A 144,179-nucleotide genomic window follows, 5' to 3' on the forward strand; every position below is an offset into this window, starting at 1 on the left:
TACAGAGATATTTTGATGTAACTAAATGTTCACTTGCACTTTATCACATATACACAGTCAAACTTTCCAGATTAGCTGGTCATAGAAGAAGACACAGAAATGTTCACAATGTTACATATTTTGATGCAATTTCTAAAATCTTCTTCTTCTTAATATGTCCTTAATATTGAGTTGGTAACATCACCCGGATGCGTACTCGTTCCATCATATTCGCCTGAAATGAAAGAAGAAACAGAAGGGAGTTTAAAAACATAAATCGATGAATAATAATAATTATTAAAACAATTACATATTCATAAAATAGTAGTAGTAGTAGTACTTACCTTGCATAACATATCTGCAGTGGTGGAGATATAAAACTGCAAGATCCATTTTTCATTGGTGTTGAAATTCTATTTTTCACATATTTATCATTCCATGTGGGATTGATTTGAAATTGAGATAGAAATGTGTTCAAAAGATTACCTCTAGTTCTATGTGCAATATAGAATAAACAATAATGTCCACAGACATCACTGTTTAACCCCTGAAGTTGAATGGGGTTGTATGAAAATGTAATGGTGTTATTTAGAAGAAAGTTTCTCACAGAAGATGTTTGTGGTGGTAACCCAAAACTATCGAAATACTCCCCTGTTCTTGACACATCTATGTAAATAGCTACCCAGTGAGTTCCTGGTTTATAACTCGGGTCTGTATTCATTATTATTGCTGCTGGTACTGCAACTGTGGATGGGAGTCTATCAGACGGGTACACACCAACATGTTTATGATTATGTAGATGTTGAAGTGGTGCCAGCAATTGAAGGGTATTCATATTTCCACCGTGCAAGTTGATATGCGTTTGATAGAGAGCAAAATAAGGTGGATTTTAAATGCGCCGGATGGAAACAACGAGGTGCATCTCCCTTAGGTAAAAGTTTTAATGAGGGGCAATCAGATAGTGTAAGGTCCTGAACTGACCTACGAAGTAAAAAACTTAAGAAGTTGGTTTTCTCCAAACCTTTGCAAAATACAGAACTGTAAGGAGCAAGCGTACTGTAATATACTCTGTAAATAATGAAACGGAACCACACCATCAAACCAAGATAGACCGTGATAGTTTTTCTGCAACCAAACCATAGATTTTATATCTTTACAGGAAAGACGATCTATTGAAAATGGTGATTCAAATAACCAGTGATAAGATTGACTACCATTACCACTGTATATTGCTACCTCTTTTGGTATGAATATTTTGTTTACATTAAAACCTTGAACATCAACTACTGCGAACTCCATGTTCTGAGGTAATAAAATAGAACTGAAAGATACGTACCTTTTATGCATTCAGTTTGAATAGTCCACAATGATGTTGCGATCCTTATCTACCTCGAGAAGGTTCTGGAACTCCCCGTAAACGATGGTGTTGATTGTCTCTGATAAAGCTGCGTTGAAGTGTACCTCCATTCGAATTGTTCCATGACGTACAAGATTTCAGTGGGTTGACGTGTGAGCCGATAAGTCGGGAGTTAAATCAAATGCGAATAGTGTATATCCCTGGCCGTAGTCTTCTCTAGATATTTCATTCCCGTCATCCAGATATTGGATCCCAGTACCATCAAACAATGTCTGATAGGAGCGTACAAATAGATTGTTTCGAAAATCAGGCTGCAGAGGATTTGATGGAATCTGTTTTCCATCTACATACAAGCAAAGAAAATTTATGTTGAAGTGTTGAAAATTGAAAGGATTTTTGCTGTAATCTCCGTTGTATGAGACAAATCCTACAATGATACGTTTTGGGATTTGACCTAGGAATAAGTTGTCAACGGTTTTATTTAAAATTCCTCTGGGAAAGGTAATTGTCTTTATATGCACACGATTAATTGGATACTTTGCTGTTGTTCTCTGGAGCACACGAGAATAAGCATTTTTTATGCTCGGATTTATGGAGACTTTTCTGACGAATAATGTAGCATCTTCGATGTGAACCTTGAATGTATTATTGTCAGCCATGAGGCAGAAAGAGTCTTTGCTACGAATTAGTTTCAAACGCATTTCAATATTGTTGAGAATTAATTGTTCAAGATTGAATATATCACAGTGCAGATGGCCGATCATATCAATAGATTTGTTGCTCGAAATATAAATTTTTCTTTTTTGGAGCCCTTTATTTTCATCACCGTTTATGGAATCCATATAACCTGGGGTATCTCTGTACCATAAACATGATGTTAGATGAGACATTTTCGCAGCAGGTCCATAATTTAAGAGTTTTTCAATACGCTCTGTATGGGTATGTATGAGAAGGTGATGTCACAAGTTTTTGATTAAGAAATACATCAACTTGATTGAACATAGAATGCATAAAATTATTAATGGGTGCAACTTTGTCTGAGACAAGTACAGGCGTATGTTCAGCTGCAATAATTTTTACCTTCAGATGAAGAGCTGTATGTGCGAGATCAAGATAATCTTCTCCATGTCCGGGAACTGTAAATTCTACAGGAGCATCATCTGTTAATGAAGCCAGTGGTTTGTATGATATCCATTGTCCTGACTGAATGCTTGTTTGCGTGGGAGGGACAGAGAAAATTTCCAGTTCTGAATTCGCACATTGACAAGAAAGGTTACTGATAAAAGACATGTTGAGAAGAACCTCACCCTTCAACAATCAAGTTGTTACTGAACAGTAATATGTTTAATGAGTAACATTATGAAGACTGGTTTTGTACAACTCATTCATCCGAATATATCTTGATCAACATAATTGTTATGCACTACCCGTTTTGTTTTCTTCTTCTTCTCCTCCTTCTTCTTGTCCTTCTTCTTTGTAGTTTTACGTTTGTTTGTTTGAGGTTTAGGTTTTGATATTTTTGTTCTTTTTCTACCAGAGCCAACCATACTATTTATCTTGTTTTCAGCCTTTCGTTTTAACCTCTGACCTGCTTCTGAAACTCTGGCTTGTAGAGATTGTTTAATTGGTTGGTTCTGTGAAATATCACTCAAAACGTTGACCCCAGTAGTCAACATTTCTTTCCCAACTGCTTTAGCACCTCTGGTTATTAAGGGGAATACAGATCTGAAGAGGCCACCGAGGAAACTTCCAATACCATGACCACTCTGGTACGGCATACCTTGGTATATGTTCGAAACACCTCTACCGCTGAGAATATGATAATGGTGATCATAAGATGTCATTGTTGTACAGAGCGTCGGAAGTGAAGCTTTAACGACACCTCTCCAAATATAAATGGTATTTTTTCTCCAGTGTTATCTCTAATATCTATTTCTACAGTGTCGAATTGTTTCTTCATCAGTGGGATGTAGTGTGGGGAATGAAATTCTGTGTGAGCATCACTTCCGAAAACAAAATTACGAACATGTGTTCCGACTATCTTTAAGAGGGGTGCGTATGAGTCTCCCACAATTTGATGTTCTAATATGTCGCAATATATAAACATCTGCTGAGGTACACCGAGAGCTAAATTAATTGGAGAAGATGAATGTACACGTTGATTACCATCGAGTTTGATTGTTTTAAAAGGATCAAAGCCTAATTGTGTTGCAAATTTAGGGGAGAATCTTATCTCCGTGAATATCAATGGTTCGTTATTTTCTTTTAACTCTTGTCCATCTATTCTTATCAGAACATGGTGATCGTCTAAAAGTGAGATATTGAATGGTACACCGGTATTACGAATTGCAGTTACTACATGATCCATGCCTTGGTAATACCCTGCTTGTATTTTTACCTTTTTCCAATAATGTGTATTCGGGTCGAGATTATAATAGATCACATTTTGTCTCTCTGTTATATTATACATGAAATTTGGGTAATGTATTTCAACTGCAGCAACTTCCCAGTCACCTTGAAGTTCCATCTGTTTGGGTAGTTTTGTTGTGAAATTTGATAATGTATTATTAGGGAAAATGTTCATCGAACTATTGCTAGGTAGTGTTACATAGAAAGATTTCATGTTAGTTTCTTCAAATTAGAGTATGGGATCCAGGAATTAAAAGAAGACGGATAACCTCTCCATTTAACGAACAACTTCCTTCTGCTGCCTTTACCACTTGTCTTCAGTATTTGATCAATCTTGCATTCTGATGGAAGTTGTACTTTTTGAAGCTCTTGTCTGTAGAATGTTCCATCAATAATTTCACCTTTTAAATCTTCAACTCTGTATACTATCGGTGTATAGATAATATTACTCACTTTGAAAATCTCTTCCGACCATTTTCCAATGTATCCTTTCTCGAATGGTTTGGTTTCTCTGCTGATTCTCACATAATCCCCATTTTGAAGGGGATTTTTTGTGGTATTTGATGCTTTTGTTAGTAATCTATTACTACTACGGAGATTTCGCCACACCTCCAGAACATTCCCCGCCTTTACTTCTATAGGAGCCATTTTAATACTCCGATGTCTGGTTGTGTTATAGGACGTCAACATTTTTGGTAAGTCGTCGATGTAGCGGTATTTGTGCTTTGAAGTAAAATACTTCCACTTTTTTTCTTTTAGAGTCCTGTTGAATCTTTCTACAATACTACCCTTTACATCAGGATTTTTGGTGGTAAAATGATGAATACCTTAATCTTTGAACAATTTTTGAACGGCTCTATTCAGAAATTCTGCTCCTTTGTCTGTTTGTATAGTGATGGGTTTCCTTTTTTCAGCCTGTAGCAAAATATCCTCGAATGCTTTAACCATATTAATACTACTTTTGCTCAAAAGTGGAACTGCCCATGCATATTTCGAGAAAATGTCTATTACAGTTAAAATAAATTTGAAATTATTGTTGAATGTACTAATACTTCTCAAATCTACAAGATCTGCTTGCCACAAATCATTGATATTATTTACAATGTATCTGTTTCTTGAGAATTTTTTCCGTCGTGATTTGTGTAATGTGTAGGTTTCTTGTTCTTGCAACCATTTTTCGACTTGTTTTTTGGGGTATTTCTTAGAGGTACCTTCCAACAAGCGATCTACGGTAGAAAATGCAGCAGGATTAGAGATATCATAGTAAATGTTCTTTAGGGCAGAGATCATGGTGCGTTAATAATGAAAGTTGTAGCTTTTCAAGTATTTAATACTTTAACCAATCCCGAGAACCACTGGTTTCTTCTTCTTTGTTTGTCTCAGTTGTTCTATTATGCTTTCCTGATTTGTGGTTCTCTATTAATTTCCAACGTCGAGGGTTACCGATAACTTCATGAGGGATATTTAGTCCCGCCAAGAATTCAGAGAAATATTCATATCCTGTTGGACTACTACTCTGACGATTTCTCACTACATCATTAACGAGATCAATTATATTACTTCCAGGAATAATTCGATTTTGTATAGTTGTCTCGCCGTTAGAATCCCAGTTAATATCAGTATTTGTTTTTAGTTTACGATATAATAGTTCTACTTTTCCATGAAACCTTTTCGGCATGCTGGCTATGATGTCGTTGAAAATAGGATCCGATATTGTGTCTTGTTGTTGAGATAGTACACTCTCACCTGTATTTTCTACTCGGAATTCTTTCTTAATTATCGGAAGTTCAATTGGATTACTTAAAGCTCGAGTGAAATGGAGGTACCTACTGAGAACTTGCTGATACATATCCCATTTTTCCGTGTCAGATATATTTTTCTTTTGTAGTATTTTGCTCATTTCCTGGTCAAGATTGGATATAGGTGTTGTATAATTCTGCTGATGGTGAATTTTTTGAAAAGCATCTTGGGGCACCAATACCATTTTTCTTGTGTGTTCCATCATTTAAATAGGCTTGAAAAAATTCCCCCTAGTAACGGGGCGATAAGGTAAGGCAAAAATCCTCCAGATTGGATAATAATTTTCTTCTTTTTCTTCCAGGGTATTCTTCGTGTTACAAGGTTCCTTAGCACCTGTTTATAACGGGCAAGTTTCTTTTTCTGAGCTTTTTTCAATGGTACATTGCCTTTTAAGATGTTGTGTGCACACTCGCAAACATCACGTATCAGTGAAGAATCTGCACTCTTGAGTATTCTATTTCTTATTATGGGTTTGCATTTCGAAAGAATGCGAAGTAGTCCGGCGTTCTTAATCATTGGAGACATGGTACTAGAATGACATTATTTTTGGAGATTATATGTTTTTATTTAGGAATATAAACATAGTTATGTAGATCATCAGGGAACACACAAGTACGATATCTTAGATTATCTGATGTAGACTGCTTAAGATCGAAGAAGAGGTACCCGTAGGGAAGAGAGGTAGCATCTTTAAATGCTTCAAGAATAAAATGTTTATTCTCGGGGTTAATTTGGTAGGAAAGGTGTCGAATTTGTGCTTTATCTCTCGGATTTTTAAAGCAAACTAGATAGTGGCAGTTCAGGGATATATCGCGACAACCTCTACCCTGGTGAAATATATTTTGTGTAAGAAATATGGTGCTGATGTTCTTGTGATGACAGCCTTTTGTAAACAAGTCAACAATTCTGTTATCAGCCTCTCTCATTAAATCATCAATAATAATCAGGTGTGGTCCTTCGTCTGCTTGGTATGTATCCATGTTAGGTAACCCTCTATGAAATTTAACAACGGGAGAAATTTTTTCATATAGAGGTTGCCATTCCCCATAACACCAGCAAATATTCTTGTATTCTGTATTTATTAGAGCATCGATATGTGAGAGGATTCTTGAAACAAAATTGGATTTTCCACACCCAGAGGGTCCAGCGAGAATCATGGAAAATGGGTGTTCCCAGGTTTGTGCCATCCTTCAGAATAAATTTGTTCGGGAAAAACTTGGTAATTTACAGAAGAATATAATTAGGCACGCCTCTAAATTGTGTAATCCTCTTTAGAGTTTTCTAAAAATTTCTTTGAAAAATGTAGTGTTCCTGCATTTCAGCCAATGCGTTGTTTCTTTGCAGGCTGAATATACCCAAAGGGAACTGTTTCAAAATCTCCGACAATCCTTCTTTTGGTGTAGACTACTCTTACTATTTTCCTGTCATGTCTATTAAACACTCTAAAATTTTTGTTCTGCAAATCTTTCTCCTATTTTGAACAGAAATAGCTGGAGTTTCGTGAACTACTAAATCCTTTAGTGATATCATATTTACAATTTTCCTGTTGCCATAATTTAACGTTATCCCTTTAACTTTGCATACAGTATTTTCACAATTTGTTACCGGATTTTTTACAGCATATGCATACGACTTCGGTCCAGTAGATACAAATTCAGTGATGTAAGTACCTCTTCCGTATACTTCTAATTCGTCAGTCATTTGCCCCAAACAATCTCCAGTTTCGAGACTTATTTGACCAGTACTTGTGGTGTAAATAACACTATCTGTGTCATAATATAACACCCGGTCATCTAATTGTTCCAGATAACTATATAGATGCAATCTTGCTGTAGCAGTGGTGTAAGCAGCAATAACGATATTTGTAGTTGGTAACTCTGCAATGCCTTCATTTATGTGCTCCCAATTCACAACTAATGCAGTCTCGTCCACCGGCAGAAGTGAATTCACACATATAGATGGGTTTGTTAATTTGTCATATAAATCCGATGGTTGAGAGATTATATTTGTTTTCGGGAGATTGGGTCTCTGTCCAAATTTTCCCCAAAAACTATTCAACATAAGCTTCGCCAGACTACGTTTCCCAGGGTTTCTTTCAATTTTGTCATAATCTAAGAGTATCCCTTCCCTCTCATAGTACTCTGAGATAAACTGTTCCTTAGTTATGCATCTGGACGGCCAACCACTTGCTTCTTGTTTTATTTTAAGGAATTTATCTATGTATTCTACAAAGAGACCTCCATGTTTTGTCACCGGGTTGTATACAGTCACCTCGAACTGCCACACTTCGATCATTTTAACAATCTGGTATCCTTTCTCTACCGCCTTCCGCAACTCATCGGAAACCCATGTGCCTGTAAAGGTTCTCTCTTCAGGTGTGTGCATACAATCTCCTTGATTCTTTTCAACGGCACAGGATCGACAGAGTGTAAAAAATAATTTACCTTCCATCTTTATAGGTAGAACTGGGTGATACAAGTCAGATGGCGGTAATACAGAACACATCACAATACCCTCCACCTGCTCAATAGGAGGACACGAATCACCAACATAGATTTTCGGGTGTCCTATAGGAAATTTTCCATATTTACAAACAAAAGGGTATAACGAGCAAATATCTATGTAGCTGATTTTCTCATTTTCACTAGCCTTATGATACAACTTTGTAGCATTAGTGCGCCCACCAGTTAAACTTACTCGTGGATCTAGAGGGTCTTTTATAGTCAAAGGATGATTGCTTACATATTCTTCAATATCAGGATTGTCTTTTTTGATCCTCTTCCAATCACACTCCCACATTACTTCGACCTGATTGCCAGTTCTTTGTAGTCGTTCTGTAACTCTAGCTGTTCTTTCTCGCCTAGCTTCTACAGTATCACCAGATTCAGCACTAGCTTGACCACTCTTCTTTACCAAACATTTCTCACAAGAATGGTAGTAACAGCCATGATATTGGAGAATTCGTCCATTACCTTTATCATCTCTGTAAAATCCGTCGACTTTAAGACCGGCTATTTTTCTTTCTAATCCTCTTCCTGCATGGTCTATAACAACCCCTCTCTTCATCTCTTCATACACAATCCACTCGATAGCTCCAATAGATTGTGTATCAGCCCAGCGGTATCCTGAGGCTGGAATTATTCCTATACTGTTTTCTTTCAAGAACTTTCTTCTAAATAACAGGTTGCACACTCCAGATATAGTAACACCCTCCCTCCACACATCAATTCCATTTTCCTCCAGAAAACTTCTCCTAAATTCCAAACATGCTAATCGTAGGATCTCCACGTCACTAGTGCAATAATCAATTAGATCTTTTTGTGTGTCAAAAATATATCCGTTTTTCTTTTGTTCTTCATACCATTTCAAGAAATTTTCTCTATCTTCTGTTGTCATCTGATCTGGAGAATAGTACTTCTTGTCAGGTAACTCCCCTCTATATGATTTGTTGCTGGTTGTATTAAAAAGATGTGGGTAAAAACCTTTTTTCCTTTCAGGAGGTAAATCGAACGCCTTTGGAAGGCTTGACAAGGGCATGGGCAAAAAGTTCAAAGAATCTAGAAATTTGATATGTCCTGTTTGCATCAGCATAATTTTGGAGCCATTCATTATAACATCTGGATACACTTTAAATTATCCAATCATAGCTCTCAGAAGGAAATGACCGTCATAACCCCTCATATTATGACCTATACAATAAATATCGAATTTATGAGGTATATTCTTGATGTATGATAAGAACTCCTCAACCGGTGAATTCTTAAATGTATGTTGTCTCTTTCCGCAACTGGCACATGGAACTGAAATATCTTGATTGCTTACACATTCACTACAAACCTGCTGAATAACACAGAGATTTGGCTGATGCTCGGTTCGGTCTGGTAAGTTATCAAATGGTGTATTCTGTGTACACTCCAAATCATAAACGATCATCATGAATGGTTCTTTATGTTGTGGTGGTCGAGATTTCTGCATATAACATAAATGAGCGTCAGGAAAATATTTCCTACATAATTTGCAGTAAATTTCACCACAAACATTTTTTGAACTTCTCTCTTTCATAGCTATAACTTTAAAGCACTGACCGCACTGATGAAGTTTTTCACACAAGCTTTTCCCGCCCTTCGGTTTCTTCTTATGTTCACCGAAACATGTGCTGCCATAAAACTGTCTATTACAATCATTACACTCTTTAAAGTCTGTGGAAATTTCATGAAATTGGAAGCATCTGTTACAGCGGTTTGGACAATCAGTATGCTTTGTAAGAGACCAATATCTTTTTCTGCAAAACTCACAATAATAATTGCAAGCAAAGGCTGATGTCAGTGAAGTGATGACATTAAAATGATTATCATAATATAATAAGAAAATAGGTTTTCTAGATCTGTCTTTGCTTCCTTCGAACACGATGTTACTTCCACTTAGATCACCATATACAATAATTCTATATTCTGGCATAGCATCTTGAAACTTTCTGAGTTCGTTAATACCGCATCCTTTTGTACTGACTTGAACCCCAGCTTTCTCGCACAATTCCGAAGCCTCGGATTTCACAATCGGACGCCCCATCCGATACTTATTCCTTTCATTATGCCCTGTCAACACTGTATATGCTCTTGCTACCACTAGTGCACGAGGCAGACACATAGAATCTCTATTAATAATAGATATTATTCCATATCGTTTCCTACATATTTCCTGCATATTTTCTAAACCTCCCTTAAATCGTCCAGAAGGGCCTGCCCCTTGCGGTAAGCGGACTCGGTGTAAATTAAATACCAGTTCATCACAAACTAAGAAGCTAGCGTTGCTCTGCATCAACTTCTCCAGACTTTCCCAAACCACATCGGCGTGAAGCTCACTTCCAAGACGAAAGCTAATCCAAAATGGATCCTTGGGGGAGTTGATATTCCTTATCGTCAGACCGACATAGTCATTATCATCAACGTTGTCTGTCAGAGTGTCTATGATTTGATTCAAACCTTCATGAATCCAGTTAACCGGATTAGAATTTTCAGGGACTGGGAGAAGGCGCACATTCATTTGTCGGCCTTCGAGGTTAAATCTTCTATAACGTCTGTTAAAGTCCCCTAGCACAGTAAACCTATTGTTGTCCTCTGGATTGTCCTCTTGAGATTTTTTCCCCTTCGATCCACATCCATGTTGGACAGTTCGCTGGCAGTCGAATTCTGTGTAACTTCTAGCAATTACGTCACTTTGACGTGTATTTGTCTGGACTTCTGTGTTACTTTCAGCTATACACGTGTGTTCACTTCCAGTTTCTGGCCCCAAAATTTGAGATCCGACATATTCTTGGATATCATCGACAACTTTCTGGGTGGATATTCCTGTGATTACCTCACCTCTCATAGCACACTCTATTCTCACATTAGAGATAGACATATTTTGAGATTTGTAATCATCACCACATAGTGATCCATTCCCACTTAGATCTTCTGCACAATCAACCACTTGGTCTATTTCTTGCACAAGTTGCTGTGTTGAAATTTCCTCCCCGGTTGTATTCCCTGCAATATCCTTGATCTCCCGAAGAATATCCTGTGTTGACAGTATAACAGGAATTGGATCTGTAAACAAAATCATGCCCTCTATAACTATACACACACGTCCAAGTATTTATTTTAAAATATCTATACAACACTTTAATTAACATATCGGGTGAAATAATAGTGTGACGCACATTCGATATATATGTTCAACAGAAACCGAATTAGAATATACAGGCCCCCGTGGCGGAGTGGTTAACACAGTTCACTACGATAGCTGGGCCACTTGAATTCGAATTACAATATCATTGTTATCTGTAAGCCTCCCCTCATCAATTTCACCATATTATCCTCATCTCCGCGATTAGCCAAAAAACGGTAGAAAAGCAAAAGTAGACCAAATCAATTAATCGATCAGGTAACTATAAAATAAATTAATCTCCTCAAATTTCACCCTTCACTGTTTGTATTAGGTTGAATAAATGTTATATTTAAAAGCTTCGTGGTAGTTGTAGCGGAATGGAATACAATAGCTTAGGATTAAACTCTCTGAGCAAGAAGGATATACACATTTTTTATACTTATCTTTAGGATTAACCAATCTGCAAGAATTTATAATTATATATATTTTATGGCTCTGTGATGGACATTTTTTTTGTTATGAAGCCTTGGACCATTTGTTCAATCTCTGTACAGAAATTCGGATTCTTATATATATAAAACCGCAATATTTATACAAAATAATAGTGTTGACCATTCTTACCGCGATTGACCGTAGAGGTATAAAAGTGATGATGACTGAGTCTCAAAGTCTGGGGCTTAGTATCTATCGTCGCTCCTGGATATATGTTTTTTTTTATTATCAACACACCCCTCTCATCTTATTAACTTATGAATAAAAAATAGTACAAATCACATCAGACTCATTATATATCTAAATGACCAAGCTGTTAGCGAACTACACCCATGGATAATTTTATTATTATTTTAAACTTTCGATTAATGTTGTTACAGAAACCATTTTTCAAATATGTAATAAGATCTTGTTTCTAAATCTCACCAACTAGCTACGTTCTATATTCATCGACAATTGGTCTGCATCACTTTTATACCTCTTAGACTAACCACCGCAAATGAGATATAGGATAAGTATACCCGATGCAAGGATATACAAGTACAAAAAAAAAGTTGAACACCAAACCAGCCTCTGTGGCTCAATGGTTAGCACACCACGCTATGACGCCAGGAGCCAGGGTTCGAATACAGGCTTGGACACAAGTGCTTGTGAATATCTATTCATCAATTTCGTCATCCCCACCTTCGCAATTAGCCAGAAGTGACGGATAACGAAAGTAAAATAAACCAAATCGATCAATCAATCAATCCAGACGCTCAAATTGTAAGACTGTGACTAGTACACTCAACATATTCATTCACCGAGACACATCAGATATTTATAAAATATTTCTACTTACCCATCTTCCTCTCCATCTTCCGCTTCTCCCCTTAAAATGGAAAGTCTGGAAGAACAGACAACAATCTTCTTCTTCACAACTCGTCAATTAAATAAAATACTCGCTTGTAATATGCAAAGCACAAAATAGAGCAAACTCACTCACTACTTCCGTAAACAGAAAGAGCAGCACTACTGAAGACCACACGGTGGCTGGTACATTGGTGTTCGACAGTGAGTCAGTTTTGTTTTGACAGATTTCAGAGCCATTATCAAGATAACATCTCTACGATCAGGCTCCCCCCCAAAGTTGAACTCAAAAACAACACACGTCACCGTAAAAGAAAATACTAGTCTTACTTCGACAACAACGGAAAATAGCAACTATATATATATATTACACAAGCTTCAAACTATGTTAATAGATAAAACTTTTGTTTTAACATCAGGTTGCTAACGCAAATACGGAGTGGGGGCCCGCGCGTTGCAATTTCTAGCGAAGCTGTCGCACAATACATCATTCTCTCGAAAGTTATTCTGCGAAACCTGCTCTAGAAAATACCGTCTCCACTACTTATTTATGTTACCAATAAAGTAATAAAAGGTACTAAAATAGTAAAATTATAGCAAACAAAAAACATCAATAATTTCAAGATGACAATTTATTATATTTTTTTCCGCCATTATTTTATTGTAATACAGACAAGTACATTCTTTTTTTTTCTTTTCAAGCATCACTTCAAGTCTCTCTACGGAAAAGTAAAAAGCGACAAATCTATCGTTTTAGCACTCTCCAACAACATAGGAGCCAGCGTAGTAACTGTCATGTCCTTATAAAATTGTTCCATCTCGAGAAGCAATCTATCCCCATCGATTCCAACCCAGTCCTCACCAACAGTCTCCAAACATCCTCCCCTATGCTCCTGAATAAAATCAGTCTCAATACAACGATGAATAGCGGAATCGTCTCTGCATGCATCACACCTCTCACTCACATTTTCCGCGCATTTTGACAAGTACCTCTCGTACCATTCCGACACAGACTTCACGTTTCTCTGCCTCTGAAGTACGGCATGATCCACACAGGAACGAAGATTAAGCAGCGCTTCCCAGCCACTCTTGGCCACACACACACACAAGTAATAATCATTCTTCAAAACTGGCTCAAGACTGATCACTTTCTTTCCATGATAAGACCAAAAACGAACGTTCGTGCTCACTTCAAGTTTCACAGTAGGTTGACGTTTCACACTATCATTCTCGAAGTATTCAGTGATAATCCCTTGTACACCCAGCAAAGTATACCATTCATCCACATTCATCACTGCACCCTGTTGTCCTGCTTTGAAAACACGTATAAACACATTAAAGGCATTGTGTGGATCCATGCCTACAACAATCTGCTTCGATGCACTGTCATTTAAATTGTAACTTACTTCTAGTACACCCTGTCGAATCGGCTCACGTGGAATCCGCTCCTGTTTATCCTCTTCATCCTTCTCAATTCTCGCCTCTCCTTTAACTTCCTGGTCAACTTGTTTCTGCTTCTCAAAAAGCTTCTTCTTCTGCTGCCTCGGAGTATTATTATTATTCCCCATCATCTCTTCCAGACAACGTTTCACACCTGCTTTCTTTACACACTTTTCCAACGTGAAATTCATAATTCGACTTTCAAATAAGCGATTCACGTTAAACACCACCAAACTCGTCCGCAACTTGTAAAAAACTGGTACTCTTCATCAGTTAATAGCAACGACATCTATCGGAAATCTTCTCCTGACGTCACACACCACAATCAACATGCTGGAACTTGCCATTTGAGGTTAACGTACACCGTACAACGCTACCAGCTACCTTATCGCTCTGACGTCACAGAGTTCCCCTCCTGACGTCACTCAACATGATAGAACTTGCCATTTGAGGTTAACATACACCGCACAACGCTACCAGCTATCGCTCTGGCGTCACAGAGTGTGTACCTCCCCCTCCTGACGTCACACACCACATTCAACATGATTGAACTTGCCATTTGAGGTTAACATACACCGCACAACGCTACCAGCTATCGCTCTGACGTCACAGAGTGTGTACCTCCCCCTCCTGACGTCACACACCACATTCAACATGATTGAACTTGCCATTTGAGGTTAACATACACCGTACAACGCTACGAGCTATCGCTCTGACGTCACAGAGTGTACACCTCCCCCTTCTGACGTCACAAAGTCCTACATCAGAAATATTACGCAATGGTGAGGTTTACTCACCTCGTACAAGGCTACGAAGCACGCTCGTGACGTCACAAAATTTCGACCAATCACAGCATGCTCCCCCTGTGACGTCACATAATCTCGACCAATCAAATCTTGTTCCCAACTGGCTCCTATCTACTGTTAGGAGTAATTTTTGGTAAAATTAATTAAAATTCAACTGAAGATCCAACCGTGGCACTTACCATTGCTACCTATGCTACAGGTTAGGCGAAAGAAGACGGGTTTGTCGGTTTGATGTATTGTTGGAAGTTAAGGAAAGGTCAGGAAGGTAAATAGGGAGGAATGTGGGACAAACCTATCGCAGGAAATTCGTCATAACTTTGACCGCATTTAGACACAATAGAGCCGGGTTGTTGCACTCCGCTCGAACCGAAGCCAAGCAAAATTTAACGTCTTTCCAACTGACATTTTTGAATCTCATATAAATCTGCGGGACTTCGAGTTCTCCACACAGTTTGTCAGGATTTTTTGTAGCGAGAGCATCCCCGCGCTAGACTCCAGTGCACTCATTGTTTTCGTGGACTTTGCTTGTTTGCGGACAGTCAGCGAGTAACCGCCTCTGAAGTAATTCGCGTGTGCTTGTTTCGGTGATAGCATTCGCGGTGAATTGTTTTTGTGAAACGAGGACAATCCAGAACCATGACCGGCTAAGACGATAGAGAGAAGGGGGCGTCGGTTTTCACCGAATCCCGCAGCAACGACGCTCCACTACCATCTGGTGAGATCGTACAGTCGACGCCAACGCCAAGACCAACGACACACCATGCCGCGAAGCCAACCAACGCCGATGCCAAACTCCATCCACCACGACGCTACAGCCGAACTTCCAGCGCCCATGTTGTAACGACGGAGAGACATCGGACGCCAAGAAGGAGGATTCCAGACCGGCGGTTGATAGATACCCGACGCCCGAGAGAGAGAGCGAGAGAGGACTCCAGACCGACGCTTGATAGATGCCCGACGCCCAAGATAGGAAGGATTCCAGACCGACGCTTGAGAAGCTACAGCCGGCGTTCGAGATGAGAACGTACAGCCGACGAGTGAGAGAAGGAGGTTTACGCGTGGTCCAGTGAAAGTGAAAGCGCCAGAAATCGTCGCCACCACCCTTCGTCGCGGTCGACCCCCGAAGGAACATTTTTGCTACAAAGGAACCTAGTGCAAATTCCCGTACCCAGGAAAGATGGACGATCCGACGTAGAGTCTAGGTAGAGTATTCTTCAGCACGTTCATGTTCATGTGCGAATGTACCTAGGTATTGTTTCGTGTCAACGCCGTACCATAAAAGCCGAAATCACATTGATTCGCAACGTGACTCAGGAATTCCGAACCTAACTTTCGTGTCTTGTATTTTGAGTAAATGTTAGATAAATGGTCCTTTCATGTTTATGTTTTTAATATTTTGATTGTCTGCATTTAAAGATAAAAGCTCCTTTTTATTACGTTAACTTGTCATGTAACTTGTCATAGTGTGCTCCATTTTAGTGTAACTAACAGTCCAGTCGTTTCAATTAGCATATCGAAGATCTGCTAATTAGTCGTTTATTTGTTGAAAGCGTATGTTAAATTGCAAGGTCGTGCGAGTGTGGTATTGTATTGTGATTTTGTAGTTTTTGCTCGCGCCGATGATTAATTGGTGTATTCCGGCAGCTGGAGCCAATTAAGTTTTGCATCACTATGTAAAGGTGTAATTGTTCTCAAGGAACGAGAGATGCTTGTGTGTATTACCCCCGTCCGAGAAACTTTGTAAATGTCGTACTTGCGTCTTTGATGCGTATGTTCATTCGAACGAAAGGTTCAACTACGCCGACCTAATTGTTTCAGATAATTGTTTTTCCGAGGGCTGGCGCACATTGATTGAACTGAGCACGGGAGCAGGCAGTCTAACGACCTAGATTCAAGTTAATGTTTAAACAAAAAGGAAATGGTACGTTGATTAAATCCGTGACTTGTATGTGTATTTCAATGTTGACATATCCCAGGAGTGAGAATGAGTGAGAGAATGAATGAGGGGTACCTGTAAGATGTTTGTTATCCCAATATTTCTTTGATTACAATATATCCATAGTTTACTGTTCGTCCGAGTTATCATTTGATGCTTTCAGGTATCCTGTCCAGAGGCGGCGGAAAGGGGGGGCGAAACGTGCCACCGCCCAGAGCGGCAAATTTGAAGGGAAGAAAAATAATAAGCCTATTGAAAACTTGAAAGTTATAATATTTATACCTAACTTGGAAGTTAATATATGCGAACCCACCGTTTTGAAGGAACACAACAGTAGTATCACTTTAAAACCACTGAGTGCCACAAATTGGGAAAACAGATTAAACGTAATGTAATGAGCAAATGTCTTCAAAACATTAATCTACGATGTTGTTAGATGCTGTTATATTTCTTGCAAACATATCAGCGCTTTGAAAAAGGCAGGAGTGATGAAAAATTTCAAAGTTTTTTAGACGTCACTTGGCAGCCTGGTAGGGCCTACCTCCCTCCACTCGTGGAGGCGTCGGCGGGCAACGGCAACCTGTGAGTCCCGGTTGAAGATAAAGAATTGGCATCGAATTTAGATATAGATGGTCCAAAGATACGTAACACTGTACAGGGCCGAAATCGAAAGAAGTTTCCGTATGAAGTAACTGTTGAAGATCCACAAAATCGGTACAAAGTTGATTTTTATTTCCACGTCCTAGATGATAATTTTAACTCTAAGAGAAAGATTTGAGCAGCTTAAACATCATAGTGATTTTTAAAATTTCTTTATGATATTAGTAAGCATAAAGATATTCCATCTCATCTTTTGTCTGAAAAGTGTAGAAAACTTGCCGGAATGTTAACACATGAAGGCTACTGAATTAAAAGATGAACTAAAAGTGCTTTCGTCTAAAATAAAACAATTACACCAAAGGAGACCTTAAACTGATAAAGGTTCATGTTTTTGCACCTAATGTGAGTGTAGAACTTCGAATATATTAACTTTGTCGCGTCGGTAACCGTGGCAAGTGGCGAAAAAGTTTATTTGGAAATTAAAGTGAATAAAAATACTATCTTCGTCTGAAACACGCTTGTTTCCATTTTATACAAGAAAGAGAAATTACATGCATAGGTAAAGGTAAAATTCCCTGTGCATATAACACCATGTCATGAAGTCACATTTAGGGAATGTGGGGTGTAGGGCCACACACATTCTTGATCTCGGCTATTTTGGAGGTGATGTGATCAGCACCACTCTCCGGCCGCCTATACCTTCCAGGGTTGCCCACAGGTACCTATTAATTTGAGGCTGGGTGAACCCCAGAGCCGCTTTATGCTGGGACAACGCAGGAAAGAATTCAGACGCGGGGATCCGGGAATATTACATTTTAATGATACAATCATATATCACAGACCAACAACGGTAAAGATATGAAGTCAAGCCTTCATTTCTTTCCTAATACTTGTTAATACATTTAAGAGAGATATAGTTTTCATAAAATATAATAATAATATAAACTTTGTGTCGCATTTTTTAAAGTTTAACTGTGGGCGAGCGAGATATCCTTTTGTGCATAATAGTATGGAAATAGCGTAACAAGTCTCATTATTTATTTTATTTTCTAGTTTGATGTTTTACTTAGGAATATATTGATTTTTCAATTTCCCGTTGCTGCGTAATGACGGTGGAAGGGGGGGGGGTTCGAAAGGGAGCGGCAACTGCCGCCACCGCCCAGGGCAGCAAAATGACTAGCGCCGGCCCTGATCCTGTCCCCAAAACTTTGGAGGTACAATGTGCTCCTGTACCCTCTGTTCCTGCACTACTCTCTCTCTCTCTCTCTCTCTCTCTCTCTCTCTCTCTCTCTCTCTCTCTCTCTCTCTCTCTCTCTCTGTGTGAATGGTAAATTGACGAAATTAACAAACATATAATCTGAGGTGCTACGATAACCACTGCGTCATACAGACTGGTGAGCGTTAATTTCTCTTAACGGAATATCTATGAAGTTGATTAATAGAGACAAACGATTATCAATTCCAGAAATGAAGAAAACAAGGGCGAAAAGGCTTAACGAATCAGAAATCAATATAGCGAGGGAACTTTTTCGAAATATCCCTCTTGGAAACCATGAGGAGGTAGACAATGGATGGAAATTTCGGGCTCCTTTAATAAACCGGCAGCTCGTCGTGGCCCGTGGAATGCGTAAATGACAGTGTAGGAGCATTCCTGGTGCATCCGACGGGGGACTGGGTTATTGGATGAGAATGCCTGCGCGATCGTATAAAGACTGAAGGAATCCGCAGCGCCCTCGCATAACCATGGCGAAAGTTCTCGCGTTGGCCGTGCTGTGCTTCGTCCCCCTGGCGGACAGTTCCGAACAACCGGACCCTGTGTTCGAGGTACCCCTGGACGCCAAGGGAGAGACCAAAATGTACTGGACGCTGGATTATTCGAGGGAGAGGGTGCAGTTTGAGATCCACGTTACTCTGGCGTCCAGCCAATGGTTTGCCGTGGGGTTTTCTGACTATGGTGAAATGACCGACGCTGATCTGTGCGTCCTCTGGGTGGACTGGAGAGGCACGCATTACATGCAGGTAAGCAGGGGCAGGTGCGGATCCAGGGGGAGTGTTTTGGATATATTATCGTGTGTAATTTTTGAAAACTCAAACGTTCCGTTTTATCACCAAGTTTAACATGCTCCAAAATATTTTAAGTTTAATCAGAACTGGACCTACAGTTTAAATTTGGATCGGAACCAGGGTGCGAAATCCTGGGAGGCAACGGAGGGATTTCCCCCTTTACCAACAATCTTGGCCTCAAAAATCCCCCCCAAAAAATTTTTCGGGGAGGGTAGTTTTTGTTACAACAAACGAAAGATAAACAATTACATTTAATTTCAAATATACTGTTATAAGAATAATATCGAATAAAAAAGGTAAAGTGCTCCCCTGTGCATAGCACAACGCCCTGAAGGCGTATAGGGGGTGTGGGGGTAACGCCCCACACTTTCTTGATCCGGTCGTGAGTGGGGGTGATGTGATCAGCATCACGCCCCTGACCGCCTTTACCCCCCAGGGTTTCCCCCAGGTACCCATTTTATTCGACGCTGGGTGGGCGCCGAGGCCGCTTCCATCGTTAGAAAAGTCCCCGGAGTTGAACCGGCCGGGGATCGAACCCGGGACCTTTAGCATGGTAGTCAGACGCGTTACCAGTCTTAAATGATTTCGCACCCTGATCGGAACCACTGTGCACAAGGGATTGCACCCTAGACCCACTGACGTCCCCAAGAGGGGGTTCATAACCGCCCCCTTTGGCCCAAAATCCCTAAAAAGGAACGTCAAATGCACGAAAAAAGGACGAAACAAGGACTGACTACTAAGAAAGTGTATGTAACTCCCCTCCTTTTGAAAATCTTAGGCACGCCACTGCCGAGACCCCTTGAGAGATAGGTTTCTGTTTTCTTCGTTTCTTCACTTTATTCCTCGTACCTGATCGTTCAGTTTATCTTGGCAATGGGAGGAATTACGATAACGAAAAAAAAACAACATTAATCTGTTCCAACCCTAAACTTCCATTGTTGCAAAACAATACTCTAATCTCTAGAAAATGGAAGTCAGCTTGGTTCCTATTTACAGTACAATATCTTGTTTACGTAAAACAGTGCAAATGTAGGTTAGAATTTATACTCGATGGGGTGAGGTATCCGACTGAAATTTACCCCTCCCAACTGTAACTTCTGGTTAAGCAGGGGTAGTGTTTCTCTACTGCCGGACACTGGCATTAATTATACAAGGTCGCGAGTGGTTCTGAAATTCGTCGTTTTAGTTTGCACAGTAATTTTCGTTAGTGGAAATATTCTTATATTAACTGGAATTTTTCGGTTTTCAAAATGCGACATACCAACGAAGATCAGTATTTACCAAATTCATGATGTAGGCCTAAGGAAACTAAAAGGTCCCATGATTAGCAACTAATTTAAACCTAATTTTATATGTAACAACAAACCTAGACATAATCGAACTTTTACTATGTATGATTATGCAATAATTTATCTATTAATATTTAATTTCAAGGCCATGGGCGTCGGTAGGGGGGGGGGTCGAACGGTTCGGTGGACCCCCGAGGAAATTGACATCGTTCATTTAAAGATGCAAGAAAGCCGAAAGTTTGTTACTCTTATTTATAAGAATAAAAATAAAGTTCATTTAGTTAGTATTCGAACAGAATAATCAAAGTAAAAGTGCATTGGATGGAAAACATTGAGGGAAAAATACAGGAACAAAGTTATTTATATTCTAAAATTTCATCCAAAGAACAAATGGTTCCACAGTTTTCAAAATTCTAATAATTACAGTTGTAGGTGAGACGTCACACAACAAACTTAATGAAAAATAATCCATAAAGCCTTAAAAGTTAATGTCAAAATGCACTTCAGATACTAACTGCATAAAATGCAAAAGAAATAATGGAAAATGGTTGAGCTGCTAGGTATTCACTCGTTTTGTGGATCGAGTCTCTACAATTATATAATAATTATATTTTGAATAAAATATTTGTTTTTATTAGTTTATAATATTTATTATTATATAATTACATTAATAATCGTGGTAATAATACGCATTGTTATTTTTCTGCTATTCAACTTTTATCATTTGCCCGACCCCCCACCTCTGAAAAAATTTCTGGCGACGCCCATGTTCAAGGGTACACATTAATTAATGTGTAAAGTTTTGAAAATTAGAAAGGTGCCTACGAGTAAAATTGTTGGGTTCGGGGCGTCTCACGAAGTTTGAGAAGCATTGATTTCGAGGCAGGTAGAGTGGGTTCAGACTCCCCTTCCGAAAAAGTATCACATTTTTAAAAATAACTTTTATTACTCTCCTAGGGTTCTATATAATTCATGCAATGTTGTAAGAGCATTCCCTGACATTCGCTACGAGACTCGGCGGCAAGCGGCCCGGCATCAGGGCTTGTCTCTCCCGGTGAACGGGTCCGCGACAGTCGCTTATATTAAAACTCGTAAAAAAGTTTAGAGTAACAGGGTCAGTTCTGAATAAAAGTGGAACGAAAAATGGGGAAATAAAGTATACAAAGACAATCCGCACACCATTCGTGAGTTAAAAGCGAGTATTGTACGAAAAATCGGGAGAATTACAGTAGACGAACTTGCACGTGTAAATTATCCAATTTCCTTCGGAGATGCCAGGAATGTGTTGCAGCAGAGGGACATCATTTTCAACACCTTCTGTAGTCAAGGTGAGTACACAATATGAAAACTGTAATTTTAATAGTCGACTCTAGCGACTGTCGCTGACCCGTTTACCGGGAAAGACAAGCGCTGATGCCGGGAAGCTTGCTGCCTACTCTCGTAGCGAATGTCAGGGAATGCTCTGTAGTTATTATGTATTGAACACAATAATATATTTTTACTAAAAATTATTTTTGTGATTACAAACACTTTGAAATAGTAATTTCCCTGCAATTTTTTGTGTATTATACGACACCATCTTTTTAAAGAATTCTGAAGACACTTTTCAAGGAGGTTTTATTTCAAGTGTAAGCCAATCAAGGATTGCATTTTTTTTAACACTTAGGCTACCCGTGGTGAAACAATAATGTAACTCTTAATGGTACAGAGCAACCTTACCCAGGTGCACTAGGGGTTAACCAATAAGTGTGGAGCTCAACTCTTCAGCTACTCTTGATAGGATGTGCAATAGGGGTTGAAATCTGACCAACACCATGCAGTCTGGTAGAAGAATGCATACATGTTCTATGTTTTTTAACATGAAGTACATTTATATTTGACGTAGTAACTTGAAGATGATATAGATTGGGATCAATCAATTGGAAACTGATTTATTTGGCAATATTTTACACTATGCCCTTTAGGTTTCAGGATGTCAGGTCCGATCCGAAAACAGGATTCATACAAGTTTTTCTTCAAATCCGTCAAGAACATTGTTTAATGTTTTCCGACAAGGCTTGCTTGCATTTTTAAAATTTATTTTTACATTTGTTGCCTTCATAAAATTTTAAATTAATAAATTATCTTTTTTTTCTGTCATATATACGTAGGCAGGAACGTATCTAGCAATATATTCCTGGGGGCTCCGAACCAAGTGTCTGGGAAATAATATATAATAATAATAATAATGTTGAAATTAAAATAATTATAGTATAATTACATTAAATTACATTAATACTAATTAAAATAAATAATATAATTAATATTATATTATTATTACATGAATAAGTAAAAGGACCGAATAAGAACAGAGATATAACAGCATGTATTCCTTATCTAGCTTACATGTAGTTAAGATCGACACAATTTGTATAAAAAACAAGTGCCCTTGGAAATAAATTAATGTAAAATAGATGAAGAATTAAATATCTATTGAATAATAAGAAAGATTGTTAGATCCAGTTGGCGAAAAGTAAAGTTCCTGAATAATATTTCATGTACATTATCATAAGTAGCAGTGTGCAAGCATAAATCTTTGGTATTGTCTTTCAAAGCCGTATGACCCCAATATAATCCTTGCCTTCCAATAAGTTCAGAGGAAATTATAGCCATCGATTATACAGTAAACCATCGTTAACGCAAACTCGCCTAAGACGAACACTCGGTTAACATGAACAAAATGTTGGTCCCGGCAGGGATGTATTATATCTTAGTATATAAAGTTTCATCGGTTAACGCGAATTTCGGTTACCACGAATTACAAACTGGTTTTTAGTCCGTTGCGTCATTAGATCTCATTTAACACGAACTTTCAAAGTTTTTCATAATTTTTTTTCCGTTGTTCCTCTGTCGTTCCTCTGCTAGGTACAGTGACTCAAAAAAGTATTTAACTCGCCACACGCCTCCCATGGAAATATGTACAACAAGCAGAAAAGGAACGAAGATGGAAGTACATGTGCATAGAACTTTAGTGCATACTATTGAGGTACAAACTACACAGAAAAGAAACACATTTATAGTGGAGCCCAAGTTAAGAGTTCAGTATGAGCCCTTATGGGCTTTTACTTTTGAGATCACCACCCCTAAACAAGTGTGTTTCTGTCAGAAACAAAAGTCGTTATCATTCGAAGAGAAAATAATAAATAAGCAAAAACCAGAGGAAATGTAAGGCTTTGATGGTCTGCACCTTCTTTTGTAATTCAGACCATCAAAACAAGACGTTTTCCTTTCTTGTGTTTACCGCGATTTGGGGAGTTAAAACTAACAGCCGTCCGACGGTTGCCACTTGCTGCAAACACGTGTTGGGAAGAGGGAAGGGGGCGGGGAATGGCCAGGCAAAAGTTCGTGAATAGGCTCCTGTCGGGGGTCAAGTGGTTTGTTGTTTGCGTACGCGCTTTCTCATTTTGGGTATTTCTCGAAGGAATTTATTATTATAATTATTCTACAACAGCAAAATGGCAAGGGGTGCTATTATCAAGCAAAGTGTCCAGAGCCTTACAAGTAAAGAGAGACAAATTGTAATAAATATAAATATACTTCAAGCAGAAAAATCCCGGTAAAAGTGTTAGTTGGACTGCAAGCGAAAATGCTGAAACGACTGGAATTTCGTTCAAAACTGTTTACAGAATTAATAGCGAAGCGAGGTCCTCTTGCAACACCAAACGAGCAGAAAAAACGTCAAGAGGTAACGACTTCGAATATAACTTTAATACGAGGCGATGTGAGGCGAAACTTCGCAGGCACATTGTGTATAATACATTGCCGGATTTTTCGGGAGGAGGTTCACTTGCCCCTCCCAAAATGATGACTAAGTATTATAAAAAGTATTGAGAGGGTTATATTAAAAGATAAAAAAAATGATCGAGCCATTTTTCCTAGATAGTTAAAAGAATGTCAGTCTCCTTTCTGTAATTATCCTTCATATGAGTAAAAATACAATAGAACTCTTTTTATTTCACACCTCTACTAATAATTAATTGATTGAGTTTTAAGTCCAATTTTATGCGCAGATAGGTTAGTTGGGACTGGACCTACAGTTTTATGTGAGATACGAAGTACTACGTGCCTCCAGCAGGTATCGAACCCTGGATCACTTGATTTTAATGCGACGACGGAAATTCTGCTAATGCTATCCCCTTATAATCGAAGAGCCCTGGGTTCGTTTCCTGGCGGAGGTACATTCTAGGATGAATTATACATTGAAGGCTCAGTTCCGATTAGTTCATCTGACCACAAATTACACCTAGAACGAACCCTTGCAATTATATTGATGTGAATGACGTGACGTGTCCAATGGGCGTATGTGCTGGTCATAACCCCCCCCCCCCTTCCTTGGATAAGTATTCCTAAAAGAAGAGGGTCAACAGCAGGAGAAGATGGCATATGAGGACCAGCTACTAAAAAGTATACGTACTACCCCCCTCCCCCTTCGAAAACACTGGGCACAACACTGATATAAGGGCATTCTTTGATGTGTCGAATAAGTTGCAAATCTGCACATTATATTTCCAATATTACGTAATGCTTACAGCATATTCTGTGCACGTCCCAGAAAAAAATAATCTAGACCCGCCTATGACTGTCGAGCTGCTGCTGTGCAAAACGAATAGAGGGACAAAACAATAAAGACACAACAAGACTTTCTGTGCGGTCTTACGAGTTGTTTGCGAGCACTTACAGGTCGGGGGGAGAGATTTGCTTTGGTGCATGCCGGTAATGAACACGGTTTTGTCTCAAACAAGACAGTGTGGCGATAAATGTGAAACAGGTCTCCCCGATGGCACAGTGGTAACGTCCTGGTTTGATACCCTTTGGAGGCATATAGTGGTTCGGATCCCAGTTTAAACTGTAGGTCCAGTCCCGATTAGCCTTTCTGTGCAAAAAGTAGACTTAAAGGGAAAAAACACGGCCAACGTACACGATGAAATGGGCAGCAAGACGTATGACAAGTATATTCGGGAACAGTTATTTGCAAATCTCCCTCCATGGACCGTCATTACTCTGTACCACAGCCGCATGAAAGAACAGCTTCCCATCAAATCATGGCGAAAGGATTTGTATTCTTGTATTGAACAGTACCCGTTCCGTTAATCACTAACTTTTGTTGCGGCGTGTACTACAGCAGAAGTTCGATGCGCGCCGGAGCCTTCTTCCACTGCGCACCATGAGGCAACACTGTCCCCATAAGCCCCATACTGAACTCTTAAGTTGGGCTCACCAATAGTCAATGACGGAATCAGTACAGAAAAACAAAAGACAAGATGTGTAATTGGAGCTCAGAAAAGTATTCAACTGTAATACTTGCGGCATACAATATTAGGCCCCCTTTCCTCTTGATGATTTCCTGCAACCGTTGTGGGACTAATTTCACCAAGGTATTTGTTGTTTGTCGGGTAATCTGCCCCCATTCGTCCAACAAAACGCGCTTGAGGTCGTTTTTGTTGAAAATGTGGTGTTCTTGGTTTCTTCGAAAATATGCCATACATTCTCGATAGGATTAATGTCTTGCGATTGGGGAGCTGTTTGCATCCAGCGTGGGGTGTTGTACAATAACCAGAGCTTGGTGTTGAGGGCAGAATGTTTCGGGTCATTGTCCTGGGTGAACTGTAGCCACCAGTAAGCCCGATAATGATCACCGAGTTAGATAGGTGCGCCTTCAAAATGTTGATGTAACGTGTGGGGTCCATTGTACCATGAATGAAATACAAATCCCCAACACCATTGGTACTCTTACAGCCCCACACCATTACCCATCCTTCACCGTATTTTGTTGTAGCTGTGAAATTTTTCTCATCTAGTGACCAGATCTTATATAGCCAAGCAATCATGCTCCCATCAGACGCCCCATGGCTCAAATTTCATTACAAGTACATAACATTACAAGAAGGAATTACAAATGGGCCAATGGGCGTCTGATGTTTCCATGGGTAGTGAGTTGAATACTTTTTTGAGTCACTGTATGTAAGAAATCGCTCAACAATCTCCATCATCTTGTCAACAATCAACTTATACAGTATTGTAACCAACAGATTCCGATCAACAATATGTTCAAATGTGTTTTTCTATTCTTTAAAACGTAGCCAGTACGAGAAACATCAAGTTGCAAGCAGTGAGTCATGGCCAAGAGGAAGCAGACAGGCATAGACCTGCAAACAAAACTGAAAATCCTAGAGGAAGTAGAAATAAAATTTGGATCCCCGGTTAGCACGAATTTTTTTAACACGTACTCTTCATATTTCGGTTCCTTGGGATTCGTGTTAACGAGGGTTTACTGTACAATGAATGCTAAACAAGTATATTTTCATTTGTATTTCATTTTAGTACTTGGTAAGTCCGGATCCCCTGGACCTGCCCCCCTTCCCCCAAATACGTCCTTGTATATAGGTTATTTACATTTTGTACATATTTACTAAGCCATCTTGTTTCATTGATTCACGTAGGCCCGTAGCGAATGGTAAGCTGGGACTGACGCCTAGGGTGCCATTCACAGAAGGCGCATTCAAAGGAAATATCACAAGGTCCTACTCGACCCTTGTTACCATTGATGATTTTCAAGTTTTTCACACTGTTTTTCACGGTTAAGTCGCCCTTGAAGCGGCGGCTACCGCGCCGGGCAATGGGAGCGCATCTGTTGGCATTTAGACTCTCAGCTGTACGCTGATCTTGGCACGGGACTCGTCAGTGCTTCAATATCCAGATAGCTGGTGTACAGTTTGCACGCGTTGGTGAAGTGTTAAGGTGTTAACAAGTGTTTTAGATTGTTTTGTTTTAGTTTATGTATTGCTAGTTCTTTTCTGCAGTCTAATAATGTCACGCTATACGTACAATTTAAACCCAGGATTTTTATGTACGACTCTTACGGCATTACTAGGGCTCGGAAGATGAGGAAAAATCCTTTTTTTTCCTAGTGTCCGAAGACGAGGCCCAACATAATATATGTTCATTTTGGGTCATTGTAGGCCAGAAAAAGGTGGGTTTTATTTGTCCTTTTTTGCCTTTTTTGCCTTTTTCGGCGTTTTTTGTCTTATTGGTCCTTTTTTAGCCTTTTTTTAGGTCTTAACGGCTTTTTTTGCAACTTCATCTTCTTTCGACTACGTTTTTACTCCCCATTCTCAATTCGAATCATCATCAGTTCATCCCCTCTTAAACATCCTTTCTGTAGTAAAGAAATATATATACAGGGTGTCATTTTAATGGCGCCCACGGACCACGGAAACATATGGAGGGCATCAAAACAAACAAATTTTCTCAGTAACATTTTTCTCGTTGGAGCGTCGTTTCGGCGCTACATTCGTTCAAAAAAGCCCGTTTTGCCGCCTGAATGCTGGCAACCCAACACAACATTTGATAGCATTTGTGACGTCATATCCCGTCGTGAAGCGATGCGTTACAGGGTTGCCAGGAACACACATATTCTGTGAAAAATGACAGCTAAAATCAACCACATTATGTACCGTAAAACAAAACGAGAAAACACGTTCTGTAACTTAACAGGAAGTAAACAAACGATATGAAAAATGGTAGAAAGGAAATAGAATTCAAGTGGAAGTGGTCATATCAAATTTTGTCTCAGCTTGCATGTCAAATATTTGCAAATCTAGTTACCAAGTTAGCATCTACAATTTAGTCTATCCACTTCGTTCTTCTGATACTAAATGTCTGTTACACACTGAACGGATGACAGAATACAAATGAAAGAACTCAAAATTCTAAAGGTAAGCAACACATAATATATTGTATATTCAGGGCATTATGAGACAAGTGGCAAATATGGTTGAAAATACAGGGATATAAGTAGTAGAAATACAAGCTCTCTGACGACTGTGTTTATCTATGCGCCAGATACACATGTAATAGTTTGCAACTGTGAACAGGGCAGTATATTCGTTACCGATTCATCATTACGTTGTTACTGTGGTTGTACGTGTTTTAGCCGTAATATAACAACATGAACCTCGGATACTTCCGTTATCAGCACAAAAGTACCACAAGTCATCTGGACACAAACCTGTAGATATCAACCTTGCAACGAAATTTGCAAATATTTGACATGTAGCTGGGCGTAAACAGCCACATGTAAGCTGCAACTCCAATAAAAATTATTGTTGTTAATGTTTGACATGTAGGCTGAGACAAAATCCGATATTGACACCTTATTTTGAATACGTTTTTTACCATTCCTCATATCGTTGGTTCACTTCTCCCTTCCCTGAGATGACTGCTGTACTTCTGGCTGGTAGGCTATGATGTTCGGTCTTCTGGACGCGCTTCTCGCTTGGTTTTATAGCAAATAATGTGGTTGGTAGTTTCTCATTTTTAATAAAATTTGTGTGTTCCTTGCAATCCTGCCGTGAGCTGTTTCGCCGCAGGAAATCACGTCACAGATACGATCAAATGTTGTGTTGGGTTGCCAGCATCCAGGCGTCAAAACTGTCTTTTTTGAACGGCTGTAGCGTCGAATCGACGCACCAATGAGGAAAATGTTACCGAGAAAAGTTGTTTGTTTTGATGTGCTCTATACGAATCTGTGGTCCGTGGGCGCCATTAAAATGACACCCTGTATATATATTTACCCAACTGAGGTAAGGTTTCCGAAGTCCTATTTCTGTAACCCTAGTGTGGTTAGGCCAAATATGATTCTTCAAATATGATTTTTCAAATTATGTTAATATAAAAAAATTATAATGTCTGAAAGAAGATGCATTTCATATTGTTTTTTTCGCATTGTGTGTTCCATACCACCAGAATTTTGTATTTTTTTATGCATTAAATATGTAATTAAAATTGAAGTTATTAATTAATTTGGATCACATTTATACGTTTTATAGGTCTTTTTTTTTGGCAATTTATAGGTCTTCAACTTCCGAGCCCCAGTCATTAGGAATTCATGTAGAGAATTAAGAAGGCGTTTTCAGACAGTGTTCGAAACCTTGTAAACAAATTTAGAGCAATATGGTCTGTTCTTGAAAAGAAGCGATGAGTGAAGCGTGGTGTGCTTAGTGAGGAGAAACTAGACGATATTGGAGTACGATTGGAACATATTCCTCAATAATCCCTCCGGGGCGGCTTGCACAAGAAACATACATTTTCATGACGTCTGCGTGGCGAGCTACCAAGCTTTTAAACCTGAAGCCATACCCCAACACCTTTTGTAACAAGGCGTGCTCATTTAAAATGTAACTGTCAATGTGATTGTACGAACTTATTTCATTACACAGCTTGCGGTTCCAGTTACGCGGATGTTGCATCCAGTTTGCCGGCAGAGGCACTCTCACTGGCCGGCGTGCTAGCTGCCGCTCAACGGACGATTTGACCGTGAAAAGCACTGGAGATGACACCATTCAACTCGGAACATGACGTTCCCTGTTCGATCACGTGTTTTTCTTCCTTTACGTGTAGGCTTATACTTAGGTACGTGTTCTGATAGCACACTGATGGAATCTTCTGCTTTCTTAAATGGGAGTAATAGTACATTTTTAAAGATGTTCTTCAGACACGAATACATAACTGAAATATCCTTAAATGTGCTAGACTTTTTAAAATAAAAAAAATGCAAATTACGAATCTTTAAATATAACATATATTATTTTCTAATAGGTTTTTCTTTGTTTCTTCATTTTAAAATTTGTAGGATGTAAATATCACAAACCATGACATGACATCACAAACCAGAAAATATCGAAGGACGAAATGGTGTTGGTTTTTCTTCCACTTTTGGCTAATCGCGACGGTGATGATGATTTGATGAAAGATGAATGGACACTCCAAACACCACCTAGGCCGGAATTCGAACCCGGGACCCCTGGAGTCGTAGCGTGATGTGCTAACTACTCCGACACGGTGGTCGGCGAAATGCTGACCACCAACGCTACGGTAATTTTGCAGCTAGAGTTAAACGTACTATTGTAGAGTTGCAATATTATTGTCTAAAATAGCTAACGGAAAAAATCAACTCGCCGATCAACCTTCCTTTAATTTTCTTAAAGCAGGACTAGATAATTCTGTTTGGAAAATAATATATTTATAAATTAAATGATACGTATTAGCAATGATTATTAAAATGAGGAACATGTCTAAATGTGAGTTAACAAAATAAAAATAAAAACTAGACTTTTTGGCATCACGATAACAGTTCGAAAAAATTCTGGACAGGAGTAAATCGGGACGTCTGGTAGCCTTGAATCAGTGGTTATAAAACTAAAAGTGCTCAGTATTGCAGACTTCTGAAGTCTGCTTCTCTCCACAACAAATCATTCGTTCTTTTAGTACGAAATCAAGATTCTTGAAAAATCTAAAAAAAGTCAATGTTATATTCGTATTTTTTTATGGGTTCATATTATAATATTTCATAGTTAAAGGAAGGAGCCATGGCCCCTCCCCTGGGTACGGGCCTGAAGTCAAAACTAATTGCTTATCTTAGTTGTTACAGCAAAACCTCTCCCCCCCAGAGATTTTTAGTTGGAGCATTTTTTTAAGACAAGATTTTTGTGAGGGGAAAATTCCCCCCTTTCCCCCCAGGATTTCGCTCCCTGTTGGTATGTATAAAGAAGTCGCGTATTTGGTTTATGTTTAAAAAGCATACCAAAGTCTCAATCTCGGCTCGATTTTGAAAGCGGTCTCGATACCATCCTTACTGAAAACTCGCCAGAATTCTTCTAAAACATCTTTAAGATTCTAGAGTTCATTATGCCACGCTCATGTTTTGACGAATGAACGATGCATGCCAAAGTTTTAACTGGGAACCTTCAGGAGAATGTCTTGCTCGTATTGAGTTGAAATGAAGAGGTGGGCTGCGCCCTCTCTTGCGAGAGGGAGAGAGTGAACAACGCCATAGCTCTTGTTTTCGGGCTCCCTGCTTCAGCCGGAATTATGCATATCTCACAGCAGTTTCCCATTACCGTCAGAACTGCATTCCGTGTCTCCTGCTTCCGAGGGTTTATGCTGCATAATGAGGTTTGGGGTAAGGGAAAGTGACGTCTTCAGACTGGATTCTGTTTTTTTTAGATGTCGACTGAGTTTTCTAATCGCAATATGCTGGTTCCGGAAGTTTCGTACCCGGTGGTTCGGATCCCACTTTAAACTGTAGGTCCAGTCTCCATTAGCTTTACTGTGCATAAAGTGGACTTAAAACACCAACCCTAACGTTCGTTGATTCGTCAGGATGTGCATAATATCCAGCCAGTGTCACAGGAACGAATGGGTGCTGGGATGAGATAAAGTACTACCCTAAATTTCTCCACTTAAAAAGTCGAAGTCCGACTTCCGTGGCGGAATGGTTAGCGCAGCGCGCCAAGGGTTCCTGGTTCGAATTCTGACCTGGGCGTTCTTTGTGAATGTCCCTTCATCATCACTCTTCCTAATCTTTGCGATCAGCCAAAAGTGGCAGAAAAGCGAAGTTAAATAAACCAAATCAATCAATGTTAATCCCCTGTAAATTTGTTTCACAAGTGCCGTTCTGTTTTAGCGATTTTATTTTAGCAGTGAAGTTTTTGTCCATGTTGTCTCTAAAAATACACAAGTTGTTAAATCTGTACACTTCCTTTAGAGAAAACAGTCACATTTTATTTAAAATTTCATGGCATATTTGCAACAGACCTATAGTGACTTTTTTGTAGGAATTTTCAAGAACAGATAAAATTTCCGAAACAAAGAGTGGTTAGAGAACTCGTTCTTAGGTTCTTTTTTAAAAAATAAGAAAATTAAAAATAAGGCATAAAAATCAAATTATCCTAGAATATACTCTGTAGCTCCTCTTGTTTTAAGGTTACATCACAGAAAAACGTATTATACTATACGTACAGTGGGATCCATGAGTATGAACTTGCAAATTGTCCATCACCATGTTCTTTCACTTTATTTGACCCAATGAGAGCTTCAAGAATTAAAAGAAAACTCAAAACAAGCTGTTGACAAGTTCTGCACCAGGACACATAAAAATCCATCGCTTAAAAACACATAGGATGTAAGAGAAAAATTAATGAAAATGGTCATGGACAATTTGCACGGTAATACTCATGGATTCCACTGTACAATACGTTTATCTGTGGTTACATCAACAGTTTCAATATTGTAATTTTCATAATGTGTCATGCGGTTTTGCTAGAGGAAGTATACAGCCTTCGCAAATTTTATTCAAGTCAGAAGGGATGGCTGATTGAGGATCAGTCGTGTGTTGTGCTGGTGTGTGTCTGTCCCTCTCTCGGACTTTAGGAGAGACCTCGGATTTTAGATTTTTAACCTATTGTCTCCTTTGCAGGTAAATGAGAAAGAACAAGTTATGTAAGCGTTTCATTAAAAAGTGCAACAACTGGCGAAGTTTTATAGTGCCTAAAATAACCTATTTTGTTTGTAGGAACCTATTTCAGGTTTATGTGCCTAAATTAAACCTTTTTTTAGGTTTCTATATTTTTTTTAGGTTTTGCAGGATTATTATAGCTCAGCAATTCAATGACTGGCGTGTTTGAAACATGTTCTCTGTCGATTTTCCTCCCTGCAAGTTCTATGATGTTTTTCATTGCTCTGAACAAAACAGAATGTCTGACGCCGCTGTTACCTGTACACAATGGCGGTGATTAGAGGGGCAGTTTCCCCCCACTTTTTGCTCCCGCACTAAGGACTCTTAATGCAAAGATCTACTAAGAGAAAGTAAACTGTCCTTACCCCCCCTCCTTCCCCCCCTTTCCAGTTTTGGCACCCAATCGCCTCTACTGCCTGCACAGTCCAAAGTGCAAACTTATGATCCCTGTGGTCTTGCTCACTTACTCGTCACTTAGGTCCTTTTGTGGCATTCACGGCTTGCGAAGTAACATTTCAGCTTTTCAAATTTGCACTGACTATGTTTCTGTTCAAAGATCAGCACATAAAATTATCCTCACAGACAAAAGGCAGAGTTTGACTGTGGATAACGTGAAAAAAGTTTCAGGGTGCTCACAAGGACCATGATAAAATTCAAGTACAATTCCCGATTTTTAAGACGAACATTCCAAACTCTCACCACCGACCCCCCCCCCCCCCCCACACACACACACTTTCCGCACACACACAAATATATTAACAATACAAAGGGTTTGTGTGATTCCAATGTACCCAAAAAGTACCTAATCAACTTTAAGATATCTTACCTTGCCATAATCGTCTGTCAGATAGATGTTTCTGCAGAACACATTAACATAGTAAACCGATTGAGAAAAATTTTGTTTTATTTTCTGTGTAGCTTCCTTTTTCCTCCTCGACATGTATAAATTTAATGGGATTTGGATTAATAAAAGTTGCAAATTTTCACGTCTACGAAGAAAAAAATTTAAATAGAGAAAACATCCGCTTGTAAATTTTTTCATGTTTCACCAAAATTCACGCATAATTCCCGGAGCCAATCATTCACGAATCATTCCCAGGAATTCGAAGTGACTAGCCACCCTGATATTGTGCAGCAAATAAAACATACGTAATTGATTTTTCATATCAACAAGTAACTTTTGCTAATAGCACAAACATAGTATTACAATAATTTGTGGTTTGTTTTGAAAATAATGTAAAGAAATGACAATTGGTTAGAAAATTAATATTTGGTTGTTATATATATATATATATATATATACACACAGGGTGTCATTTTAATGGCGCCCACGGACCACGGAAACGTATAGAGGACATCAAAACAAACAACTTTTTTCAGTAACATTTTTCTCGTTGCAGCGTCGTTTCGGCGCTACAGTCGTTCAAAAAAGCCCGTTTTGCCGCCTGAATGCTGGCAACCACACACATCATTTGATTGCATTTGTGACGTCATATCCCGTTGTCAAGCGATGCGTTACAGGGTTGCCAGGAACACACATATTCTGTGAAAAATGACATAGCTACAATCAGCCACATTATGTACCTTAAAACAAAACGAGAAAACACGTTCTGTAACCTAACAGGAAGTAAACAAACGATACGAAAAATGGTAGAAAGAAAATAGAATTCAAGTGGAAGTGGTCATATCGAATTTTGTATCAGCTTGCATGTCAAATATTTGCAAATCTAGTTACCAAGTTGGCATCTACAATTTAGTCTATCCACTTCGTCCTTCTGATACTAGTTGTCTGTGACACACTGAACAGATGACAAAAATAGAAATGAAACAACTCAAAATTCCAAAGGTAAGCAACACATAATATAATGTATATTCAGGGCATTATGAGACAAGTGGCAAAAATGGTTGAAAATACAGGGATATAAGTAGTAGTAAAAAAAACTCTCCGACGACTGTGTTTATCTACGCACCAGATACACATGTAATAGTTTGCAACACTGAAGAGGGCAGTATATTCGCTACTGATTCATCATTAGATTTTTACTGTGGTTGTACGTGTTTTAGCCGTAATGTAACAACGTGAACCTCAGATACTTCCGTTATCAGCACAAAGTACCACAAGGCATCTGGACATAAACCTGTAGATATCAACCTTGCAACGAGATTTGCAAATATAATTGACATGTAGCTGGGCGTAAACAGCCACATGTAAGTTGTAAGTACAATAAAAGTTATTGTTGTTGATATTTGACATGTAGGCTGAGACAAAATCCGATATTGACTCTTCATTTTCAATTCGTTTTTACCATTTCTCATATCGTTGGTTCACTTCCCCCTTCCCCTGAGATGACTGCTGATCTTCTGTCTGGTAGGCTATGATGTTCGGTTTACTGGACGCGTTTCTCGCTTCATTTTACAGCTTATAATGTGGTTGGTAGTTTGTCATTTTTCACAAAATTTGTGTGTTCCTTGCAACCCTACCGTGCGATGTTTCGCCGCAGGAAATGACGTCACAGATACGATCAAATGTTGTGTTGGGTTGCCAGCATCCAGGCGGCAAAACGGTCTTTTTTGAACGGCTGTAGCGTCAAATTGACGCACCAATGTGAAAAATGTTACTGAGAAAAGTTGTTTGTTTTGATGTCCTCTACACGAATCTGTGGTCTGTGGGCGCCATTAAAATGACACCCTGTATATATATATATATATATATATATATATATATATATATATATATATATATATATATATATATATATATATTACAATTTCTTACGGTTCTTGTGAAATTTTGTTATTAACGAATGTATCTAATCAGTAGTTTTCAGGAATTTTGTACCAATTTTGTACCATTTTGGAACCTAGTTTAGGATATTTGGGGTCTATTCTAGGAACCTAAAAGCACATTTTTAGAACCTAGAAATCAGAGGTCTAATCATAAACTACGCTGCGCTACCAACTATGTCTAGTCATAAACTGGCAGTGGATTTACCCAGCGGCGCATATGTGGACCATTCGTAGAGCCACTCACGCTCCACAAACAATCGACAAGCTATTCACAAAATTATTCCTGTTGTAACTGTGCCACGAGAAAAAGCATGCACTCCCGCATGTTACCACTCTCTATATACAACAGAGCTAATAATGTTATTTTTTCTTCAGGATGCCTGGACCGATGGAACTGGTCGAATTGACGTCGATCGGAAGCAGGACTGCGAAGATTTTGACTACACGAGGAAGCGGAACGTCACAAAATTCACATTTTCTCGTCAGTTTGACACTTGTGACGACGACGACTACATTCTGGAGGTAATTCTGATCTCTAAAACTGTGTGTTATGTGTGCCTGTCTTGTGACAGTGGTGTATTTATGAAGAAAAACCTACACTTGTCCTCAGTTTCCCCCTCATGAATGTATCGATCACAACAGATAACATTTATTTTAAGCTTGAAAAGTAGTTATTCTTCAGTTTTAACTAAACGATACTCAAAATATTCCTAAATTCTCTTCAAGCTTTATACAAGCTTATCTTTGTACTCTTGTCGTTTAATTTGCGAGAAATCTCTCCTAGGTTTTATTGTTTAAAAGGGATTGATTGTTCGCCAATTGTAATTTGTTCAAATAATCAAAAGTGATAAGCACCGTCCACAATTTAATTTCAGTCAGTTAATTCAATACCTACAAATATCTTGAAAATGTGCACTAAATATTTGGTTGTCGAATTCACACATAAAAAAGTATGCAACAGGGTTTCTAACTTTTTTTTAGTAATTTCTCATCTTTCTAAGTATTCATTGTCTTTTTTAAAAAAAACTTTTCCAGACCATGATGGTGCTGAAGATGTAGAGGTTTGTTATTCTTCTTTTGTCCTCCAGTTTATCATAATGTATAAATTTGACGTAACAGTGATCAATTAAGGAAACAACTGTGAACACAGAATCGCTCAGTTGAACTCGCGCATCCGGAACTTAGGCACAAAATCCCCGTAAGAGTAGACAAAGTTGCACGAAAACTTCACGAAGCACTGAAATCCTGTTTCAGACGAAATGAAAAGTTAACCTGCCAACACTGTATGTGGATTTCCATAAGCGAAAACATGGGAAGAGCGGAGAATGTAGTTCTCTCCTATTTTAAAGAAGAAGAAGAAAATCGTTAGAGATGAGTCTGTGGTTCTGTCGTATTGAAAAGTGCCAGAAGGCAATTCTTAACTTCGATTGTAGCTGTTTTTGACATGCAAGGGGAAAGGAAACATGCCTTTCATAATAAGGAAAAGAAGTAAAGACCTGATATTGCACACTTTATTATGAACCATAAGAGAAGGAAGTTTAATACTTTTCTACAACGGAAATCAATAGCCACATTCATGGAACGAAATATTAAAGTCAAACGTCCACCACACGTGCGAACATGAGTTGAGTTTATAGAACGTTGATAGGTTTGATTTTAATTTTGTTAATTAGCGTCTTTTTTCCTCCACTTTTGGCTAAACGCGACGATGAGGGTGTGATGATATGATGAAATTGATGAAGAGACACTCGCAAATTACACCCATGTCAAGGATTCGTGCTAACCACTCCACCATGGGAGGTCGGTGAAAGTATTTCAGCGTCTGTTGTTGGAATATGCGAACTGAGTGAAGTCTTCGATTAGGAAAATGGTTAACTTTGAGTGTATTTGCAGTGTCCCACAATAAGGGTGCGATTTAACGTGGTAGGGGCCAAAGACACAGCAAATCGTAAATTAATTTAATTATAATTCTATAACAATCAGTTAAATCTTTCTGAAACAAGATAAACGGTTAATACAGAAACAAATTATTCGTGTGTAGAAAAATGTCTGTGTATGCTCGTAAAGATGTTTGTGTGAGCTGTGATGAAATTGATGAATTATTGTTTTCTTGGCGTTATGTTATAATTATTGTTAATAATAATATTATAGGAATTAGCCTCAGAAATAGAGTGCATTATTGCTAACCCCAGTTTGAGAGACCTGGACTAGTCTTGACTTTATGCTTTCAAATAACTTCATATCGCATCATCTCAATGTCTATTATTTTTCTACTTCTCAGGATGGGACAACGCACATAATATGGGCCAAAGGACGAGGTCCACTCTTCCGATTGGCCGGCCTGGATGTGACGAAGGAAGAAAACGGCATGCAGAGGACCCAGTTGCTGAAGAACATCGCCCCTCCCGCCCCCCACCCCCCGGAGACGTGGCCCATCGAAATAAGGGCGGACAGGGTGCACGTTCCAGGGGACGAAACCACATACTGGTGCCACGTTCAGAAGCTCCCCCCGGAACTGAAGGACAAGCACCATGTTGTTCAGGTTGGTAAAAGTTCAAATGAGTTCTTTTCTGGGGACGAAAATGGACTGGGCAGGGAAAAATGGAAGTCACATTGAGCAGATGTGCTTGCCCGTCGGGTGTGTGTTTAACTTGCCTGGTTTCTTTGTGAGTGTCCCTTTATTAGTTTCATGTAATCATCTTCATCGTCGCGATTAACTAAAACTGGAAGAAATGCGACGCAAAATAAAAAAAATATATTTCCCTATTTTTGAAGAGGATCATATGCTGCCTCAGCGGTTGAAAGTCGAATTACGATCTCGCCACTGTAGATCCAGGGTTCGAATCCCGACCTGAACACAAATGTTCTTTTGCGCGTGTCTCTTCAACCTCTTCATTCTCATTATTTGTCAATTATCCATAAAAGCTAAGAAAATACACTATAACACGACATTGTAAAAATTAAAGTGATCAATTTTCACGGTCTTGCACTTTTTAAAACAAATAATTTATCTTCCTATTTGAATTTGTTTCTAATGAAAACAATGTTATTCATGTTATAATGAGGTTAAGCAAACATTAAACAGTAACAGGCAAATCAAACAAGTGAACATCCTCGGGTCAGTCAGAATGCAGGTAAACATGTTTTCGACTATGTAAATATCGTAAATTTTTCATTGTAGAAGTATCCGTATCGTAGGTACATATAGCAGGTATCTTAAGATATCTGCATTCGACAAGTATTTAGACTAAGTTAAGCGACTCTGATTTCCTGTAAGTTTATTTTTTAAAATTTGGTTAATTTTAATTTGCTTTTATGCACTTTTGGTTAATTTGCGAAGATGGGGATGAGCGATGATGTGATGAAATTGATGAATGGACAGTCAGTTGAACAATTGAACTTCTTTATATTAAATTCTACCTAGTTACAGGTAGGCTACTTACACGTTTTTTCCAATTTTTGTAACACTATCCCGAATTTTAAATGTTTTCGTGTAAAGTAAAAACTGTTTAAAGATTTCTGGAAGCATTTGTGAAACATTGCTGTTATAAAAAATGTTAAATTCGTATTTGTCTCATTTTACAGTCTTTTCTGACACTTTTCAGTAATCTCTATGATGAAGCTGAATGATGAGATGAAATTGATTAAGGTTAGCCGAACTCCGTGGCTGAGTGGTTAGAGCCCAGTGTGCTACGATGCCAGGGGTCTTGGGTTCGAATCCCGGCCTGGGTGTTCTTTGTGAGTGTTCCTTCGTCAATTTCATCACATCATCACTCATCCTGATTAGCCAAAAGTGGCAGAAAAGTGAAGTGAAAACAGCCAAATGAATGAAATCGATCAATCAAACCAATGACACTGACATCCTTCATCACTCTTTGCAGTTCGAAGCAGTGATCCAGAAGGGCAACGAGGGGCTGGTGCACCACATGGAGGTGTTCCACTGCGAGGCGGACCCCGCCCAGGAGATGCCGGCCTACAGGGGGCCCTGCTTTGCTCCGGAGAGGCCCGAGGCTACCTCAGTTTGCAAGCGGGTCCTCTCGGCGTGGGCCATGGGAGCCACACCCTTCGTGTACCCGGAAGTAAGTAAATGGAGCAATGGCTATTTCGTCATAATTATAATTGCATTTAGAAGGTTTGTTTTGAAGTCAGCTTAATATACAGTTTAAAGTGGGATCCGAACGACAATACTGTATCCCCACAGGGAATCGAACGTGAGAATGTCATTCCTATTCAGTTGATCCTCTCCTCTTAATAGTTACCAGTTTTTGTGCTCATTTTGTAGATGTAAGTCTTTGAATTTTCAGAAACGTTATGTACCGGTATACAGGGTTAGTCAAAAGTATCGGGACAGACCAGTAATAACGAGACGCGTCGACGGAGGAAAATCACATGTTGCAAGTGGGTATTGGTGCGGAAACTGCAATGAATGGGGGTGTGGCCATCATGGCAGCCATCTTAGATTCCGCCATATTGGATATCACGGAATATTTTCAAATGGAAAGGGGTATGTATGACACATCAATTTAGGCTAGAATCGTCCCACAAACGACAATCCGAACTCATTTTGGACCTATCGCCATTCGTGGAAGAGATAGGGTGTGCTATGTTTGACTGAAAGAATTGTTTACTGTATTCCTGTGGGTAACTGTACACTGCAAATTACAGAGAGCATGAACAAGAAAACATGACATTGACTTACAGATTGCCTCAAAGCAAGTGCTCACACTGCTTCCCGTCGACTGTCTGACAATATGCAAACCTATCGTAAAAACTGCAAAGTGCACGTTGTAGCATGATAACCGTCGCTGCGCTTAAACTTACAGAACGATTATCAATACAAATAAAATTGCGTAATTAACGATAACCGTTATAATTAAAATAAATACAATACAGGCGCAGAAAATCTCACTACTTCCATCACCATTTTAGTACTTATTATTTCTCGTTGCTATGGTTACATCAATTCCATTTCTTGTATTTTATACAGCGTGATAAGATGATTATAACAATATATATAAAATAAACATGCATAAGTTAAAAACAACACCAATAACATAAATAATATTAACTTTGAACATGACAGTTTGAGAATAGGACAGTCTCAATCTCTCCCCTTCTCCTGGAAAAAAAAATGAACATAACATTTTTTTTTTATATATATAATATATAAGATTTGAGTCCTGCTTTTAATATACACTCGTCAGGATAATGAGAAAGTTCACTTGACATAATGAACCAATTCACAAATTTACAATACTCTTTTTACTAAAGTTCTGAAAATGTCATCTTAGTGTTCGAATTTACAGCTACTTATGAATTACTTCATAACAATTACATTAGTTTAAGCAATTCTTCTTTTTTCTCATCAGAACAATTAAATTTCTTGATATTTGACAAGTTCTGCCTTGTTGTTATCTTCTTTCCGTCCATAGACATCAAAAATTGTATAATTGTTTTTCACAGCATCCACTATATAGGGTCCAAGCCATAATTCCATAAACTTATGAATTTTCTTGTTAATTGCACTACTATGTTCATGATTTTTCACTAAAACAATATCACCTGGGACAATCTTCAATTTATTAGCATCACACTCAATAGTTTTGGGCTTATATCTTTCCTTAATACGTGCTTTGGCGATAAAATACTTATGTTTCCAGGGCACAAACTTTAAATCATCTGGTCAGTTAATTTGACTGATAATTGAATCCTTTAATTTGTGATGAAGAAAAAGTTCACTAGGTGTGAAACTTGTTATTTCCGAAACGGAATTATTAAGAAGTCCTGTTACATGATTCAAATATTTTACCCAGTCCTGATGATTTTGCGAAGTATATAATCGTAACAATCGTATTAACTCTTTGTTGTACCTTTCCACAGGATTTGCGAAAGGCGAATAAACTGACGTGGTGATATGTTTTATGTTACAGTCATCCATATATAACTTCCACTCTTGTGATTTAAATTGGGAACCGTTATCTGATAATATTACCTTACATGCTGGATAGTGGTAAAAATACTGGAGCTTGAATTTGTTAATTATTTCACGTGACGTTGCCTTCCTTAACGGATATGCCATTAAAAATTTGGACATCGTGTCAACTATTGTTAATATGTAACTATATCCTTGTGATTTGGGTAACGGTCCAACAAGATCTATTGATAACATATCATGTGGAGTAGTAGAATATACATGCAATTCATCCTTACTAATTTTTGTGTGAGCTTGTTTAGTTTTTGCGCATGTTAAACAGTCGTTCAAATACTGCTTGATACTAACTTTCATATTAGGCCAATAATATAAACTTCTGCACTTATTAAATAGTTTATAGTATCCAAAATGACCTTGTAAGTCATGTAATTTATGAAGAATTTTGGGTACAACAATAATTGGTACTACAAGTTTCCACTTGTCTTCTTTCAAATGTTTCAGGAATAATATATTATCTTGAATCGAATATTGCCTTTTTATATTCTTTGACAAATTCCCATTTTGTAACTTTTGTACAATGGCACTGAAATAAGAATCCGAATTTTGACTTTCTTGCCAAAATGTTACACAATCTTCGTCAAGAAAATCAAGACTTATGTTATTTACATATAGTTCCGATAGAGTTGGAAAACCTGTACTTAAATCAGGATATCTGCTTAAAGCATCTGCAGCTTCATTAGATTTTCCCGGCACGTGATATACATTATAATCAAACATTTGTAATTTCAAACTCCAACGATTTAATCGTGGATTCAAAGTTTTATTAGATTCTAGCCAAGATAAAGATTGGTGATCGGTAAACAATTTCACCTTAGTTCCAGCTATGTAAATGTAGAATTTTTCGAAAGCAAATAATATCGCTAAGCATTCAATCTCGTGAGTATTGTATGATAACTCATTGCCTTTAAGAGATCTGCTAACGTATTGAATTATACGTGGTCCTTCTTCAGAATTTTCAGTTGAGTCTTGCCATAGAACAGCTCCTATTCCTTTCTTCGAACCGTCTGTGTTGACATTGAAAGGCTTCGTGAAATCTGGTTGATACAAAGCCTTTGGAGATATCAGTGACTTGCGGAGGTTTTCAAAAACTGAAGCATGAACATCATTCCATTGCCATTTTGATTCCTTTTTCAACAGATCATACAAAGGCTGTGCCATTTCAGCAAATCCTTCAATAAACTTTCGCCTCCAATTAGCTAATCCTAAGTACCTTCTCAAGGAGCGTTTGTTTGTTGGAATTGGAAAATTAATAATTGCTGAATTCTTTGCAGGATCAACCATAATTTTATCACCGGACACTATGTGTCCAAGGAAGCAGATTTCTTTGTAAGCAAACTTACATTTGGAAAATTTAATAGACATATTGACACCCGTTATCTTTTGTAAAACTAGTTCTACATGTTGCATATGTTGAGACCAATCTTTGCTGAAAATTAGAATATCATCCAAATAACAAACAACAACATTTCTGCAATCGGTGGAGAATATTTTATTCATCCTGTCCTGGAAAACTGAGACTGCTGAACGAATCCCAAACGGAAGATAGCGGAAAAGATATTGTCTGCCTCTATAAGAAAAAGCTGTGTAAGGATATGAATCTTCAGTCAACGGTATTTGAAAATAACCACATGATAAATCAATTGAAGAAAAATAAACACATCCTAGGAACCTCTGTAACAGTTCGTTGATTGCTTCTACTCTCACTTGTGGAGAGATAACATGTTGAGTAAGTTTCCTAAAATCGATCACAGGTCTCCAAAGACCTCCTTGCTTTGGCACTATATGTAGCGGGTTAAGATATGGTGAAGAATCTTGGTAAATAATTCCCCATTTCTCCCACTTGGAAAGCTCTTCTTCTAAAGGTAGTCTCCTTGATATTGGTATGGGATAAGGTGTGCTTGTAATAGGTGTTACAGTATCTAATTGAATCTTGTACGGTTCAACAATTGCTTTTCTAGGTTTATCTGAAAATTGTACGTGATAATACGACAGAAGTTTGAACAAATTAGCTTTCTGCAAATTGTCTAAATTATCATTTCTAAAAACAGACTCATAAATGGACTTCTTAGATGGCATATATTCTACATCATCATTCAAAGTTGACGCATCACGTAACAATCTACATGAATAACTTTCATTATCATTTAATGTATCTTCGGAACAAAAGTTAGACTTTGTACAATACTTCAAATCTTCTGTAGAAGAACATTGCCGAGTTAAAACAGAGGAAATTTCCTTTCCTTTATCATTTAGCAAACTTACATTCCCTTCTTTAAAATCAATTACAGCTTTATATTTCCTCAAAAATGGAACTCCTAAAATGACATCGGCATTCAACTCTTTAAGAACAAAAAATTCCATAGAAAAGTATTCGTTCTTTATCTGCAGATTAATAATTTTACTGCCAACAACTTTACACTTCTTGGATCCAGCGAAACCGGTGAGTTTTACATCTTCCACGTTATCCAGTTTAATGTTGCTAATCAAAGACGATAGTTTACACCAAACGTCAAAATTTAGAACATTTGCCTGACTTCCAGAATCTATAATACAAACTACAGGTATTTGACAAATAATTCCATGAATAACTGGAACTTCAGTTAATGGAACCGGAATATCATAATCACTAACAGTCCATTTAGGTTCTTCTTCAAACCATTCCAATAAAAAATTCACTTGTAGTGGTTCCGATATTAAGTCTTTATCATCACGTACATTCATAATTTCCTGTGTTTGAAATGAATTTCGTTTGTTCAAATTTGGCCTCTCTGAAAGAAAGCAGAGTGAACGAGGCACTTCCATCCGCTCCTTTAATTTAAATTTGTTGTTGATTGGTAAGATGTTCCAATACCAGATTGTCGTGTAAATGTCCTTGATACATTTCCAGAAGGAGAATTTGATATTCCAGAAGTTGTAGATGCATCTTGTGGTTGTAATGAAGTCACATTAACAGGTTGACTGTAAGTAGGAGCGAGAGCAGGCTCACTTGTATCCTGTGCTTGCCTATTGTAGAAAATCCTTCCAATCTGACTACTGTTAGGTAACTGAGAACTTATAGGATCCTGATTATAATTCCTATTTGTAATGTCACCGGAAATACCAGAGTATGCATTATTTCTTTGGAATCTGAAATTATTTCTGTTATTATATGTAAATCCTGAATAGCCACGATTATTTCTACGTCCTCTAAAACTACCATTGCTACCTCTAAACTGTCCATATCTTGAATTAGCATTGCCAAATTCATTAGTAAAGGGTACTTGAGCATCCATCGACGAAGTCTGAGTAGAAGATGAGCAAGTGTTTTTGGTGTGTTTAACATTAATTTGCTTGACACTAAATTTTGATTTCATACTGTCAGGATTCTTGTTGGGTTTAACCTTACTACTATTATCGGTTTCTTCCGGTAGGAAAATAAGTCCTCTTCTACTAGTTCGGACAACATCTAATTTCCTTAACATAGTTGTTAACTGGTCCATAGAACGTATCTCATGACAAGTTTTGTTATTAGCTATATTATTTGGTAACTGGCTAATAACTAATTGAATAACATCCAATTCGTTTGGATTCTCAACTAAATTGCAATAATTTGAATATGTTTTCAACGCAAAGCTTTCTAAATCACCATGTACTGTAGGATCATACTTCCTGTTCCTTAATACTGATAACTCAGACTGTAGTATTTCCGGACTTGCAAATTGTTTCATGAATTCCCTTTGAAAATGATCATATGAAGAAAACATACGTTTGTGAGTTCTGTACCAGTACGCAGCTCTGTTGGTGAAACACTGCTGAATACTCTGTAGCCTTTTGTTAATTGGAATGCCCATAAGATCAAGCATAGAATTAAGATGTTCTAGATATTCTCGAGCCGATTGGTCTTCTATTTTCCCAGAAAATTTGGGTAAATGAGACAGTTTATTTATCTTCACATATCTGTTTCCTCTATCCCCAACAGTAATTACAGGTAAAGACGTTGGAGAAATACAACGATCAAACTGACTTTGTGGATTATCACAGTAATTGTTATTTGTATTTGACTCATTAACACCAGTTTCAGCATTTTGACAACTTGTGCCAGTCATTACATTTGCATTACGCCTTTCACCTTGAAACCATGGTCTGCAAGCTTCATTCTGCAAGGAAGAAATATGACGAAACCCACGTTTCACCAGGGACATTACTATGATGAACGACAGGGAGCTTAGGTTCTTGCGAATATGTAAACATTTGATTTATGTAACTATTTTCACCATCAGCAGAACAACATTGTTGAACATTGGAATGTTTATCAATATTTGTAACGGTAGAATTCAATCTAGAAGTTGTCTGCATATTGTTAATCGCATAATTACTTGTATCCTTAAACTGTACAGTATTAGGTGACATATTATTTCGATAATGTTCCTCATTGCAGGTTGGAATAAATCTTTTGTTTCGCTTCCAGCGAACACGATTTCGAACATGCGGTTCATCGAACGTTGTTTTCACATGGGTTGTTAAAGATTCATCAGATGAATAAGTAGATGAATTAGTCACCCCAGAGTCAACTGCATTTCTAGCCCTTTCACGTGATGTCTTAGTTTGAGAACTATTTTGTGCAAGGGGAGGTTTCAAATTTCCTTTTGTGTTGCGTTGAGAATTTGCATAATTATTTTGCAAAACATCAATACGAGATTCTATATGTTGAAACCTGTTATTACAATCAATAAGATACGTTCCAAAATGTACATTTTCCTTACCAGCAACTTCCAACGATGATAATCTATTATTAATATCAGTTATTTTGGATGAACATACTGTAATAGATTTATCGTATTCACTAATCAAATCTTTATTTATTAAAATTTGTTGTCCTTGAATGTCTTGTTCTGTTCGGATTTGAGAAATATTGCTATTTAAAATACTTCCCAAATGTTCATTTTTCTTGACACATTCAGAAGCTATTGAATCAAGTTGTGTTTTAACATCGGAAGTCAAATTGTCTAATCTTTGATTAACAGTATTAATTTCTTCATGAACCAATTCAAATTTTGAAGTTAGGTTACTATAAATATCCAATTCCAATTGTTCAAACTGAGACTTAATATTCTCATTAAACTCTGCAAATTCTTGATTAGATTGCTGTAACTGTAATTTCATTTCTTGGTTAGCAAGATCCATTCGTGTTTTTAGTTCTTCATTAGACTGTTCTACCTGCAATTTCATTTCAGTATTAGACTGTTCTAACTGCGATTTCATTTCAGCATTAGACTGTTCAAACTGCGATTTCATTTCAGCATTAGACTGTTCTAACTGCGACTTCATAGACTGTTCTAACTGCGATTTCATTTCAGCATTAGACTGTTCTAACTGCGATTTCATAGACTGTTCTAACTGCAATTTCATTTCAGCATTAGACTATTCTAACTGCGATTTCATAGACTGTTCTAACTGCGATTTTATTTCAGCATTAGACTGTTCTAATTTCGTCTTGAGGTCTTCATTAGAAGCGACCATTAGCAACTGAATACTCTTAACAGTACTTAACAAATCACCAAAATTCGGGTTAAGAGTTTCTAGATAAGCTGGCAAACTAAAAGGATCATAATCTGGTTTGCAACCTTTACAATAATAATTTTCTAGTGTAGTCGAATAAATTGTCCAGTGAGTGACTGTAAGTTTGAGACAAGATATGTGATGCCACGACGAGCACTGTGTACACTGAACATACCTCAAATCATTGTCAGGATCATTACAACAAGATAATTTGTCGGGTTTTGTAGAACAAACATCATGTTCTGTAGTATTCGCATTACTGGAAGCGACTACGGGATTACCAGCATCAAAATAAGTAGTCATTATATTAGCCTGAATGTTTGTTTCTTTACGCGACGATTTAGATTTACTTTGCTTTAACTTATCAGCCATTGTGATCTTCACACATATGACGATTCACTTAAGAAGTTACGTTATACACACTGAAGATTGTGACGTAAGTCTTACTTCAACATATGACAAAAATTCTGTTCCATTACAACAGACATTCTTACCACTGTCAGAAGATTGCACACTTTTTGAACAATCCTGGCTTCTGGGTCGCCACTCTTGATAACCGTCGCTGCGCTTAAACTTACAGAACGATTATCAATACAAATAAAATTGCGTAATTAACGATAACCGTTATAATTAAAATAAATACAATACAGGCGCAGAAAATCTCACTACTTCCATCACCATTTTAGTACTTATTATTTCTCGTTGCTATGGTTACATCAATTCCATTTCTTGTATATTATACAGCGTGATAAGATGATTATAACAATATATATAAAATAAACATGCATATGTTAAAAACAACATCAATAACATAAATAATATTAACTTTGAACATGACAGTTTGAGAATAGGACAGTCTCAAGCATATCCCGAGAAAGTCCTCTTCTTTCGTCCACAATGCGATTCCGTAGATCATTCAGGGTGTGTGGTTTGGTGCGATACACTTTGTTCTTCATGTGCCCCCATAGAAAGTAATCCAGGGGTGATAGGTAAGAATATCGGTTACCCTCAGTTCCCCCAGGTAAATGCTGGGATGGTACCTTACTTCGAGGCCGTGACTTCTACTTCTCTTCGTTTCTTCCTTCCTGCCTCTAGTTCTTTCCCCGGCTTGTTTTGATAGTTTGTTGAAAACAACATAATATCGCAAATTACAGAATTAAAGAATGCCAGTCTATACAATCATACTCTTTTGTAACTAAAGCCCCTATCACACGGAACTGGATTTCTAGTAGGAATGCCCTAGTTGGCGCTGAACTAACTTTCTAGGTAGCAATCATGGCCGCCTGGCTGACTGCTTGACTGGTTTGGAGGAATAGGACATGTTCTAATTGCTACTTGCTTTCCTCGACTGGATTGTGTAGAACAGCCAATCGGAGCAAAGTTTCGCCATGTGAAGATAATCTATGAGTGTGCAAAGGAGCGCTTTTGTATGTGGTTTCAGAGTGTTACTCCAGCAATGTATGACGTATACAGCATGAAATGCGCGTTGAGTTACACCATCTATGCTGAGTGCACGGTGTTTACATTTGAAACAACTAAAATATTCTTCCATACGTGTACAGTAAACGTTGTAAAGTATGTATTTAAGCAGCACCATTGTTTTGTACCTAATAACGTTTTATACGAAACGTTATTCCTCTCTGTTGAATAGTTATCGGCTTTTAAAAATGTGAAGTGATACATTGTTTACATCTCACGCGGCCGCCATTTCAACTTCTCTCGTATGGGAACAAAAGTCTGTCGACAAGTACGCTGATAAGTATCGTGTGAGACGAAAGCTAGCAAATTGGTAGTCAGTCTAGCGCCAACTAGGGCATACCTACTGACTTCCAGTTCCGTGTGATGCAGGCTTAACAATCCGATTCGACGAATTAAGAGCATCAGGTAGGTATTTGTTTTTCTTTCCCTTCCACGGACTGCAATAACAGTGTTCGTCTGGATATGGACTCTACCTGTATACATCCCTTGTAGATTGTAGTCAACTTCCTCGAAGGTCAGTAGCATTTGTTATCGTTCTTGCGAACGTTCTGCATGTTGCTCATTTTGGTGAGTGTTGTGCAAAAGGAAGGAGGTTTGTGTCCGCGTCAGTGGTCAAAATGAAGCTCAGTGAACGAGAACGTATTACGTTATTAATGATGCGTGGCTATGGAGATCGCAAGCGATCGTATACAGAGGTGCGACAGTTATTTAATGCTACATTCCCTGAACGTAACTCAATTTTGAAGCCAACCGTCGAAATAACCCTTCGACGTTTTGCAGCAAGTGGAAGTGTTAAAGACCGTGTGCGATAAGGAAGGCCGAAATCGTGTAGTAACAAAGCAGTTTCTTTGGATGTGTTACAATCTTTTGTGGAAAATCTGCATACATCGACAACCAGCGTTGCCAACACGCTGGACATTTCCCAGAGTTCAGTGCAACGAACTTTAGTGCGCAGTAAGTTTAAACCCTACAAAGTGAGTTTAGTGCACGAACTGACGAAAGATGACTCTGATCGCCGTATTCAATTTTGAGAAGTAATGATGAGAATATCGATAATATTGACATTGTATTCTCTGATAAAGCAACATTTATGTTAAACGGGCAGGTGAACCGACATAACTGACAATATTGGAGCGATGAAAACCCACATTGGATGATGGAACATCATACCCAGTATCCACAGAAATTGAATGTTTGCGTAGGAATGATGGGAGGCATCATTCTTGGCCCTTTCTTCATTGACGGCAATCTGACAGGTGAAAAGTATTTGACAGTGCGTCATGAACAGATTGTCCCTGCCATCCAAGTCTCCACACAGAATTTAAATCGTGTTTGGTTCGAACAGGACGGTGCGTCGCCACACTATGGACGGGATGTTCGACAATACTTACATGGAACCTTTCCACAACAATGGATTGGAAGACGAGGTATGATCGAATGGCCTGCAAGATCTCCCGATCTAACACCCCTGGATTACTTTCTATGGGGGCACATGAAGAACAAAGTGTATCGCACCAAACCACACACCCTGAATGATCTACGGAATCGCATTGTGGACGAAACAAGAGGACTTTCTCGGGATATGCTACAACGTGCACTTTGCAGTTTTTACGATCCGTTTGCATATTGTCAGACAGTCGACGGGAAGCAGTGTGAGCACTTGCTTTGAGGCAATCTGTAAGTCAATGTCATGTTTTCTTGTTCATGCTCTCTGTAATTTGCAGTGTACAGTTACCCACAGGAATACAGTAAACAATTCTTTCAGACAAATCTCATTTCTTGCAGTCAAACATAATACACCCTATCTCTTCCACGAATGGCGATAGGTCCAAAATGAGTTCAGATTGTCGTTTGTGGGACGATTCTAGCCTAAATTGATGTGTCATACATACCCCTTTCCATTTGAAAATATTCCGTGATATCCAATATGGCGGAATCCAAGATGGCTGCCATGATGGCCACACCCCCATTCATTGCAGTTTCCGCACCAATACCCACTTGCAACATGTGATTTTCCTCCGTCGACGCGTCTCGTTATTACTGGTCTGTCCCGATACTTTTGACTAACCCTGTATATTTACACGTTTCATTTACAGATTAAGTAGTTTCTACGTTTGTCAGTTGTTCAGAGATTAGTGTTAATGTAGTATTCAATTTATGTGGAAAATTCAACTGCAGTGCGAGCAGTATCTTCTTTCTTATTTCTAGCGACCTCAATGTTTACAAAATCTGTGCTTTTCCCCAAAATTCGCGGAACATTTTAAGACACTTTTCTGCCAAATATGCCTAAAATTATACATTAATTGTGCTTTTAAACTAGTATTTTAATTTGTAAGTTACATGACGCTTGTACTTTGAATTCTTACTCTCTGCTTTTCATTTCCCTTTTACCACATCCATGCTCCAGGATGTTAATACTTGTTTCTCGTGGTAAGAACACTTCTTGCCTGATCTACCCTTCTGATCCCTTGTCTGCATTTTCCATTTTTAGTTATTGTATGCCTAGATCATGGAAATATCGAAAGATATGGTCCCATGCTTTCACTTTATAGACAAAGAAGTCCAAATACACTTGTTTCCTTACAGGAAGCCGGTCTTCCTATTGGAGGAAAGAATTTCAACCCGTACGTCATGTTGGAAGTGCACTACAACAATCCACAGAAGAAATCAGGTACGCTACTTGCATGGGCAGGACGATGGTAAGAGGTGCGCTTGAAGAAATGTTACGAGTTATTCGCGGCAAATACACGCAGAGTTATTAAATAAACCAATTAACGATTGAATATCTTCTGTGCATTGTTAGAGGTAAACATGGACAAAATTAATATAGTTTTAAGTAATAGTTTGCGTATATTTAAGTAAAACCGACATTTTCAGATTGACCAAAAAGCGTAGCTCCCATCCGAATTTTTGGATCCATACATTTCGGAACAATCGTGGAGGTCTCTAAATGTGCCATTACATTATAAAACTACATACTTGTGAGAAAAATAGTTTTCCGCTTTCTTTGTCTTAAAAATAAGTATAAAGATAATTGACGTAACTCAGAATATAAGTTAAAAACTATTTTGCTCGATATAACAGGATTTACAGTACCAACCTTAATTTTCTTAACAATCCTTTACTGTGCTCCATTATTATTATTATTATTATTATTATTATTATTATTATTATTAAGATAAGGTATGAGTATTGTAGTAAATTTTGTAGTTGTAATAAAAGATCGTTGATGAATAACTAACTAACTAACTAACTCTCTAGCCTTCTTAAACCCGAAGGTTCATGGCTGCAGCAACACAGGCCTTCCATCTGTCCCTATCTTGAGCAAGATCTATATACTCTTTTCCATCTCTACCGATTTCCTTTAGGTCCATCTGAACGTTGTCCTTCCATCTTCGTCTTGGCCTTCCTATAGGTCTCTTACCATCAGGTTTCCCATCATCGTTGATGAATAGGGCTCGAAAATCCTTTTCTTTCCTAGTGTCCGAAGACGAGGCCCAACATAATATATGTTCATTTTGGGTAATTGTAGGCCACAAAAAGGTGGGTTTTATTTGTCCTTTTTTGCCTTTTTCGGCGTTTTTTGGCTTCTTGGTCCTTTTTTAGCCTTTTTTTAGGTCTTAATGGCTTTTTTTTTGCAACTTCACCTTCTTTCGACTACGTTTTTACTGCCCATTCTCAATTCGAATCATCATCAGTTCATCACCTCTTCAACGTCCTTTCTGTAGTCAAGAAATAAAAAAGAAAGAATCATCCCTGAAACGAGAAAAAAAAACATTTTTGGACGACTGAAATAGGATCCGAAGTCCTTTGTCTGTAACCCTAGTGTGGTTAGGCCAAATATGATTCTTCAAATATGATTTTTCAAATTATGTTAATCTAAAAAAATATGTAATGTCTGGAAGAAGATGCATTTCATTCATATAGCTTTTTTTCGCACTGTATGTTCCATACCACCAGAATTTTGAATTATTTTATTCATTATAAAACTGAAGTTATTAATTTGGATCAAATTTATACGTCCTTTTTTCCGTTTTTGGTCTTTTGTTTTTGGTATTTTTAGGTCTTTTCATAGGTCCTTTTTTTTGGCAATTTATAGGTCTTCAACATCCGAGCCATATTGATGGACAACTTTAAGTACATATTTTATGCACTTCAGAACTTAAAATAGTGAGTTCAGTCCTGAGGAGTGTGTGAGGTCTGCAAGATCAAAATATAAAAGGGGGTCATTGGTAAATGAGAGCTTGAGCACAGCTGTTCTAAACCATTTTAATTACCATTTATATTATAAACAGCACAGTCTTTCTTTATCAGTGATGATGATTCATCAATCCAATGGAATTGAGTGAAGACATTAGTGCAATGATATTGCGACAGGAACATATTGTGCTGAAAAAGATCGCAGAACTGGGGTGTAAGGGCTGACTTTCCCTTAGGCACCCAAATATCAACCTCTCTTCCACATAGTACACTCGGGACTACATTCTTCAAGACTGATGATAATCCTTTGCGGGGTTTGTGTTATGGCCTGCCCATGTGTGTTCGTGATTGTCCTTTCATCAACTTCATCTTATCACCACTCATATTCATTTTCACAATTAGCCAAAACTGGCAGAAAGAAACAAATCAATCAAGATCCAAAAAATTGTAAAATTCAAAATGACAGCAATACACTAGCTATATTAATAATTTGATGAGCGTCAGCAACCTGCTGCGCTTCTTGCACATGGCAGAGATGATACAAACCCCTCACATCGGTTTAGTAAATTATATAGTTACACTTAGATTATTATAATTATATAATAAATAAACGAAAGCTAAGGGTTGAGACCCTGTTTGAAAGGCTTTGATAATTTATTCGCATAATTTATAACGTGGAAATACCTTCTCCAAATTTAATAATATTTATTATATTACTAGAGTGTGTGTTGCGTGCCAGCATTTGTTGTCTTGTAAATAAATACCTGATACAAGTGCATTGAATTTAAGCTTCAAATATAAGGATACCTGTTAGAAATAGAAAAACAGTAATCTGTGTATTTGCTAGATGTGAGTAATCTGTGTATTTGCTGGATGTGAATATTCTGTGTATTATTTTTGGCGGGACATTATTCTGTGACCGGCAAGATAAATTTCATGTACTGGATGTCTGTGTGTGTGTGATTAAACCTTAATTTACTTATATTGGCATTTTGTTTCTAACATTTGGCGACCGTCGACAGGACTGGGAGACTTTGTGTAACGCAAAGATTGGGACGCCATGGAAAATATAAGTAAATTAAGAACAGTAGCGATATCGTCGTTTACGCGCGTAGCGAAGAACATTGAAGCGGCGTGCAATGGTGATTGCCCGGATTTAGTGGAAGTACAGAGTAATTTCCGTTTGTTGGAAGAGAAATTCGGCAAATTACAAGATCTCGACACACAGTACAGTGATTTATTGATGGACGACGATATCAAATAAGAGGATTTGATCGTCGAAGCAGAAAATTCAGATTAGTATGCATGTAGCTTTTATGGAATCAAGACTACGGTGGGACAGTTAAGTAAGCAGGTGTTGAACAATGGTATTGACGCAGTTAGTGTCGCATCGGTAGCTAAACTCCAAACGAAAGATCAAATTACCGGTATTAGAACTTAAAAAATTTGATGGTAACGTGAAGAACTGGTTACTCTTCTGGAGCCAATTCAAGCGAATTGACAAAGACGAGGACATTGATAATTGTGATAAATTTCAATGCCTTGTACAGGCTACCGTACCGGGTTCAAAAGCGCGTCAGTTTGTAGAGAGTTTTCCACTCAGTGACGAAAAGTAGCCCAAGGTCATTGAAGGAGTTAAGTCACATTTCGGCCGTGATGATGTGTTAGTGCAAGTTTACGTTCGTGCACTTTTGAAGTTGGTGTTACACAACTTAAGTGGTGACAGTAAGTTGGAACTGGCTGTCCTTTATGGCAAAATTGAGTCACAGTTACGAGCATTGAGCACGTTAGGAGTAACGTTAGACAAGTGTGCTGCAATGTTATACCCTCTTGTTGAGTCATGTTTACCTGAATAATTTTTGCGAGTGTGGCAGAGAAGTGCTGCAAATTCCACAGATTCTAACTTGGAGAGTCGACTGGAAAACATAATGTCTTTCCTGAAGAAAGAAGTGGAAAATGAAGAAAAAAATAGCACTTGCTGTAGCAAGTAGCTTTGATCTAAAGAGAAAGAAGGAACGTAGTAGTCGTACTGAATCTATTGTAAGGGGGATTCATCAAAGTGCCTGTTTTGTGGTGATTCACGTGTTAGTGAGGAGTGTGTGAAGGCATGCAATTGGTCCTTTGCGGAAAAAGCTAAGGTGCTTAGGGAATAAGGTTCATGTTACAGATGTTTGAATAAAGGCCACCTTAGTCGAAACTGTAGGGTAAAATTAAAATTCAGCACTTACAAAGGCCAGCATGTTGAACTGATGTGCTCTGGTCAAAGGGCTAAGCAGGGAACAGACTTTCCAGGGAAGCAGACTAAGTTACAGAGTGATGTTGAAAATCCCTTGACAAATAATGAACATGTTGAAACATCTTTGCAAACATTAGTTGTAAAGATAAGAGGACAAAGTGCTGAAAAGTATGCAAGAGCAATCATTGATACTGGTTCGCAACGATCCTACATTTGTACATCTACAGCAAAGGAAATGAATTATGAGATTGTAAAAAGGGAAAATGTCACACATGTACTTTTGGTGGCATTCTTTCTGCACCATATGAACATAATTGTTATCGTGTCAGACTGAGTAGCATCAGAGGTGATTATGCTTGAAATTTTGAAGCCATGGATCAGCCTAATATTTGTGACCATGTGGCATCTGTTACTGAAGGTCCTTGGTTAGCAGAGTTGAACCAGATAGGTGTAGAAATTTCCGATAGAGAATATGGTCCAGTGGAAATTTTAATTGGCGCTGATATAGCTTGTAAAATTTTCACTGGCAAGAAGTTTGCTCTAAAATGTGGATTGATAGCAATGGAAACACTGCTTGGTTGGATGCTAATGGGCAAGGTTACTTACTGCACATGAAAGTCAGAGTTTAATCCATGATTGCAGCTTCAATGTTCTGTAAGGATGTTTCGGTTGCAGACTTGTGGAAATTAGATGTTCTTGGTATTACTGATCCTGGAGAAAAGAAGTCCAAAATTGAAGCTCAAGAGGCAGTGATGGATTATTTTGAACGAACTCTGTCCATTGACGAAGAAGGAAGGTATGAGGTGAAAATGCCAAGGGTGGAGGGACACCCACATCTTCCTAGTAATTTAGAAATGTGTAAAAGAAGACTGGATACACTTGTTGAAAACTGAAAAAGATGACTGTTATGAAGAATATTGTCATGTTTGCAAAGAGTGGCTAGAAGAATGCATCGTCGAGGAGGTTTTATCTGAAGAGAAAGACGTCAAGGGACACCATTTACCTCATAGACATGTTGTAAAATTGAACAGTGAAACCACTATGATACGCCCTGTGTTTGATGCTTCTGCAAGAGAAAAAGGATACCACTCGTTGAATCAGTGCTTAGAGAAAGGCATTAATTTCATTGAAATAATTCCTTCAATTCTGACACGTTTTCGATTACGCAAATTGGGAGTCGTCTCAGATTAGTTTATATAAAAGGGACCGTGATTTTTTTCCAGATTTCTTTGGATGGATGAGAAAGGTGACATAAAGGTTTCTCGTCACAGTTTGTTGAAGGAGCTAATCATTTGATGGCAGAAGCGAAATTTGAACTGCGAGGGTGCGAGTATACTTCACTAGGAAACTTGTAGGAAGATAACAGAATATCTTATTAGGCTTGGTATGGGAAACAAGAACAGATAATTTGGAATTGAAACCAGAATGTTTCCAAGGAATGAAGTTTCCAGTTGTCTCCTCTCCAGTGACATTGTATCCGAAGATCTTTCTTCAAGAAACATGGTTATTAAAATTGAGTTGAGATGAAGAAGTGCCCGAAGAAATGGGGAGAAAATTCAGACAGTGGGTTGAAGAATTACATTCTTTGAAAGGGCTTGTATTTCCTAGGTGGATTACTGAAGGCTCGGAAGATTGGAGTTTGCATGTGTTCTGTGATGCTAGTGAAAAGGCATATGCAGCTGTAGTATTCTTGAGAACCATTGCTAAGGGACAAGTCAAGGTGCTATTAGTACAAGCTAAATCAAGGGTAATTTCGATAAAAAAAAAAGTTAACCATACCCTGCTTGGAATTAATGGCAGCTATTATTGGAGTGAGATTAGCAGCTTCAGTAACCGAATCATTGGACATTGGGGACATACCAATTTATTTTTGGACAGATTCGACTACAGTTCTTGCATGGATTAGACGCAATGATCCGTGGAACACCTTTGTAGGAAATCGTGTGCGTGAAATAAGAATGATGAGTAAGACAGAATCTTGGAATTATGTACCAGGTGTTATGAACTGTGCTGATCTTTCTTCGAGAGGGTGTTCACACAAACGGTTAATGAAATCAGGAAGGTGGGAACGTTTGATCAAAGTCATGAAGCCACTATTGAGAAAAAATTTAGGGAAAGCTTTACTGACCTATGAGGAATTTATTACTGTGCGTGATTGTGAAGCTGTCATGAATGCCCGACCACTAACCTACATATCTGAAGATAATTCAGACCTTGAGCCCTTGACACCCTCCATGTTTCTACAACAGACCAGAGAAGTATCAACCTGACGTTGATGATATACAGAGAGTAAATCAACATAAACTGTGGAAATATTGTCGAAGATTCTGTGAGACACTAAGATGCAATTTCGTAGTGAATACTTGGGTCAGTTAGTGCAACATTGGAATGCAAAAAGACCTCTTAGAGAAGTGAAGGTTGGCGAAGTGGTTCTTGTAGGTAATGACAATTCTAAATGTCTGGACTGGCCTTTAGCACGCATTGTGGAGCTGATACTTGGACGTGATGGTGAAGTACGTCTCGTAAGGCTGCGAACTGCAACAGGAATTATGATGAGACCACTACAGCGTGTTTTTCCCTTGGAAATTCAGTCAAGTGAGTTGCCCGAAGTGCCCAAAATGAAGAACACTGTGGCTGAGGAAAAGACGGTACCTGAAAACGAAAGTGCTCCGAGAGTCACCAACACTCGACTGGGAAGAAGATTGAAGCCTCCACAGAAGCTGAGTTTCTTAGTACAAAACTCATGTTATGAACACTATTGATTGTGCAGAGTCACTAATTGTCTTTGCGTGACTCTAGGTGGAAGAATGTTAAAAATTGAAAAGCAGAATCTGTGTATTTGCTAGATGTGAGTAATCTGTGTATTTGATGGATGTGAATATTCTGTGTATTATTTTTGGCGGGACATTATTCTGTGACCGGCAAGAGAAATGTCATGTATGGATGTCTGTGTGTGTGTGTGATTAAACCTTAATTTACTTATATTGGCGTTTTGTTTCTAACAATACCCTTTCTTAAAAATGGCAACTTGAAACCAAATTGGATTACAAGATAGATAAGATCAACTCTCACCGTCATGTTAGATTACATAAAGATTTATATTTTGAAAATTTGTATGATTAGCTAAAATAAAACCTAACAGTGTATTCAATTTTAATGTACAAAATGGAATTCAATAAACAGCGGAATTAACAGAGTTGAAAGTAATATTTACATTGAAAGCATTTAGACAAATGTTTTATTTGTACTGCAATCTGATTGAAAACATCACAAATTGGCTAGAAGTGAGTATAATATAGTTACTGAGGACGTTTTGAGCGGTCTGTATATCCGTGTCCTACATCTCAATGCACTAGCGTACGTAAGGGGGAGCTGAAGAGGCTAGAAACTCTCCGAAATCGTGAGAAAATCAAATTTTTATCCAATGAAAGGAGTAAAGCGGATCCCATAAAATGATTCCCTATTATATTTATAATTTAAAACTTAGTTTATAAAAGCTAATTACGAAATATTTATTGTGTATCCTGGTCTCCCTTTGAAAACGCAGCTATATAATATTTACCTTTACAATTCCTGCCCCACCCAACTCTGGCAACAATAAAAAATCATCCTGCGTACGTTAGTGACTCAAGGTCATTGGCGCCGACTCCATGGGGCTTGGGGGGGGGCTCGAGCCCCCCAGTGTTAACGAAGTGGGGGCAGAGCCCCCCAAATAATTTTGCTTAAGAGGATCTAATGTATTATTTTGCTTCTCTTCTAAAGTTTACTCTGAATTGTGCCACATGAACTTAACTTTAAATACACATTTGAAATGTTCTAGACCATCAATTTGGGGGGGCTGAGACCGCAAAACCATCAACTTTGGGGGGCTATGACCAGAGACAGCAAAACACATGACTTATTACTATATGCTAAGTGTGTAATTATGAGTATTGTTAAAATTTTTACTAAAAAGAGTTTCAAATGACGATGTGCATGAACTAGGGTAGTGGATGGGACGTTCGGGCTACAAATGGCTCTCACATGACATTCAGAACGAGAACATTGATATGTCAGGTAGATCTGTTTTGCGCTCCGTGGTAGCAGATATTAAAAGTCGGGAATATTTTGCTATTATGGTTGACGAAATTTGTGACATATCCATCAGTGGACAATTACTATTCTGCTTTCGAACTGTGAATAAAAAATTTGATATTTTTGAGGAATTCATGAGCTTTTATGAGATTCCGAACACTGAGGCCAAAACTTTAAAAAGGGAGAGAGTGAGTCATTCATTAATTTATTTCAGTGATCAGAGGCACCCCCCAATAATTTTGGCAAGTCGGCGCCCCTGCTCAAGGTAGATGCATTGTCATCCGCCAATAGTTAAAATATTTAATATTTAAACATGGATTTATTTTTAGATTGGGTTGATAGCTCAGGTGTTCGCATCTACGTCACCAAGAACCTTCGACAGTTCGACGGCGGCGTCATTGAGTTGGGTCTGGAGTACACGGACAAGATGGCCATCCCTCCCAAGCAGAGCAGCTTCACCCTCAGTGGGTACTGCATTTCGGAGTGCACGGCGGTGGTGAGTAGAATAGAATTTATTTCCAGTATGAGCCTTTACAGCTGTACATACCATACAAGGATGAAAAATTTTAGTACAATTTTCCTAAACCCTTCCTCCTCTCAGTCTACTTCCACATTCACACTGCTTGGGAGTTGTTGCTCAGCGAACACTATCAACAACATCGTTGTAAAACAGCAGGCCTCTCTGCCTATAACATTTCGGTAGTTTTTAGTGCTAGAAATGCATTACCGATCCTTTAAACGCTTGAAAATCTGTGGAAAATATACACGATAGTGGCCACTAAAAGTAAAATACAATAGGCATTAACTTGTTATAGTGATATTTTTTTGTTGTTCTTTTGTTTGTTTATTATGTTCTAAGTTTGCTTTAAAGTAGTGTATATTGGCCGGTTCAAAGTCGTACTTGGTACGAGCCCTTTTTTTCCCTCTTTTTTTTATCAATTGAATATCAGTTTTTGACATATTTTGACAATTTTTGTCGATGTTTTAGCGTTTAGCGATGTTTTAGTGAAATTTCCCTTTTTTCCCACCTCGTACTTGGTACGAATGCCACGATCTTACGTGATATAACTTAACCTATCCCTTTTTCTTACGATTTTTTTTACGATCTTCAGTGATATAACTTAACCTATCATTCTTTTTTATTTACGATCTTTTACGCACCGAACTAACCTACAAGGGACTCTGTTTGTTTTAATATTTCAGTATTTTAAGGTTTTCACAAATTTTATATAACCTAAAATGTGTTGGATGTTGATTTTTTTTTTAGTATGTGGCAATTTTTGTTACGAATATTTTAAAACTGTTCCGTCACCCTCTCGTTCTTCACGTCGTACGCGAAGGACTTCTCTGCAATGAGGATGACGCTGCACAGAGTATCGGCAGGCAGCGCGTCGTGGAACTCGCAAACGATCTTGATGTTGGTGCGATCGTTGACCACCACCTGCTTCCGCTTCGTCGTGTTGATGACGAACATGGGTCTCCGTGCTTTGAATTCGCTGGGCGCGTAGTACATGTCCACGCTTCCCTCGGTCACGCGCTTGTAAGCGGTGTAAGCTTCGTAAAGTTTGAGGTAATCGTCTTTGGTAATGTCGAGGTTGTAATTCTCGCGCGGGAACACTTCGTTGCGTCCATTCTTCAGATAAACGTTCTTGATCTTGCAGTCGTCGAACTTGCTGGAATCTTTTTCCTGATCGTTATCGCGTCCGGTCTGAAAGAGCACTACGACGAAATCTGGCATGTCGAACTGTATGTTGTTGAACTGCGTCGTCACGTCGAATTCCATGTGACTTCCCGACGCTATCTTTTGCACGCACTGGTAACCGTGAAAGTGAATCGGCACCTGCGGACTCTTCAAGATCTCCGCTTTGTACTTGAGGGCGTAGTTCGTTTCGTATTCCACGATCGGCATTCTCAACTCCATTCTCCGGATGACGCATTTGGCTGCTTCGGGTAAAGTGTTGGCTATCGGCGTGCCGTCTGCGTTCAAGTTGGTGTATCGCATCAGTGCGTCGTTGTCGTTGGCCGCTCTTCGAAATGTGATCCTCAGTCCTCCCTTCCACATGATCTCCTTGTAGTCCGAGAAGAATCCCGGAAGCAGACGCATGGGAAAGAGCACCGTGTGCCTTCTCGTCGATATTTTGGTTCCCGCTTCGAATCCTCCCGCTTGATAGTATGCTGCGTCCGTTTTGGATAATTTCAATGTTCCCACTGCCGTCGACGTGATGCCTGGATAATCGATTCTGTCGATGACGGTGTTGTGTTTCCTCACCTCCACCTGCGAGAACAGGTGAGGCACGAAGTTGTCCACGAGTATCAAATTTGCTGCTGCGGGGAACGCGTCTCCGCTTTCCTTCTTCACCACGTCAAATTGAAGGTAAAGATCCGCTCTGTGAGGATGAACGAACCCATCTCCTACGTCCACGTCGTATTCGATCTCCCGGTTCGCTTCGTTCAAATTTGCGAACGTGCGACGGTTCGGAGGAAAAGATTGCAATTCGTAACTTTCGATTTGTTCCATGATGTACGGTTATTTATTATACGTTGATCTCCACGATGGCCGTCGTAGTGGCACCTGCGAAATCCACCACGTCGCCTTTCTCGTTCGTCACCACCAACTCTATGTCGTCTATGCGGTTGCGACATACTGGAAAGTAGATCGGCGAAGAGGGTGTGTAGATGATCGGTTCCATGAATTCGGAACTGGGTTTGAACGTGGCTATGATTCCCGTCTGCTTGTGACTTCCCAGCAACCCCCCGTCGGATTTTGTGATCATGCCTTCCGCTACGTTGCAGTGAACGTTCAAAGTCTCTATGGCTAAGAATTTAGGAATATTGGTTGCTACGTGCTTGATGCCAGCTTCGAGTTTTGTGTCGTTCTCGAAACCTAAAAGTTCTCCTATGGTGCCCAGGTCCACGGTCTCCGTCGCCGATACGATTTCCACTCTGTGCGTGACCGAATTTTGAGAAAGGTACGTGCCTTTGGGTAATTGAGCTTGCAAAGTGGAAAGATTGTATTGGCCTGGCGTGACGACGATATGTTCGCTTCCGACGCTAATTTTGTTGTTGTGATGCGTGACGTTAGGTATGAGGTACATGCTGTAGAATGCACGCAGAGCTATGGATTTAGGATAGACGATGTCGTCGTGCAGCGTGAGTTTCAAGATCGAAGATTCGCTCGTGAGATGGAACACGCCCATCGTGTTTAAGTTTCCACAATGCTTTTTGGAAATCTTCCACCGATGGCTTATTTATTTTAGAGAGAAACGCGAGCACGGAGAGACAGAGATGACCGCAGTTCACGTCTCCGAAATTTTGAATGCGTTCGTCGTTGTAGTATATTGGATTGTTCGTTTTCAGATAATGAACTAAATTTGTAGGTGGAACACCTCCGAAAGAATCGAAAACGAATGCTTTATCATTTTTGTGGTAACATATCCAATGCGTGCCTGGATTTTCTTGACTGTCCAAGTTGACTACGCCGCATTCTCTTCTTTTAACGGTTGAAGGTAACGAGTCGGACATGAAAACTCCTCTGAAGTTTTTGATTTGTAACGGTTCGATCAGAGATTCAATGTCTCGGTTGGTGAGTGCTGCTGTTTCTTTTTTTTAAACTTTTTCATCACGCCCTTCCCCTTTTTCTTCTCCATGGCCAGGTTGTGACGTTTCTGTTCTTCCAATTCCGCCTTGTTCTTCTTCGAGTCGATGACGGTTTTCGCGATGGCGGCGCTTCCGCCGGCCAAACTTCCAACGGCCCCCATTGCTGCCAGGATGGCCGGGATGCTGAATATGAAACCTCCGATCTTTTGCTGTTTCCGCGAACGCTGCAAGCGTCTCAATTGAGGTGTGCTGAGAAGCAATTTCATTCCGTGTCCTTTCGTCAAGCAAGAACGTTTCTTCTCGCGTTGTTTCTTGGTGAGTAACCCATCGAGGGCACCCAGCGTTTTCAGATTCGAATATGGTATCTGGTTCACGACACCCTTGGGCTTCATGTTGATGCTCTATATGTTATTTTCACGGTATGTTATTTATATATATAAATGTTCTGAGATATTTTTTGTTTCCCTCTCGTGTAATTTTTTTTCATGGTATGTTATTTATATATATATTTTCCGAGGGTTGGGGTGTCTGTGATTAAACAAATTCTATTACGTGCTTTGTTTTCTTACCAAGAAGTTCCTTTGTCCCCTTGTACACGATTCGAGTTTTGTTCTCGATTAAAATAGATAGCTTCTCGTCCGATAACATGTTAGCGTATCGATCAGGTAAAAATAGACTGTATTGTGCGTTGAGCAACAGACGTACCTTGGGACCATACTGGGTAGAAACGATTGAACCGGAAGTTATCGTGTAAGGTTTGCCGACTTCCAATTCTTGAATTTTTACATACTCGACTGACAAATTTAGCATTTGTTTTAATGCTTGAAGATCACTCATTTTTTCAGTCGTCATATCGAAGAGAAATTTCAGGGTGTTACAGAATTTTAATTTTTCACAATGTGTTATTTATATATACCGAAGAATTTTTTTTTGATCTCGTAGATTTTTTTCACGATGTGTGTTATTTATATATCAAGTTTTTTTTGTTTTGACTTGTACATTTTTTTTGACACATACATTTTTTTGTCTTGTACATTTTTTGACACGTATATTTTTTTGACATGTATATTTTTTTGACACGTACATTTTTTGTCTCGTATATTTTTTGACACGTACGTTAAGGCAACTTTTTTTTTCTGACGATGATAATTTTTCCACGTCAACTTTTTTTTTGACACGTACATTTTTTTGTCTCGTATATTTTTTTGACACGTACGTTAAGGCAACTTTTTTTTCTGACGATGATAATTTTTCCACGTCAACGTTTTTTTGACAACAAATTTTTTTTTGACGATAAATTTTTTTTACGATAAGGCAAGGCAACTTTTTCTCACGATGATAATTTTTCCGTCAACTTTTTTTTTGACGAGACAATTTTTTTTACGATAATTTTTTTTTACGATAAGGCAACTTTTTTTCTGACGATGTCCACGTCAACTTTTTTTTGACGACAAATTTTTTTGACGATAAAATTTTTTTACGATAAGGCAACTTTTTTTCTGACGATGTCCACGTCAACTTTTTTTTGACGAGACAATTTTTTTTTCTTTCGATGCCACGTCAACTTTTTTTTTTACGATAAATTTTTTTTACGATAAGACAACATTTTTCTGACGATGTTCATGGCAACTTTTTTTGACATGTACATTTTTTTTGACACGTACATTTTTTTTGACACGTATATTATTATTTTTTTACAGTGTGTGTAAGAGGAAGAAAGCTTTTGCTTCGGAAAACGAGATGATGTGCGTTATAATATCTGCCATCTTCTGTTCAGACTTGCACCAATCATCCGTGTCCATCCTTTCGTTTATTTTTTTCCCTGCAGCCGAAAGAAGAGTGTCGAGATCGCCGCACCTCAGGCCTCTGATCTCCCGAAGATGGTCCTTGAGAACCATTTCACAAGGGATGCGATTTTCCGGCGTCGTTCTTGCTATGATTACAAGTTTATGTACATCCTCACAATCTCCGTTTACTGCGTGTTTCAATATTTTACATAGTAGCTCGGGCGGCAAATCAGTTATACGAGACATGTTGTTATTATTTATTTATTTTTTACTCTATGTTATTTATATACCCCACCCAAGTTTTTGTTTCGTGTTCATGGCGATGGTGGTGCCCAGTGCGTCGACCCGTTCACCCAGCGATGCGTCTCTGCTGACGAATCTTTCGAAAGCTGCATGTTCCAATTTCTTATCTGCTTCGTGACGTGCATCCAGATCCGTGCGAGTGGTGTTGTAGGCGATGTCGTGATCTTTGCATGCGGTGTCCAACGGATTCACACCCTTGTCTCCTCTCTCCAATCTTTTCTCGAGTTTGGTACTCGGTCCGCAGTACTGGTAGCCAGGTAAATGCATCTCGAAAGGTAACTTGTTGATGATGTCGTTCACGAGTCCCTTTCCTTCGGCCACGTTCCAGAATCTCGGAGGCAGCGTGTTGATAATTTTGATCAGGTAACCTATGCCTTTGTCGTCGTTCACGATGAAGTTGGAAAGTTTCGTGCTGATCATGTCCACGATGCCAACCTTCTCGTTGTGGAAATTACGATTGCCTGCATTCTCTTCGCCGGCTATCACCAACAATCGGTCCACGAGCTTCCTCACGTCGTCCACCCAAACGAATTCTTTGGGTAACGTGTTGTAGCGTTTGACGCCGCTTCCACTCTTCACCTCGTTCCATATCGGTTTGATGAGATTCCTGTACTTCTCGCCGCTACTCGATTTCACCCTATTCTGCGAGGCGTCGTTGTTTTGGTACATGGCATCCGTCATGATTAGAATTTCCCTGTAACTCTGGTAATCTTCGTCGGTGTAATCTTTCGGCTGCTTTTTGGCAACGAGTTCCCACAGTCCCACCGTACCCGGATACCTGGTCCAACTATTCTTATCGCCTAAATTAACTTTAATGTCGTTGCCTTCGAAGGTCACCTTCGATTTCCCAATCTTCCACACGACACCACTCTCGTTGGTTTCCATGCTCGGATACAATCCGAACACTTCATCCTTGTCGAACTTCCCCGTGCTTAGATAGTCTCGTGCCAAAGGTCCCAACTCGATTTTATCCGAAGACGCACTGCTTATGGCTTGACGTCGTGGTACTTCCTTCAGTTCGAACGGCGTCGAAGGAATGCTTGAAATGGGCATGGGTACAGTGTAACTTTTAGCTGCGAGTGGTACGAGTTCGTTGATCAAATTTTTATTTTGTTCCGTGACACCTTTAATTTCTTTACCTAGATCGCTGATGGCGTCGATCACAGGTTGATCCTGACGTTTCTTCTCTTCGTAGAATCCGCGATTCTCGGATTTCCAACCTTTGAAGCGTTTCGCGAGGTAATCGCGAAGCTTAAGATTTTCGTCTTCGATTTTTCGTTTCGTCATAACGTTATTTTATACACGTCGTTTCTCACAACGTTGCAACGTTTAGAAAGTTGTTGATTTTGTTTCTGTATTTTCCGTCGTTGGGTTTCCTCGTCATGTCGATCGTAGCGAATCCGAAATCGTCACTGTTCCAGCAAGAAGAGCAGCGTTCAGAAAATTGATTGTAGTTCATGTCTCCGCCTACGTAGTCATCGTACGCGTGCTTGAGGTTGGTGTGATCTTGACGAAACAAACATATGAAATTAGCGTTGTCGCGTAGTAACTGTTTTGGAATTTTGGAAATCGTTTGAGCTAGGTAAAAGCAAGCCATTCCTTTGTGACGACCTTGCGTGAAAAAGTTGCGAATTTCATTTTGATTTTCCAGGATGACATCGTCGAACACAACGACTGAATTTTCACGACAATCGTCGAGTGGCTTTATTTCCGAAGCGAACGTTGCAATGTCCAGACCATCGTACAGTTTCATCAGTTGCTGGTATTTGGATTGCTCCAAACTTTTCGAGAACACGTACAGGTGCCTGTTCTTCCAATCTAACCAATTGGGTGCGAGGAGAAAATTGTCCACGAGCAGTGTCGTTTTCCCACACCCTGAAGGACCTACGATTAGACAGCGGATGCTGTCGGGAAGCATCTCGCCGTTCTTTTTTTTCGTTTGACTTTCCAAATCAGGTAGACGCTTCACCACGTTCCACGTACTCACAAGATCACTTCGTTCGCGTCGATCCAACTCTTTTCCGGAAGTCCCAGCCATTTGACAAACAGTTTGTCACCTTTCCTACGCAATACTTTCTCGATGAGGTACGTGTCTGGGTGTTTCGTTTTAGAGAGTTCCTCTTCGTAAAATCATCCTTTCAAAATCTCGCTGCTACTATCTTTTATTATATACGTGTGTCGGTTTCCGGGTAGAACTCGAACCACCGTAAAAAGTTCCGTGCTCCAATTTTTTGTAAATCCCTTCTCGAAGGTGCGTTTGAATTTGCTGATTCTCACCTGGTCTCCAATTTTGAATTTTGATTTCTTGGTAGTCGTGGGAGTGTACTTTGGACAGTAAACTGTCGAAATTAAACGCTGCTCGTCAGATTTCGTAACGTCAGCTGGCTTCATGCCTATCGTTCTGTGTACCGTATCATTATAGGTGTTGACGAGTTCCGGCAGGATGTCGACCCATTTGTAATTTCCCCGAAGCGTGAATCGTTTCCACATATGTGTTTTCAAGGTTCGATTAAATCTTTCCACGATGCTGGCTTTGATGTGACTGAAAGTCGAATAATGTCGAATGTCATGTTTTTGAATAAATTTTTGGAATACGGCGTTGTAAAATTCTTTACCGTTGTCCGTTTGCAAAAACCGAGGTCGTCTGCCGCCGCTTTCGCGAAAAATTAATTTGAATGCTTCCGTGACGCATGTTCCCGTTTTGGCTTTCAAAGGTAGAGCCCACGCGAATTACGAAAATGTGTCTATGACGGTGAGGAGGTACTTTTTGCCCTTGTTCAATTTATGTACGTTTTTCAAATTGCCGCTACTCATCTCCACGAGGTCACTTTGCCAGAGGTCGTCGATGCCCTTGGTTACCACCGCCAAACGTTCGTAGTTGCGGCGTGCAGGTTTATGCAATTCTTGGACGATGGCTTGCCTAAACATTTTTTTAGAGATTACGTTTGAAGAGAAGCACGAACGTGAGTCTCCTGTAAATCGATTAAATCGCTCCTCAACTTTTTAACTCGAACGTCCAGCATGAGAATCTCTTCTGCGTGATCTACACGCTTGGTGTGGCCGAAAATGTCGTTAGGCATTTTGTTAACGGTTATTTATAATAGGATAGACGATTCGTAATTCTACGAAGAGAGGAACGAGTTTGTCGTAATCTCCTAGGAGTTCCACGTATAAACAATCTCCTGCAGACACATCGTACGCCATGTTAGAAAGCACCTTGTCGTGCTTCATTCGAAAAATGTTCTTGCCGGTAGAAATTTTAATATTTCGCCCTTCGTTCTCCGGATTCACGGTGATCCGAAGTTTCCCGTCGATCGGAATTTCGTAGAAATGTAAATTGTTATTGAAGACGTAAAAAATCTTGCCGATTTCATCATCCAATTTCGTCCAAATGCTGTTGAGGTGAATGATCAACAGACCGTTGAGTTTAGATAACATGGAAGGTAGAAATTCATGATCTGTCGTCGTGCGGTGTACAGTCTCCATGGTTTGCTTTCGGAAACCAAAGAGATTCATTGTCCTTGATAGTTATTTATCGTGTATGTGAGATAGTTAAAGTTTATTTTTTTCAATTGCATTGCCTACAATTTTTACTAATTTCTAAACGATAGTGTCCCCAAGGCAACGTGTGGATTCCACAAGACAAAATACATCTTTTATCGTCATGCGGATCTAATGCTACTTTCCTAATTTTGTTTGTTGTAATCACATGGTCTACACTTTGGATTCTTTGTTCTATACTTAGTATCGTCGATTGTGAGTAAAGGCAATCGATGTAATCGTGGAAGGTGAGTTTGTTCTCCACCGTATTCTTGCCCACACCTTTTGCTTTCTTCGTGACGCTACTCTCTGTTCTCATGGCATACATCTTCGAACGCAAACCCGCGAACTCGACAATAATATCACCGTTACATTCATCTTTCAGTTTACCTAGGACTTTTTTGTTACGAGATGGAATTCCAAATCTGTTGGGTTGAGGATACGCAGAAGTATCGAAATACTCAAGCATGGAAGGATTTTTTATGTCTTCATAGAGGTTAGGTGTTTGTATGCTGTAAATAAAGCTGTCGGTGTCCGTGTACAAAAGTGATATTTTATCATTGTAGAAGGGTTTCATCACGTCATAATGAAATTCGAACATGTAAAGTTTCGACAAGTCGAGAACCGTTGCGCCAACGTAAATTGGTTTTCTGAATTTCATCAATTTTATATGTAGATTGAAAAGTGCCAAATTCTCGTTGTAAATTTTTCTCGACTTGAATCTAGGATCGGCTATCCACTTCCGACATTTATTCTTATCGGAAATTAATTTCACGTCTACGTGCTTTCTAACATTCTCCATGGTCTTTCCGTACACCGCATTGTTCATTAATTTAAAAAAGTCCTTGTCTAAATCGGAAGTGGCAGCTGTTCTATGTTGTGTGTTAGTTTCTATGTAAGGTCTTAACCACGTGGAATGTTTAAACTTTAGTATTCTTCTAACATTTACTATCTGAACACCCTTCCCAATCAAAAACCGGAGATTCTTGTAGTGGACGACGTATCTCTGTTTAGGGTCCAATGTTAACAAAAGCTTGTCTTGAACCGAGTCGGGTGGACATTTGATTTCGGGAGTCGGAGGCAAATCCGAAAACGTGTCGTGCAGGTGGTCGGAGAATTGGAGATCTACCTCTGCGAAGAAACCACACTCGCTATCGTCGAAATGAATAATGTCTATCGAAGTGGGATCTAACCATTCGAATCCCCCGTAAGAAAGTTTCTGAACCATGGCATGTCCGTAGAGATTATTAACGTCGGCGTAGAAGATGTAATTCGATGCTCGATTTGAATCGTAATCTTCTTTCATGTGTACGTTATTAGCTTTTGCATGTCTCTGTACGCATTGCACCATTCCACCTCGTATCCCTCTTTCGATAAATAGCAACATGCCAACGTCCGATATCAGTTCCAGCTTGACCTTTGTCTGGAATAACATTGCCGACCACGCTAATCCCGGTAGACTGTAGAAATACGCTGGATCTAATTTATAAATATTCGTTGCCGTTTTCCTGAACGCTTGAAAAACATCCGCGAGTATCGTCACGTCTAATTTTAAGTATGCGTTGTGGTAGTCTCCGAGTGTCCTACATTCTAATTTCTCCCACATGAGTTGCGCGTGTTGGTATTCTTCGTCCGTGATTCCTTTCTCTCTGAGTCTGCTGTAAAATTCTCTTGGAAGTGGAAGAGCGTCGTCGTTAAATTTAGAACCATCACTAACATATTCGTAAGGATAAACCCCTTTACGTCTAACGAGTTCTATGTCTACGTTGGGAAAACTAGCTCTAGTTATTTTAAATTGATCGTCGGTGAGTTTGTTCGCTAAAGCATCCAGACTTGCAGAGAGAAATCTATACGAATCCAGGAAGCGCATCTCGATTGTATTTTTCGTTCCCGGAATCGACACTTGCTTGCTGAGACTAATGTAGCGTTCTTCATTCTCGGCCAAGACACCTATACGTTTCGGATCGTAGCCAAGATGTCTCACCAGGTGGTGAAAATCATATCCGCTTCCGTTGTGAAAGAATATGGGGATGAATTTAGGTTTCTGGATTTTAAGATTGCACGTGTTGCAAATTCCACCTATGTAGTTTCCGCTGAAATGATCGTGGTGGAATATTTTTTTGTTCTCATCAGTGAAACTTTGATCACATACCGGACACACCTCAGTGGAATTGTAATTTTGAAGTTCATTTTCAGTTAAAGGTGCCATCGGTTTTGATGTAAGCAGTACGCTACCAATTACCTCAACCTCCTCCACCATTTTTCCAGGAAGTGTTCGATTACATTTGGCCCGCGGTATATATATGCTTCATTTATTTTATCACGTCGCACAACAACATAGCCGAAACTATTAGGTTGATGAAGCTGGTACGGCGTTGTGGAGGAAATTTCAGGATCCGGTTCGCAGTAGGAGAGTGGTTTCAGGAAAGACACGAAATCTGCGACGATGATTGCGGGATGTTCCAACAATGCCTTGTGCATTTTGAATTCTTCGACTTCGTTCGTTTCGGGCATCAACATTCTAGCCGGTTTGTTGTCACCGCAATAAATTTTATGTTCGACAAGTTTATCGATAGCAATTTGACGTCCGGTGTAATTTTGATAATCGAGTTGTTTTCGATCGTCGAACATGGTTAGACATCTCGGACAAACTTCGATGCAATGTTCATGCTTGGTTGTTTGGCTTCCTAGTAATCGAGACATTGAACGAATTAGCGTGTAATGATAGACATCCTCGTTGGAAATGAGAAGGAGATTTATTACACAAGCATCGTCATCGTCGATATCGCTTATCCTGACGGGATGCACGAGATATTTATCTGACGTGAAGGAATATACATTAATAGCGATGCGTTTTCCTGCACGATTTTCGAACTTTGTTATATCCGACAATGTCACCGGGTATTCGATGCCAGACATTACACTTTCAAACTCGGACTCGTATTGCTTGTAATGATAAATCCGTTCTGGATTATTTGACCAATGAACAGGATGCAGTGCAGCCAATATACACCAGAGAAAACACTTGTTATCGCTGTTCTGTATATTTAACACAGCCCTCTTGTGTTGAATGTTCGGTGGAAGAGGAACGTAGCTGGATGCACGAAGAGGCGAGAATCGGTTCACGTAAACAGTTAACGTGTGAGGACTTCCACATAGAGACCATCCCGACCCTTTAGCCTCGAAATCGTCATGTTTCTTAACCAGCTTGTTGGAAACTTTATAATACAAGTTGTCTAAATTTTCGACGTCAGCAAAATAAAGAGTCTGGTTTTTTGTACGATGATAAAAAATACTCGTTGTGCCATCAACTTTCTCGTATTCAGAAAACAGAACAACATATACTTTTATAGAGTTGTTTTCAAGTTTATCTTTCAAAATATTTAGTACAGATGTTTTTGTTTCGTCCAAGAAACTTAGAATGTCACGGCCTGGTTCTGACTTAAATGAGAAATCCTGGAGTTGGTCGTTGAATGCAGATCTAATTGGTTTGGGTTCATTGGATAATTTACTTAGCTTGGAAGTGGAAGCTTCCGTTTCTGAATTATCGATTTTTCTTTTCGATGCTTGTCCGGTCGATGATTTGCAAATTTTGAGGTGTTTACTTAAATTTGTAATGCTGATCATCTTTCCGCATCGAGCACAAGGCTTAGAAGGTAACGAACGATTAATTCTCGAACCTGTTTCGCTACATCTTGCCCTGTGCTTGCTAATATTAGTTTTAGATATTAATTTTTCGCAAGTAACACATTCGATCCAACTGGTGGATTCCATTATGCTTTCTCAGATCACACAAACCAAAAATCTAGTATATAGCGATACAATTTTCAGGTATGTTATTTTATATAGAATTTCTTGGGTGCGAATACAAAACTCAAGAATTCAATCTACTGTGAATAGAATTTCAGGTATGTTATTTATATAGAATTTCTTGGGTGCGAATACAAAACTCAAGAATTCAATCTACTGTGAATAGAATTTCAGGTATGTTATTTATATAGAATTTCTTGGGTGTGAATACAAAACTCAAGAATTCAACTTAACGTGAATATAATTTCCAGGTATGTTATTTTATATAGAATTTCTCGGGGTGATTACAAAAATCAAAATTCAACTTAACGTGAATATAATTTCCAGGTATGTTATTTTATATAGAATTTCTCGGGGTGATTACAAAAATCAAAATTCAACTTAACGTGAATATAATTTCCAGGTATGTTATTTTATATAGAATTTCTCGGGGTGATTACAAAACTCAAAATCCGAGACAGTTCAGTTTTAACGTGTTCATACTTGAAAAAAAAATGCAAAATACGCCTTGGAGATTTCAACCAATCCACTTTATTAGATTGGGGAAACTCTAACTATTGTTATTTGGAACCTTTAACCTTTTTTGGTGACGTAGAGTACGCGTAGAGAGGTCGGGTTTAGTGCGTCGGTCGAGTCTCGGTATCCTCTGTCCTCCCATACCAAAATAAACATAGATCGTCATGGAACAAAAAAAAATATTCCGAAAATTTTCTAAGTCCAGCGTTAAAAAAATCTTAAATTGCAAATATCTCGAAAATGGTAAGAGTTATCGAAAAAATATATCGAAAAACACCCCCATACGGCATCGTTAGATGCCCCCTGTCGATTTTGGAGGTGTAGAATACGTATACCAAGTTTTGGTGGTCCTGGGGTCAAGGGGTAAGAAGTTAGCCAACCCCCTCCCAAAAACTTTGATCACTCGTAACTTTTGAACGAATAGTCGTAGAGAGGTCGGGTTTAGTGCGTCGGTCGAGTCTCTGTGTCCTCTGTCCACCCATACCAAAATAAACATAAGTCGTCATGGAACCATTTTTTTTCATCAATCGAAATTTTTTTCCAAGTCCTGCGTTGCGTTAAAAAAAATCCTTAGGACAAAAAAAACCTACAAAGACAGAGACATGGACATAGACATTACATATAGACATTACATATAGACATAGACATTACACATAGACATTGACATTAGACAACTTAACCTAACTTAACCTAACTTAACCGGGAACACGAGCCCGGGGACAGGGGGGGACCCCCGGGGACAGGGGGTGGTTACTCCTCCGAAGCAGTGGTTGAACGCAGCTAATGATCGAATATTGTTTCCAATGTGCTTTGGATACATACATGAACATCATACAGGGTGTTTCTAAAGGTCGTTTACAACGCTTGGGAGGTGATTCCTCACACGAAAACAAGCAAAAAGTCTAAGTTCCATTTTTACGACTGAGGGTTCGTTTCCGAGATAGGAGCCTCGCAAAAGGTGACAAAGTGAACGTCACACCTGACTGGGACGAATACTATAACAGATAGAGAGGCGGTTCCAAGGGAATCATAAAGGAATCGTATGTGCTCAGTCCGGAAGTCACTATGAAAAGTTCACTGCACGCATGCGCAATGGAGTCCTCAAAGGAATTGGGGATTTCCAGCAAGAACAATACATGAAAAGGGTATGTAACGCAGCAAGAAGGACCGTGACAATGAGAAATGCGTTCAAGACAACACATCCCGACCTCAAACATCAAAACATGAGCACCGAACACAAAATCCGAAAAGTTGAGCACGGTTGCATACCCCAGTTACACGCGAGGAATGAACGAATCATGTCATGTGGCATACGAGAGACACATTACTCCACCAGGAGGAGGGAAAGAAAAACACAATATCAGATGATTGCGACAACGTGTATTTTTACACGCGACAACTACGTAATATCCCCCCCACACACACACACAACAAACAGCAAATGCTACAATGTCTTATGCACAGACAGTGCGTGTCACTGTACACCAACTGAAGATGTCACTTTCACCACACAAAGGGGGTGGGGAGCAATACCAAAAGTGTTCGCACGTGATCATTGTGACATAAAAGAGACCAGTTTTGGAAGCGCCGCACAGGCAAGTCTGGCTCTCGTAGTCTACGTTTGACTTTCATGACTGCTGTTCCCGCGAGTGGAGCTCGAAGGGTTGGTTCTCTCCGGCAGTCGTTCCAGTCGTGTTACATGTGCTGGGATATGATCAGCAGTTCGCTCTAGGTTGTCATACGCATTGAAGAGTACTAGTATGTTGTATTGAAAGAAGTTGACGTGGTGGAGTGGGCAAGTCCAGTATCGCTACAATTGGTCTGTGGTGTTCGTACGGTGATACGAGCAATTTGTGCAGTGTGCCAGTGTTAAACAAAAACGATACTTTGCAGTTCCAGCTCCCTATTACACAGATGGCTGCGTATACGACCCAGCAGCTAGCAGACATGCATCTCATGTATGGGGAGGCACGTGGTAATAGCCGTAAGGCAAGGCGTCTTTATGGAGAACGCTTTCCACATAGACGTTTACCGTCTCACACCTTCTTTCAGGTAGTGGACAGTCGACTGCGTGAAACAGGGTCAGTGTTACCACCGCGACAAGAAGTTGGAAGACCCCGAAGTGTACGCACACATCAGTTTACAGAAGATGTGTTAACAGCGGTCGCAGAACATCCTGGCACCAGTACGCGAGTGCTTGCTCGGGCACGAAACACGTCTCATGTGAATGTTTGGCGAGTGTTGTCAGAGGAAGGAATGCACCCTTTTAAACTGCAGAAAGTACAAGAACTGTTACCTCGTGACTTTCGCCCTCGTATGGAGTTTTGCCAATGGTTGTTGCATCAGCTGGACACAAACCCTCACTTCGGGGCAAACGTATTGTGGACAGATGAAGCCATTTTCACCAGGATGGATGTCTTCAATAGAAGAAACAGTCATGTATGGGACTTTGACAACCCACATGCACTTTTTGTGGCCCATCACCAGCACAGGTTTTCAGTGAATGTGTGGTGCGGGATAGTACATGATCATTTAATTGGACCATACATTCTCCCTGTTCGCCTGAATGGTCGCACGTATCATGCATTTCTTAGTCAGGTTCTGCCTGAATTGTTGGAGACCGTACCTTTGGCACTGCGGCAAGAAAGGTGGTACCAACAAGATGGGGCACCAGCTCATTTCGATCGTAATGTACGACATTTCCTGCATGACGTGTTTCGCAATAGGTTCATTGGTAGGGATGAGCCTGTGCCTTGGCCACCGAGGTTGCCAGATCTCAACCCTCTCGATTTTTTCTTATGGGGAGAAATGAAAACCCTCGTATACGACACACCTGTCACATCAGCTGAGGACCTCGTTGCTCGCATCAACGTCGCCGCCGCGACTGTACAGATCGACCACAAGGAAAAAACCTTGGGACGAAAAGTCCCCGCGGAGCTTTCCCTTCTTCCCTCCACCTCGGGCCATAAGGAAGCATGGTCCACTCTCCCCCTCCTCTACTCGCGGGAGTACGGTGCACAGGAGTCGCGGGTCTGCGCAGGTTGTTTTGCTTCTGGTTCCACTATAGCAGATACACCTGGCTTGTTTGCTCGTACTCGACAATCCTTGATTCGTCGCTGTCATCTCTGCGTAGAAGTAAACGGCAGACATTTTGAAAACCGTCTGTGATTATTGCCCTCGGCAAATCTCAGTGAGAACACTCTTGGTATTGCTCCCCACCCCCATTGTGTGGAGAAAGTGACATCTTCAGTTGGTGTACAGTGACAGGGACTGTCTGTGCGTAAGATATTGTAGCATTTGTTGTTTGTTGTGTGTGTGTGTGGGGGGGGGGATATTACGTAGTTGTCGCGTGTAAAAATACACGTTGTCGCAATCATCTGATATTGTGTTTTTCTTTCCCTCCTCCTGGTGGAGTAATGTGTCTCTCGTATGCCACATGACATGATTCGTTCATTCCTCGCGTGTAACTGGGGTATGCAACCGTGCTCAACTTTTCGGATTTTGTGTTCGGTGCTCATGTTTTGATGTTTGAGGTCGGGATGTGTTGTCTTGAACGCATTTCTCATTGTCACGGTCCTTCTTGCTGCGTTACATACCCTTTCCATGTATTGTTCTTGCTGGAAATCCCCAATTCCTTTGAGGACTCCATTGCGCATGCGTGCAGTGAACTTTTCATAGTGACTTCCGGACTGAGCACATACGATTCCTTTATGATTCCCTTGGAACCGCCTCTCTATCTGTTATAGTATTCGTCCCAGTCAGGTGTGACGTTCACTTTGTCACCTTTTGCGAGGCTCCTATCTCGGAAACGAAGCCTCAGTCGTAAAAATGGAACTTAGACTTTTTGCTTGTTTTCGTGTGAGGAATCACCTCCCAAGCGTTGTAAACGACCTTTAGAAACACCCTGTATATATATATATATATATCAAGATCAACATATACATTAAACAACCCCGTTCAGAATCCGTAGACTCAACACAGAGAAGTAAATATACACGCTGATGAAGACTCCTAGACACGCTGAAAAACTTTCGACCACGACCGGGTTCGAACCTATAGGCCACACGTAGGACGAACAATGACAAGAACGAGTGAACGCCTTAACAAGCACGGCTACGGAGGAGAACCGAAAAAGGTTGTGTAAAATTGTTCTTATATACCCAACAAAACTCAGAAACTGTCATACGCGAGAGCTATATTTTGCAACAACTATAATTACCCAACACTAGCAACAAGAACAAAAAAATATATCAATTAGATGTATAATATTAATTAGTAACTTTAGATAATATTAATTATTAGTTTTCAGTTGTAATTAATTTTAAAAAACAATTAATAACATGTTAGGTGATGATAACCAAGTGCAAAAAGCATTGCATTTTTTTTTTACACACAAACAAAGCACCACTTAGTTCACAAAACCTCTAACAGATGGCAGATAGTTACATGGTTCTAGTTAGGATGATGATTTTTGGGTTGTTGGATTGGGGCTGAAGAAGACTATTTGTTGTAGTGACCACAGTATTGTTTTTTTTTGTGTTTTCTGTTCTCTTACGAGAATTAATATAGGTTCTCATAGAACCCTCCAATTCACGACTTAGGAAAAATCTGTTTGCGGAAATCGAAAATGGCGACCGGAAGTGAGGTTATCTTGGAAACGGTAAGACTTAGGAAAAATCTGTTTGCGGATTCATCATGTACACCTACACGTGAGAAAAAGTATGAATAGAACCTATGTTCGGAAATCCAAAATGGTGACCGGAAGTGGGGTTATCTTGGAAACGGTAAGACTTAGCAAGAATCTGTTTGCGGATTCATCATGTACACCTATATGTGAGTAAAATATGAATAGAACCTATATTCGGAAATCCAAAATGGCGACCGGAAGTGGGGTTATGTTGGAAACGGTACGACTTAGGAAAAATCTGTTTGGTGATTCATCATGTACACCTATATGTGAGTAAAATATGAATAGAACCTATATTCGGAAATCCAAAATGGCGACCGGAAGTGGGGTTATGTTGGAAACTGTAAGACTTAGGAAAAATCTGTTTGGTGATTCATCATGTACGCCTATATGTGAGTAAAAGTATAAATAGAACCTATGTTCTGAAATCCAAAATGGCGACCGGAAGTGGGGTTATGTTGGAAACGGTAAGACTTAGGAAAAATCTGTTTGCGAATTCGACGACTGCAAGATCAAGAACGTTTATCTCAAGAATGGCAGGAACGAAGTGTTCCCGCGCGAGAATTACAACCTCGACATGACCAAAGACGATTACCTCAAACTTTACGAAGCTTACACCTCTTACAAGCGCGTGACCGAGGGAAACGTGGACATGTACTACGCGCCCAGCGAATTCAAAGCACGGAGACCCATGTTCGTCATCAACACGACGAAGCGGAAGCAGGTGGTGGTCAACGATCGCACCAACATCAAGGTCGTCTGCGAGTTCCACGACGCGCTGCCTGCCGATACTCTGTGCAGCGTCATCCTCATTGCAGAGAAGTCCTTCGCGTACGACGTGAAGAACGAGAGGGTGACGGAACAGTTTTAAAATATTCGTAACAAAAATTGCCACATACTAAAAAAAAAAATCAACATCCAACACATTTTAGGTTATATAAAATTTGTGAAAACCTTAAAATACTGAAATATTAAAACAAACAGAGTCCCTTGTAGGTTAGTTCGGTGCGTAAAAGATCGTAAATAAAAAAGAATGATAGGTTAAGTTATATCACTGAAGATCGTAAAAAAAAATCGTAAGAAAAAGGGATAGGTTAAGTTATATCACGTAAGATCGTGGCATTCGTACCAAGTACGAGGTGGGAAAAAAGGGAAATTTCACTAAAACATCGCTAAACGCTAAAACATCGACAAAAATTGTCAAAATATGTCAAAAACTGATATTCAATTGATAAAAAAACAGGGAAAAAAAGGGCTCGTACCAAGTACGACTTTGAACCGGCCAATATACACTACTCTTTAAGCTCATCTTATGTACAGATAGAATAATCTGAATTAGGCCTACACAGTTTAAAAGTGGTAGCCGTACTCCGTGAAATGTGCCTCCACCAAGCAGGCACGTAGCCAGGGAGAGGGCTAAGGGGGCTGAAGCCCTTTGAAATCCTACGAATATCTATTTTAAATATTAGTATGTAGTGGTAATTAATTTTACTTCCTTAGCGGGATTAAACATTAGATTGGAAAACGTTTAGTGTATAATAGAGGAACCAGTTTATATTTTTATATTCTACCATTTAATCCAAAGAATAAATGGATCCACAGCTCTCAAAATTTATAGAGGTCACAGAATATAAACTTTATGCCTTTCCTTTAACGGAATGTGTAAAAGTTAATAACAAAATACAATAACTATGAATCTCAGTACACTAACCGTACAAAATATAAGAAAAATAATGGACAACAGCTGCGTTGAATATTCACTCATATATAGTTGTTTCATTATTGTAAAATGAAAGTTATAACCTTGGTAATAATTATTATTGTCATTATTATTTACACTAATAGAGTTTTATCAGTGGCCTGCCCCATCTACAAATATTTCTCGCGATAATGGTTGAGCCCCCCCCCCCCCCCGCGAAATAAGATCCTGGCTACGGGCCTGCCACCAAGGATAGAACCCGGTACCCGTTAATTACAAGACGACAGCATTACCACTAGGGCATCAAGGAGTGCCTTCTAGATGGCGTAGGGGTAATGCCGTTGCATTGTAATCAAAGGGTCCCGGTTTTGATACCCGGTGGAAGTACATGGTGGTTCTGATCCCACTCAGTGATGTGCGTTTACGCGTAAACAACGATAGTCTACATTCTACACGTAGACTATTTTATACACGATGACGTAATCTATGTAAACAACATGGCGAAAGGGCGCCGTGGAAGTAAAACAAAATTATACTGCGTGTCAGTTGCTGATGTGTGAGGAGAACTTTTCATACGATCCCTTCCAAATTCGAACAATTTCTCACCTAGGAAAAAAACCTAACATAGGAAATATTCTAGTATTTTATAGGAAAAAGGCTAATGTTGCCTCACGACTGCCATCTGTTGTTCTTCTTGCATACTATTTATCTTCTTCCATAGTTGATGATAGAAGAGAAGATATTTTTTTTTTGTAAATTGGATTCTTTTAAGTTAATTAGGAACCAATATAGTTGAAAATGTCACTTTCCTTTCTTGAAAGCCTTGAAAATTAATTTTAATGCACTTTAGATTTTGTACGTAGTCTATGTAAACTACAACCCAATGTAATTTACGGCACTGATCCCACTTTAGCTATGTAGGTCCAGTCCCGATTAACCCTAATGTGCATAAAGTGGACTTAAACAGCAACAAAGCCATCAAAGAGGCCCATTAATTCAAACTATACAGGGTGTCATTTTAATGGCGGCCACCGACCACAGATTCGTATAGAGGACATCAAAACAAACAACTTTTCTCAGTAACATTTTTCTCATTGGTGCACCATTTCGGCGCTACAGCCGTTGAAAAAAGACCGTTTTGCCGCCTGGATGCTGGCAACCCAACACAACATTTGATCGTATCTGTGACGTCATTTCCTGCGGCGAAACAGCGCACTGCAGGGTTGCAAGGAACACACAAATTTTGTGAAAATTTACAAACTACCAATGACGTGATTAAGTGTAAAACGAAGCGAGAAACGCGTCCAGTAGACCGAACATCATAGCCTGCCAGCCAGAAGTTCAGCAGTCATCTCAGGCGAAGTGGGAATTGAACCAACGATATGAGAAATGGTAGTAGATAAAAATTGTGACTCCCACTGCAACTCTGATTTCTTGACCAAACGACTACAAAAAGTTGAAAAACTCACTTTCTCTTCCTGTTCCACGCCTCATTTAGTGCGCTGACGACGTTTCACGGGGGCAAAAAGGCAGTGATGAGTGAAAGATGAGCTCTCATCCTCTCATCCTTCTCATCCCTCTCATTCTCCTCTCATCCTCCTCTTATTCTCTAATTCTTTTCTCATCCTCCTCTCATCCTCTTATTCTCTTATTCTCTTATTCTCTCATCTTTTGAAAGATGAGTGCATCTTATCGTAATTTTCTAAGTCTGGGACCAAATGTTTATATATCGTGACCCCTCTCTTCTCATTCTCCCATCTTCTCATCTTCTCATCCTCTCATCTTTTGAAGAATGAGTGCATCTTATCGTAATTTTCCAAGTTTGGGACCAAATGTTTATATATCGTAACCTTCGTAAACCTCTCCTCTTATCTTCTCATCCTCTTATTTTCTCATTCTCTCATTCTCTTATCCTCTTATTTTCTCATCCTCTCATCCTCTCTATTTTTAGAATATTGTCGTCAACATTAGAGATGAAGTTGGAGTGCTGGAATCAACGGGGCCAAATGTTTATATATCGTGATCTTCGTAAACCTCTCTCTTGGGGGAACGATGTGGCATATACACACGCGCGCGCTCTCAGCTTAATTAATCTGCATGCATGCTTAATGTTTGATTTTTTTGTTTCTAGTTCGACATGAGATACACACAATTTTATTTTTTGAAGTACAGTTAATATTACCTAGGTTAATCTGTGACATACAACTAGCGATCGACACGACCACCTGACACACAGACACAGAGAGAGTGAGCAAATTTAAAGTGTGATCTATCGTGAATTAAACTAAGCTCCCTCACCCACCCACATATAGCCTTACAGGTGACTCAAAAGCAGAAATTGGTCATAGCGTGACAGGTCGATCTATCGTGAACTAAACTAACCTCCCCCACTCATACATACACACTATGTCTTACAATAAGTAAGGCTGCTATATCACATGTAAGGGCTGACGGTTGCCAACACACACAAGATCTATTGCAAACTTTATTAACCTACGACATAAGCCATGGACACACACACACCAAGCCTTCCAGATAGGCTATAAGCAACTCACTTCTTGCAATTGTATAACGGGGAAAATTAACCTACAGCTAGCAACACTGTTTGAGCTGCTTTCGACGAGTAGTGTTACCAAACGTATTTTTTGCAAATAGGCTCTACAGCTAGAGGCTTTGTCTAACAATTGATTAAATTAAGTACCGAACATTATCGAAAAGCAATTCTGAAAACATTATACTGAAATAACAACTTACCTCATGTAAAAATATTACCTAGTACGGGTTAAGCTGTGACATACAACTAGCGAACGACACGACCACCTGACACACAGACAGCTTATACGCAGTTTTTCCTATATACGTACTGGGTTTAAAAGATAACTTGCAACAACCATTTCACTCACCTCCTATCATATAATAAAATTACCACAGGTTTTTGATACTTGCTGCCAGAACATGGTGGTTTTAGACTGGAAATTCAGCCCGATTATTCTATTTGTGCAAGAGAAAAATGATGATGCCTGCATTTGGAATATATAATTCTTCTTACGGTATTTTGCGTGCCCCCAGTAACCTTGCTTTCGATTCACGGAAGCTATGACGTGTATTTCCTGTTTCGCGAACATGCGAGAACCTTTCACAATGTCGCATCAGATAATAATATATTGCAAGAGCGAGTTGGTTGTGTATATAAATCTAGTCTTGGGGAATGGACATGAATATAATGTCAAAATTATTGCATAACTTAAAAAGAATATTTATTGCACTGCGCTTTCTAGCAAAGGTAAATGTGGAATGCCCCCCGGCCCCTCAGAGATTCGAATACTGTTAGTTAAACAGCAAGCATTGTCATATGGACTGACGATTATTATTTTTTAAAAAAACAGACCTCGTAGTAAGTTATAACCTGAGCTGTCTTGCAAGTCTCTCGAGTTTGATATCTGGTGAAGGAATATGATGCCACTATAAACTGTACACAAGATATACCCAGTCCCTGGCATGAGATGGACGAGGACCTATACAGTTGTACAATGGTTGTTCTCTTTATTAAAGCATAGCGCTTATTTACATGTCAGCGCAACATGCATGCAAAGAAGGGAGGGAGACCATAACGGATAATTCTTATTTCGATGCCGGTCTACGACTCTGAGGGCTCAAGTTACAATGTTTACCTATAGCTGTACATATTTAAAAATGACCTGAGCAATTAAATGTTACAATACCGATCCTGATTTTTGTCGGATGACGTAGGTTGCAATCCCACCCCCGATGGCGTATAGACTTAAATGTTTCCATAACATGAAATACTGTTAATGGAAATCTGTTGTTTCTAATGTAAAAATCATATAACAAGAAAAAGAAGAAAATAAATGTTGCGAGCAAATACGGAGCCTCAACCCAAACACACAAATAATCAGACAAGATGTCAACGGTGCGTTCATAACTAACAAGTGATTATTCAAAAATTGAAATGGTGCAGGGGGGAAACAACCAACTAACTAACTAGGCTTCTTAAACCCGAGGACAGCAAATACAAGCCTATTCTGATCTGAGAAAGATTTCTATCTATTTTTTTTCCATCCCAACCGATTTTTTTAGGTTTATTCAACCCCTCATGGTACACGAGCTCCCACTGCCCTGATGGTGGAGGAAGCGAATCTATTTGGACATGAAAGAGCATTATGTGTGGGAGACTATAATTTATACATGTGGTTGCTTGGATGCTTACAGAGGATGCCATAGCTCGTGCGATTGAGGCATTTTATTAAGCACATATTTTGATGAGTGTAAAGAATTAAATAAGTCACAAGGGGCTGAGGCATGGTTCGAATTTCTCGATCTAGGTATGGATGCAGACAGACACGAAGTTTTGTGTGTGGACACAAATGATAATGGAAAAATGCCGTTCACCCCGATAGCATAGTGGTAATGTTGTTTTTGCCTCGTTTCCATCGACAACATAGTGGTTACACTGTCCAATATTAAGAAGTTTGAATATGCCTAACCTAAAATAAAATTCAAGAATTAATAGAGTTAAACATTTGCCACTCTGAAATGGCGACGGCTATCATAACATCATTTTCAGCGGGATAATAATGACAATATTATATATATTAAGGATTAGGCCCGAGGAATTCTTATTCACTACACTCGTTTCCGCACAACTCATCGACTACAAAGCAACAATGTTAGGAAGTGTGTGCATGGTCCCAAAAATACAAATTTAAAAATTACTAATGAGACATGAACTCCTTTTACTGGTGTGTATTTGAATATGCGAAAATGAGGTACTTTGAATAACCACAAAAAAGCTTGCAACGGTATAGAGAAGGGTCACAACTTCAAACTTTAGACGATTTTTCGTTAATCTGCAAAAGGCCAGGGCGTACGGTAAATTGATTTTATTGAAAAGTATGCAGAAGCAGTGTTGGAAGCAGTTTGAAGACTGAAACGGCTATGGAAGGACACTTATTATAATGTTAATATTTCAGTATAATGTTTTCAGAATTGCTTTTCGATAATGTTCGGTACTTAATTTAATCAATTGTTAGACAAAACATACATTCGAATTCAAGAACGGAAAATATGAACAGCGAATGAATGCTTTAGAGTAGATGTGATATTTAAAGGAGGTGATTATTTTTTTACTTTCTCAATTCAAAACAAAAATTCATGAATATTATTATCATTGAATGGTTGGTTAGGTGCTCGGTTTACCTTGTCCCTCCGAACGAAAGATGGAATGTATACAAGCCTGTGCCTCCTAAGTTTATCGCGGCTATGAGGATAAATCGCGAAATAAAACAAACTGGAAATTTTCAATATATATATATTTTTTATAACATACTTCACTAAGGAGGTCAAATGACAAGTTGGATTGCTATTCTTTTTATAATTTGTTAAATTTTATTACGAACAAGGAAAGAATGCATGGCACTTAATGCTGTAATATTATTGATTAGATCATCGTTTATCTTGTCCGCATCGATTAATCTTCTTATGTTCTTCTTTTTGTCTTCTCGTCGCGTCCATCTCTTCTGTTATCACAATCGAGACTTCTAGATTATTATTTCTTCTCCCTGCAATTTTAGAAATGTAATTTTTCATCCAGCGAACGCCTGAGACATTTCAGCAAAATGTCGATTATTCAATGGATGTTGTAAGGTTCCATGTTTTTTTTTTTCACTATCTCTTGTTTGGTCGATTTTGAATTTGGGAGTTATTTTTTTATTTTGCCTTTCGCGACATGTTCGACTAATCGTGACAATACGTTTCAACCTTTCTGCATAAACGTTGAAACGTTTCAACGAACGAACGTTGAACCAAAAAAAAGGTTTTCTCAAACGTTTAGACGACTACGAAAATGTTGAAATGTAAAATATTGTTGCATTGTAATTAAAAAAGAATTCGTTGAATATGCCTAACCTAAAATAAAATTCAAGAATTAATAGAGTTAAACATTTGCCACTCTGAAATGGCGACGGCTATCATAACATTATTTTCAGCAGGATAATAATGACAATATTATATATATTAAGGATTAGGCCCGAGGGATTCTTATTCACTACACTCGTTTCTAACCTGTCCACACTGGAAACCGAAAACACAAGTACGAGACACTAACTTGGGAGAGGACATGCAAAAACTCTGCAGGGCTCATCTTAAAAACTTCAGTAGATGTTTGTCATGGAACTCCCTCCTTAAATTCGATTCGAAAGGCACAAATATTCCGGTTCTTGAATAAGAAGCGCGTATGCCTTCGGAAAGAGAGAAGAAGAAATAAATAAATCAACTCATGCATATTCTTCATGTACGTACGCTTGGTGACAAGAAACAGTATTTTTTTTTCTCTTCAAGAAATTGTTTTCAACTTTTTGCTAGGTGACCCAACAGGAGTGGACGAAATAGCTTATTCATTCAAACTGGAAGCTTGCTTTTTTTTTCAACAATGGAAAACACATTATTTCCAGTGAAATATCGACTCAACTACCTAGAATGGCTACCACGGGCTTGGTGACTGAATACTAAAAAACTATCGAGCGACTTACTTCACAGCAGTGTCACTTAGTTTCAACAAGAACAGTTCAAGGCTTCCCGGGTGTCCTGCAAGGTTCGGCATTTATTTTTTTTAATAGCAAGCAGATGAACTGGCCTTACAATATGAAGACTTCTTTCACTGTGTCGGTTGCAGTTATTTTCTGGTAATTATGTCTTGCCGATGGCGTTGTCGCTTTGTAATCAAAAAAGTACTAGGTTTCGATTGATACCTGTTGGAGGCACATGGTGGTTCGATTTACAGGCCCAATCCCGATTTGCTTTTCCGTGCATAAAGCAAACTTAAAGCTGCAATTCAATTAATGATTTACTGGTAATTATATTCTTGTGTCAAGTACATCCCCTCTCTAGGAACTTTTAACATATATACTGCTTGTTAAATAATATTGTGTTTCTGATTTTTCATCCTCATAGTCATGAATAATCCAAGAGAAAAATATATTGTGCTGATATTCGAAACATGCAATAAAAATATATGATCAAAAAGCTAGCGAAAAGAATAAACAGTGAAGGTAATACACACAAGATTCGAGCCGTATGGTTTGAACAGAATTAGATACAAAATTGGATTGATCTTGCTTATTTATAGGGTGAGAGATGGAAGGCTTCTGTTGCTAAACCTTCGGGTTTAAGAAGACAAGAGAATTAGTTGGTTAATACCGAGCTATTAGGAACTGGCATCCTTGAAACTTCATGCTGCAAGCCTCGTCCTCTACACGTTTATTTCCGACATAATCCTCACTCTTGTTATGCTTTTTTTTACAGATAACATCAAAAGCCGTGACATGCGATTTTCTGGCTTTTTTATTCACAACATGGATATTCATGTTTCTCATCACATCGCAATGATGAGGATACTCAAAACCATATAGGGTTTGGCGAGTCTCAGAGCTCCAGGAAAAAAGAAACTCCTGTAGGATTTTCCGTGTAGCAGTGAGACACGCTAGTACCGTAAATTGAACTGCACATAATTTAGATTTTATTGAAAAGCAAGCAGAAGCCGTGTTGGGAGCACTTTGAAGACTGGAACGGCTATGCAAGTACACTTATTATAATGTAAACATTTTAGTATAATATTTCGAGAATTGCTCTTCGGTACTTAATTTAATCAATTGTTAGACAAAACACAACATTTTGAAATGAGAATTTCTTTTTTGGTACTTGAGAAACTATTTAACACTCTTCGTAAAGCTGTATACACTATTTCCAATTTTTTGAGCCTGAAATTGTGGTGAAATCTCTTTTCTGTTCCTACAATAGTTAGCCCAGTTTTTTTTAACAGTACATCTACAAATTCCATGGAAGTGTACCAGTTATCAGTAGTTACATTTCTGTTGGTATCAAAATTAGGTTTACACAGTCTTACTACAGCCTGCCTATGTATAGAAAGCTTTTTCTCGTTTTCACATTACTCTAGCCTATCTGTTCTAATGTGTTCTGATTATTAGTTCTAGTTATATTAGCACCAAGCGAATAGCAAGCTTGAGAATTGACATTAAATTCACTCAGAACTTGCAAAATTGCTTTCAGGGTTGACAAATCTCATACAACTCGGAAGTACTGCAAATCTAGCTGATGACATGGTTACTCGAAATATGTCCTGTTCCGTCTGTAGCAAAAAAAGATCGAAAGTTTTTGTTGTTCTATTTAAAATTATATTGTAAATAAGGAGTCCAAGGAAGCTTTTCAGTTCTGTAAGGGCACAAGTTGTGAGCACAACTCTATCAGAATTAACGTATTTTTTTCCTCACATTTTCAATTTATTTTTTTTGTCTATTTTAGCATGTTCTCCTGCATAGTGTCTGTGATAATGTAGCCCCATGCATCAACTGGAACTACTTTCTTTTTTTTTTGTAGTTCGGGATGAAACAAAAAAAATATATATATATTCCGGGACTCTGGTATGTTTCGTAGTCTCCACTGAAGATCTCTTGAATCTATTTTTTATCATAAAAATATTTGTCACTTACTGTATCAGGTCCACTGCTTTGGTTGTCTTCATCGCCGTCAACTGACACATATGAATCGGTATCATGATTGCTTTGAATATATTCTTCGTCCTCTGTATTGGAAAAATTCAATATCTGACACATCACTTAAAATCTCGGCAAGCATATTTGCAAGTTTCTGTTCAAAGTTCGGATCACGAAAAAAGAGGTCGCATTGCCTGATATGTTCCACATTTTTTTTTTATTTAACTCACAGTACACACACAAACACAGTCGTGACGTTCGCTAAAACCGACACAGTGAAAGAAGTCTTCATATTGTAAGGCCAGTTCATCTGCTTGCTATTAAAAAAAATAAATGCCGAACCTTGCAGGACACCCGGGAAGCCTTGAACTGTTCTTGTTGAAACTAAGTGACACTGCTGTGAAGTAAGTCGCTCGATAGTTTTTTAGTATTCAGTCACCAAGCCCGTGGTAGCCATTCTAGGTAGTTGAGTCGATATTTCACTGGAAATAATGTGTTTTCCATTGTTGAAAAAAAAAGCAAGCTTCCAGTTTGAATGAATAAGCTATTTCGTCCACTCCTGTTGGGTCACCTAGCAAAAAGTTGAAAACAATTTCTTGAAGAGAAAAAAAAATACTGTTTCTTGTCACCAAGCGTACGTACATGAAGAATATGCATGAGTTGATTTATTTATTTCTTCTTCTCTCTTTCCGAAGGCATACGCGCTTCTTATTCAAGAACCGGAATATTTGTGCCTTTCGAATCGAATTTAAGGAGGGAGTTCCATGACAAACATCTACTGAAGTTTTTAAGATGAGCCCTGCAGAGTTTTTGCATGTCCTCTCCCAAGTTAGTGTCTCGTACTTGTGTTTTCGGTTTCCAGTGTGGACAGGTTAGAAACGAGTGTAGTGAATAAGAATCCCTCGGGCCTAATCCTTAATATATATAATATTGTCATTATTATCCTGCTGAAAATAATGTTATGATAGCCGTCGCCATTTCAGAGTGGCAAATGTTTAACTCTATTAATTCTTGAATTTTATTTTAGGTTAGGCATATTCAACGAATTCTTTTTTAATTACAATGCAACAATATTTTACATTTCAACATTTTCGTAGTCGTCTAAACGTTTGAGAAAACCTTTTTTTTGGTTCAACGTTCGTTCGTTGAAACGTTTCAACGTTTATGCAGAAAGGTTGAAACGTATTGTCACGATTAGTCGAACATGTCGCGAAAGGCAAAATAAAAAAATAACTCCCAAATTCAAAATCGACCAAACAAGAGATAGTGAAAAAAAAAAACATGGAACCTTACAACATCCATTGAATAATCGACATTTTGCTGAAATGTCTCAGGCGTTCGCTGGATGAAAAATTACATTTCTAAAATTGCAGGGAGAAGAAATAATAATCTAGAAGTCTCGATTGTGATAACAGAAGAGATGGACGCGACGAGAAGACAAAAAGAAGAACATAAGAAGATTAATCGATGCGGACAAGATAAACGATGATCTAATCAATAATATTACAGCATTAAGTGCCATGCATTCTTTCCTTGTTCGTAATAAAATTTAACAAATTATAAAAAGAATAGCAATCCAACTTGTCATTTGACCTCCTTAGTGAAGTATGTTATAAAAAATATATATATATTGAAAATTTCCAGTTTGTTTTATTTCGCGATTTATCCTCATAGCCGCGATAAACTTAGGAGGCACAGGCTTGTATACATTCCATCTTTCGTTCGGAGGGACAAGGTAAACCGAGCACCTAACCAACCATTCAATGATAATAATATTCATGAATTTTTGTTTTGAATTGAGAAAGTAAAAAAATAATCACCTCCTTTAAATATCACATCTACTCTAAAGCATTCATTCGCTGTTCATATTTTCCGTTCTTGAATTCGAATGTATGTTTTGTCTAACAATTGATTAAATTAAGTACCGAACATTATCGAAAAGCAATTCTGAAAACATTATACTGAAATATTAACATTATAATAAGTGTCCTTCCATAGCCGTTTCAGTCTTCAAACTGCTTCCAACACTGCTTCTGCATACTTTTCAATAAAATCAATTTACCGTACGCCCTGGCCTTTTGCAGATTAACGAAAAATCGTCTAAAGTTTGAAGTTGTGACCCTTCTCTATACCGTTGCAAGCTTTTTTGTGGTTATTCAAAGTACCTCATTTTCGCATATTCAAATACACACCAGTAAAAGGAGTTCATGTCTCATTAGTAATTTTTAAATTTGTATTTTTGGGACCATGCACACACTTCCTAACATTGTTGCTTTGTAGTCGATGAGTTGTGCGGAAACGAGTGTAGTGAATAAGAATTCCTCGGGCCTAATCCTTAATATATATAATATTGTCATTATTATCCCGCTGAAAATGATGTTATGATAGCCGTCGCCATTTCAGAGTGGCAAATGTTTAACTCTATTAATTCTTGAATTTTATTTTAGGTTAGGCATATTCAAACTTCTTAATATTGGACAGTGTAACCACTATGTTGTCGATGGAAACGAGGCAAAAACAACATTACCACTATGCTATCGGGGTGAACGGCATTTTTCCATTATCATTTGTGTCCACACACAAAACTTCGTGTCTGTCTGCATCCATACCTAGATCGAGAAATTCGAACCATGCCTCAGCCCCTTGTGACTTATTTAATTCTTTACACTCATCAAAATATGTGCTTAATAAAATGCCTCAATCGCACGAGCTATGGCATCCTCTGTAAGCATCCAAGCAACCACATGTATAAATTATAGTCTCCCACACATAATGCTCTTTCATGTCCAAATAGATTCGCTTCCTCCACCATCAGGGCAGTGGGAGCTCGTGTACCATGAGGGGTTGAATAAACCTAAAAAAATCGGTTGGGATGGAAAAAAAATAGATAGAAATCTTTCTCAGATCAGAATAGGCTTGTATTTGCTGTCCTCGGGTTTAAGAAGCCTAGTTAGTTAGTTGGTTGTTTCCCCCCTGCACCATTTCAATTTTTGAATAATCACTTGTTAGTTATGAACGCACCGTTGACATCTTGTCTGATTATTTGTGTGTTTGGGTTGAGGCTCCGTATTTGCTCGCAACATTTATTTTCTTCTTTTTCTTGTTATATGATTTTTACATTAGAAACAACAGATTTCCATTAACAGTATTTCATGTTATGGAAACATTTAAGTCTATACGCCATCGGGGGTGGGATTGCAACCTACGTCATCCGACAAAAATCAGGATCGGTATTGTAACATTTAATTGCTCAGGTCATTTTTAAATATGTACAGCTATAGGTAAACATTGTAACTTGAGCCCTCAGAGTCGTAGACCGGCATCGAAATAAGAATTATCCGTTATGGTCTCCCTCCCTTCTTTGCATGCATGTTGCGCTGACATGTGAATAAGCGCTATGCTTTAATAAAGAGAACAACCATTGTACAACTGTATAGGTCCTCGTCCATCTCATGCCAGGGACTGGGTATATCTTGTGTACAGTTTATAGTGGCATCATATTCCTTCACCAGATATCAAACTCGAGAGACTTGCAAGACAGCTCAGGTTATAACTTACTACGAGGTCTGTTTTTTTAAAAAATAATAATCGTCAGTCCATATGACAATGCTTGCTGTTTAACTAACAGTATTCGAATCTCTGAGGGGCCGGGGGGCATTCCACATTTACCTTTGCTAGAAAGCGCAGTGCAATAAATATTCTTTTTAAGTTATGCAATAATTTTGACATTATATTCATGTCCATTCCCCAAGACTAGATTTATATACACAACCAACTCGCTCTTGCAATATATTATTATCTGATGCGACATTGTGAAAGGTTCTCGCATGTTCGCGAAACAGGAAATACACGTCATAGCTTCCGTGAATCGAAAGCAAGGTTACTGGGAGCACGCAAAATACCGTAAGAAGAATTATATATTCCAAATGCAGGCATCATCATTTTTCTCTTGCACAAATAGAATAATCGGGCTGAATTTCCAGTCTAAAACCACCATGTTCTGGCAGCAAGTATCAAAAACCTGTGGTAATTTTATTATATGATAGGAGGTGAGTGAAATGGTTGTTGCAAGTTATCTTTTAAACCCAGTACGTATATAGGAAAAACTGCGTATAAGCTGTCTGTGTGTCAGGTGGTCGTGTCGTTCGCTAGTTGTATGTCACAGCTTAACCCGTACTAGGTAATATTTTTACATGAGGTAAGTTGTTATTTCAGTATAATGTTTTCAGAATTGCTTTTCGATAATGTTCGGTACTTAATTTAATCAATTGTTAGACAAAGCCTCTAGCTGTAGAGCCTATTTGCAAAAAATACGTTTGGTAACACTACTCGTCGAAAGCAGCTCAAACAGTGTTGCTAGCTGTAGGTTAATTTTCCCCGTTATACAATTGCAAGAAGTGAGTTGCTTATAGCCTATCTGGAAGGCTTGGTGTGTGTGTGTCCATGGCTTATGTCGTAGGTTAATAAAGTTTGCAATAGATCTTGTGTGTGTTGGCAACCGTCAGCCCTTACATGTGATATAGCAGCCTTACTTATTGTAAGACATAGTGTGTATGTATGAGTGGGGGAGGTTAGTTTAGTTCACGATAGATCGACCTGTCACGCTATGACCAATTTCTGCTTTTGAGTCACCTGTAAGGCTATATGTGGGTGGGTGAGGGAGCTTAGTTTAATTCACGATAGATCACACTTTAAATTTGCTCACTCTCTCTGTGTCTGTGTGTCAGGTGGTCGTGTCGATCGCTAGTTGTATGTCACAGATTAACCTAGGTAATATTAACTGTACTTCAAAAAATAAAATTGTGTGTATCTCATGTCGAACTAGAAACAAAAAAATCAAACATTAAGCATGCATGCAGATTAATTAAGCTGAGAGCGCGCGCGTGTGTATATGCCACATCGTTCCCCCAAGAGAGAGGTTTACGAAGATCACGATATATAAACATTTGGCCCCGTTGATTCCAGCACTCCAACTTCATCTCTAATGTTGACGACAATATTCTAAAAATAGAGAGGATGAGAGGATGAGAAAATAAGAGGATAAGAGAATGAGAGAATGAGAAAATAAGAGGATGAGAAGATAAGAGGAGAGGTTTACGAAGGTTACGATATATAAACATTTGGTCCCAAACTTGGAAAATTACGATAAGATGCACTCATTCTTCAAAAGATGAGAGGATGAGAAGATGAGAAGATGGGAGAATGAGAAGAGAGGGGTCACGATATATAAACATTTGGTCCCAGACTTAGAAAATTACGATAAGATGCACTCATCTTTCAAAAGATGAGAGAATAAGAGAATAAGAGAATAAGAGGATGAGAGGAGGATGAGAAAAGAATTAGAGAATAAGAGGAGGATGAGAGGAGAATGAGAGGGATGAGAAGGATGAGAGGATGAGAGCTCATCTTTCACTCATCACTGCCTTTTTGCCCCCGTGAAACGTCGTCAGCGCACTAAATGAGGCGTGGAACAGGAAGAGAAAGTGAGTTTTTCAACTTTTTGTAGTCGTTTGGTCAAGAAATCAGAGTTGCAGTGGGAGTCACAATTTTTATCTACTAATGGTAAAAACGTATTCAAAATGAAGTGTCAATTTCGGATTTTGTCTCAGCCTACATGTCAAATATCAACAATACATTTTATTGGACTTACAGCTTACATGTGGCTGTTTGCGCCCAGTTACATGTCAAATATTTGCAAATCTCGTTGCAAGGTTGGTATCTACAGGTTTTGTGTCCAGATGCCTTGTGGTACTTTTGTGCTGATAACGGAAGTATCCGAGGTTCACGTTGTTACATTACGGCTAAAACACGTACAACCACAGTAACAATCTAATTATGAATCAGTAGCGAATATACTGTCCTGTTCTTAGTTGCAAACTATTACATTGCATATATATATATATATATATATATATATATATATATATATATCCGGTGCATAGATAAACACAGTCGTCGGAGAGCTTGGAGCTTGTATTACTACTACTTGTATCCCTGTTTTTTCAACCATTTTTGTCACTTGCCTCATAATGCACTGAATATACATTATATTATCTGTTGCTTACCTTTGGAATTTTGAGTTCTTTCATTTCTAGTATTTTGTCATTTGTTCAGTGTGTCACAGGAAACTAGTATCAGAAGGACGAAGTGGATAGACTAAATTGTAGATGCATAACTAGATTTGCAAATATTTTACAGGTAAGCTGAGACAAAATTCGATATGACCACTTCCACTTGAATTCTGTTTTCTTTCTACCAGTTTTTCGTGTCGTTTGTTTACTTCCTGTTAGGTTAAAGAACGTGTTTTCTTTTACGGTATATAATGTGGCTGATTGTAGCTGTCATTTTTCACAGAATATGAGTGTTCCTGGCAACCCTGGAACGCATCGCTTGAGGGCGGGATATGACGTCACAAATGCAATCAAATGTTGTGTGGGGTTGCCAGCATTCAGGCGGCAAAACGGGCCTTTTTGAACGACTGTAGCGCCGAAATGATGCACCAACGAGAAAAATGTTACTGAGAAATGTTGTTTGTTTTGATGTCCTCTATGCGTTTCCGTGGTCCGTGGGCGCCATTAAAATGACACCCTGTATAACAATATAAAATATAGAATACAGACTCGTCTAAAATGCACCCTTCCAAAGTGTCATCCTTGGATCTGCCACTACCTCAAAACGCTTCTAGTTATTTCTTGTTTTTTTTTTAGTAATGAGGGGAATCTTTTACGAACACCCTGTATATTTCTGAAAGTGGCCTGTTGTTTCTTCAGGGTATCCCGGCGGAAGGAATCGTGATCTTCGGGTCCCAGCTGCACACGCACCTCACTGGGTTCAGGGTGATCACGCGCCACGTGAGGGACGGGAAGGAGCTCCCGGAACTGAACAGGGACAACCACTACAGCACGCACTTCCAGGAGATAAGGATCCTCAAGAGACCGGTCAGAGTTCTACCGGTGAGTATATGCATACAACCGTACAGTTCTACTTACACACAAAAACAGTGCTTTGTATGTTGTATAATTGTAGTGTTTTACATAAATGCTCTATAATTAGAACCATGTGTAAATTTTTAGTTACATCGTTTTTCACCGCCTTGTAATCAAGGGATCCCGGGTTCGATACTGACACGTCCTTTCCTCTTGTACAAATATTTATTGTTTATAATTACCTTTCTCGTTGTACAAAGGTTTATTGTTCTAGTCAATAGTTATTTCATATTTAAACTTATCACTGAAGATGTCACAGGATAGGGACTGACCTTTATGTATATATCTTGTATTAGCTGTTGTTGTGGGAATTACGATTGTGTTTTGTCTTTACTTTTAGTTCGGACTTTGGAGTTTTAAGTTTTATACATCCCAGAATATTTGACCAAAACTGCCATATACCCGGCGGTAAGGGTCATGAAGAAGAAGAAGAAGGAGGAGGAGGAGGAGTTTGTGACGTTCCTTTCTGGTGTTCGCCACTGGATCACGGATCACTACGTCACGGTAGCTACCCAATCTCCCTGTGCGGCGGAGTTATGAGACTCTCCTTAATGTTATGCTACACTGAGCATTCTCAGGACGTAACGATTTGAAAAAAGAAATAGTTTCTTGCTATTTTACAAATTTAATAACCCATTTTACCTTTGAATAATCACTGCAAAATAACAACAATATTCACAAACGCAATCACATATCAATTAAGTTGCGGCTTTTCCTTAAAAACAGTGTTTTTCACAAAATTAACATCATCTCACGCAACTCAACTTACTTTTTCCTTTTCACGCACTGTTGTCCTGGCAACGGAATCAATAAAAGATTGGACAGTTCTACAAATGTTTATAAACCGGAAATGACTTCCGCTTCCGATATTGCGTGTAACGAATATACAGCAAAAATTACAAATTTAAATGAACACAAACAACAGTATTGAAACTAACAAATAAATCAAACAGATTTCTGTGAAATTAACAGAAAACAAATAAAATATTTCATATGGCCAAAATAAACAAGGCGTATCAAGTTTTAAGGATTGAGTCTGTGGTGAAATATTAGCTAGTTGCCTAATATATAATTACAGATAAATTCAAGCTTAAATTGTGGATCTAAGTATCGTTTTATTACAAAAGTGTTCTTTGTTATTATAAAACCCTGAGTTCATTGAAACGTAAGTTAATATCAAATAATCTTGTGATCAAGAAGATAAATCTGTGTTCAAAATCTAGATAGCATGGAAGGCTCTGGGCCATCCGGATAAAGTTCCCTGTTTGTAAGAAATTCAACAAATTTCATACAAGTCATGGAAATGTCTAGCGAGGAATTTAATAATAAGAACAGAGAGGACGTCCAAATGGACATGAACGAAATAGTGGAAGGAAAAAAGGACATATCTTCAAGTAAAGACGAAGAAAATGTGGATGTTGAATTGGTTACTAAGCAACAAAAAGTCGAAACACAAAACGAAATCGAGCAAGAGTTAATGAAAAGGAGGAATTTGTAAATGCTCCAAAATATTTTCAAGCAGACGTATTGGAGAGGACAATGCAATCAAAAGATAATGTGAATAAGAATGACTTATATTATCCTGAGCACGAAGGCCCATATATTGTTCTAGTTGAAGGCGTGGAACACAATGTTGGTAGCTTTAGTGCTATTATGTTAAGTAGTCACAGTGAAGCTAGAATTAAGGTGAATTATGTTAAGGCATCGGGTCCTAATCGTGCAAAGGTTGATTTTTTAACGTCCAAAGATGCAAATGACTTTTACTTGAACAAAGAGTTTAAGAAGTATAAGGTAAATGTCAATATACCGAAGAGTCTTTTACACAGAATGGGACTAATATATGAGTTGCCGTTATATATAGATTTAGAAGAAGTACAAGATGAAGCAGAGGCTGAGAGAAATATTCCAATAATCAAAATGGAAAGAATGAAGAAGATGATTTATCAAGATAATGGGGAATTTGTGTTTAAACCGACCAAATTGATCAGCGTCACGTTTCAATCACAAAGGTTGCCCTCGCATGTAAAGCTACTCAGTAACATATTTCAGATACAACCTAAAATAAAAGCTGTGAGCAGTGCAGGAATTGTTTCCGTTTCTCTCATGTAAAGGATGTTTGTACGTAAATCCAAAGCTATATGTCCGAGGTGCAGTGATTATGAACATGATGATATATGTGCTATATGATATACCTAAATGTATAAATTGCTCAGGAAATCATCTTGCAACTGAGAGGTCCTGCAGTAAGTGGGAAGAGGAAAGATAAATTCAGAAGGTGATAGCATATGAGGGCTGTTCATATCAAGAAGCAAGGAGAAAAGTTAGTTCTAGTAGTTCATTTACGACCGAAAGAAACTATTATTCTTATGCAAACATATTACAAGATTTCCCGGTAATAAAAACAAATATAGCAGACTCTTCCTTTGTACAAACTCCAAGTTCAGCGATTACAATGGGTAACAGATATGAGGTGCTAGCCACTCTTACGAGATGAGGAATCAGGGACGTCAAGAAACTTATATCCCTGTAGATCTCCTCAACCTCAACTTTACAACATGAACAATTATGCTGATCAAAGACTTGGGACGACATTTAAAGGTAAAGAAGTTAAGATAAATAACTAAGCTAAAAGCTTAGTGACAAAGCTAAAATCCAAGATGATGAAGAGAAACCAGATTATATTTTACTAAATTCCGAAAGTTCTCCAACGGCAGTGACAGCAACGGAAAAACAACTAGCATACCACAATATTATTCTCGAAAGCAAATAATGATTAGTTTATTACAAGTTATGGCAAAGCTAACGTCGAACATAACTGTGGATGATAATCTTCAGAGAATTAAAAATATTCTAGTCGATTGTGCAAATATAACTTAGCAGTTATTAAAACTAATTGAAGAGTTTGAATCATATGAAGATGCCCAACATTAAATATAACAATCAGTAAGTTATCATATGGTAAATATGTTCTTTTTTGTCCAATGGAATTTATGCTCGTTTCCTTCAAGAAAACTTGAGCTCGTGAAACTGATAGAAGAGCATCATCCTCTCATTATATGTGTGTGTGAAGTATGGTAGGACGGAAGAGTTTCTATTGAAATAAAAAAATATCATGCAGTACTTAATCAAAAAGGCGGAAAAGGAGTGGGTATATTTGTACATGAAAGTCTGGCATTCCAACCCATATCATTTAATCCCAATTTAGTGATTCTTCGAGAATATCTAGTGGAAGTAGTGGGAATACAAGTGCAAATTTTGAATAAAATATTTACTGTTATTTCGATTTATATAACATGTTCTTGATTGATTGATTTTGTGTTTTAAGTCCACTTTATGCACAGAAAGGCTAATCGGGACTGGACCTACAGTTTAAAGTGGGATCCGAACCAGTATGTGCCTCCACCGGGTATCGAACCCAGGTATACCATGTTCTTATACATCGCAAAAATTGCAGTGAAGCATTTAAGGTCTGTGATTAGTTCATTCAAGATTCCATTAATCATAACTGGAGATTTCAATTGCCACCACCATTGTGGGGTCGACAGGCAGCAGATAAGTTGGGTCGAACTGTGGTTGAATGGATGGAGGTGGAGCAGTTAACTATAATCAGTGTGGTATTTGTAGGGGGGATGGGGGAATTCCCCCTTCTGGATACTTGTGCCTCCCTCTCTGCTTCATAAATTTTATCCCTGGGGGAATGATATTTGGGGGAAAATAAGAAATTATTGGCAATATAGTGAATTTTTCCCACTTCGCCATTCAATTGCAACATTTTCTGTCACAACTGGAATCACCATTCGGCGAACTCCGATGTGGCCTCAAGTTGCTCTATTCCTGGAACTGTCAAACAAGAGGCCAGGGTCGAGAACCACCTCCCCTCCCCTCTTCTCTTTTCTTTGGCCATGTAATTTGGCAGGAAAATGCATGTGAAAGTTACAAATCAGTTGTCACGTGACTCGAACTTGTCACCACAGAACGTCTGTATTTGCATGAGTCTAACAATAGTGCATGACGGTATCCTACATAGAATTTTTGACGCGAGCGCGATAGCGCTTCATGAAGTCATTTTTTAAAGAGCTGTGTGCTTCTTTTTACAATAATGAACTCGATTTCTTTGTGGAGCTACAATATTAGCGAAAAAAGTTAGCATTACGAGTTCCAGACTCTGTAATATCAGGAATCTGCCTTCAAAATGAACGAAATCTGTCTTAGCCGGTGGCGGTAAGGGCTGTGTTGATCAAAGGAAAGGATCGGTTCTGAAAATTTGCAAGTGCATCTACACAAGAAGGCAGGAGTATTAAAGTGGTGAGTTCCTTTTGATTGTTGGTTGCCAAGAAAAATTTAACAAATCGAAAATTACATGGGGATGGCTTGATGTGTCTAGTGATAAAGTTACACATACATAATTTTCAACATCACTGAATTAAAACACATGGATGAGTTGGAAGGTGTTATCCTTTGTTGGATATATTTTTCGGTTTCAGCATGCATTGTCAAGTTGGTAGTTTTGTAATTTTGCAGAAATCTAAACACATTCATAAAATATCATGACTAAAAGTACAGAAGAATCGATATTGAATTCATTATGTTGATCAGTTCCATAACAACAATTGATCATGAAATTACGAACACATTTATGGGTGTTAAATATACAGTATTGGTAATCGCTATTATCTTGTATTCAAGGAATCCCAGACTAATTAGGCGTAACTTGGCGTACACTTGCCCGCCTAACCAATTTTCAGAATTAACAAGCTAATGGAGCTTGTGTTAAGCTCCTGACCGGAGAAGCAAGTTAATGAGTAATTTTTATGATTTCGCAAGTGTAATCATAATTTAGCAATGTACTCCTGGGTGCAATTTTTATAGGGTATAAAACTTCTTGATTCTGCCCCCCCCCCCCAAGTTATGTCCACGTTCGATTCAGATCCCCAAAGGTTAGATCGCAGACTAGATTTCCGGGGGTGGGTGTCAAAATCTCACTTTAAAAACTGTAGGCCTAGTCCCTAGTCTCATATTCTCATTGATAAGAGAAGGCATACTAGTATAATTGACGTTCGTACACATAGAGGTGCTGACTGTGCCAGTGACCATTATTTAGTAATTGCTAAATTAAGAGAAAGACTCGCAGTGAAAAATCATAAGCAACAAAATCTTAAAGTTCTAAAATTTAATACAGGAAAATTTGCTGATGAAAGAATTAAGAAAGATTACCAAATTAAACTGTCAAATAGATTCGATGTTTTGCAGGATTTAAATGATGATGAAAATATAAATGAAACAGACGTAAAGAAGAATTGGGAGCACATACGTAATGCAATAGAATCAGCAGCCAAAGAAAGTATAGGATACCATAAACCAAGAAAAAGTAAGCCATGGTTTGATAATGAATGTCATAATCTAATAGAAATAAAAAATCAGGCTAGACTTAGGTGGTTAAATAACTCTGATGATACAAATCTAAGCAATTATAATAGAATAAAGCGAGAAGCTAACCGCAAGTATAGAAGTAAAAAGAGAGATTACTTGAAAAGCAAAATTAACGAAATTGAAACAAACAGCAAAACAAAAAATATCAGAGATTTATATAAAAGTGTAAATGAATTTAGAAAGGGGTAAACTTGATAAAAGATAAAGATGGTGATTTTCTAGCTCACCCAAGCGATATTCTAAATAGATGGAAGTTTAATGACCTTTTCAATGTTCATGTAGCAGATAAATCAGAAGTAAATGAAGTACACACAGCAGAATGTTTAGTTCCAGAACCTAACTTGACTGAAGTTAGAGATGCTATTAAAAGGCTAAAGAATAACAAAGCACCTGGCATTGATTTAATACCAGCTGAGTTAATTAAATATGGTGGAAATTCGTTAATATGTCAAATTCATAAATTAATTTGTTTAATATGGAATAAAGAAGAAATCCCTCAACAGTGGAAAGAATCCATAATTGTTCCTGTGTTTAAAAAAGGTGATAAAATGAACTGCAATAATTACCGTGGAATTTCTCTACTCTCAACAACATATAAAATATTATCTAACATTCGTTTAACAAGACTAACCCCATATGTTAATGAAATTATAGGTGATTATCAATGTGGATTTAAACGTAACACATCAAATTTTTCACATTAGACAGACACTTGAAAAAAAGTGGGAATATAATCAAAATGTTCATCAGCTATTCATTGATTTAAAAAAAGCATATGATTCGGTCAAAAGAGATAAATTATATAATATATTAGTAGAGTTTGGAATACCTAAGAAGCTTGTTAGTATGATAAAAGTATGCACCAGTGAAACAGAAAGTAAAATTCGTGTGGGTATTAATGTGTCTGACAAATTTACAATTCATGATGGGTTAAAACAAGGAGATGCATTATCTCCATTGCTCTTTAATTTTGCCTTAGAATATGCTGTTAGGAAGGTAAAAGAAACTAAAGAAGGACAAAAATTAAATGGTTAGCATATGCAGATGATGTAGACTTATTAGGGGATGATATAAATACAATTAGGAATAATGCTAAAATATTTTTCAAAGCTGCCAAAGAGCTAGGTTTGGAAGTTAACAAAGAGAAAACTAAATATATGCTTACAGGCCGAAACCAAGTGTTAGGTAATAATCAAAATCTAATTATTGATAACAACTCGTTTGAACCAGTTTCCAAATTCAAATACTTAGGACTAATATTAACATATGAAAATTATATTAAAGAGGAAATAAAAAGTAGGCTTAATTCAGGATATGCATGTTACTTCTCTCTTCATAAACTTTTGTCTTCTCGTTTAATATCTAAGAAACTAAAAGTTAAAATATACAAAACAGTCATTTTACCTGTAGTATTATACGGGTGTGAAACTTGGTCCCTTACATTGAAAGAGGAACATAAATTGAGAGTATTTGAAAATAAGATCCTTAGGAAAATCTTTGGACCTAAAAGGGATGAGGAGACAAGTGAGTGGAGAAGGTTACATAATTTAGAACTACATAATTTGTATTCATGTCCAGATATTATTAGAATGATTAAATCAAGAAGACTTAGGTGGGCAGGCCATGTGGCACGAATGGGAGAGGAAAGAAGAGTTTACAGGATTCTTGTTGGGAAACCTGATGGTAAGAGACCTGTAGGAAGGCCAAGACAAAGATGGAAGGACAACGTTGAGATGGACGTAAAGGAAATCGGTAGAGATGGAGAAGAGTATATAGATCTTGCTCAAGATAGGGACAGATGGAAGGTTTGTGTTGCTCCAGCCATGAACCTTCGGGTTTAAGAAGGCTAGAGAGTTAGTTAGTTAGGCCTAGTCCCTATTAGCTGTTCTGATTAAAAAAAAATGGACTTGGCCTTTTCTTTCTGTCAAGATACAAATTGTAATCGGCATTTTTTCAGAAGTGATTAAAAATATGTTTTGTTCAAAGCTCTTGTTTTAAGGTTGAGTGACATAAAACGAAGTGTGGAGTGACTCCATTTACCATTTGAAATTGTCGAGATGCCCCTCCCCCCAAAACTGCTCTCCTCTAGTGGCCTCAAACATACGTTACATACACTCACCTATATGTGTTATGTATATATATATATATATGAAAATATATACATACACACATTTTATATATATATATATAAGGGATAGAATGAGAAAGAGTGCCAGAAGGGCGGATAAACAAAAATGGCGTAGGAGACAGTAAACACTTACCACAATTGAAGAAAAGTTCGATATTTCGAGGTCATGACCTCATTTTCACAGTAGGTAGAAAGTATGAAGTACAAAAGCGTGTCCTCCAACAGTCCACTCAATGCCTCGAAAAGCAAGAATTCCCATTACATCCAGAGTAAAATATGTAGGTGTTATCTTGGATGAAAAACTAACCTGGAAGGATCAAATTAAAGCCATATAAGTCAAATCAGAAAAAGTGTTTAATTTGTTCAAAGCAATTGCAAATACTCCGTGAGGATGTCATCCTCGAGTTATGCTTTTATTTTACAAGAATTATATTCGTCCTATGATAGATTATTCTTTATTGGCAATGTGTAACTTGACAGAAGGAAAATTGAATTCCATTGATGTGATACAAAGAAAATTCTTGAGAAGATGTTTAGGCGTTATGAACAGCACTCTAAATGTAGTAGTATACATGGAAGCTGGTAAATGTTCCATTTCATATAGACAGAGGATGTTAGCAGCAAATATGCTCTTCAAAGTAAAAACATATTGTGAACATCCTTTCAACAATGTACTAAAAAATGTGTTACACTTACATAAAACAGGATAAATAACAAACAGAATAGCTGCTATGTAGATACAATTGTATAATTAGTTTTGTCAAGAATACCAGGATGTTCTACAGATGCGTTCACGGCCTGTTTTTTCATTAGATTATCCTCAACAGTCTCTGGATAATATTCATTTCCCTCGTTATTCGCACATATCGGAATATTTTACTCAATGCCAAAGTTTTTATTTCATATACACAGATGGATCTAAAAGTGAGTCAGGAGTTGGATGTGCAGTGTACGATCCACAACATAAACAGACCTATTATTTCGGCTTCCACAAGAATGCACAATATTTACAGCTGAATCTTACGCAATTTACCAAGCTTTAATATATGTCCAAAAGTTAAATTTCCGAAAGTTCTTTATACTTACTGACTCGCAAAGTGTTTTACAGGCGCTTAAATCCTCTTACAAGAGTCTTTACAAATTATCCCCTTTGTACAAATTATCCCCTTTGTATACAATTAGTCCAAACAATACAAAAATCTGGAAAAACCATTGAGTTTATTTGGGTTAAAGCACATAGTAATATTACAGGCAATTCTCATGTAGATGAATGTGCAAAGAAAGGAGAGTGTCTTCCAAATATTACAAATGTATCATTATACTAAACGGATCTTCTCCCTAGAGTAAAGAAGAACATTTTGAATGAATAGTTTGATTGGTGTCGAAATGAACTTACTACAGTTGGAGAATTATGCAGAACATTTGCTAAATTCAGAACACACAAACCATGCTTTCATCATGTAAGTGCTACAAGAAATGTAATTGTATTAATTAATAGACTGAGAACGGGCCATTTGTGTACTAGGCAACATTTATCCAAAATTGGAATAACGAACAATAAGAAATGTGAATGTGGCTGGGAAAAAGCAGATGCACAACATAAAATACTGGAATGCTCAAATTATAATATAGAGAGAAATATCTTGTATAAAAGTTTAAATAATCTAAAGGTTCAGTTTCCAACAAATTTGATAAGTTTGGTTGTTAATCTGTGCGGATTGGTTATAGTTTGTTATCATTTTTAAGGAAGTGTAACATACAATTGTAAAAGGCAAAGTGTTTTTTTTTTAATCTAACATCTGTAAAATAGGGGGAAAACTGATAATTTTATTGTAAAACAATTGTGTACATTTTATATGTGTATTGTAATGGACAAAAACGGCATAAACGCTGTTAGGTTCAAAATAAAGGAATGAATGAATGAATGAATTGGAGTTTTTAAAGAGTGGTTAAACTGAATTGTAAGAAGCTGTTATTTCTTTGAAATTCCAATGGAATTATGCACATAAGTACAGAGCATTCCCTGACATTCGCTACGAGAGTAGGCAGCAAGCTGCCCGGCATCAGCGCTTGTCTTTCCCGGTGAACGGGTCAGCGACAGTCGCTAGAGTCGGCTATGAAAATTACAGTTTCCATATTGTGTACTAACCTTGACTACAGAAGGTGTTGAAAATGATGTCCCTCTGCTGCAACACATTCCTGGCATCTCTGAAAGAAATTGGCATTTACATGTGCAAGTTCGTCTACTGTAATTCTCCCGATTTTTCGTACAATATTCTCTTTTAACTCAAGGACGGTGTGCGGTTTGTCTTTGTATACTTTATTTCCCCATATTTCTTTCCACTTTTATTCAGAACTGACACTGTTACTCTAAACTTTTTTACGAGGTTTAATATAAGCGACTGTCGCGGACTCGTTCACCGGGAGAGACAAGCCCTGATGCCGGGCCGCTTGCCGCTGAGTCTCGTAGCGAATGTCAGGGAATGCTCTGTATTTATTTTGCTGAGATGTAAAATATAATTACTTTTTCTCTTAGTGATAACTTGACTTTGATTTTATTTGACCAACGAACGAAAAGAGATATTACCCTGAGAGGCTTGCACAGTGGTTCAGATCTCACTTCAAACTGTAGGACCAGTCCCGAGTAGCCTATCTGTGCATAAAGTGGAATTAAAGCAACAATTCAGTCTTTTATGTTGACTAATTACGCTACTTCTGATTTGGATTTAAAAAATTTCACCGTTTCTTCCAGGGCGATGCTCTCATTACAACATGCTGGCATCAAACCGAGGACCGCCAGAACGTCACTCTCGGGGGATTCGCGATCAGCGACGAGATGTGCGTGAACTACGTCCACTACTACCCGAAAGCCGAGTTGGAGGTCTGCAAGAGCTCCATCAGCTCCGAAATGCTCCACACCTACTTCAGGTTCCTACACGAGTGAGTATCGGGGACCTTGCAATAGGCGAATCCCCAGTTCAGAGTACAGCGTGGGGCTTATGGGCACAGTGTTGTCGTATGATGCGCTTCAGAAGGTTCCACCATAGATAAACATATCATAGGCACATACCAGTGCAAGAAAAGTCTCACCCACTGTCAAGTGTCATAGATAACAGTAATGTATTTATCCTCATTACGAATAGCTATTCTCCTATATTACTGTATTATATACATATTCTACGCTATTATTGATATTATACAGGGTGTCTCATAAGTAATAGCGCAAACTGACACAGGTGAAAGTACACGATAATAGAAGCAAAAATGTCTCAGTAAACATTGGTCTGCAAACGAGCCGTTTTCGAGATAATTGCGAATGTGTGGTTACAAGCCGCTACTGACTTCATTGTTTGTAAACGTCGTCCTAGTTGGTAAAATGCTAATAATGTGTGCGAATGTGGGGTTACAAGCCGTCATTGATTGCATTTTGTAAACACAGAGTGCTTTACTCCTTGCGTGGTCCGAGGTTTGCTCTTTGTTTACAAAACAGAACATTTCCGAGAGGTGGCGTTGCAATCAAACAGAACATTTTCGAGAGGTTGTACGGCTTGTACCCACACATTCGCACACATTATTAGCATTTTACCAATTAGGACGACGTTTACAAACGATGAAGTCAGTGGCGGCTTGTAATCACACTTTCGCGATTATCTCGAAAACGGCTCGTTTGCAGACTTTTTGTTGCTTCTATTATCGTGTACTTTCACCTGTGTCAGTTTGCGCTATTAATTTTGAGACACCCTGTATAATATTCAGTTCTGTATTATATATATCATGTTTACAAATCGCATTATGTAATTACAATAACATACGCATTAAATGTAAAACGAAAGACAAAATGTAAATCGAAATTGTACCGGAGTACCGTAACAATCAAGGGATCAAACATAATTGTATACATGCATGTAAAAGAAAAAAACTTTTCTTTCTTTGGAAATATAAATATATTTGCAAAGTAAAGGGGGGAAACAAATATTTGGAGCATAAGACGTCCCGGTATATCTTAAGGCACCAGGACCTAAGCGCATACCCTCGAATGTATGCGGGCCGAGGGGGACTGCTTAGGAGGTTCCCCCTTTTTTATATTATATATCATAGCCAGATGTGGAACTCGGGGAGGAAAACGTCTGCGCTGACCACCCGCTGGGAATTGCTCTCTGCAAGAAATTCAAAATAATCCGCAGAGAGGCGCCACACGCACTCTTGCTTCCACTTCTACTCACCAAGGAACAAGAGTTGGCACTGCTAAATTTCAACCCTGTCAATGACTAAGCCTGACGTCACGGGAGCCATTGCCCTTTAATACACTTATTTATGGTTCCATTAAGCGTTGACTACAATTTTTTGCCCAGGGGGGGGGGGTAGCAGTGCTCAAAGTGAGGAAGGAACATGGGAGGTGGTATCCCCCAGTTAAGAAAATTCTCATCAAGCATTCCCCCACTAGGATAATTTTGCGTAGGGATCGCTCACCCCTGCATTTTCTTCATGTTGATCCATACAAGTATCCTCCCTATAACTTTCTCCAAAGTGGGCAAAGCACCCCTCCCCCCACATGCTAGGAATTTCCACTTCAAGCTTGGGGAGGGGTTGCAGAGTAATATTTCATATCTTGAACTTCAGTCATAGAACTTTTTCGACTTTTGTTATTATTTTTTCCTACAAATCATAAAATTAAAACTGACTCAAATGCTGTTCTCAAAATTAGACTTTGGTCCGATATTTAAGTATAATCTGGATTTGACTTTCGTCCTTTCCATAAACATCTATTACTTTGTTTGTGAACAGTTCTTTGCCTTTTTGAAATTTTTCACCATGCACAGAAGCACAGAGACCACTTATTCTGCTTTCACCGCACCCGTCATCCATATTTTCACGTTAACAATTTCACCATTCGAATATGTTTTTCCTGATATCTCAAGGGCACTTCCGCGGGGCCCTTGTCAAATAATCGAAGGTTTCCGCGATTAGAATACTACTAAATTCTTATTCAAAAAGAGGATCCAAAATTAAAATACGTATTAATGTTAGTGTTAGTCATTAGAGATAAATATTTGACAGTTAGTGGCTTATGTAAATAATAATATCCAGGAATATTGTAGTAGCAAACAATTCTTTCTTCGAAAATGTATGTAAAAGAACTAAATAAAGCTATTAGTTAGTTCTTTTACTGTAGATAGTTTATCGCGTGTAAAGACAATTTTTGGCAAGTTGTATGCGGTATGAGGCGATACAATGCTTTCAGGTGCACTAGTTTCTCCGAGTTGCCCTGGCATAAAGCAAACGTTAGTGTACAGTTAGGAACGGTTTAAGTTAAGTTCTTGATTTTGACAGCCTGTACAGAGTGTCCACAAATAACTGTCTTATTTCTGTTATCTTTAACAGCTGGGAGGATCAGGATACCTCCGCCGATAAGGTAATTTCCGAGAACTACAAGAGCATCGAATGGACACCCCTGCAAAGTGCAGTACTGCACGATGTCTACGAACAATCTCCCCTGTCCATGCAGTGCAACCAATCTACAGGGGAAAGATTCCCTGGATACTGGGAGAACCTTCCCCTCACCATGGTGCCATACCCCTTACCACCCCCCGAACGCACCTGCCCTCACCGGCACCATAATCACGAACGCCACCACGCGGCGCATCAAGGAAACAACGATGATGTCGAAGGGGCGGTGGAAGAAGGAGAAGTGGACCACACAATGGACCAGCAAGAGGACGAAATGAAGGCAGGAAAAAGAGCGATGGGGAAGAAAAGAAACATCCTGCTTCATCCTCATGTGATGCAAGACAAAGCAAAAACAAATTAAACAATTGAGTTACAATTTTTGTGGACGTAGTGCAAAGAGTGATAAATCTCATGTAATCCAAGAGTAGAAAGTTTCGTCATTTCGTTCCACCTGTGTTACCACATTTTGTCTTCTGAATTTTACATAATAAATTCTTGGTACATGTGTACATAGATGGTTTGTTTATATGCTGTGTCAACCTGCAAGACCTTTATTGCATGTCTAAATATACACACCTTCAAAACTTAAGCACGATAGGGGACCGTGCAGAAGTCGACTTACAGTAATATTGTCCTGCCCCTCTTAACCTCTCTCCCATCATGCAATGGCTATGGCTGTTCTTGCGAAGATGTCAACGGAATATAGTGGCCAGCATACTCTCCCGACCTCAACCCAGTAGAATAAGCTTGAGAAGATCCCCACTAAGGACGATTCTTGAGCATCCAAGTGCGCTGGTGGAGGGGTGACAAATTGTGCCGCAGATCCTGGTTCTGAGTATGTGAAACCGATGCCGATTGTGCATATCTCCAAGTGGATGTTGTGCATGTGATGTGTTTTTCGATGCATGTAAACATATAAGGTTAAGCAACTGCGCATTTGTACTTATGTTTAAGTTCATTTTTAAGTCAACTTTATGCACAGAAGTGCTAATCGGGGCTGGACCTACAGTTTAAAGTGGGATCCGAATCATTATGTATTTCACCCTGGACCCCTTGATTACAAGGAGACGACTTTACCACTACGCCATCGGAAAGGCCGGCATTTGCATTGCCCAACGTACAAAAATGTTGTTCGTGCTTATGGTTTTGAGATGTGTGTATTTGATTTTTAAATGGAAGGGGTGATATTTATAATTTAGAAGTAAGTAACAACATAGTACCCTGTCGAGGAGGAAGAGACGAGCAGCCGTGAAGAGAAGTTCGATAACCAAATTTTCCATTCACCACAATGTGATGTTCAAGAATTGAAAATAAGACACTAACAATCAGAGGATCGCCTCTGTTCTCGTATCAGCATAATTAAGAATAACTATGGACAATTTATATATTAATATCTTAGCTGTCGATTGTACAGCCAACGGCAAATTGTCCATCGCTATTTTCATTACTTTTGTTCTACACTCTATGTTGTTTTAATGAATGGAATTCAGTTGAGAAGCAAATGTTGTCCTCTGCTTATTGATTTCTTTTTCAATTCATGATTATCACACTGTGGAAAACAACCTTCATCAATACGGCTTCTGGGTACTAATGCTAGTGCACTACACATCCTAACATAACGCCGTACATCTTCATTGTGAAGGTATTCTTCGGCGAGGCCTATACTCTGAAACTTCCGCCAGATGCTCTGGTTGAAATGGTAATTACAGCCAGGAACCTGGGACTGTGGGAACGTCGCACGTAATGCATTGATTGCTGCAAGTTCAAAACCCACTTTCAGCACTTTTGTTTGTTCTGCCCAGACCACTTTTTTCAGAAATGAAAACAGTTGCTTGTATGTTCGCTCAGTTTTATCTGGGAGCAATGCATACAAGACTGGTATAACCAGCGTCTTGTCATGTGTGCTTCCTATATCTGCATGTATGCTGTACAATTGGGAAAAGTGCTTGCAACGGTGGCAACTTGTTCCGCACCAGCAGAGAGATTTACCTGATAAATAACATCGTGGCAAAAAGAACGATAATGAACACCGTGGCAACTCGCACGCAATCTACGTGCCGTGGTCATATTTCACAGCTAAATATCCTGGTTATTTGTTGTTTCCGCATGTTGAAATAACATTAAGGTTTAGAAAAACACCGAAATCTATAGAAAAATTCGAGGTTGTACGGTCCATCACAGACCCCGCCCCCCCTCTTTTCTCTTTCTTTTTTTACTAAAAAATATGCGTTCTCAAAAATTAGCCTTCCTAGACTTGTGTTTCTCCTGAAAGTTTGAGCTTTTAGTGGAAATTTGTCAACATTGCATACATTTTAATCATCTCCGCATGGTCCGAACCCCCAAAACATAACCAACCATCCTAGCCCAACAACATATTCCTTGTAGGAATCTTTAACTTAACGCTGAATTTTTCTATCGTAAGGGGAGGAGCTGAGTTGGAAGTCAAGTATGAAAACAGCGTGTTGGGGGACAGAGGCAATTATGGTAAGACAAATGAAGAACTTATACATTTAACCAGTGCCGGATCTACAAGCCGCAAAACCCCGCAGTGCGGGGGGCGGAAACAAGTAAGACTTTAGGAAGCCCTCAGCCATTGACATAGTAGAGGGTTCTTATATGCGTATGTAAAAAGTAAACGTAGTTACTCAGGGGTACAGAAACGAATACAATATATACATGTATAGGCAAAGTTAAAGTTCCCTGTGAATATAGCACCATGCCATGAAGGCATATTTAGGGTGTGTGGGCCCCGCATATTTTCGATGTCGGCCATGTTGGAGGTGGCATGATCAGCACCATGCGGCAGCCGCCTTTACCAGTCAGACTATAATTAAAATAGGCTGGAATTTCACGAGAAATGCAGTGGTGAAGATATCTTCGACTTATCTTTAACCAGGAAAAAGTTACGACTGCATGATTGTAACAGATGTATAATTTTCCAGGTGTGAGACAACATTGTCAATCACATTCCCATTTAAAAAGAATTGAGTTGAATTCAATATGGCGGACGTCCGCTTGGAACACACCAATGTGGTTCCCCCCTAAGCCTAACCTGTTTCTATCAGCATGACTAATTATACCCAGCCTAACTCCCTTGCTTTTTATAGGGGGTGTTAAGGAACTTTTGAATCATCCTCTAGGCCCTTAGCTATATGTGACTTTGTCAACATGATATCAAGAATTGCACACACATACATTATATATGTGTATGTATATATATTAGGGTAGCTCTTATTTATATGTGATTTTCTGAACTTATATATTTTTCATCTCCCAACCCTCAACTTTGATCCAATCTGTGTAAAAGTACTGCGTATAAAATTTCAGACCAATCAGATAATATTAAAGTGGCCCTCAAAGTACATAAAGTTTCAAACTTTCACAAAATCAATATTTCTCTACATTAAACTATTTTTATCTTCTGGATCAGTTTTTTTTTTCGAAATAAGTACAGAATTCGTTGAAGGAGAATTTAATTTTCAATTAAAATGGTTCTGGAAGGTTGTAGAATCTTTTATGAGGTTCTAGATCTATCTCGAAAGTTCCGTGAGCTTCATATAGATGCTGCCAGCGTCAACTCTCAGTTACTTCAATTGAAGTGTTTCAGAGCCAATAAGGCAGTTTTCGAAGTTCAGGCATCACTTTCAAGTTACAACAGGTATATTTGTTAAAGTTTTAGTGAGTTCTCGTACAACACACAGAAAATATAATGTCGACAGAATGAATTCAAGGAACAGAGACAAGCAGATATTAATGGAAAATTCAGTCTAGAAGATTAAAACACTTTGGTGTTCACATTTAACATGGGGTGGCAAGTTGCTTCCAGCTTTATCTTGCATAGAAAAGGTTGATAGATTATCCATAATTGTTACTTTTCACGGCAAAGAACAATTAATAGGTATACCTGAAATTCCAACATCTACAGAAGATCAACTTGGGACATAGAAGAAAAAGTACAAGCATTTTGTTTTGATACAAGTGCAAACAACACGGATTGAATAAGTGTTTCCTGAACAAATCTTGAGAAATGTTTGATCCTAATTTACTCTACTTTCTGTGTTGACATCACATTTTCGAATTAGTCTTGAAAACTGGTTTTGATGCAGTAATGGGTGCAACTTCTGGACCAGATGTGAATTTGCTTAAAAGATGTAACGAGACATGATCAACCATAGACAACAAACATTAACGTTGTGGGACAGACCGTGCCCCCAAAGATATTCGTCTCAGTATGCTTGAATTTCTACAAGAAACAGCATAGAGATGATTACCACAAATTATTAGAATTGGCTGTGATATTCCTCAGTTGTTGTCCCCCAAAATGAGTCTCATTTCGCGTTCCTGTTGCTGTGAGCCTCCGTCCGGTTGGTGGATGACAAAGGCTTTAAAACGTATTTATTCCAAGACCAATTCAAACAGAACAAGACGACATGAATACGCTTTTTTTTTTGCCAGACTCTATTTACAATATTGGTTCCTAACACCGCTGGCTGTGAAAGCTCTGCATCTAGATTACATTTTCTTACTCAAATTAATCGAGTATAAGGAAGCAGGTTCAGAAATTAGAAGTGCTGCCATGAAAAAAAATTGCAAACCATTTATAGTATGTGTCCCTAGAAACGACGGCATTCGCATTCTTTGATGATAAGGTTCCACTAGGCATTAAGGTGAGGAGGGACAATTACGCACTAGTTGTGCATTTATTTCAATATCGTCGGATTGGGCACTGCTATTTAAAAAAGGTATTAGTATGCAAGAGAGTAGGAATTTCTCTCCATGTTGCTAGTGAAAACTGTTTTTCAAGTTGATTAATAAGCTAGATACGATGTTTGAAAAATATGATTAATAAGTATTTTCAGAATCCCATGTATTCCTTATGGGAAATCAACTTCAACTTCAAGTTACGGCTAATCAAATGCGAGTTTCGACGGCCATCTTCGCAGTGTTGCCAAACCTGGTGTGCATAAAAGAGCTAAATTCATTATTAATAGAGCTAAAGATGACTTTCAAGGAGCTAGAGCATAAAGTGGTTCCTAGGATAATTTTAGGTGTAAGAGGGGTGGGGGCGCTGCTATTGCCGTTAGCTTTAAAGTGATGGCAATTTATTCTTAGTTTTCACCGCCTAGATTTGGCGGCATCACCCATCTCAATAATCCAACGATGTTCATATGAAATCGAAAATAAAGGACACCCGGATAACAATATTGTCATCTTCACCTTAGCCACAGGGCTATATATAATAATACCTGGGGAGTAAAGAGGGGTGGGTGACGCAGCCTATACGTATATGAATATCACGTCACGTGCAAAATGTACACTCATGGCAAAGGTTGGTTTTTATGGGCCGGAGCCAGTGGTGGCAACATGGTGCGGCCGAGGGCGGGTGCCACAGTTCACAGTCAAACAAGTGCACGAAAGAGCCAGATTGGGCTCCAAAAGAGCGAAGTTGGCAACAGTGATCGGTAGCTGCCCCAGCGAGAAAGACTTAGGGGAAATTGTCCCTCCTCGCCTTAAGCAAAAAATAGCTACTGCGATGGTGACTACAGAAGACAGTGAAGCAAAAATCAAATAAAACTATACATTTTTGGAAGTGAAGACCTTAACTGTTTAAAGGAAAAACGCTTCTATGATTTTATTTCCACTGGATCGACGATGATGTTCTCAAGATGTTCAATCAACACAAATTATCTACGAAGCTGCCCCCATCTACTTGGAAAGATGATTTAAACTTCCAACATGGGTTGGAAACACTAAAAAACATTGTAGCAGCTAATGACATGACAGAGAGGAGTGGAGCTTATGCAAGAATATAAGAACACTCTGACCAAGAATGATAAATAAAATCAATACATTGCTCAGATGGTTAGAAAACACAGGGAAAAGTACCCAGATGCTACCAAAACTGGCCTATTGAAGATATAAAATCTGGTAACTTATTACATTTTAATTGTTATTATTTTCCATTTTAGACTTTATTTTGAGACATGTGTAAATTCTTTTTTGGTTTCAATATTTGCTCAATATCTTGGCTACATTTTCTTGAACATAACTGTATGCAGGAAACAGTTGTATTTAATATTGTCTTTCGTTTATGCTTGACTATTATTTTGGGGCTAAATTGAAACTTTATTTCCTTTGGGGGTTACCTTAAAATGGTGCAATTCAGCTGAAATTTTGCAAGGTATATTTTTTCATGTATTGGAATAAGGTTAGGGGTTGGGAGCAGAGAATTTCAACAGTTGAAAAATGAAGTAGGTAGGTAGACGGGGCCTTTGATAATATTTTGCGGGTGGGGGGGGGAGGTTATAGATCCGGCACTGCATTTAACTTCTCAGGCACAATTACTGTATTATGGTTGTTCAGTCATTCAGGCACGAATCTGGAACTATATTTCGATAAAAGTTCGCACCAAGTGGCCCACATATAATAATAATTATTATAATCAGTGCTTTTTTTCTGGCGTTATGCAACGGTACACCATGCCGGCACATTTTGGTAGGATAGAATAAAACTAACGATATTGTATTGTAACGAAAGAAATGTGTGTGTAACTACATAGTTGCACGATCATTTAGGTACTTATAACACCATATTTTGGAGTAATTCTTATAATGAACAGAGTAACAATAATATACCAAATTGAAACCTTTCTTCCCATAAAAAAAAACAATGATTATAACAGTAAAATTCATTATTAGTAGGTTAATAAGATTCATATGTATTTTATTATTAATAATAATAGTAAAAATAACATGAATTAATAATAATAGTTGTTACATAAACAGGTAAGATGATCATCAGCAGGTACAGTAGAGCGTCGATTATCCGAAGTAATTGGGGGACATGGGTGTTCGGAAAACTGGTTTGTTCGGATAATCGAACTGTACATGTTTATTTGCCAAAAAGAAGTACTGTACAGTAAATTTATTCATAAAAACAGGCATCTCTTTAAGTATTACAAAGTAACGTACAAAGGCAACTTTAGTAGGAATATATAGTATGTGGTACAGTTTATTAAACAAAAATATGTACATATTACATACGCATTTTGCATGAACAATACATACACCGACAGAAGTGTGCTGATTGTTGAAACACAGCGACTGGCGGCTTGGCCGGTCAGCAGCGCCTTATGAAGGCCCCATTAGAAGCAATGTTCCGCCAGCGGTGGCTCAGTGCGGCGACTACTGTGGGAAACTTGGTTTGGGAGTGAGGGGGATGATGGACGGTAGGGTGGGAGAGTAGCAGGTGCGAGCGAGTACACAGTTCGGTTAAGCGGTCGTTCGGTTGACCGACGTTCGGGTAATAGACGCTCTACTATTAATAATAAAGTCTAAGTCTATTTAAAATCAATAACATTTGTAAAGTTCTGCGGAAATGAATCAACTTCATGTTATACAACAGTAAACGCGCAATTATTTTGCTCTTTGGATTTCGTAAGTCTTTCGGGGAGTTTCCCCCTGGAACCCCTCCTCTAAATACGATCTTGGTAACAGTAGTTAATTCTACAGTCTATCCCGGGAATATCTGGAGCAAGGCCGCGCATAAAAGTAGGGAAGGGGAGAAAGCGAGTGGGTGGAGTGAAGCAGTGCACGCTGCTGCAAAGGCTGGCAACAACAGTCGCGTTACCCCCACGCAATCCCGTTCCCTCGCACGTGGTCATTGATCGAACTCTGGTATAATATTAGAACGAGCTTGTTAATATTAAAAATCACATATGCTTGTGGAATTTCTGTGAACTATTAAGTTAAAATTTCTAACACATTCCTGGCAGAAGGTTTCAGGCATACCACAAAAATAAAAATAATCATTACTCATGAAAGCATTTAACACGTATATCATCCATGTTGTTGTTCGCCCGCATTCGAATCTCGGCCTGGGCATTGGTGTTCTTTGTTTGAGTGTCTCTACGTCAATTTCATCATATTATCCCTCATCGTCGCGATTAGCGAAAGTGAAATAAAGCGACGCAATGACGTAATTCAGTCAATACACTTGTCAATTCTGAATCTTGGCCGGACGAATTTTCCTCCCGTTATTTAGAAACAAATCTTTGGTTGCTCCTACCATCTGGCGGAGACTCATGAAGTAACTGGGAACTTGTTTGTATATTCCACCAAGAGATGGCAGACGAATGCAAGTAGAGTACAGACACAGCGGTTCATATCTACGCTGACCTAGCGCGACAAGAATTACATGAATCCAGGCCTAAAGCAAGACTTAATTCAAGACCCTTCAAAGTGTTGCATTAATTTATTTATTTCACTACAACATTATTTTAATTTCTTGCCAGAATATGCAAAGAAAGTACTCGCTGAGGTTGGACAACCACTTGCTGTATGTAAATAAAGGGCTGGTAAATGGATGCAAGGTATGATCCTATAGGCGTAACTTGGCAGGGGCAAGGTGCTGCGTCCACCTCTCCCCAAAATGTCCACGTTTATTAACATTTTCATGTTATAGGTATTTTTTTTAACCTCCTGGGACCTGAGGTTCATGTTCTGACCCCCCGAAGTTATGTCACAAGTTACATTGCTGTATGATCCTTCACCTTTTTTCAATTGGCCTCCCCGATAGCGTATGGTAAAGCCGTCGCCTTGTACAGTATGTAACATTCTTATTCGTACACACGGATTTTCGAAGAAAATGCTTTAATATCTGAAAGGAAATACACTATTTTGAAATTGTTTCTTTACAATTCAATAACTAATATCATTAGGAACATAAAATCTTATCCAAATTCTGTATAACCAATGACAATAATAAATTAAATGAAACTGAAAGAGAAACATGCCATTTTTTGTACAACTTTTCTATTCGTTCACTTAATAATATAAAATTAAAAAAAAGTATATTCAGAGCAAATGGACTGACAGTTCTAATACCTTGATGCGTATCCTCTGGCTTTAACTGCTTGACACCTGTTCTTCATAGAAATAACCAGTTTCCAACATGTTTCAGAGCTTATTTTATTCCACTCGGCTTGCACAACAGTTTTCAACTCTTATTTGGACTTGACGCCTGCTTTATGGACTCGCCTCTTCAATATTGCCCATAAATGCTCAATGGGGTTTAAGTCTGGACTTTGAGCTGATGTTTGTAGTAGTTTGGGCACATTTCATATTAGCCAATTCATGTTAACTCGCGCCTTATGCTTACTGTCATTGTCTTGTTGGAATCTGTAGATAGGTGGCATGTCCATTTTTTGGGCACTCTGCTTTACATTGTTCTTCAATATGTCCAAAAAGACATATGCATCCATGATACCATCAATAAACTGGATGGTACCAACACCTTTGGACGACATACAGCCCCAAATCATTAATGGCCCACCACCGTGTTTAACTGTTGGAACTGTGTTAATGTGATCATTATCTTTATTTGATTTTCTGCAGACCCTATTTATCCCATCTGACCCGTATATATATTAATCTTGGACTCGTCTGACCATATGACACTATCCCAAAATTCCTGGTCCTTGTGGATGTGCTCTTTCGCGAATGAAAGTCTATTCCTGCGATTCACCTTATTTACATACGGCCTCTTTCGTGGTATTCTGCCATGATATCCATGCTTCCACAAGGCACGTCGGACAGTTTGATCGGACATCATCTTGCCAGCAACATTTTCTACTAACGGTCGTAACTGAGGAACACTTAGTCGGGGTTTTCTCGCACTCTTTTTTAAATAAAGCGTTCATCACGTTTATTCAACCGTCTCTCTTTTGGTTTTCTCGGCACATTCTGTGTTGAACCTTCCTCTCTAAATTTGTTTACTATGTATTGAACTGTGGAGTGTGATTTATTGACTGTTTGTCCAATTTTTCTTAACGAATAACCTCTAAGGGCCAAATTTATAATAACATCTTTCAGATCGGAACTAAGTTCCTTCACCTTGCCCATTTCAAACACGCTGATAGCCGATAGGCCTACAACAATACCTACGCCAGCATTCCGCTTGACGGGGAGCGCGCCTGCATGTTCAAACTTGTTACGAAGTTGCAAATTGTTGCACGAAATCGCCAGAATAGCGATGGCGCTGTATGCGAGGAAGATTGAAACTCTTGCCTGTACGAATAACAATGTATGAAACAGCGTGTTTTTCCCTTTTCACACAAATTATATGCTCTGTTTATACACTTTGAACATACATTTTTATTGACATTTGTTGGTGAAACCTTCATTAACATTAATTTCCAAGTACATATGAAAATGATTATATTTACTAGTAGATATGACATTTTTTCCTCGGAAATTCTATGTGTACGAATAACAATGTTACATACTGTAATCAAGGGGTCCCGGGCTTGATACCGGTGAAGGCACACAGTCCAGTGGTTCGAATCTCACTTTAAACGGTTGGTCCAGTCCCAATTAGCCTATCTGTGCATAAAGTGGACTTAAAACTCAAACCTTTTTTTAAGTAGGCCTATTGAAAATTGTGACATTTGTAAGTAGGCTGTAAGTAAATATTTTCTTTACAGCAAAGCCTTCCATAGATAGCACCCGTGTGAAGTTAGCCGACACATTTTCGTTACCCACAACAATCCTATAACTTGACAAATTTAAAAACAAGACGCTGCAAATAGCTGTTACGCATCTCGCACCACATTTCCCCACTCCACTCCATTCTCCGCAGCGACGTTGGTTCGCAGTGTTGCAACCTGGAGGGAGCGGAATGGTCTGAGGATTTTCAACGAAATTTTTATTCGCTTTTTCCTGGGCTGTTTTCTACCTGTTGGAGTATAGAAATTCAGCTCACCTTTCGCCAACGACTCTTTTCCTTCTTTTAAAACTTGGCCTCCCCGATGGCGCAGTGATAGCGTCGTCGCCTTGTAATCAAGGGGTCCCGGGTTCGATTCCCGGTGGAGGCACATAGTGGTTCGGATCCCACTTTAAACTGTATGTCCAGTCCCAATTAGCCTTACTGTGCATAAAGTGTACTTAAAACAACAAATCAATCCAACCCAATTCTTTTAAAACTTGAGAAACCATACATTTAGATACTCCCGTGGCGGCGCTTGTGGACTCGACAACATTATACTTAAGTTTATGTAACTCCTTCTGATTTCGCAAATATTTTGCAACATTGTAAACAATTTATCTGACCTGTCCTCTAAGGGGCTTTCCAGAGCAGATTGTGGATTTCGTTGGACCCAGCATTATTTGATTTTTGCATTTCAAAAATATGCAGCCAAGAGTAAAAAGCAAGAACATTTCAATGCTTTAAAAAAGAACACAGGCAAGCGTGTGATCAGATTGCCTTCTCGTAGTGATTGTTGTACGATTAACAAAAGAAACCCCACCCCACTTTCTTTTTTAAAAAAAAAACCAGGCCACTGCTCGATGTCGCATTCAGAAAATGAAGTCATTCGCCCAGATGTTTCTCTTCGTTAAAAACCTTAACTTCCGTGCGTAATACTACAGTTTACGATCCGCGCACCGCACGCATTTTCAAAGACCGGATTAAATCAAATGAACCACTGATAAACTGATATGAGCCGGCACCGTCAATCCACACAGTAAAAATAGTTTGTCATAATTGTTTTAGCTTAATTTTGATGAGTTGGAACCACTCCTACTCTCAAGGCCAGACCAATACGTAGAAGAGTGGAGGGGAGGATGACGTAATAGGAAGTGCTCCGCAGCGATTTGCGCATATCGGGGGACTTAACTTGTCAGGTTATAGCCACGCCGTTAGTTTTTCGTTAGTTGTCGATAGTTCTGGCAAGCATTGCGTTAATGCTGCAAATACATGGGAATTATTCGAACAGAAGTTTATTCACCTTGAAAGTCCTTTTGAAACCAATGTTAAAAGTTCATATTCAATTCGAATTTTCGTACCTTTTATTTGGAAAATTGGAAGGCAGCTATCCAGAGACAACCCTAGGGAAGAGAAAGTTTCTGTTTGGTGGTTTGCAGCTTCTATTCTCTCCTCAATAACAGGGGATTACCCACCCCTGTTTCTATCTTTGTATGCAGGTGTTAAGAAGATTTATTGAATCTCAAGCAAACGTTAGTGATGACTTGTTTCATGGGCGTAACTTGGTACCTAATTTTGAGGGGGCAGAATCGAACTGGACCTAATTTTGAGGGGGCAGAATCAAACTGGTGCTAATTTTGATTGAGTAGAATCAAATTGAGCCTAATTTTGAGGGGGCAGACTCGAACTGGACCTAATTTGAGAGGGCAGAATCAAACTGGGCCTAATTTTGATTGAGTAGAATCAAATTGAGCCTAATTTTGAAGGGGCAGAATCGAACTGGACCTAATTTGAGAGGGCAGAATCAAACTTGGCCTAATTTTGAGGGAGTAGAATCAAATTGAGCCTAATTTTGAGGGGGGCAGAATCCAACTGGGCCTAATTTTGCCTAATTTTGAGGGAGTAGAATCAAATTGAGCCTAATTTTGAGGGGGCAGAATCGAACTGGACCTAATTTGAGAGGGCAGAATCAAACTGGACCTAATTTTGAGGGGGCAGAATCAAACTGGGCCTAATTTTGAGGGGGCAGAATCAAACTGGTGCTAATTTTGAGGGGGCAAAATCAAACTTGGGTCTAATTTTGAGGGGCAGAATGAAAGTGGGCCCAATTTTGAGGGGGCAATGTCAAACTGGGCTTATTTTTGAGGGGGCAGAATCGAACTGGACCTAATTTGAGAGGGCAGAATCAAACTGGGCCTAATTTTGAGGGAGTAGAATCAAATTGAGCCTAATTTTGAGGGGGCAGAATCGAACTGGATCTAATTTGAGAGAGCAGAATCAAACTGGACCTAATTTTGAGGGGGCAGAATCAAACTGGACCTAATTTTGAGGGAGTAGAATAAAATTGAGCCTAATTTTGAGAGGGCAGAATCGAACTGGACCTAATTTGAGAGGGCAGAATCAAACTGGGCCTAATTTTGAGGGAGTAGAATCAAATTGAGCTTAATTTTGAGGGGGCAGAATCAAATTGAGCCTAATTTTGAGGGGGCAGAATCGAACTGGACCTAATTTGAGAGGGCAGAATCAAACTGGGCCTAATTTTGAGGGAGTAGAATCAAATTGAGCCTAATTTTGAGGGGGGCAGAATCCAACTGGGCCTAATTTTGCCTAATTTTGAGGGAGTAGAATCAAATTGAGCCTAATTTTGAGGGGGCAGAATCGAACTGGACCTAATTTGAGAGGGCAGAATCAAACTGGACCTAATTTTGAGGGGGCAGAATCAAACTGGGCCTAATTTTGAGGGGGCAGAATCAAACTGGTGCTAATTTTGAGGGGGCAAAATCAAACTTGGGTCTAATTTTGAGGGGAAGAATGAAAGTGGGCCCAATTTTGAGGGGGCAATGTCAAACTGGGCTTATTTTTGAGGGGGCAGAATCGAACTGGACCTAATTTGAGAGGGCAGAATCAAACTGGGCCTAATTTTGAGGGAGTAGAATCAAATTGAGCCTAATTTTGAGGGGGCAGAATCGAACTGGATCTAATTTGAGAGAGCAGAATCAAACTGGACCTAATTTTGAGGGGGCAGAATCAAACTGGACCTAATTTTGAGGGAGTAGAATAAAATTGAGCCTAATTTTGAGAGGGCAGAATCGAACTGGACCTAATTTGAGAGGGCAGAATCAAACTGGGCCTAATTTTGAGGGAGTAGAATCAAATTGAGCCTAATTTTGAGGGGGCAGAATCAAATTGAGCCTAATTTTGAGGGGGCAGAATCGAACTGGACCTAATTTGAGAGGGCAGAATCAAACTGGGCCTAATTTTGAGGGAGTAGAATCAAACTGGACCTAATTTTGAGGGAGTAGAATAAAATTGAGCCTAATTTTGAGAGGGCAGAATCGAACTGGACCTAATTTGAGAGGGTAGAATCAAACTGGGCCTAATTTTGAGGGAGTAGAATCAAATTGAGCCTAATTTTGAGGGGGCAGAATCAAATTGAGCCTAATTTTGAGAGGGGCAGAATCGAACTGGACCTAATTTGAGAGGGCAGAATCAAACTGGGCCTAATTTTGAGGGAGTAGAATCAAATTGAGCCTAATTTTGAGGGGGCAGAATCGAACTGGACCTGATTTGAGAGGTCAGAATCAAACTGGACCTAATTTTGAGGGGGCAGAATCAAACTTGGCCTAATTTTGAGGGGCAGAATCAAACTGGAGCTAATTTTGAGGGGGCAAAATCAAACTTGGGCCTAATTTTGAGGGGTAAAATCAAACTGAGCCTAATTTTGAAGGGGAAAAATCAGACTTGGTTCCTAATTTTGAGAGGATTATTTGCTAAATAACTGTGACGTTTGCGAAATAACAAATATTTCTCTTCATTAATTTGCTCCTCAGGTCCCCTAAACTTGCTAATTTTAATAAACCTGAAAATTTTGGGAGGGCAAGTACCCCACCTTGCCCCCGCCAAGTTACGCCTATGACTTATTTCACGCAAAGAATGAAATTGAAGATTTTGTTAACCGTGTAAAAAAAAAAAAGTAAGCAGCCACGAACTTCATAAGTGGAAACAGGCAGCTAATATTTCTACACGTGTATGCAGTATGCGAATTAACGGGGGGGATGGCGCGGATTCCCCCCCATAAAAATATCCCTGGCAAAATTAAATTATTTTTTTATCCCTACCAGGAGTGTTTTTATCCCCCTCAGAGGAAATTGAATTGAAAGCATATAATATACCATTTATTAACTATGTAACAAACACAATTGAAAAGTCATTGGGTTCATTAATGGTCCAGTTTTCCCTGCTGTAAAATATGCACACCGTTCTGCAACTGACAACCTCATCGAACCGAGACACAGCAGGCTGTTTTTCCAATGAAGGTTTCATGGCATAAGGCTGATATATATTAGGGTACATGTATGAAAGTGTTCAACAGGAAACTAGTACATTAAATCTGAACTTGGCAATAAGGTACACTCAGAGTACTAAATGCATCATATCGATTGATGCACTAAAGTGTGTTTTGTAGCTTCTTCAAGTGCATCATTTGATTCAAATGAGGATTTCTCTCAGTCGAGATGCACTTTAATGCATCAGCTCATGCGTTTTGATGCACCTTGATGCGTTTTGATGCACCTTGATGCGTTTTGATGCACCAGAATGCATCTTTTTTGATGATGTACTTAAACGTTTCGTCTGAGCTACGTAAAGTCTGTAGCTCAGACCAAACGTTTAAGTGCATCATCCAAAAAAATGCAGGAAGGTTCATCAAGGAACATCAACTAATGCATTGAAGTGCATCTCGACTGAAAAGAATCCTCACTTGAATCAAATGATGCACTTTGGTGTTTCTTTCACCGCATACAAAAATGCACCAAAATGCATCAAATGTGAATCTGATTCTTTGAAGAAGCTACAAAACACAGTTTAGTGCATCAATCGATGCATTCTGGTGCAACCATCGATATGATGCATTTAGTTTCCTGTGTGTAGGTAAGCCAAATGTGGTCATAGTTAAGCTTCTACGGCAATTTACAAGTCTCCAATGAGAGATAAATTTATGAAATTTTAAGAAATAACTCTTATAAAAAAAATAACAACTTCTACCATATAAATATTTTGTAAAATTGCTTGTAACTTATTTTTTAAAAAAGAATTACAAACCCGTTACATCTGTTTCCAAGGTGGCTTATAGTTTCGTAGAAAATGTTGCTTGTGCTTAAGAAAACATATTTATTCATGTATATTCATATATTTATAATTTATTAGAGAATTAGTTAGTCTCAAACTTTTGATTGGAGGCATACAGTAACGACGCATAACGAAATAAATAAATGAAACACTTCCGCAAAAAAAATAACATATAAACCCAACATATTAATAGCATTTAGTGACTCATGGAAGTCTCTGTAAATTTAGCATTATTAGGTAATCTTTAATAGTAAAACGTATTTTAATATGAAAAAAAGTTTAAATTCCAGAGGCGAGTGTAACTTGTTCCCAAGGTGGCCCGCCATTGGCCACCTTATAGGAACTCACCTCTGGACTATTTTCAAAAAAAATAGGTATCATTCATTTGACACAAAAAACATTTTTACAATGTAACTATGTGATGAAAAAGATAATTAAACGAGCTTTCAAAATATGTATAAAATATTAACACTCGTTTAATTTCAAGGACGTACACACATTAATTTCTTACTTAAACTAACTAACTCCTTAGCCTTCTTAAACCCGAAGGTTCATGGCTGCAGCAACACAGGCCTTCCATCTGTCCCTATCGTGAGCAAGATCTATATACTCTTTTCCATCCCTACCGATTTCCTTTAGGTCTATCTCAATGTTGTCCCTCCATCTTCGTCTTGGCCTTTCTACAGGTTTCTTATCATCAGGTTTCCCAACAAGAATCCTGTAAACTCTTCTTTCCTCTCCCATTCGTGCCACATGGCCTGCCCACCTAAGTCTTCTTGATTTAATCATTCTAATAATATCTGGACATGAATACAAATTATGTAGTTCTAAATTCTCCACTCACCTGTCTCCTCATCCCTTTTAGGTCCAAATATTTTCCTAAGGATCTTATTTTCAAATACTCTCAATTTATGTTCCTCTTTCAATGTAAGGGACCAAGTTTCACACCCATATATTACTACAGGTAAAATGACTGTTTTGTATATTTTAACTTTTAGTTTCTTAGATATTAAACGAGAAGACAAAAGTTCATGAAGAGAGAAGTAACATGCATTTCCTGAATTAAGCCTACTTTTTATTTCATCTTTAATATAATTTTCATATGTTAATATTACTCCTAAGTATTTGAATTTGGAAACTGGTTCAAACGAGTTATCAATAATTAGATTTTGATTATTACCTAACACTTGGTTTCGGCCTGTAAGCATATATTTAGTTTTCTCTTTGTTAACTTCCAAACCTAGCTCTTTAGCAGTTTTGAAAAATATTTTAGCATTATTCTTAATTGTATTTATATCATCCCCTAATAAGTCTACATCATCTGCATATGCTAACAACTGAGTCACACCATTTAATTTTAGTCCTTCTTTAGTTTCTTTTACCTTCCTAACAGCATATTCTAAGGCAAAATTAAAGAGCAATGGAGATAATGCATCTCCTTGTTTTAACCCATCATGAATTGTAAATTTGTCAGACACATTAATTAATACAACACACATTCATTTCTTACTTACCTGAAAATAACAACGACAACTAACCTACTCGATCCCTGACACAATAACTTACATAAAATGGCTGCTGCCAGCACGAGACAGTTCGTTTTCTGTGTAGTGCACCAAATAGGGACTGGGTACATTGATGTAGTGTCATTTGTTGACTTTGTTAAATACTAATATGATTTTCGGGAAGTGGGCCACCTTGGGAACTATGACCACCTTTGGCTCATCTACCTTAGTAGATTTGGCCAAGTTTTTGGTGTTACTATTCGATAGCTTTTTTTGTATGATTTTGGGTTTTCTTAGAATAAGGTACCTGAACCCTATATGGCCTAGTACCTAATATGGCCAATTTGCTGTTTCCAAGTAGTTACATGGGAAATTCAACAAATGACGTTAACATGTCATTTAGACTGCCCGAATGACGTGATTGAACCTGTTGGCTTTACCTATAGTACAGAAACTTGAATACAAAGAAGCAAAATAGCTGAACCTCTTGATTGTGTTCTATGTGATTTAATATTACATAGTCAAGTTATTACTTACTACATCTTCTAAATGATAGGTGTTTATATCTCTAATACATATTATGATAGCTTATAATGTCTACTTTACAACAATGCACCTAATATAGACTTTAATTTAAAGTACTGTTTATAACGAAGATTAAAAAGAACACTATGTAAGGTGTACTCAATATGGCCTACATAGGAATATATCGTCAAAGCATGCACAAATGTGACATTTGTTACTCTTATGTTCACGTAGTGTGTCTGGAACTCACTAAGGGTGATAAACGACCTTTCATTTGTCCAGACTGTGATATGTATGTAATCCATGGTCTTCTGGTAACAAATTGTGACATGTCATTCCCTTGCCTTGTTTATTGGTATGTACACAATGTTATTTCTTTGTGCAAATCTTGTGTCTTTATGTAAATAAAATGTAAGTGTATCAATATGCTTCTCTACCTATAAAAACAACATAGTTGTACTTTCTTTACAAATTATGTTACATAGTTTGATGTAAAAAAACAAACAAATCTTCCCTGCACCCATGTTATTATTTGTAATTGGCTCCAATTTTCAGTAAACGTCCAAAAATGTTCTCTCTTTTGAATGTTGCCATTAGTTTTATCTTTCTGACTTTGTACACCACTAGAAACAACCGCAAACGTTAGGTAGGCCATATTGGGTTCAGGTACCTTTCGTGTAAATGTTAAGGGAGTGCGGAACAGTCTCCACAGGGCTCTTCCCAAGTTCTTCCCCCGTGGCAGTGCTGCCAACTTAGCTCTCTTGGAGCCAGATCTGGCTCTTTCGTGCACTCGTTTTACTGTGAACTGGGGTGCCTGCCCGTGTTGACGTGAAATTGGCATAATATTGTTATCAGGGAATCCTTTATTTTCGATTTCATAAGACCATCGGGTGAGGCCGGCGGATCTAGATGGTGAAAACTAAGAATAAATTATCATCAATTTAGAGATAACGGTCCTAGCAGCGCCCCACCCCTTTGACAACTAACATTACTCTAGGAAGCACTTCGTAAGTCTAGCACCTTGAAAGACAGTTTTAACTCCTTTTAAGGTGAAATTTAGCTCTTTTATACGCATCAAGTTTGGCAACACTGTCAGGATTGCCGTAGGAGGCAAGGAGAAATGCATTTGACTTATGGGATTATTTTTTGATTTGTTCTCTTGAGAATATCAAACATGCTAATAGAAAAATATATCAACTGGAAGAGGTCAATTTGAAGATGCATTTCTCCAGCGGAAAAGTCGAAACTTCCATTTGATTAGCCGTAACTTGATGTTGAAGTTGATTTCCCATAAAGAATACATGGGATTCCGAAGATTCTTATTAATCATATTTTTCAAACATCGTGTTCAGATTTAATAATCAACATTTAAAAAAACGCTTCCACTTGCAACTTGGAGAGAAATTCATACTCTTGGATACACCCAGGTTTTTTTTAGTAGCAGTGCCAATTCTGGCGATATTGAAATAAATGCACAATTGGTGCGTAACTGTACCTCCTCCCCTTAAATATTTAATAAGCTTGGTTAGAACGAATGTTCTAATGTACCGGTACTTAAGAACTCAAAGAAATAGTTTAGTTTACTGACTGATAACATACAAACTTGCATACCCAAAAACCCTTCCCCCAAATGAAATCACAAATACGCCACTGGGACATCCCCCCCTTAAAGCAAAGAGCTTAATTCGCACAGTGCGTGTATGTGATTTTGTTCGTTAATAAAATGTACTTACTTAAACATGTTTTCCATTTACTGGTAGCTTGATTATTATAGTCAGAATTTATTTTATGTGCACTACAGGACCAATCACAAAATATGGCAATTTATACGGTAAGGTCTACTGCATTTTCATTATTTTTGTTTATACTGTAGTACAATTTTGTTTTATTGATTTTATTTAATAGTGCATGTTTTTGTTAATTCGAAATTTTGGATAATTCGAATTTTTGTTAATTCGAATTTTTGTTAATTCGAATTTTGGATAATTCGAAATTTTGGATAATTCGAAATTTTATATAATTCGGAATTTTGGATAATTCGAATTTTGGATAATCCGAATTTTGGATAATTCGAATCTTTGTTAATTCGAATTTTTCGTGTTTGCTTGAAGTTTGAATTAAAAAGAGTCCAATGTGTGTACCATTTCAGGACATAAAAAATCCCCCCCTTCATTACAAAATTTTCTGCTGGCGTCCATGGAGCGACATTTGTGCATCAGGAGCTGGCACCACTGCTCCCCTTCAGAGGGAAAATGGGTAAGACAATGCACAGCAAGAAGAGATGTTGAGAGGACCACTTCCGGAAACTGGCTCGCTCTCTCCGTCCCTAAGTGGCTTTGTTGTCTCATCATACGTTCCCCCCTCCTCCCCCCTTGACTTATTGTGTCACGTGACACAGTCGCTGACCCGGATGAAGAGAGCTCGGTGCGAACCACAGACAAAATGGCAATAATGGCGGATCGTTGGAGTCGAGCCGTTTCGGCAACCGCTAATGGTCCCGTAATGGACTTAGCTGCGCGCAATGGCTCATGAAGGAGACAGTGGGCATAAAAGAAACGATAAATTTCTGAGGCAGTGCTCCAGTAACCCCCCCCCCCCCGTCTCCCCCACCCATGCAGTTTCTTGGATTCCCTCGACGTTGGTGTTGGTCGTAAGCCTCCAATAATACGGTTCACGCGAGTCAAATGCAAGAAGTGGTTGTTTGCCGTCGAAATGTTTGGCTCGATGCCTCCCCCTCTACCCCGTTCCCCTCAGTCAGGGGAAGAGATTTTAATGCGGCCAAGAAGAGACGCAAAGTGCTTCTGCGAATGGGAAGTTGCATTTCTAGGGAGAACTGTGATTCTTTGCCAAATTGGAGACTTAAGAGCGTTCTTGTTGTTCGCCTTGAGTGGTGTTCATAGTAACTACTTTTTTTTTTTTTTTTGCGAGTCGAACAGTATGCAGTAAACACTCAAAATTACGTACTTTCCACTCACAATATTTTCTGGCTAAAATTTAAATTACAGTTTTGATTTGTAATGAAATTGTAAATTAAAGACTGCTTTCAAAATTTCGTCTGTTATGTGCTACAGGTTAGGCTGGAAAATACCGGGTGTCCCAGAAGTCTTTCCGTGATTACAAACTTTATTCATATCCGCAATATGCAAGGTAGAGATGTTAAAGTGGTGCCAAAATGTTGGAAAACTAACCAAGTTTTTTTTGTTGCAGGTTTGAGTAACGTGGCTGTAATGTAGCAGTGTCAGTGACCAGAAAACCGGAAATGGATCCCAAATCAGGAAAAAGCTCAGCATGTCCTCTGGTATCACGAGACCCGGTCACCAATAACAGTGCAGAGGAACTTTCAAATGTACAGAATTCTTTCGTCTAGAATATCTGCCATCAATACGAGGATCACTATTTATATTTTCAGCCTTGGCAACACTGATTGAAGTTAGGCGCGATTTGACGTTTGCACGGAATCGTCTGGCATTATTGACCATAACGTATTTCAAATGTTTTGTCAATAGCTTGATTTATGTTGTTTATGTTGCCTTGGAGATTGCGCGACAACAATAAAATGGAATTAACTCGTGAACATTTTCGTGCGATGATTTTTTACGATTTTCGACGTGGATTATCAAGACAAAAGTGCATCGATCAACTTACTTCCACATTTGGCGATGAAGCCCCATCCTTTGCCACTGTGAAACGCTGGTATAACGAATTTAATCGTGGCCGCCATTCGCTCACCGACGAGATTCGCGAAGGTCGTCCAAAATCAGTTGTTGTTCAAGAAAACATTGATGCTGTGCAAAACCTAATACTGCAAGATCGTCATGTGACATACTGTGAGATTGAGGCAACCATAGGCATTAGTTCCACCAGCATATATAAAATATTACATGATCATTTAGCTGTGAGAAAGGTATGTTCTCGTTGGATCCCACACAATTTGACAAAAACTCAAAAAGACGCTCGCGTCAATTGGTGCAAACAAATGCTCAATAAATACAATCGTGGTGCTTCAAAAGACGTATATAAGATTGTAACAGGTGACGAATCACGGATATATGCATATGAGCCGGAACGTGAACAGCAGTCGACTGTATGGGTGTTTCAAGATGAACCCAATCCAACTAAAGTTGTTCGCGCTCGAAGCACATCGAAACAAATGGTCGCCTGTTTTTCCGGGAAAACTGGTCATGTGGCAACTGTGCCTTTAGAGGAACGTAGAACGGTCAACTCTGAATGGTACACAACAATTTGTTTGCCAGAGGTCTTCGGTCAAATACGGAAAACAAACAAACGCCGTCGGATCATTCTTCATGAAGACAATGCCAGCTGTCACACATCTCGTCTAACAACCGACTTTATGAACAGTCAAAAAATCGAATTGATGGGTCATCCGCCGTACAGTCCTGATTTGGTACCCAATGACTTCTTCTTGTTCCCGAATGTCAAGAATAAATTGCGTGGACAACGATTTTCGTCGGCGGAAGACGCCGTTGATGCGTTCAAAAACCATATTATGGAGGTGTCTCAAGAAGATTGGAAAAACTGCTTTGACAAATGGTTCGAACGAATGCAAAAGTGTATTGACCATAAAGGAGAATACTTCGAAAAACAATAAAGCAGTTTTCAATGCCAAATTCCTGTTTTTCATTGTTAGGCTCAAAATATAAATAGTGACCCTCGTAAGTTGATATTTAAAAAATGGAATTTATCTTCATTCCCAAATCCTGTCAATTCCAAGAAACATTGTATGGAAAGATGCCACCCGATGTCAAGAGCATTAATTCCGGATTCCTTGGCACTGACACTGCTACACTACAGCCACATTACTCAAACCTGCAACAAATAAACTTGGTTAGTTTTCCAACATTTTGGCACCACTTTCACATCTCTACATTGCATATAGCCGATATGAATAAAATTTGTAATCAGGGGAAGACTTCTGGGACACCCGGTACCATATATGAGGTGTGATTGAAAAGTTCTTAGACTGATCTTGTAACTTCCAAATGACAGTACTTACAGGTTATTTTAATGTATCACCTTCAAAGTGGTCCCCTCCTGATTGAAGACACCAAATCCAACGGTGTTTCCACTTTCGGAAGAATTCCTGGACGTCCACTTTCTTGAAAGAAACGTTGTCTTTTTATACCTGGATCTCTTCAGTTTCAATTTATCTTTATTGACTCAAACCTCTTCCCTTTGAGCAGCAATAGATTGAAGTCTGCTGGTGCAAGATCTGGAGAATAGGGCGTTGGCGAGGCACAGGAATTTGACCAGAAATTCACTGAGCAGGAGCGTTATCGTGCTGCAGGATGCAGTTCTTGTATCCTCAGAGTGCTGGTCTTGCCCTATATACACACGTATCCCCGAAACCTATTTTCAACAGTTCATAGGTTTCCGATGCTGATTTTCCGTTTTTTTTTCAAATTTTACGCCCGTCCATTGTTCTGCACACACAAGAATCCACTGATAGCACTACACACGTCGAAACTCAACAGGCTGTATAGCTTGCAACTAAACAAAGATAGAGCAATGATTTTTTTCAGGATCCTTCAAGGACAAAACAAGCTTTTATTCCCTCACCATTTAACCGTGGCGGCTCCAGTCTAAGAACTTTTCAATCACACCTCGTATATTTTTATTGTCAATAACTAGAGACCTGCCCTTAGCTAACGGCTAAGAACATCTTTATCGACGTGCATCTCTCATGAGAATTAATTCCTCATTGCCTTACTGTGCATGAGCTAGACTTAAAACAACAACTCAATCAATTATTTTTTCCAACCTGTTTCTTTTCCATTGGTGCGACTATATTGTCAGGCTTAAGGGGTGTTGATATCTCCGTTTCATCGACATTGTATATGTCCTGAGGTTCGAACTACGTTGCTCCAAAACATTCAATAAATTTTCAAAAACTCATTAACAGTGTTTGAAGAAAATATGTTCTTACTGTCAGCACGTAGGTTCTGGACACTCTTTTCACATTGCTTGTGTAGTTGAACCTAGGACAACTGCGATAAAGCCAAAAATTGCCGACTTACAAAATTGCGGACAAGGGCGACGCATTGGGCGGAAACCAACTGGAATTTCACCCCACCTATAGTGACTAGTGAGGCCACGCTGGCCCCCTTTTTGGGCAATAAGCGGCAACCTTGGAATCCTTGAGGAAACCAGCAGGAAAGAAGATTTTGTCGAAATATCCGTTCCGCACTGTGCATAGAGGCCAGTACATATCGTGGCACCACTATATTCTACACAAAAAGCTTTGCAATCCCGCGTACAGTATCACTGAAGAATTGAGAATGATTATTGTGGCACACAGAAAATCGGTAAGAATATTGCTAATAGAAAAACATTGTAAAAATGATAAATTTGCATCGAGATAGTGTTATTTTATGAGTGCCATTATTGCTAACCCATTTAGGATCGCTGTTCCATTATTGTATCATAGGAGCCTCCCCTGTGAACATAAAAATTGGCCTCGTCAATGTGAAGCACTTATTATTCCAGTAGAAACATCACACTGTAATTGTTGGAAACAACCATTCACAAAATTCAACCTTTCGGGAATATCCTCGATTAAATTCGAAATTCTCTCCCTCGATGCGTTACTGACGTGTTACAGCCGTTTTAATGTTTTTTTCTGACACCTCGAATTGGTACAATAACTCATTCATAACTTTTTACTGTTTAAAGATACGTCGAAATGCATGGAGGTCCCTGGTTTGATTCCCGGTGGAGGCACATACTGGTTCTGATCCCACTTTAAACTGTAGGTCCAGTTCCGATTAGCCTTCCTGTGCATAAAGTGGACTTAAACACCAAATCAATCAATCAATCAACCTTCACCACTGCATTTCTCGTGAAATTCTAGTCTGATTTGATCTATCATATCACCACCCCCTTTCTCTTTAAAATTTTGAAGTTGAATTCAAGATGGCGGCCATCATCATCATATGTTTTATAATATTTTCCTGCACCCCTATTACAAACTTACAGTGTTAGTTTTGCGGAACAGTATGTCATTCAACTTTTATTCGGGTGTCTCCATACTTTGGGACTCCCCTGTATTAACTGTATGAAAAAACTATAGATAAACAGTTGTGCTGGATTCATCGCTCATCTGGTGGATCAGCAGGAGTATCTTCCCAATAATGATGATGATAATGACCGTATTAGTTTGTTACTACAATAATTGTTATTTTCTATAATTCCTACTTTTTGATTTTATGCCAACGCACAGTGAGCCAAAATTCTGAAGATGGGGACAAAAACTGAATTGGTGAATAGAGATACTTTAGGCTGTCAGTATTTCTAATAAAATAATATAAAACAAACATAAAATTATTCAAATTCTGTAGTTATTCACATGATAGCGGTGCAAAATAATAAAGTAACATGTTGTGTACAAAGAATGCCCTGTGCTCATGTACTGAAAAAAAGTTGCAGTTGGCATCATCACATAAAATCAGTTAAATCCTGTGCTTGTTGACATGGAAACACAAATGGAGCCTCGGTGGCCCAGTCGGTAGAGTGTCTTGACTGCCAAGCGGGGACTCGGGTTCCATGCTCAGGGTGGATTATCTTCGGTTGGACTTTTTCTGGCCTAGTCCCTGCATGAAAGCAGCTCGGGTTTATACAGCATGTAATAAATCTGTACCCAGAGGCAACCGATGGAGGTCAGATGGTGCTGATCGTGTAAACGCCCTCCCTTGTACGGGAAAACAAAAACTATCACTACCTAGATAGAGGCGGCAAAATCTCCCTCGGACAAGTGAAAGTGCTTAACGGTCCAGGTTGAGTTCGTGTATAGGGACGGTGACCAACAGTGCATAGCCAATAGTCATATCAAACAAAAACACATATACTTTCGATTACCAGACTTTTACCTGTAGCCGGGAAGCGGCTAGCTGCCAGCATACCTGAAAATCACGGGTAGCGACATGCGTATGAAATGATATTCTATTCATAACAAAAAAATCAATTCAGTACATGTCCCCCTCTTGCATTCACACACATTCACTCACAGATCCAGCCTATAGGGCGCGTCAACAAAAAATAATACATAAAATGCACAGGTTTTTGACGACGAGCCCTAGTTATTGCATTAGCATTTACTTTTACATTGACTTTTGTTTAATCAGGTCATTTGTGAATTTGCTCCAGTGCTACTTCAAATCACTAGCCAGCCCTTACTTAAGTTTAAGTTTACTAATAGGTCGGTGCGGTGACAATACATTATTTGTCCAGAATAAACAAAGCGTCTCAACAGCAATTACGCTCACGTGGGCGGACGTTTTTCCTTTTACTTGGCCTCACGTGGTCCTAAACATAACAATAACCTCCATTGAGTGACGCAAACATATACTCTCTAGCGGGCGGGACTTCAACACTTCGCCGCGACTAGCAATTAATATTACCAGGCAAATACTTTAACCATAATCACATACGCGACCTGACGTAGCTAGCAGCGACACAGCGCTGACACATACTAAACTGAACAAACCTCAAATAGATAAAACAATTAAGCGGGCGGCGCTTTACTCTAGCAGTACGCACTTCAATCAATACAAAAGGAGCTCAAACAACAGTGAATGTTAGAACATTAAAAATCACAAGAAATGAGTAAAATTAACCTGAGACAATTAAATACAAGTATTAAGCGCAACGGGAGTCTGATACGAAGTGTCGAGTTGTGTGGGCGTTTTCAAAACATCGACGAATTTCTAGGGCATTCTCTAAATATCAATCGAGCCGGTACGTGTTGACATTCATACAGATGAATATGTTACCATCTCTCTGGTTCCACGGCGCATCCTGGTGTCTTCGCGGGCGATTGAAATCACTTAGTATGCACACGAAAGGTTTTCCAATTCTTCCTCGGTCGCGACGACGAGAAGGTGAAGAGCGTTCATGCATCTGGTTTCTCGGCGGATAAGTGACGATGGGTCGTCGGCGTCGCTCGGGGAACGCAAAGGGCCTCGGCGTCTCTTCCTCTCGGGGTCGGTCTGCATCTCCGTGGTTAGGCGTGATTCGGACGTCGCATCTGGGCGGTGGGCGGTAGTTCATGGGTCGTCGGCGTCTTCTCCATCACCGTCGGACGATTTCAAGCGTCGGGACGTCGATATGGCAGCGTTCGACATCTCTCTCCCTGTCTGTGGCGGCTGGTAGGCATCAGGTGGCGTAGCTCGGGGTTTCAGCATGACGTACGCATTCGTCGTGGTGTCTCGTCTGGCATCGGGGCGAACCGAGGGTGACCCCTTTCCTCTCTTCTACAGTCAACCGGCCATCCTTATGTGCGTTTCACTTCACGAAAAGGACAAAATCTCGCCTACAGCCACTTCTCACAAACTCGCTCTGAAGACTACAGTAGGCTGGCGCACTTCCGCTCGTCCTCACACCAAAAAGGTAATAACACACGACGAATCGGCACAATGGTAGTCTCAACGTTCGGAGCGCGTGGATGTGTCTCCTTGGAACTCGCGGTAAAACTGTGTGTCGAAATGGCAGGTCCTTTCGTTTTATGCGGATTTTGAAAAAGAACGCTTGACAGTCGTTGAGGCTACGCTTCCCACGAGGTCATTCCTCTTCGCTCCATTGTCTCCCAGCCTGGATAGAGCGTGCTCTGGTAGGGCACGTTCGGATTAAGTGCGGGCCAGCCCGGCGCCGACAGCTCAACTGCAATCTGTGTCCATAAACTGATCGATTATAACCAATTCGATCTGGCATCCGTAATTCTTGCTTGATTGCGACGAATCTCCACACATCCGTCCTTGCATACATGTTGCTGCGCTGGTAAAAGTTTCACTTCAGTCCGGATGCTAGAACCCGAGATATTTGAATGGTTGTCTTTAAGGTCGAATTTCCTAAGTTTCAGACGCAAAACGTGACCTTTCTGGTGCTCGCCCGTCAGACTCGCGACTTCCTCTCTTTCTCCCGTTGGCTTGGCAGATCAAATATATATACATACAAATAAAAACACTCAACACCTTGATTAAACACATTTTTCACGGCTAAGGATAGAATAATAATAATAATGAGGCAGGTCGACGATGAATCTGACTGTGACAATCGCTTTACCTCCACAAATGACCGAGATTGTGAATATGTGAAGCCTCCACATTCCCCCATATTCCTTCATGGCACGGTGCAGTGGGCACGATGATTTTCACCTACCTTACACTACGAAATAAATGTTACTACAGTGCACTGTGTTCGTCTACTGACTGAGATAAACTTTAACTTTCACTTTCATTGTTAGTAGTGGATAGATTTTCCATTGGTCAGGCAGATTGTTGGGAGTCATCTGACACACTGGATGTCGAGCAAGCGAGTGACGTCTTCTTATGGCGTACATGTCTTATCAGGCAAAGGCCAAAGGCTTGATGGTAGTGGATAAGACGAGATGAGCAGATGATGCATAAGATCTGCATTGGTAGAAATTCGGGAGCTCTCGCGGGAAAGTCGCTCACTTAATGTTCTTGATTCTTCCTATTTGCACCTCCTCATAGAGCTGCCAACTAAAAGAACAGCTGCTACTATGGATTCTGGACCGTGCACCAAGATCGTGTGTCGGGAATCAGACATATATAATACCAAAAATATTCTGTTACAAGAAATTTCACAGTTACCAACGCATTCTGAATATAATGGGGACCAGATACAGTTCACGAAAACTGAACGTTAGTACGATGACTTGACGATTGTCTTTACAAAATAGTTGCATCGTTTGATTAACACCTTGTTGGTGCCTGTGATTATTACTGACTTCTTTAGGATCCTGAAAGAATTTGTGCGTTGTCTTGCCATCATTAGAGGTGCCGCTACCATCTTGTTTAGGCTTGTCAACGAAAATACCCATGAAGCGTTTGAATTTCTCCTGGACGTTCCGTTTTTAGAGCTTTCGTTTTTGCTGTCTTCTCCACGAGCCTGCCCCTCTTTAATTCGTTTCGATACGACATGTCAAGGAAAAAGTGAAGAAGCAAATACATGCACGTAGGATTGACAGTCAGAACTGAGTATTTGCCGCTCTTTAAGTGATATTGTCAAATTTGTTTCCATTTCTGTCGGCCAAGCGCCACAAATGTAAACCACTTGAACAGATTATGTATACCGCTCGCTTTGTTGCAAACTAAGGTGTGAAAAAACTGTCAGATATTCCCGAATACCAGATGAAAGGTGCGTAGGACTGAGATGCTGTATCTGGTCCCCATTATATTCAGAATCTGGTCGGGTTACATTAAATACTACTTTCTAACGCAATTCTATTTCAATGGAGGCTTATTTGCCGGTTTGAAATCATAAGCAACTGACATCCTTTTTACATTTCGTAACTAAGAATAGGTGCGAGTTGGCAGCCAGTTCTCTCTTGGTTGCTTTTATAAGACCCATTCAATCATTCGGCACAATCATCTTCATCCTTCATCGTCCCACAAATTTTGAAAGTCAAATGGAAGAAACACATATCATTGAAACTCCATTGAAAATGCCAGCGTATGAACATGCTTGTATCACAATGTCCACAATCCAGTAAATCATTTCATACTGTACCCACAGGAAGTACATACCTTGAAGATATGTAGAATATATGCAACAGAAGCCCACACAGATAGGGATCTGAGAATTCAAGGCCAGTCTCAATGGGTGAAACGGTGTGACAAACGTCTGTGAAATGGCATTTAGTAAATGTATGGGTTTTGCCCACCTTAAATCCTCATTTACATTAACATCTGGATGGAACTATTTGCGTTTTGAGGTAGCCCCATCATTGTTCTACGAGGAACTATTGGTTTAAATGTTCTGCTTTCAAGTAGCAATTTCGATTTTTGTCTCCATTTTAAGAATTCCCTGGTTGGGAATGAAAATATAAATGTAGAGCCTGGTATGAAAAAAGTAGACGGGGGAAATTCCCTGGCTCCCCCCTCCCTTCAATTCGAACACTGGGACCAACCAACACTCAATCTACCTCTGTCGCCTTTACTCATGAAAATAATGTTTGTGCCTTTGGCATGTGTCTGAATATGTGCAATTTACAATCAGAAATGGATGTTCATGCACTGAAAAGATGTGTAAAAACATTTGTGCCATGATGTTTGCTGGTTGAAGTAATGTCTTTGTAAACATGAATGTTCCATTATTGGAACAGAGGTCCCCAAAGGGCCACGGGGTTTCTATCTAAGGATAAGTGCACTTTTTCACATTTTGCAGACTTTGCCTTTACGATAGCAAATATTATTGAAGAAAATGAATTTATCCTGTATATTGATTCAGTGACGTCCTTAGTGGGTGTTAATATTCTATAACCGATGTACCAATTACCATTTACCATTACCATTGGTCTTTCTACGCACTTCTCCCCAAGATTTCATTTTTCTGCTCTCTGAGAAAAGGACAACAGTCTCAAACAAACCAGCATTCTTTCCCATGAAGCCCTGCATATATCGCCGCACCTACTTCCAGAGAAAGAAGCCAGTGTGTTCCCGCAATAAACTCTGAATATCCATCCAGTCCACATTCGGCTCACGTCACCATCAATTCAAGTTCAGCCTGATGGTTGAAATTTAGAGATGCAGCTAATCACGGAACTTCAGGCATTTTAAAATTTAAAACCCCGACGAGACTCTCACCCTCGTCCTGAACAAGGACCCTCTGTTCTCAAGGGAGTGTGCAGCCGGTCAGGCCCCGAATCAAAACAATCGTCCTACACATAACAGGCCCTACAAGCCGACATAATTTCTACGAGCGCGCCAACCAGTCTGGCTCGGTGACAGTGAAGTGACAAGGGTAAATAATACGAAATCTTGAACTACAACCCTGCCCTAAAATATCTCTTCACCTCAGTGAAGTTTAGACAGCCACAGAACGCATAACTTGAACAAACTGTCTGCATAACTTTAACAAAGTGTCGAGCTGCGAGCAGTAAAAATTAATTAGAGCGAGATACTTTTGGTCCTCGAAATCAGCTCTCAAACAAGGTGATATTGTGTTTTTGTGCTACGCGATTATCACCCTTCAGTGCGAACTTTAAGTCACGTGGGGGGGGGGGGTGAAGCTATGGTAGATGGACCAATAGCGAAGGACAATTCCCCCCGGGGCACAAGACTCGAAGGAATTAAGGAGGAAGAAAGATTTTGAGAAAACACTCTCGCTTCAGCACCTTTACGTATCGATGAGGAAAATATTTTCTCCTCACCCGACAAAGTTTAGACTCTTGGTTTTGAAATCAGTTTTCAACTTTAACTTTTTAACTTGTTAAGAAATGGTGCGTTTGTAAAGACTAGTGTTTGTATGCAACGCTGGCCATCAGCGGTCTCCGCTGCTAACTTGTTTTTACCCAGAGACTTATGGGTCAGTGATCGTGTTTTGTCTGCATGGTGTGTGTGGAGATGGGTGGCGAGGTGTTGTAAGTATGTCAACTACGATCTATTAAATAATATGTCATAATATGTTTCGGTGTTCTGATTTCTTCTTGTAATAATAATTTTGGCATGAACTTGGCTCGTGAATGAAGACCAACGTATAAGGAACCTATGCATCCTTCTCCGTTGGCCGAGCTCTGGACCGTCGACACGATGTACCATCTCGTGTCTTAATTGTTTTGGCACATTTATTTATTTTATTTTTATTCAATCCAACATAAGTGAACATCCATGCCTAATAATGTTAAGCCTAGATTCGAACTTAAACACCCGCTAATTTCTAATATAACTCCCCCACATCTGTTTGGAAGGAAAGATGGCCAAATTAGGGCTGACTACTAAAAAAAAGTATACGCAACCCTCTTTCGAGAATTTTTGGAACGCCCCTGACCAAATTGTACTATTTTGAATGACAGTAAAGAAAACGATTACTATCAATGAGGTTTTTTTTTTTATCAAAAACTGAATTGATGAGAAAGAAAAGGCAGGTGTGAAGAGGCTAGAAAAGTTAGCAACACACACGGAAATAATTTCATTTGGATATAAAGCATGATACATGTGCTCAAGTTGTCGATAAGCACCTGCAAAATTAAAACTTTACTTTGCTATATTTACTTGTTGCATTTCAGTTTAGAGGGCACATAGGTGCTAGAACTATTTGTGCTAATCCACTGTTGTCAGTTCCAAAGCTTATGGGTAAAATACTAAGAGGATCGAATTATCAAGACAGTGATGTAAAGTCAGAAATTGTACTAACCAATATCATAATAAAAATATTGGAACAGTAGCATTTATATTTACAGATTCGGAACGAAAACATTTTTTTAGCTGAAACAAAAAGTTGGTCCTAAAAGGGCTAATCAAAACTCGTACGTGTCTTATAATGACTTCCACAAAACAGCAAACACGTATTTCCGATTTTTATCAATTCCAATTTTCAAAATGCTTCTGCACATAGTATTAGGTTCAATATTAGTCGATATCTCGCACATCGTACATCATGAACTGGTTATAAGTAGACCAACTCAATCAATCAATAACCTGAATGTAAATTAATATTAATTTTATAATATAAATTTGATGTGACAGTTACAGAGCCAGTTTCACTGAGAGTAGAGCGATAAAGATGGGTGGGGGTCTTTTTCAACCCAATCGCCTACTGATACGAAAAACACTGTACGCACACTTGATGCAGCTCTTGAACTCTTCCTCTTACCTTCAGACATACAACTTCTACCCAAGGTGCATTGATTTAAATCACTTTAAATAAATAATCCATACAATAATGCACATAAGGATTTTGTAGATATCAGAATCACTTTTGGTGAAAGTACATTAATCTTGTATTCATTTAATGGCATTTATTCGGCTCTAAGGACGAAAAAGAAAGGAAACAAAATATATGTACTGATGGGTGAAGCTCATACGAAAGGAAATCTAATATGTAAACTGTAAACACACTTACTTTTCTCTTGATTGAAAATTCGATAGTGTTTATGAGCAAAAATAGAAAACATTTTGTGTAGTTGTGTAAATGAACATGGCAGCTGATATTTTGCAAATTGTCATTAAAAAAAGTGCCAAATTTCAGCTACAAAGACAAAATATTTTGTACTCTTATAACTAATTGTAAGTTAAAATTATAGAGTACATCCAAAATGTTATATTTTCAGTGAAAGAAAGTTTACTGAAGTTATTGTAGTTTCATTAACACACTCAACAAATATTTCAATAGTGTTCATATGTACAGTATCAGAACCAGAAAAATGTATATTTACATATATTTTTTTATTTGCTTTAATCAAACTATTAAAATATTTTTCAGGGCCGATTAGTAGAAAATGCCTTTCAATAAAAAACATATATCTATGTGTAGAGTGCCAGAAACCATGGATGCTATTTTAAGCGTGGTTTTTAAAAAATATATAAGAAATCTATTGAAGTAAAAAAAATGATTTAAATAAAAAAAGCACTGCTTCTACCTGATCTTTTTCTTCAAATTTCCATTCTATGTTCACTAATTCGTCATCACTGTCAGACTGGTAATCATCTTCCACTGACTGTCTGCGTATTTGAGGCCAGATACTAAAGGGTGTTCCGTATAGGACGCCGAATTTGAATGGAGTTTTATTGTTTCGTTTCGAGGTAGGAAGACCTGTTCTTACCAATGTTGGTAATGGGTCATTCCACGTCAAATCATCCAGGCCATGTCACCCACCATCTCCGATTTTGATGAAATTCGGTATAATTATAGAACTTTTGATGCTAGTTCCAAAAATGACAACTTTTTTTGAGTTTGGTCAAGGGGTTCAGAAATTACGAGTTTTTAAAAATCTCCGTGTACGCTACATGCGGCTCCACTTTGAATGACACGCATTAGGTTATAAATTACCTAGGTATAGTATCTTCTCTCAGGTTTGTCGTAGAAACTTCAAGTTTCTTTTCTTTTGCTCAGGATAGTGTAAGCTTTCATTTAAATAAGGTTTCAGATCAGTGTATCAGTATTTTATGTATAGTTTCATGTATTTGTTTAGAAAAATAAATGACTAACTTCAAGAGCGAATGCCCCCCCCCTTTCAATTTCCCACAAATTTTATATACAGGTAGCTCAGAGTGGGTACTAATGTTTGATGGAAAAATTGGGAAGGGCGGTTCAGAGACAGGGTGATAAAAAATCATTTACATTAAAAGTTAATCTTATTAAAAATGCTTATGTATTTAGCACAAAGTCTGAAGTACAATATGTTTTGAGGTATAATATTCAAAATTTCTGTTCACTATGTGGGAATGTAAGCATAGGCGTAACCTGGCGGGGGCAAAGGGAAGCATTTCCCTCCTCCAAAATTTATAGATTAATCAAAACCTACAAATAATAATTGCAGTGGAACCCAGATTTCAAGTTCCTCGATTTTACATTTTCCTGCATTTTACATTCAATCTTGGTGGTCCCAACATAGCAAATTGCTAAGAAATTTTCCTCGGTTTTACATTTTCTCGCATTCAAGATTTTTTCAGCTTGGTCGCCTGAACAATGTAAAATCGAGGTTCCACTGTATCTAAGTTAGTTTCAACTGTCTTCAATTTTTAAAAAAATTATAATCCTCATCATTAGCATTCCCAAGTTTAGCAAATTTTCTTCGAGAACATTCTTCTTTTTGTGCATTTTATCTCAATATCGATTTTTTTTTGCTACTCTTCACGGAGATACGTAATATGAAGTAAGAATTAATAATACACATTTGTGCTGAAGACTTGTATAGACATCAACAGTATCAAGTAACAAGTTCAGCAATGAAGTACCATTTCCATAGAAATAGTATTAGAGGCATAAATTGCTTATTAATCATGTAAGGTGAAATGACAACAACCCGCAGTACAATGTGCCAGCGATTGCATAGTACTATACAACAGCACCAGGAAGATTAAGTATGCACTGTTTTGAACTTAGGCTACAGGCTATTTACAGTGTTCGGTAAGTTATTTTTTACAAGTAACCGAGTTTCCGTTACTCATTTAAAAAGTAACTCAGTTACAGTTACTGGTACTTTGAAAGTAACTGTGAGTTACTTTAGTTACTGTGAAAGAAACTTACAGTTAATGATCATTGATTTGTGTAAAAATTACAAATTGCGTTTCTAGTATATAATATGTCTTCATATACTTACATTACTACTGCAAATAAATGATGAAAAACAGTCAACTTTGCTCGAACGATTTTAATTAAGAAATAATTTGTATGCTAGTAGATGTTGACCCAGCCAGTGCCAATTAGTGCACGTGTTTTAATTAATTTGCACGTACTTATAATTAATTTGCACGTACTTATAACTAATTTGCACGTACTTAGAACTCATTAGCATGTACTTAGAATACTTTACATTTATGTATTTGCTTAATTATAACTTTTATGAATATATAATTATTTATTTTATGAAAAATATGTATATAGAAGGTAATTAGAGGTACTAAACGCTATGCATATGGTTTTATATTCATTACTGCAAAGTATGTAAGGTATCAATCGATAATATTAATGTTTATAATATTGAAAATAAGTTTTCTATGGTTTATGAACCGCTATGAACGGTGGTAATGGGTGTAGGTACAGGTTCAATTACGATTGGGGACGGTCCCGGTACTCGAACCGCGATATGTAATATTATTAATTAGTACTATGTAATAATGTATGTTATTATGGTATGAAACACGATGGTTTCACACGCTAGACAGAATACGGTCTCAGAATCTCGACTCGGCGGTGAAGGTAGACGAGAAAGGAATTTGGGGAAGTGCGGTGAAGGTAGATAGAGAGAATGAATTAATATTCCGCGCAGGTAGAGGAGAAAGGAATTTGGGGAGTGTGCGTTCAAGGTCAAATGACGTCAGAACGTCAGAACAAAGGAAGAACCCGATTGACCAATGAGAGAACGCGTCGGTAGATTTTCAGAACCGGTTTTTCCGAGGTTAACCAGTACGCAAGAACAGGGGAAAGCTATGCAATACTGTAGGGCAGGGGAGGATTGAACCAGACAACAAAGGATGTCTGAGAATGCGCAGCAAGGGCCAAATCTCTGAAGCTATGCGTGGCTTGTAGAACCGGTTTCCGCCGCCAATTAATATTCCGCTCAGGGTTGCCCTAAGGCACAGGACGCTTTAGCGAGGTTTTTGGATACCCAATTAGATTGGAGCGAGAACTTTACTTTGAACAAGGAGAACGAAGCGTAAGGGTTTATTATATGTACTAGGAAGAAGGGAGACCTATCAGGGACTGGGCCTACATTTTTCACTATTTGCTTTTATCACGGGGTAATGAACCTAGGACCCATTGATTATTGATTTAGGTAGTAAATTTATGTTACTGTGTGCTATTTAACATAATATTGAGCTTATTTTTTACCGAAATTTGACTTTATGTCAAATCTTTTACAAGTTTTTATGTATTTTTACCAAAATAACACTATTTATACTATTCAGGCAACATTTTTTATTAAATCTTGGACTCGCAAAGACATTTTTTCAACTTTTAACTTATTATTTTACAATTTTATGTTAATTTTTTTACCAAAATAACACTATTTATACTATTCAGGCAACATTTTTTATTAAATCTTGGACTCGCAAAGACAATTTTCAACTTTTAATTTATTATTTTACAACTTTATATTAATTTTTTTTACCAAAATAACACTATTTGTACTATTCAGGCAACATTTTTTATTAAATTTTGGACTCACAAAAACATTTTTTAAGTTTTAACTTATTATTTTACAACTTTATGTTAATTTTTTACCAAAAATAACATTATTTGTACTATTCAGGCAACATTTTTTATTAAATTTTGGACTCACAAAGACATTTT

The 144,179-nt window shown here is 38.7% G+C and overlaps 1 protein-coding gene across 1 annotated transcript; it reads left to right on the forward strand.

The window, feature by feature from the left end:
* Positions 1 to 19,070: 19,070 nt before the first annotated feature.
* Tbh (Tyramine beta hydroxylase) lies at positions 19,071 to 108,225 on the forward strand. The gene is made up of 9 exons (XM_083110016.1): positions 19,071 to 19,336; positions 36,167 to 36,313; positions 38,073 to 38,333; positions 39,673 to 39,870; positions 51,387 to 51,471; positions 59,640 to 59,806; positions 94,548 to 94,730; positions 105,074 to 105,261; positions 107,704 to 108,225. Exons 1-9 carry the CDS (start codon positions 19,172 to 19,174, stop codon positions 108,128 to 108,130), a joined length of 1,821 nt encoding a protein of 606 aa, XP_082966142.1. The 5' UTR covers positions 19,071 to 19,171; the 3' UTR covers positions 108,131 to 108,225.
* Positions 108,226 to 144,179: the final 35,954 nt, after the last annotated feature.

This window comes from Lepisma saccharinum, chromosome 23 (assembly GCF_977018435.1).
Source record: "Lepisma saccharinum chromosome 23, izLepSacc3.1, whole genome shotgun sequence".
In the NCBI taxonomy this organism is placed as follows: domain Eukaryota; kingdom Metazoa; phylum Arthropoda; class Insecta; order Zygentoma; family Lepismatidae; genus Lepisma; species Lepisma saccharinum.

Bases quoted from the DNA above. Each gene is read 5' to 3' on its own strand.
- Tbh (XM_083110016.1), top strand. From the start codon at position 19,172: ATGTACTGGACGCTGGATTATTCGAGGGAGAGGGTGCAGTTTGAGATC. The intron at 39,871-51,386 runs GTAAGTAAATGG...GTTTCCTTACAG, and splicing joins CACCCTTCGTGTACCCGGAA to GAAGCCGGTCTTCCTATTGG. The intron at 105,262-107,703 runs GTGAGTATCGGG...TATCTTTAACAG, and splicing joins TACTTCAGGTTCCTACACGA to CTGGGAGGATCAGGATACCT.